The 144,179-nt window shown below is 39.3% G+C and overlaps 1 protein-coding gene across 1 annotated transcript; it reads right to left on the bottom strand.

The window, feature by feature from the left end:
• Window positions 1-32,845: 32,845 nt before the first annotated feature.
• LOC137585156 (uncharacterized) lies at window positions 32,846-124,856 on the bottom strand. Its single transcript, XM_068300815.1, is given in 9 exon segments — window positions 32,846-36,761; window positions 36,858-37,026; window positions 37,132-37,479; window positions 37,944-38,136; window positions 38,203-38,305; window positions 46,629-46,704; window positions 72,834-72,921; window positions 122,997-123,577; window positions 124,663-124,856. Coding segments are annotated over 8 exon segments (1,818 nt in total). The 5' UTR covers window positions 123,337-123,577; window positions 124,663-124,856; the 3' UTR covers window positions 32,846-36,260.
• Window positions 124,857-144,179: the final 19,323 nt, after the last annotated feature.

Here is a 144,179-nt window from a genome sequence, read left to right as displayed (position 1 = left end):
CAATGGCTTGCCTAGACTAAAAATAAGCTCATAGAAAGATTTTCAAATCGAAATAAGTAACAAACACTTTGATAATACATGACATGTTTTCAGTATCAAAATGTCAGCCTTTTATGTTAAGAATATGTATAAAAACTTATTTTGCCTTAGCAAACATATGCATATTAACCTGCTTTTTAGGCAAGCAATAATAATTCGCATGGAAAGTGAGTTTGCCAGTTGTTTGCTTAGCCATAAATTTTCTTTGTACTTATTTGCAATACGCCTGATTACATCTGCCTAGTCAAGACAGAGACTCCAACCTCCATTCATTCATATTTATGCCGCAAAACCTTTGTTTCATTTATAACAAATTGCCTCAATTATAGTCAAAAAAAAAAAAAAAAGGAGAATAGACAAGGGAGGCTTTGGTGTTGGCTTTATTCCAGTGCCTAGGCATAAAAACTTTATTAAAAACTTTTCTACAGAGCACCCGAGAAGCGGCTGGGCTAGGTCCAGGGCTAAGACAAGCCTTTTTGGCATCGTTTTATTACACCTTGTCTGGGCGCTATATATTTATAAAATACACGCACATTTAGAGCCCAACACTGCACTCCAGGGGCGTTGAAGAAATCAAATTAAGAAAATTTCCTTTGGAGAAACTTTTTGCTTAGCTGTCTTGAGTTTTCTGTGTAATACTTCAGAGCCACAATTTTTCTCCCTCCCTCTCTCTCTCTCTCTCTCTCATAGGAAGTGCGAGTGTTTGGTTGTCCGTTGTCCCATGTTGCCTGTTGTTGTTTTTTTCCTGGCTTGTGTTGTATTTTTTATTTTATTTTATAGCTATTAAGGTTTGGGTTTTGGTTGGCTGATCTGCTGCTGCCTTAGCCCCATGTGGTTTGTACAAGAAATGTTAAATGGTCCCAAAGCAATTGCAATGGACAATAACAACAAATATGTTGTTGGCTTTTAAATTGAAAAAAAGAAGCTAAAGAGAGAGAGAGAGAGAGAAGTAAAAATGAAATGTTGACCCAAAGATAAATAAGCCAATTTCTAATGGCCCACTAAAGATATGAAGTGAACGGGCTAAGTCAAGATATTATACCAAGCAAGTTCTATATATTGGCCTTGCCAATACTTTTTGTTTTTTTCAAGGTCAACGAAAAATTGGCTTTTGTCTGTTTTGTGTTTTCTATTTCTGCTTTTGAGCGTCGACGTCCCCCCCCTTTCAAGTTCAATAGTGTATAAGAACGTGTCGCAGGGCAGGCGTTAAAATTTATGACCAAATGGTTGACCTGAAAGGCTGGCCAAAGACGACATAGCAGCACGTGCTGAGGCCAGGGAAATAATTTAACCAAAAACATGTGAAGCTTGCCATATAAATTATGCACACACACACTCAAAACACACACCAACACACACGGGCAGGTTGAAGGCATTGTCTAAACAAAACCTGCAACCCACAAATGCAGCAGAAATAGAAGCAACAACAGATATAACTCACCGCTTAGCCTTTTATTTTATTGTATTTTATCTTTTGGATTACTTTTTGCCATGACCACAACAAATAAACTTGAGCATCTTTGGGAAAACTCACAATAGCAGTGGAATGGGTGTGTTTTTGGGGCAGGAATTTTTTTTTTTTTTTGCAAGACAAGAAAAGGAAAGGAAAGGAAAAGAAAAGCTTGTTTCCTTTAGCTTGAATATACCCCGAGGGCAGCAGCAACTGGCAGTGGACCAAACAACGAAGCACACAATTGCGCATGTTAACATACTTGTAAGTAGTTTTTCCACTTTGCCATGCTGTTATTTTTTTCAACTTCCCCTCCTGCCACTTCTAGCTTCACTCCCAACACCAACACTCTACTTTTCCCGGGAGTTTCCTTCCCACACCTTCTCATTCAGTTTCTGGGTTTCCCTTTTGCCATTGCTGTGCTGTTGTTCTTGCTGCTGTTGTCTAGTTCCTAAGGCAGTTGCCTTTGTTTTTGTAATTATCTGCACGTTATTTGTGGGTCAATAAAGTTTGATAGGTTGAGCAATTGTCTGACCAACGTTTGCTTCCAATTTTGCTTAGGATTTATGGCATATGCGTTGGCTAATTTTCATTGCCGCTTGACATGCCAGCTCGATTAGTTTGGGTTTCTTTCTATTTTTGGCTCATTTTCCGTTTACATTCCATCCAACACATGCTGATTTATTTCACTCAAAAATAGCTAACGATTACTACAGACAAATATCAATGTGTATACTTTTACAAAACCTTTACTTTAGTGGCTGGCTTGTTTTGCCAGAGCTCTCCCTGTAATTGTAGATGGCTGTCAATGTCTCGCATTTCACATAATTTATAAGTAATTGCCCAGGACTATCTAATGGCATGTCTTGACTGGGTTTTTGTTGCTCTATAGCAAATCATTAATGATAAATTGCCAGCATTTGAGATATAATTATTTAATAAAGTGGCCAGCGCATGTGGCAGGGATTCGGCAGGGTGTCGTGGGGAGAGGCAGGAAGGTTCTGTTGTTGAGCTATCGAAATTTTATCCTATCTAATTGCTTACTATTCTCTGGCATTATCAATGGGAAGACCATTTATCAAATGGCATGGGGGAATCTTTTATGCTTTAGGGTTGTTACTTTGGATATTGATACACTTTTAGTGTTAATCGGGTTAGCCAAAAAGGATAGTTCTTTATTTGAAAAGGTAAGCAGTAAAGAAGTCCTTTAGAAATTCTTCGCTTTTTAAATTATTCCCTTATTAGCTTATTGCTTTCTCCTAGGTTTAACTCCTACAGATCCATTTCATATACAAATCTATCTATCAACAGGATATCTATATACCCATCCATTAATAATCATCTCAACTAATTGATTTTAACTATTTTTAATGGGGTTTTAATAAAATTTAGTTTTAAAATTCAATTTTAAAATATATTTTGCCCATTTTAGAGAAATATTGCTCATTAGATCTTGAACTGTTGTCAGATAAAGTGTCAATTGATTTGCTAGATTTGGCAGATACATACATATGTATATACCATTCCGTTCTGAATTGTTTGAACGATAATTAAAATGAAATTCTCGTTTTTGGCCACAATAACAACAACAACAAAAAGTGACCTCAATCACTAACACATAAGTCAATCGATTACGCCAATGTTTTTGTCTGTGAGGAAAAAAAAACGAAAAATAGTTGTTAAATGTATTTCTCAAATAAACTACAAACAAAAGGCAATACAAGTACACACACACACACACACACTCACACACACAGATAGACAGACAACAAGGACGATGAGTGGCACTTGGCAATGCAGAATTAAGCTGACCAAAGCAAAAGCACAGAGCAAATAACAAATTGAAAGGCATAAAATGAGAACGTAAAAAAAGAAGACACCCAATACAAAAGAAAGACCAAAACAAAAAGGAGTGTACAGAGTGTGGTGTGTGTGTGTGGGTGTGTGTGTGTGTGGTGACGTCAATTGTTTAAAAGTGAAAATTCGATTTTGTGGTAAGAACAACAGCAAAAACAAATGGTGTGCCAAACCAGAAGGCAAAACTTTTTTTACTATGCTTTGTGTTTTATTTTTTTGTCTGTCGTTATTTTTGATTTTTTTGTTGTTATCCTTTTGTTTTTTTTTGTTTTGCTGCAAAAATTGTTGCTCTCTTTTAGGTTGAATTGCCCTGTTTTAGTTGCTGTCGTTGTTGTTGTTGCTGTTGCTGGTATTGTTGATGCTTTGTGTCAGTGGCTGGACAGGTATGTGTTGCCAAAAAAGAGGAAAAAAAAGTATGAAAAACACATGAAACCAGCATAGAGGAGTAAAAGAAAAAACACCAAAAGTGGTAACTCTAAGGAGAAGCAAAAAAAATAACATATATGTATGGATGTAGCCACATTTTCCTCACAGGACCCCCCGCCCCCAAAAAAAAAAAAAACAAGGAGCTCTAACAAGAAACGTAACGATAACGAAAAACAAACTTTAAAAATTGGATTCTTCATTTGCATCGGCAAATCCAATCAAGCCAACGTAAAGACCATGGCCAGACACATGCACAACATAAAGCCGATGCATCCTCTGACTTTCTCTCTCTCTCTCTCTCTGGCGATGACACAAAGACCATCCGTACGCGGCTCGATATGAACATGACCAGACCATACCGTACCATTCCATCTCCACCTGCAATTCAAGAGAGAGCCAGAGAGAGGGAGAATAGTAAGGGGTTAACAGAGAAAAAGAGAAACGAAACGAACAATAAATGAAAGGTGTGCGCCGCTTGTTTGCCCATATACTTGACCATTGCTTATGGTCTGCTATTGACTACTATCCTCTCAGCCACATCGTCGTCGTCGGCGTCGTCGTCATCATCCTGCTGCATGTTCTCTCTTACTCTTCACATTTTAGCCAACAATTCGCCCATCCGACTGAAAATTGGTAACGATTTGTATTGGTCAAAGAAGACCAAGAAGGAAAGACCGTCTCTCCTTCTCCAATTTTCCAACTCTTCCATTGTCTGTGTGTGTCGAGTTTGAAAAGTTTTGCCTTTTCCGGTTTTTTTCTTTTCGTATTTTCTATATACGTGTGTATGTTTCTTACCTTGCTAGAGACAGCCTGAAAATTTCTTATTTGTATGCCTGGCTCACCTGCCGTTATTCATCTGTCTTGTGTCTTCATCAACTTAGCCTCGTATTAAGTCGCTTGTTGCTAGCTTCTCCAAAAGGAAAACTTTCAACTTGTTCCTGTCGGCAGTTGCGGTTTTTGATGAACGCCAACCAGAAACAGAGTGAAAAAAAGAAACATGAACTGCACACACATTCATGTATAGCATGTTTTTTTCCGGGGCTGTTCGGTTTGGTTATTGATTGCAGGCATACGTTAGCCATTTTATTGAAGGCCCGACAAAAAAAAAAAAAAAAAAAGAAACGCCTCCATGTATGGGGGGAGGCCGTAGCTCTTCTTTTTTAAAGTTTTTTATGTTCTATCCACATTTTGGTTTTTTTCTTATTGGGTTTTGTGTGCCTCGTTAATTGCCTCAAAGCCAAACATTTGCGTCAGGAGCAACCGCATTCGACGTTGTGACAATGACAACAGCGACCGCCGCTTTAATTGCCCAAAACCGCGACAAGTGGCCGTGCTTCAACTGCTTTCCGTAGCTGCGGCTGGCCACCGAACACCGAAGGAGAACAAGGACGAGGACCAACAACTAACTACGACATGGTCCATTGAAGCGCATAAGAAAACCATTCATTAGCGCTTATCAAATAGTACAGCCTGATCTGTTCCGCCCCTTAATGGCAGTTTGATTTTTCCACTAAACGGGACGAGGTTGTTCGTGGTTTCATCTTTTTTTCGGCTATTCTTTCCTCGCCTCGGCAATAGCCTCTGACGTTTATTGTAAATGGCTGTCCAATGAAAATTGTTGTGGCTTATCAACGTCAACGTGGTCACGGCCGTGTGTCATTAGTTTCGAACGGGCCGCAGAATGTTAGGCTAGAAAAAATGGATATATATATAAACATGAGTGAGTATGTGTGGGTGTGAATGGATGAGGGTGTGCGTGTGTGGGGGACAACAACAACATTTATTTTTATCGGCCTCTGTTGTTGCCTGTTGCCGCGCCGCTTTAGTTTAATTGGCACTTGACAAGCGCCTGCTGCTGCGGCTGCTTCTGCTCCTGCTGCTGCTGCGGCTAACACTGATAGTCGCTTGTTGCTGACTGGGCATTGTTATCAATCAAGTGGACTTTCCAAATAAACTATGCCCATCAACACGTGTTATACAGTCAAGGACACAGATCAACATTTAGTGCCCCACAAAGACACACATTTGGCAAACTTAATTGTGAGGGTAATAAGTTTATCTGTTAAGTTATGCCTTTGTCTTGTGGAACATTTTGAATGCCAAACTCTGTACTAATCCGTCGACTAGGTAGTCGATATTCTATGTCCATATATCCATTTATTTGTAGGTCCACATATTGGACGATACATAAATCCAAAGGCTTTTCATAGATTTCAATTTCATAGGTTTCATTGGATTTCATCACACTCTTGTGATTAAGTACGAGTAAGTATGATCATTTTATCTATCACTTAAAAGATGGTTTTAGTCCGCGAATTTGTCTTTTGGCTCAAAATTAAATTTAGTTGCCATTTGCGTTGCAGCTTATTGACAATGGCAAAGGAAAAATCCTTCTAGGAGTCCTCATTTCATTGCATATTGCTCTCTGTCTATGTATGTGTATCTGGCCATTGCCAAAAAGCTGTTTTATTTGAATAATTAAAAGGCAAACTCATACACACACACAAACACACACATAGAGATGCAAATTAGGAAGGTCTGGTCTGGGCATCCTAATTTCATCAGAGGCAAGGCTTACGGTAAACAGAATTATGCATATGTATTTGTGAATCTAATGTCCAAACACACACAAGAGAGAGAGAGAGAGAGAGAGAGAGAGAGAGAGAGAGAGAGAGAGAGAGAGAGAGAGAGAGGGGAGAAAGAGTCAGGGGTTTGGGAATAGCGAAATGGCAACCGACAACCAACGAATTTATAACTGATTTCTGGTGATTTAGTTGCCCCGCCGAATGAAATGAGACGACGAGGCTCTTCAGGCCACTTACTATGCAAAATGCCCTACATGGCCAGATACGGTAACAGACACATGGTTGGCTCTGACGAAACGTTGCTCATATATATTGCAGATATAGCAATGACTGGAAGGCGGGCATCAGTTGTACGATGGCCGAGAAAGCGGCTTAAATGCATAGAAATAAACGGGTGAAAAGCAAAATGAAAAAAGATACATATGCTGACTGGCATACATACATAGATATGATACAAGGTCGTAATGCTGGCCAAAAAGTTAATTGAAATGCTATCAAAGCATATTCAATTAATTTAAATTAGCTCAACCAGGCAACACACAAAACGCAACGCTCGAGGCGCAACCAAGTTGCCAGTATCCAGTTGTTTTAGACACAGGCGATAGCAGGGCCATGTTAATTACAACCACCAAGTCTCGTCTTCCAACTAACTAAATGGCAAAACTTTTCACCCGATAAAAGCCGTCGCCGCCGTCGCTGCCTCCCCCCTGGAAGATGGGCCCTCACGACGCCCACATTAATCAATTATTGCTAAACAATCTAGAAGACAACCCAAAAACACAGTGACAGGCCTTTTACCCAGTTCGCTGGCTGTCAGCAAAATATTTACTCATTAAAACCAAAAAAAAAAAAAAGGAGGGAAGCAAAAAAAAAAAATGCACTGGCAAAATGTTAATGCAAAATAAACCGCCTCCAGTAATTTTCAGCACAAGTTCTCGAGTAATTGGCAATATAATTTTGTTATTTCACATGTCGAAGCGACGTGCTGTCAGTTTCATTTGACAATGTCACAAATTTTAATCAAAATGCAAATTAATAATAAACAATAAGAGTTTGGCATTTTCTCAGGATTATGTGGCAAATTAAATTTCAATTAGCTGACAGCGAATTCCAGATGAGAGATACTTTTCGACATTTGTTAATTGTTCAAATATTTAACATTATTTATACACGTACATACTTAAATCTATGATAAGGTCAGAGTTAAATGTCATTATGCCAAAGGAACATAGGTCAAACAATAATCGTAAATGTCTAAAAGAAAACTAAATTAAAGTTAAGTTTGGGTCCCATTTTGAAATTCACAACGAAAAAACTGTATAATTAAGCCAATTAAGTTGAAATGTTTGATTAAAGTTAGTTAAAATTCACAGCCTTTGCTTCCTGCTGGTGTTGACCTCTTATCATTAGTTTAAACACATTCCCATGTGGTTGAAATTCTCGCAGAGAGTGGAATGTTTTGGCCTCTCCGATCAGTTATTAACGTTGTGTTTAGCATATGTACATACATGTGTATGTGTGTGTGTAGATGCAACAGAGTGAACTGCATTGTTGGCGGGTCGATTGGTCAGCCACAGACTGCAGCAAGCAGCTGAATTTGGCCTTTGTATAACTAAATTATTTAGTTGTGCGGCCGCAAAAACACAGAACCTGAACTGAGTCCCGAGACCGCCCCCCCGCCACCGAAACCCTGCGAATCCGATTTCATTTCCAAGCCAGTCCAACCAGTGACCAGTGCCCAGTCCAACCGCCAAACCAAAAACCCAACCATACCAGTCCCAGTCGACCAGACTCACTGACATGGTCAGGCATCAAATGATTGCCCCCAGACACTTTATAATGCATGAGAATGAGTTGAGTGTGTGTGTGTGTGTGTCTGTACCATCTCCTGTTCTGGCGGTATGAACAAAGGCCGCCACACAATGAGCATGAACACGAAGAGTAACCAAATTATTTATATTTAAATTGTTTTTGTGCCTGCATTTGTTCCTGCTTTTCCGAGTTTCATCTGTCTATTTGCTGTGCATACACACACACACAAAGAGAAAGCACACACACACACCGAGGTTGAGGGTGCAACATACAAATCCAGACACTGCCACGGCCATGATTATGTGGCGGATGCAGCGTAACAGCGACTCATTTTCGTGCCTTTGACTCTACATACATATAAAGGATAACAGGCAGGGGGGATGCCAGAAGGATTCGTGTCCAGACCTTTGCGTGAGGTTTATTTATGCATTTCATCTGGGGCTGCGCTTTGCTGTGGGCAATGTTGGTTCGGTTTCGTTTGGTTTGGGATCGGCTTGGCGTTGGTTGCCTTGCTTTGCCTTTGCCTTTGCCCCGTCGCTTTTGAGTTGATGTATTAAAAATTTTCACACATGGCAGTTGGCTGGGTGTCAGTTGTCGTCGCTGCTGCGGCTTCAGCCCCTCCCGCATCCAGTTTTAGCAGTGAAATTTGATTTTCTTTCGCCCCCTACCCCCCAAACCGGGCAACTTAACTTTGACTGTGAATTTTTTAGCGTCTGATTTGCTTCAGCTGGAAGCTTCTGCATGTGCGTGTGCTTCCCCGTCTTTTTTTTGGATGTGAAAGACTGTTTCACATTTTATATGTATGTACATGGGTTTGGTTGGAGGCGGTTCATTTTGATTAGCGCGATTTCGGTGGAGCTTGTGGGATGTGTGCGATTTGCACTTTAAGTTTTTAATAAACAAAATTTTTGCAACATCTAGAATGAAATGGAATGAGGAGTGGCATTTGGCTTATGTGGTTTTTGGCATACGCACCTGGATGGGTTTATTGAGCAGAAGAAACTCAAACATAAACTTCTGGATAGGTGGGGAAAGGGGGCTAATGGAAGAGGGCAAACGTAGAGTGAGTGAGTTTCATAATATTTTCATTGCATATGTAAATAACTGCAGCTCTATCTTTTGCCATTAGCTTTAGCATCTTGTGTATATTTCTACGCTGCGCTTCCTCCACACATTTCATTTCTCATAACTTTTCTTTAGCCAAAGCTATGTACTGTCATGCTACTCCCCACTGCCTCCTATGCGAATCATTGTTTGATGGCTTCCGCTGTATATATGTATGTACATACATACATATATTCTTATTCTGAAATTTCATGTTGTCATATGTATGTACATTCCACATCCGGATCCACGCTGAGCACGTCATTTGCTTACTTTTTTGAATACGTTTAACAGTCGTTCCCTTCTCTCCAGCTGCTGGAGTAATAGTAATGCATTGTTGTCAGCCCTTTCTTCTTCTGTTTTTTTATTTCCTATGCAAACATGAAAATTGCATAATCCACGCATTGCGATTTATGACTTTTGTGCTGGACTGAGTGACTGAGCGGGAGAAACAAATGTCAAGGAAATGACGCAAAAGTGCAAGGAAATGCAAAAAAATACTACGCTGTTGTCTGTCACTTCTTTTGGTTGGATCTCGTCTTCTTCGTTATTATGAATATACAAAAATATGAATACATTTCTCATCTAACACCCATTCGCCATTCACCAGTCACTGTCATGCTTCAGTTTATGGCTTTCAGCTTTTGAGTGCCACTCGAATTTGGTGGTAGTTACCACGGGCAAAACTCGAGACCACAGAACATGGGCAATTCCGTGCGGCATTAAAGACAATCTATGAGGTCAATCAGCAAATAACTTGACAAATTGATAGGCAACCTGAGGTTACAAAGACCTTTCCTCGACTAATTTAACTAAGTGTGTGTGTGAAATTGAGAGAACGAAAGCCACCTCAACTGTTCAATTAGCTGCCAAAGTCGTTGTCTCTCCCGAATAATGGTGACCACAAGTCGGTGGAGTGCATAATTAATTTGCGGAAGTCGCGAATTCGCCCAAAACTATGCGTGCACCTCGAGTGCAGGCCTCTCAAGGGTTGCTCTACTCCATCTTTTGGAAGCTTTGTTTAACATTTTGCGGCCTCTTATGAAATGGGCGGGCATAAATTTTGTGACAAAATGTTTTTTTTCCGTGGCATTTTACGAGCAAGTCCATTAAAATCGTACCACATGTGACACAGCTGGCACCCCCTCCAACTCACCCACACTTCTGGAGATGCGAGGCAGAGGCAAACAGGTCTCGCCTGTCCAATGTGGGAAATAAAATGAAATACATAAATTTTGCAACGATTTGAGAGACCGCATTTTATAATTGAATCACGTACGACATTCTTGCAAGGATCGTTCTCGAGGATGGGAAAGCGCGGCTCGCACACTGAAATAGGAAATAAGTTTTTGCCGCTGATATAAATTAGAATCTTAAGGGATTGGCAGGACAGGGTAGCTAGGTAGAATGGGTGTGAGTTGAGGGGCTGGAGCAGGAAACGCGGCAAGCGTCTACTTAATCAATACTGCTGAAACTGGAGTTTCTTATATTGGAAGTAGTCCCAGTGACTGTGTGCAGTGACTTTAAGTGAGCATCAGGCCCAAGTTGTGAGTGTTTGCAATTTATGTGACTTGTTTTGGTGGCAAACAGAAAAAGTTGCAAACCAAAAGTTGCATGTGCAACCATTTCCGTTTATTAGAGAATGTGTAAGGATGCCGCTTGATTTACTTTGGACGCGCTACGTTTGCAACAAAACGAAGCAAACAGAACAATTGGCAATTGGCAAAAGATATGTATACAAAACAAGCCATTGCCAGGAGGCAACAAGGCAAGAAGGACCAAAGTCCTTTCGTATAGAAAGCTGAAACTAAAAAGAATTGAGCCCATGCAAACTTTTTTGTTTTATGGCCCCGCACAAACACAAACACACACACACACATACACATATAGAGAGACACACAACATGCCGGCATTTTGTATCAGTGTGTGCACACTCGATTGAGCATCAATGATGCGTACAAAATGCAACAGCAACAATTTTTTGGCATTTTTTTAAATGGTAATTTTTTTCACTGTCTCTCTCTCTGACTCTCACACACACACACACACACATAACAACCGACCGAACAGTGCTTTTTGACTCCTGCTGCTACATACATACATATATTGTGGAACAAGGGGAAAACAGGAAAAACTCTTCGGCCATTTCGGGCCCACGCGGCCTTGTCCACATAAAAATGCATTGATTTTATCAAGTGCAAAAATCAAAAATGTTGACAAGGCCGCCATATAGCAATAAAATACGAGTGTGAGAATGTCAGCAGATATCGTTCAGTGATATCTCAGGCAATTTATATAAGCTGTTGTATGCGATTTATGCGCCAAGCATATTTTGCATAAAAATCTATGCATATTCATATATGCATTATTGTGTAGCACACTTTTTGGGGCAAAATCTAATCTAGATTTGTATATTGAATCAAAGTGCATATAGGAACAATCACTCTTTTGGTTTCCAAAGGATACGTATTGAAATCGACAAAACATTATCATGATTCGTATAATTGTACTCAATTATGTAAAATTACACGTTTGAAAACATAACTAAAGAATATTGACCTAACAAAGAACAGATCATACTTTTTAGCATCTGTACTTAAATCTTTTTTGAGAAAATCAGAAATATCCTTGGAATGGAAAACGATCTTGAATATTCTCGCTTATTGCTAATTAGTTAATTGCGACAATTGTTGCTTGAACGATGCAGAAGTTGAGTCTCTCTCGCCTGTTTAACCAAACAAACATGATGCCATGATGTTGGTCGCTTTCTCGAGCAAGTTGAGGGGAAGAAACGACTGACTCAGTCCCCAACAAGCAGTGGGCCAGACTCTGAGGTTTGAGGCTGCTTTGCGGCATTTTGTCGAGATTTGTCGAAAATTTATACGCTACCTTAGAGAATTTATGAGTTGCAGTCGAGTGAATTATTTTATCATACGTATGCAGCAACAAACAGGCACACATAAACATACACATGCATATAAACGAAAGAGAAAGGGAGAGATGGAGTATGTAAAGGCATGCCACAACAAGCTGCAACAGCAGCAAACTTGTCTTCTAGCTTCCTACTCCTTCCTACACTTCTTACTTCTTGTCCTGGCGCACTCACACACACACACACACACGCACAGTTTAAGCTACTAATTTCACATGCAAAAGTCTTTACTAAGCTGGCATTTTAATCTTGGCCAAAACCGGTGGTAGTCCCTGGTAGAATGGGCGTGGCCATAGGGATGTGTGTAAGTCATTAAGCGCTCGCACTGCCGAATTGCCTACACACTAAATAATTGCCCTTGGTAAGTGCTGGGAGTTGACCAAACGCACCATTTCTTTCTCTCGGCTTTTTTTTTTCTTGCCGTTTGTAAGGATTTAAGCTGTTCTTGAAGGCCTAGTCCCATTGATGTACAGCATCATAGATCCCCATACATATGTACATATGCATATATGTAGGCAAGGTAACTTTCTGTGTCTTGTTAAACATCTGACTGTTGCTACCTTTGCTTTTGTACTTAGGCCTAATACCTGATTGTTGGCAATGTTGCTACAATCGACTTGCAATGGGATAATAACCACATCCTGCCACTGACCGTTGCCTGTGCCAAGTTGCTTGATTCTAGATTGGTCTTTGTTTGGTGTTAGTCGCTTTGCAGCTAATCAATTTCCATGGTTCCTTCGTAACTCTCTATCCATCCACTTGTTGTTGTTGATTTTTCATTTAATCAGTGTTGGGGCATCATCATCCCCATGACTGGCCAGCTCGGCAATCCAGCAAATGAAAGAAGTTTCTGAAACAGTGAGCGTCTCCCTTTTGAATGGCAATTAATGAAATGCTATTAAAGATATTTGCGACTCGTGTTATCAATTAGTTAGGGCAATTACTTTGATGCCTAGAGATAAAATTCCAAAGATGGATAAAAGACAAAGGCTTGTTTTTTTTTTTTTTTTGTAATTCAATAAACAGTTTATTTAAATCGTATTAGTCACTTAAAAATTTATATAAAATCTGCGAATAGCCCAAAATTTTTCATTCCACCAAATATTGATTTGTTTTTCTTGATGTCAGTCGTGATTTTCACATTCAATCAGTTGGGGGCCGACATTTTATTTATGAATGTAAGTGTGATCCAGACCACTTTCAAGGCATTTGCCAGTCATAATTAGCCTCATTACTCATTCATCTTTGCAACCATTCATTAGAAACCAATTGACAGTTTAATTAAGTTTTTCGCTCTTTCGGCTTTGGTTTGTTTTTTTCTTTGGCATGCGATTCGTTTGATTTGGTTTGCCCAAAAGTTATGAAAAGTATAAACAAAACGGTCGACTACCATTGAAATCAACGCTTGTCCAGTGGCTTTTCTAAATTGGCAGCCAATTAGGCATAAAGCATTTTTGGTCTACATTGCTTTGAAACACTTTCATATTTGGCAGCAGTTTTTATTTTTTTCAGTACCACCTTGGAGCCAGTAGAAGGTTTCCCCCTAATATTTTCGTTGGGTTCCGAAGGGAAGCCCTAATTGAGCATAGTTAAATTTACCAACTCTTTTTGTGGTCAAAACTTACCAAGGAGGATGGGCTTAAATTAAAACTTTTGCTTAAGCTTTGGAAAATGTGATGAAATGTGTGCATTTGAAATTGTTTATGCTAATTATAAAAACCACATGCTTAAAATAGTACGCTATACTTTTATTTTCCATGTACTCCAGGCGCCTGGCACTTGCTCTCAATTGTATGCTACATTTTCTTTTAAATTTGAAAATCAACGACAACTCATTTTGGTGGATTAGTTTATGATGCAATGGTAAAAAGTATGACTTAATGGATTTCATGTCTATATTGAGCACAATTTGGGCGCTCATATCATTAAATCCGCTCCCGCTGACGCCATCGAATGCTGGCAAATACTGACTGAGCTCCCATTAAGGTGAACTAACTAGCAGAAGCTTTTGGCGTTTTTGGTTGAAGCAGACAAGAAGAGAGCCTGATAGTTACATACTTTTGGGTTGTTATATTAATGAAATGAGGATGCAGTGCACACACAAGCTGGTCCGACCACACATACATACATATAGGTATGTTTGGCTGTATGTGTGTGTATGTTTGTGGGTGGCTATGTTCTCAGCTAAAGTTGGCAAAAGTTGCCGCGGGACAAGCTGCGTGTGCGTGTTCATACCTACCTGCCTACCCACCTACCTACCTATATGTGATATGGTGTTCTGTGCTGTGCTGTACTCTGATGCCAGGAACCTCGAAACGGGCTCAACGTCAATCTGTAGCTTGTTTTCTTTTTGCCTTTTGCTGTTGTTCTCCGTGTGTGTTGTTAGTGTTGTTGCTGTTGCAAGTTTAACGTGTTTTTAGCTCATTAAATGCGGCTTATTAAGCCAGATCGGACAAAACTTATGTTGTCCTATGATGTGACAAGCTTTTAACGATATCTTCAATGCCTTAATGTTGTCCTTTTTGGCCTTTGCAATAACACATACTCACACACATGTATTGTCAATAAATTTTAATCAAAATTCATTATATACATATGTATGTACTTACCTAGTTGTGTTTACACAGAGCATATAGAAATCTAAAAGTAGCAATCATATCAAATAATGTGTTTGAGATGAAACAAAAACACACAAACTTTAATATATATGTTACATTCATATTCGCTTGTGGATATAAGATACATATATGTATGTATGTTTATAGACATAGTGCAATGTATACATATGGAGAATGGCAAATCGAAATGCAACGACTAATTGAAACCGACTGTGTTGTTGATCCTGGCTGCAGATAACAGCTATATATGTATGTACAGGGATACAGATACCTATCCATTCAACCTTTCATCTTCCTTCCGCTTGTCGGTTTGATGATTTGATGCAATGTTTAGGCTAGGCCTTTTTATGGCTATATATCCCACAGCAACAACGAACGTTATCCCCCCATGACTGGCGGATATGTGTCTCTCTCTCTCTCTCTCTCTCTCTCTCTCTCTCTCTCTCTCTCTTTCTAAGTGTGTGTGTGTGTGTGCGACTGTGCGTGTGTGTTTGCATTTGTTTGTGGGAGACAAACAGCTTAAAACCTTGATGAACATTACGTTCCAGGAAGAAGGATTTCGGATTGTACCGTTGCGGCTGCTTCCATCGAACACAAACAAAGCGCTTCGAGGTCTTTCACTCATTCCGAATATTCGAATTGGCCCGGTTAGGTAGCAATTACTGTTTGTTTATGCGTTTGTTATTATTGTTGCTGCTGCTGCCAAAGTAAAATTGAAATTTCAAATTCATAATTCAATTGAAGTTGTACAGTATCCAACTCAACTCGTCCACATATACACAAATCGAATTTTCCACTGAGTATAAAGGCGTGGCCGCTTACGGCTGTACTTTGCTATGTGTGTACATATGCATGTGTGTGTGTGTGTGTGTTAATTGAAAGCAGCTCAGAAATATGCAATACATTCATTTCTATTGCCAATTACCGTTTCCTTCGCTTTGATCCTACTGCCAAAGCCAAACAAAATATGCATGTATGCAGAAAAGAAAAATAGAAAGAAAAACCGAATCAGAGAAAAAGGAAAATGCTAGGATAAGGCTGGCTAACTGAACGTTGTTGCTGGCTTTGTCCATTTGGTGACATTTTATTTTAAATGCATAAATCATCAAATGCTGCAGTGTCATAAACGAAGATATGCACCAACACAGATACAATAAACAGATAGCTCTCTGTGATTTTGTGTGTGTGTGTATGTGCATATGAAAATCAAACACAGGATATTATTATTTTGTGAGCACAGCAAAAGGCACGAGCAAAAAATGTTGTAGAAAACGAGCCAACGTGCAAATCAAAGGCAAAATCTGAATGAGTTTCTCTACCCCTCTGTGCCGCTCCCCTCACTTCTCCTCTCTTTTTCACCCACTACCCTTTTTCTAACCCATTCGTTCCTTCTCATTCTCATTCTTTCTCTCCATGCTAGTTGCAATAAATCTGCTGGGGCGGTCATAAATATTGATTCCAAAACTGTCCACATGTGTGTGTGAGTGTGTGTTTGTGTGTGTGTATAGGGGTAATGTTGGGGGCTTGCCTTCTGTCGTCCACCCCATTCTGTTCGCTTTGATTTGTCGCTTATATTAGCTGCAGAAATGAAAATCGTTTTCAAATCGCATGCTTGCCGTTTACCTTTTGATCCTGTGGTTGTTGCTGTTGCTGTTTCTGTTGCTGTATCTATATCTACTTCTGTTCCGTTCGTTGTTGCTGTTATGTTTTCTATCCAAAAGTAATTTGCAATTTCTTGTTCTTACTCTTTTTTTTTTCCATACACTTTGTTCTTGACGGGAATGACACCTTTTTCCAAGACTTGTACACTTCATTGTTTCAAAACTACAAAAATGTTTTAAAAATATATAAAGCAAGATTTAAAAGTTGCATTGTTTTAGTCTCGCATCGCTTAGTGAACATAGACACTGGCCTACTTGGGAATTCAAGTTCATCAAGATATATGTAAGAACTTATGTTAATGAAGACATTTTTTCAGAAGTTTTGACAATTAAATTCTCAATTGATTGTTTTGAAGATCGAAACAAGGTTTTACATTTTGGTTGGACTTTGAAGATTCGGGAGATGTCTGTTTTGTTCGCCGTTTAATTTTACTGCTGATAAGGGGTTGAAAGGCGAAAGAATGTCCTGTTGTCGGTGTAGATTGAGCAAAGCAAGCTTACAAGGTTACAAGATTCGATGAGGTTGTATATTGAACTCCATGTTCTCAGCATGATGCCAATCTGTGTTCCCATTTGATGCTTTCGTCGCTGACCAGTTACTCCCTCATTGGTTGCCAGAAGAAGTCATCTTTTGGACGAATATTTTTGTTAGAGTTTCGAATTTATGATCCGTCACAGGCTTTAGAATTATTGCCAATGGATTTAGCTCATGCCAACTGTCAAGTGGCATATACAGAAACACACACATATGCAATCATATTGTCGAGTATGTGAATCCATGTCTGGTCTAGGCTGAAAATGAAATTAAAGTCATAATTCAATGCGCACCCCTGTGCCAGGCAAGATGTGGCAATGATATCTTGGCCTTAAAGCTGCCACATGGCCACTTGTCCTGTTTCTGGCACTCAGCTCGTCGACTGTTTAATGGACTTTTATGGCAGTTGGCCGTCGTCAGGACTAATCTTGGTCACCCAGCCAGCGGCAGACACACAAACACACACACTCGATGGCATGTGTATGTATCTAACTCGACATGTGTATCTATGTATCTCTGGCCTAAGCTGGCACATCTGGCCGAGGTTTTTGTCTTTTATTGGCTTCCCATGAAATTGAACTTGTGGGCAAATCTATGTATGTATTTGCTTCTATTTGTCTGCTTGTGTGTGTGTGTTGTGAGTTATAAAAATGCCATCAGTCTCAACACTGGACATTGACGGTTTTTGCATTCCTCGGGGAACAGTTGCTGCCTATTATTTACGGCTACTTAGCTTTATTTATCAGTATTTGTCTTATCTAACTAGCCCAGTCTGATGCTTACAATGAACTTTAATATATATTAAAACAGACAAAGCTAATCATTGTAATTATCACACCCGCCAATCTTTGCCAATCAATTCTGTAATAAAAAAACACAAAATTGAAATTGCCAGCATCCAATTAAACCTGTATATAACTTTGAACTGCAAAATGAGAAAATAAAAAACAAACAAAAAAGAATTTCGAGCGCACGAACAAAATGGAAAACCTGAACTCAATTTCAATCTATCTCGCTATCTCTCTTTCTCTTTCTATGTCGCATTGTTTTAAATATTGGCACAAAATCAAATTATCAGCTATTTGTCAATAAATAACTCTTTACAAAGGACGAACTTTATTAAAATTCACCACAAAGCATTGTAGTTTCCGGTTTCAATTACGTCATAAATTTTCGGTTCTATATCAACCACCCGCATAGGCTAAAGGGGAGATTGGAGCTCGAGCCGGATCAGGCGATGGCCATTCGTTGATATTACACCGAACACAGGAATATATTGAAATTTAAAGCCCCGTTGGCCACTTGTCACAATTTACAACCTGTTCTTCCCACCACTTCTGCCACGCCCACCACCATCAAACAATTCTCGTTGCCGTTTCAATTTCGTCGTTGGGTGCACAAAATATGAGCCAATATAAAAGCCATAAAGCACGACTAGAAAACATGCAACAGCCACACACTCACACTCACACACACATAGTGCAATATATCTATAGTAAATCAAATCATTTCAATATATAAATATAAATATACACAACTATATCTCTTCTATGCATCTCTTTCTCACTTTCTCTCTCTCTCTCTCTCTCATGTATATGGGGCGAGTGGTGAGCCTCATCTCTCTGCGGCTCTTGTGAAGTGAATTATTATAATGGAGCCAAAATTAAATTATAAATTGGTTTGGCCAAGTTGCCGGAACAGATCAAATGATGACAGCGTGCAGTCATAAACATTAATATAACCATAAGGCACGAAACTCTGGCAGAAAGGCAGGCAGTCAAGCTGGTGAAAAGACAAGCGTGTGAAGCGCATAAACAAGCCGCAAAGGATTGCAAGGGCAAACATAGAAGCTCCGATCCTAGTTGATGGTAGAAGCCACTTTCACAATTTATGGCAATGGAATGGTGAGAGGAGAGGAGACATGGGGAGTTGGAAAAAAAGTAGCAAAGCAAACCAAAGCAAAGCAAAGTTTGTTACTTTGGCACCAACTCCGACACTGACACCCATTCGCCTGGGTGAATAGAGAATGGCGGATAGCGGCTGGCGGCTTTCGCCGATGATGCATTGATGCGGATTTAAAGTTTAAAAAGATTTCGCGAGGTTTGGCGGCTTGGCCTGGTCCTGGTGCTGGCCCAGGTCTGACAGCCATTTGGCGTTTTGGCGCATAATAAATTCGAGCTGTAGACACATGGTTTAATTTATCATCAAATGCTTGCAATCAGGTCGCGCATAGTGAAAGGCATGGAATTTATTGGTCTAAGTTATGGATGGGATAAATGCTAGGACTGCTAAGGCGAGAAAGAGAGAGAGAGGGAGAGATTGAAAGACTGTCCAGGTTAGAGCAAAGGTAATGCGGTTTATGTATTTTGAAAATTGCTTTTGACTTTGTGGCTTCAGATTGATTGAGCTGACATACCATCTAGCCATCCATCCATCCATCCATCCAGCCAACCATCCTTCCAATCTGACCTCGAACTGCTGGAGAGGGAAATGGCATTTAAAAATTCCATTATGTTCTTTGTTCTGTTTGCTGGAATATTTGCTTTTTAATTGCTTATTTATTGCCATTCGCATAGCCAATTGAGAAACGAGAATCGAGAATTTATATTGTGTAATCACCGATTGGTTTATCAATGCAATTTCCATGAAATGTAATTGCATTAAATTGATATAAATATGCAAGACATTGATTCAATTGCATATAGTATTTATATGTATATATGTATGTATGTGAGTGTGTGTATGTGTATATGCTCTGACTTGGCATTACTGCTAAATTGACAAATGGATAAAGTTAAAATGGGCTGCAAAATAATCTAGCCTAACCATTAAAACCAAAGTCATAAACACATGAGGATGCTGACAGACGAAGCATGATTTTGCCTTTTTATTTCTGCTGTTTCTTGTGTAATAATAAATAAATAAATAAAAAAGAAAGCAACGCTTCAATAAGCAGCAATGGCAGAGACACAGGCTCAGGCCCAGCCATCTTCAAATCAGGCAGAAAAACTCTGTCGTGTCTCACTATCTCTTTGCTATACACATACACATATATGCAGTGATTATGTATGTGTGAGTGTGTGCCCTTCACATTTCATTACGTTACGTCATGACGATGCTCGGTCGGTTCGGTCGAGGCACGTAACAAGTTTAAATTGCGCTCGTTGACTGTTGACTGCCGTGCGGAAGATGCCGATATCGTCATCCACATCGACATTGAGGCAACACGGCCAGCCAAGTCATGCCAGGCTGCTGATGCCAAGCTGCCCTCCAATTGAAGCAGAAAAGTGTTTATATGTAACGGAAATGATGCTGCACTTATGCGCCGCTTTTTAGCGTATCCCTCCGCACCCGTTAAGGGTGAAATGTAGATTCAAGATAAGAAGAAGGAAAACGAGAACGAGTTAGCTGTAGCCCTACCAGTAACCATTGATATGCTCTGATTTGCCTTGCTAATAGATGATTATGATAGTCTACCATATACTATATATATGTAAGTACCTATTGGTATAAGACGATGACGATAAGCTTTGCTACTAAGTCAGGTTAATTGTAAATGGGAAATCTATAAATGCTTCACAAGTAAATAAGCACAAAAGCAATTCGCGAGCATTAGCATTACTTTTTATGTATTTGCCAGTTGAATTGATGAGTGTGTGCGTGTGTGTGTGTTTGTGTGTGTGTGAATTTGTGATTTCATTATTTATCCTAACTTTTCTTGTGTACTTACCTACCTTTTCTCATGTGATATCTCTCACCTGGAATGGTTGAGGTGAAGCTTCTAACTTTTGATAGCCTACTTATCGGGGCAATGAAATAATGTGCAGAGTTATCGCTTTGTCGACTCCGTTTGATTTTTATGGCATTTCTGTTTGACGTTAGGCGTAAATTAAATTATTATCTGTGGGATTTTTCTGCCTCCCGTTTACCTTGGAAAAAGAGAATAAATAAAATTTGTCTTGATGGCTGTGTGTTATTTTTATGGCTCGCTTCGTTTTTCGTTTTGCTTCCCACTACACTGAGACTGACTTTTGCTTGGTGGTTGCCTGTTTGCTTAGCATTTGCATTTATTGTAATGGCCAAAAGTTTGCCCATATCAAAATCATGCATGCTGTCAAGCATTAAAGAGCCTCCACACCTACACAAATATGCCAGGCAGCCAGTCACAGATGAACAGGCATGCATGCTAATGCTGGGTATACGTTATATTTTCAGCTGCTGCTGCTGCTACAAATGTTGTAATGTAAGCGCGATGCTCGAGTCAAATATTTGAGCAGAGCCAAAAACGGGCACACAAATGTGTAACCAACACGATATTTGCTTGAGGCAAACACACACTGACACACACTCACACACACACACACACACAGAGACAGACAGACAGACACATCTGTATATACATATTCCAACTGCGCCAGATGCGAAACAGTGCAAATAAAAATCTTGGCAAAAAGGTGAAACGTGTATTAAATAATTCCTTTGTCGAGCACATTTTAATCGTGCAGTGGCAACAGCAAACAAAAGAAGCAAAGGACATGCGAACCCAAAAAAAAAAAAAAAAGAAGGAAACTCAACTGCTGTCCAGTAGGCAGTAGACAGGGAAAGATCCAAAGCGAGGCAGACAAACAAAGCCCGCAAAACGGTGCATGTTGACAGCGGCTCCTCTAAAAAAAAGCGATGGAGAGATGGAGACGAAGCGGGACACCAAACAACAGAAAAGAGAAATAAAAAACAAAAAAATGAAAACTGCAAACTTTGTAAAAATTCAAAATTGCGACAACGGTCGAGAACACATACTGAAATTTCAAATTTGTTGTGTCCACGTACGCGACACACGACCACGAGTTTTGGTCTATGGCATGTGCGATGTGGTGAACTGTAGACTGGACTTGGGTGGACTCGGGTGGACTCGGGTGGACTTGGGTGGAGCTGGTCCTAAGCCTAGCAAATGGATGACAGCGTTGCAACGGTTTGACAGGCGTGTTAAGACAAATTTCTGCATGTGCTCGCGCGAATGGAATTCAAAGCAACGAAAATAAAATATATTACACACACACGGACCAACCACACCCATCTACCCAGATGAAAAGGTTGAAATTGTTGAATAAAGCAAATAAAAACAAAAAAAAATTCGTTCACTCCCTTCTGGTTGCTTTTTTCTCTTTCGGTCCCATCGTTTGCGGTTTTGCCAGCATCAGCAACGACAAAGCCAAGCCATCTCTTTATTTATTTATTGTTTTTGTCTGTGTTGCTGCATTGGTGTTATTAGTGGCATTTGTTGTTGTTGTTCTTCTTGCTCCTGCCACACCGAAGCAATAAAGTACAGCACACACACACACACAAAAACACACACACATACATACCGAAACCGAGAATATTTCTGTAGTGTCAGCTGGCATCACTCAGCATTATATTTCTATATTTACGGCTGTATGTTTCTTTCTACCCTTTGCCCACCCTCCCCACTCCTCCCTTAACAACAAGCAACCTCAAATTTATCCATTTTCTCGTTTGCACTGCACGTGAAGTTATATATACATACCAAAATATTTTCATTTTTGACAACAATTGGAAAAATTGCATAGTTAAATTGCTTTTCCAAAGCTCAAGGATTAAAAGGTGTGAGAATTTGGCACATGCAATTTTTATTTGTACACCCACACATACAACATACACAAGGGTTAAAGCGCGTATAAACGTAACTAAATCAATGTAGAACAAAACTATAAAATACAAGGTTATCTAAGCAAACATAAATGTAAAAAATATTGAAAAAGAAATAAAGAATTTAGTCTTTAAACTAGTTTTGAAATACTTAAGCCTTTCTCAGGTTTTGAAGATATGAAAGTAATGCATTCAGTGAGATCATTAATAAACAATTTTAATTTTAAGAAAATTGCCTGCTAGATTAACCCTACACCCAAAAATTAGAACTAAATAAAGAAAGTCTTTCAGAACTAGCAAAATTCAAGCCTAGTCTGAAGAAATTCGTATTAAGGTGAAAAAAAGCAAAATCCAAACAAGTAAACTAGAAAGACCTCTAATAGTGTGTAGATTCTAGTCTTTCTTATTCAAAGAACTTTTTTATATGCTGTAGAAATGAAAGGTATAGAGAAAGAGTACTCAATAGTCTACCTTACGCTAAGTTTGATAGCACGCACACGGAATCCCACATCCATTTGCCAATTAACTAACAAAACTATGGTAATAATTATATGGAATTCAATCAAAAAAATAAATGTGAAAGCATTTGTTAACGATAAACAGGATAAAGGAGAGCACATGGAAATGGCAATGGAATTTCAATGAATGCAACTAAGCCACTGGCCCATTGATTGGGTCAAAAATTAACATATTTAATCAATTTGCGTACTTGGCAATAATTTATCTGCTACATAGTAAATTAGGGCAACAAAAAAAGCAGAGAGAGATACATAAATGCAGAAACAAAAAGCAACGCCATTAAGAGTGTAATAAAACTACATTTGAAACGCAAATTGTAATCGAACGATGGTAATCAGATAATACCAATTATCCCTTTATGTATTATCATACGTAAATGCAATATATTTATACAGTTATATATTTGATGATTAAGACACAAAATTGTTTAAATAAATGCTGGTACACACAATGTGATCAACTAAAATTCAAATTGTCAAAATTTTTAATCAATTTTATGCAAATATTGAAAGAGTAATTTGCACAATGAAACATACATATGTACATAAGCTATAATGATTTTCAAGTGAGCGAGTGTGTGTGTGCTGTGTTTCTGTGTTTGGATGCGGTTTTGGTTTCCAAACAATTACTTTACAATTTTAGGTTAACTGCTCCAAAAACTTCAATGCTGACAACAGAAGAAGCAGCAACAATAACCACAGTAAAATACAAATAACAACAACAAAAACAAAACAATTAATACATTTACCTGCAAAATGGTTTGTATGCGTTTGGGGAAATCTTTGCATAAGAAATTAAATGTAAGTGCCACAAAACCAAATAAAATTTACACTAAATAAGGGGACACAAAAGTTACCAACACCTGAGCACTTGCTCGATCCTGTGGCAAGTCTCTTGGGGCAAAAGCGCAGCAACAACAATGGACAACAACAACAACAGACAAGTGACCAAAAGACCAGCCGACTGACCAACCGACAGACCAACCAACCAACCAAACAACCAAACAACCAACCAACATCGAACAGCACTTTTGTTGGCTTCTCATTAAAGATTCAGTTGGGTTTCATGGGAGAATTAAATCTTGACATGTGCCGAGTGTGCACAACACAACGCAACACAACAGCAGCAAGCATTGAGAATTAAGTTGAAAGTTGCAAGTTGCAAGTTGGCTCCAACCACTGACCACAGCCTGATGTGAACAACATCATTTTATGGCTGACTGGACTGTAGCCAGCTCAATGTCTGACTTAAAAGTTGATCAAAATTACAATATGCATACGAAGAAGACAAATGTACATACATAAAACATTTCTGAACATACTCTAATTATTGTGGAGTTATTTTTTTCATCAATCAGAAGTTGATTCTCATGTATCTGTTTAAGTCCCCAACCAAATTTGATCTAAACTTGCTCACGATGCCCTTTAAACCATCTTCAATTGCCAGCGAATCCTTTTTTAACTTTCAAAAGGTATTTGCATTTCATTTGGGTTTCTCTATTTTAAGAATAATTGTTTATTGTAAAGGTTTTTATCACATTTTTTCAGTTCCAAAATAAAAATGAAAGCCAAGCTGCAATTGGTATTGATTGAGTTTATTCATTGATTGTTTCATTCTTTGGCTTAAACAATAGCTTTTGAATATAGTTGAATAAACTAGCTATGTTTAAAAGAGCATTTAAATTTTGTGGAATGCGTTAGAAAGTTTTGAGTTATTTTTGATGGCATTTGTGCAAAGCAAATGAATTTTCTTTGTATCTTTAACGATTGTTGATAAACTTTTATCTTTTCTTGTGTTCTCTTTTGTTTCTATGCATGTCAGAGAATCATAAATATTTGAGAAAACCCCAAAATGCCAAACCAAACTGTTGCACACGCTGTTGCTCTACTTTATGTCTCTCTCTCTCTCTGTCTCTGTCTATGTGTGTGTGTGTGTATAACTATAAGAATGCCGCAAAGAAAGTAGTCAGTGTTTCCATAATTAATGTGTCTTTTTAGCTTTACTCTAAATCTTTCAAATGTTGCGTTTTGGAATTTTAATAAATCATTTCTCATGAAATGCGTAACCGAAATGAAATCAAACGAAATGAAATAAATGAATGCCTAACTGACTGACGGACTGGCTGACTGACTGACTGATGGAATGAACACTGGGTCTTCTTTGTGCCAATCGCACAAACAATATTAGAACCCGCCCCAGGGACAGAGATTGGAGTGAAACGAAATGGTTGAATACGTCTTGGGGTATGTCATTTCAGCATTAAAAGCATTTAAAAATGCTCTGGGATATTTGTGTGGTAGGTTGTAAATCAAAATGCCAGAGCATTGGCCCCCTTTACGCCCCTCCCACACCCAAAAAAAAAGGTATACATACATATATATATTAAAGTACTGTGTCAATTTTAAGGAAATATACATTTTCAAATATGCAAATTGTAAATTCTTGCTTTCTTTTTTGGCTCCATTTCTGCGTGCCATGTCATAAATTTATGTGGAAACAAAAAAAAAAAAAATGGAAAACTCGTTTCATGCATTTTATTGGGCCAATGAGGCTTTTCTTTTCATTTCTGAATTTTCTGTTCTCTCATTGTATTATTTTGCTTTCTCTCTGCGTGTGTGTGTGTGCCGACTGGAGTTTTGTGATTATCAGTCTGTATGACTGGGAGCACTTATCAAAGAGCATAAATCAGCTAAATCACGGAGCAACAAATGTTTCACAAACTCATTCCATCAGAAGAGAAGGATACAAGCGAGCCGGGACACGTGCCACTAGTTTTGCTCTTTGCTTCCCTTTTTTTTATGCAAATGTTGATAAATACTTGTCGGATGTGTGTGTGTGTCGGGTGTGTGTGTGTGTTGGGGACACTCCTGTCAGACCTTCATTGAAACATTCATTTGTCAGATGAACGACAATTTATTGAAAACGCCTTGGCGCTTAGTCAGCAATTGCCTTTGATTGTGAAATGATGAAAGAATGAGTTGAGATTTGCCCAATACGATTAGCTGAGTAGCACTTTCTTCTTCTTTTTTTTTTTTTGGGGCCGCCTGCTTAATGCGGGATGCTTGATGAGGCATTGAGGCTGAAATTGGCCCCCACGCCTGCAACCTAGATATAGACTCTCTGACAATACAATTTATGTACACCAAGTGACCACAAAGTTAACCCCCAAAAGTAGGCAACGTCCCCCTCGTTGGAGGGGTTTGCTTGCGTTGCGTTGTGTCTTTTTTCGCGCATTGTTTAATTTACAATTTGCGCATTAACTTTGTCACATAATTCTAATTAACGCTTTTAATTACTTTATGAGGCACTTTGCGCCGTTACCTAAAAATATGGTTGGCTAAAATTGCCCAGGCAACGGCTTAAATGTCGTCGCTGCTGCCGCTGCTGGACACTGCCAAGTGCCTCGTTAGGAGCAACATTGGAGCTCACCCTCGCCCCCCCCTGTCCCCACCCACTATGGATGTATGTATATTCCACGAGGCAGTTGCTGGACTGGCTGGGGCCTGGGACAAAGTCATTAAATGCGACGCAAATTAGATTTATTGTACGCCACTGCACTTGCCAGGTGCCAGTCGTTGTCCCCCATCCGATCTTCCCCTTCACTGCTCCTGCCATGTTGACCTGCATGGCTGTTTGTGTCTGTGTTGGTGTGATGTTGGCTTCTTTTTTTCTTCTGGGCTCTCTTTGGTTCTTGGTTGCCCTGCTTTTACTTAACAATAAATTTACATTAGCAGCAGCATACATATTTGCAGCGTTTGGAGCGCGTTTCAGAAAGCAACGCGAATGGCTCTGGCATTCGTCCGACAGTTGGACAGCCTGCCAGCTTTCTCCCATGTGTAGGTTGTGTGTGTGTGTGTGTGAACGCACTCACTGTTGACTTAAAAAAAAATGATATGCAAACAGGGATAAATTCGTCATTCGCCGCAACATGGAGCTAACCTCAATGCCAGTTGTCGCCGCTATTAGTAAACTTTTTCCATTCCATTTCCCATTCTCCTTCCATGATATTGGCCTATTCTCTAACATTTTACTGCCCATTTTTGGAAGAAAGATAGATTAGAAATAAGAGTACACTTTTAATACAAGCTATAGCTTGTTGTTCCGATTGATACGTAAATGTTCCAACTACAGGAACGTCTTAAAAGGGCAACAACTCTTCTGAAGATTGTCTATAATACTCTTACAACAAACCTGTACCAAACGGACAAGGAAATCGTTTGGGAAATCTGTTCTCAGGGAATTCAAACTCTCAAAAGTAATTAGATATTAGCTAAGCAGTTCAAACTGAAAGTAAACCATCTCGAAAAATGAAATCTTAATCACTTCGACTAGTTTCTAATTATGCCCTTGTCGAAAGTCTTTAAAATTGAAATGCTCTGCATAGCTATCTGACCTGATGAACTGGGGGAAATTTCATTTCATAACTCATGTCATTTAATTTTCGCAAATATCACGACTCAAACAAAAGCCATTGAATGCAACTGCTGCTTAGTGGCTGGCAGGCAGAGTGCTTTTGGGCAGTTTTGTAATGAAACAAGAGACAGAAGAGCAAACAATACACACACACACACTCAAACACATACGCGGTAAGGCGGACAGTCGAACAGGCAGGCAGATAGACAGAGAGAATCACTAAGAACGTGCAAGGCGAGACAAATGGCTAAAATGGTTGTTCTCTGCCCTGCTTTCCTTTTTTTTTTTTTTTTTTTTTTGCTTTGGTGGGCAGGTGTATGGCGCAAGATTCCGGAGCAGCAGCCTGGGCCGAGACGGAGCCCATGGTAAAAGGCAATGCTGAAGTTTTCGCATAAACAAAGGCAAATATTGCGCACTTGTGCAATTTATATTGCAAAACAATTGTCATTAGAAAATGCTGCACGAACAAAAACGCCGCAGACAAAAGCGGCGCCGAAACTCACCAAGGACCAAGGACCAAGAGCTAAGGACTAGGACTGAAAGCGAGGCAACAACTGCAACTGTCACATGTGAGAAAGAGTGGAGTAGAGCAGAGTGTGGTGGTAGAGGAGTGGAGAGGGGAGGAGCACTGGCAGCAGCATTTTATGCTTCAGCTTAAGTGCTTCAAAAATTCCACGTAATGCACTCAAAGCAACGTCTGTCCCCGACCAACTATCTTGCTCTGATCCTGCCTAACTGCATTCTTCCCGGTGGTCCCGGTCCCCGTTCTCCATTCCCACTGCGAGGGGGCCAAAACAGATGGCAAATAAGAAAACGTGCAAGAAGCACTGCAAATTAAAGTCGCCTTCTCCTTCTCCGCCTCCGTCACCTCTCATCTCTGTAGCACCGAGCCACAAATCCAGCTTCAGCTCTAGCCTCCCATGCTTGTTGACAGAGCACTGTGCTTCAAGCAAAGACACCGAGGCATGGCATTCTAAGCCTCTGCCCACCCCCCCTATCACAGTGTCTCTGTCTCTCTCCATCTCTGACCCCTGTTTGCTGTCACTCGTCGCTAGTTTTTCATCTCTGTGTGCGGCATTTTCTTCATTTAGGTTTTTGTGTGTGCGATTTTCACACACTTTTTGTTCATTAGTGGATAATGAACAATTGCAGCATTATGACAGCAGCAGCAGCAGCAGCATAAGCAGCAGCAACAGAAGCACCAGCCATGGAAAGCAATAGCAGTCTGCATCTGGCCAGTTTTTCACCTCCTTCTATCTCTAGTCGCAAGCATTTTTATTAAAATTCCTTGCCAGCACCATTAATTTTCCTGCTATGTGCACTTTTCTTTGGGCAATGCTGTGTTTTTTGGGTCCATTCAGAATGGGCCTGGCTCTTAGTAGTCTTAAATAGTCTTATCGTTTGAATTTGATGCCTAAATCTTTAGTTTTTCATATCACATTGGAAAAGGCACTGACGTAATTTATAAAATTGTGATTATTTCGATAGATTTTGATGGAAATCCATTTTAAGGTAACTTCTTTTAACCTCTGATTAATTGTTTCTTTCATTAATGTAGATCTTCTTCTATGTAGATCTATAATAAATTGTCACTATGGGAAAACAGTCCTTAAATCAATACAGTAGCTGATCATAAAAATACTTAGCTACTAGGCTAATTTTGAGTACATTTTGAGTTATTATAGTTAGTGATTAAACATACAAAACAAACTTGTTAGAGGCCAGATTCTTTCACACCTTACTGAAAATTCAAATGAAAATGAGAAAACTTAAAGAGCATGGTTTTTCTCTTGTATCTGGAAAACTTGTTCCCATTCTTTGCCTCTCTCTCTGTTTCTTTGTGTCCTTGAGAAATTAATTTAAAAAATAAAACTCTTGCCGAGTTGATGCCAATCTCTCTCTCTCTCTCTCTCAATTTTTAGCGTTTAGAATAGTCTCAAATATTCGCAGATATTAGGAATGTTATGCAAATAGTTTTCGGTTGCTCGGTTGCCATATCTGTGAGCAATCAAAGTTTTGTTGGCACATTAAACCACATTTGGCAATTAATTTGGCTTAGTTTAGTTTAGTGCACTTCCGCGCACACGGCAGACATTTTGTCGCACCACCGGATGGACAACAGGAACGAACGAATTCATGAACGCTGGAAAGCAGCTTTAGTTTTTACTACAACCATTAAAAAGGAGGAGGAGGAGGTGGAGGAGAAGGAAGTGCTTCACCCCAGGAACAAAAACAGAATGTCGCTCATAACTCAAAGCCATAAACACAGAGGACAGCACAGAGAGTGCATCTCGTTGTTAGTGCAATGCTCATGCTGTGCCGATGCCCGTTGCACGATGATGCTCCATTGTGCGCGACATCGCAGCCCCTTTTGTTGGTTGGTATTGGTGAGTGTATTTAACAATTTTGGCAATGCTCTTTGGCTGGCATCACCTGAAATCCAGCCCGGACCCCATTGACCTGGCAGGGCGGCTTCTTTAGTTGGGTGGTGGCTTTGAAAGCCAAAACTGAAATCAACTAACAACATTAACATGGCAACGCAATTTTCACGATAGAGAGACCCGATAGATAGACGAACGAGGCGAAGTGGGCGAGCAGCAGCAGCAGGAGCGGGTGGTTTGGTTGGTTTAGAGTTCTTGGTTGCTCTGCTCTGCTCTGCCAGACAAAGCAGACAATAAGCGGCACTCTGGCATTTGTGATGGCTGCCAATGGCTGCCCTGGTGGTTATTGCATATGCATACACCAAAAATTCTAGCGTGCGACAGAGCTAAATAGGTAAAGATACCCGTCGCATGCGGCCAAGGGGGGAGGCAGACGGGCAGTCAGGATCCTGGGGCAGCATTTAGGTACTCAAACGCCGTTGTCATAGTCATTTGCCATACGAGATGCAGCAGCAATGGTAGAGGTAAGAGTACGGAAATGAATCTCTAGCTCCCTTCCTCCGTTTCTCTCTCTCTCTCTCTCTCTCTCTTTGTCTAACGGCGTCACATATGCCCCTAACGATAATAGTTTTCTGCGTAATTTGTTCGCAATTTCAGAGAAGCATCGTGAAAACTTGTCCAGCCACCCAACGTCTACCCGTTTGCCTTCCAAACGCCAAGCCCTTCTTCTGCAGCTTTGCCATTGCGAGAATATTGCGTATAATTTAGTAGCCCATGACTGGGCGGCCATAGATGAGGCAAACGAATCGGCTACAGAATGCCCTTTACTCGCTGACACTTCTCGCCTTAACTCGTTAAAATTCATTTTAATTTGGACCTACTGTACCCGTTGGCGTTGGTGTTGCTTTTAAGGCAGCCGCTGCTGCTGCTGCTGCTGCTGCCACTCCTATCGTTGGCCATGGTAAAGAGACACCGCACGTGTCACCAATGCCGCGTCGCATCCTGCGTAGCTTTATAAACAATTTTGAATTCTGCGGTTTCGCGAAAATTAATGGATGCCTCGCTTTTGTGCGGTTTTCAGATCTACGCTACAGCCACCAGACACCAGACACTCTGCACAACTTGGTCCAAAAATTTTTGGTGGGGATTTTAGTCATTAGCGTTTTGCGTTGTGCTTTCTGAAAATCGAGATGGTTTGCTTGCTTGACGTCGCGATGTGAAGGGTGGCGGCGAGAAATTGCAGCTTAAAACAGCCTTATCCAAGACATATGTGGGCAGGCGGAGTAGAAGAGGAGAGGTCTTAGTAGAGCAATCAATTAATGCAACAACCGCAGTCAAGATGTGGTGGTGGTAGATGCATGGTGGGATGCCACTTTTGCAAATGTTGGAATTCGAGACTCACGCACAGATGGATAAAAGTTGTTGCATCACTGCATCAACTGAGGAGACTTGAAAAAGTGCAGCAGCTATTCCTTTTTTTTTTTTTTTTTTGCTTTTTTTCTCCTCACTTTTTACTTTGCTGCTATTTTAGATTGTCAGGCAGACAGCCCGGCAGCTCTCTGGCCGCATGTGTGTTATGAATAAGGCAAGAAACTTGTGCTTTGCTTTTGCTATCAGCCAGCGCAAAAGGAGCCAGCAGCCATGGTTAATAAAACAGACAAACACTCAAACTTGTGCTATAAAAATATCTAGCGGGTGGCTGTTGAATGTGAATGTAAGCGAAGCGAACAGAGAACGGAGAGAGTTTTTTAAGTTGCCTGCCTTCATGCGTTGTTTGCTTGCTAAACAAGTGCTATTAAAAGAATATAAAAATGTGGAAAGGTGCAGATATCCTGCAGCAGTCGTTAAGGGTCGTGTCCCGTGAGCAAAGAAGAAAAGTGTGGGGAGGGGCAGGTAGTTGGAGGATAGAGGGTATTGTGACGATCTACTCTATAATAAGCTGTAAGAGAAATCCTTGTGCAGTTGACTGGATTCGTTGCCGCCTCTTCCTTTCTCTCACTCTCTGCCTCTCTTTCCATCTTTTTCTCTCTCTTCTTTTATACTTGTGAACTTAGGTGCACTTATGTAGTTGGCCTTTTGACGTTTAAACAAAATATATGCCCGAAACAAAGGCAAATAACTAATGCACTCAAATTTTATATGTTTAGTTTTTTTATTGCATAATATTTTTAACAGCACACACACACACACTCACACACACACACACTCACACACACACGTAAGCGTAAAAATAATGGCAAGAAATGAGATGCAAGCCCAGAGTCATTCACACGTTTTCTTTTACCGAGTTTTCTCTATGAAAATTTCAAAAAATTTCATCACCTGGGGCAAGTGAACACTGGCAAAGTGCAAAACGCTTATTTCGAAATATTGAAAATGCGCACAACTTCATATGCTCTACCGTCTATACTCAGCAGGATTTTGCTATTCTACGTGACTGGAAATATTCATTCCACTTACCATTGACTGGTAACTGAAATGAACATTGCAACTGAAAGCATTAGCCATCAACTGCAGTAATCAGAATATTATTCATTTAGTGGCTTTAAAAATTGTTTCTAATCAGGGGTAGCAGCACATTTATTCTACGATGGCTTTAGTTGGTTGGTTTAGAATTAGAAATATGCAATTTTTGTTTGTTTTTTGTTAAATTTTTGAATTGGTTCGGGTTTTTCTATTTTGATTTACACAATTTTTTAACTTTTAATAGCATACTTACTTGGGCACTACTATGTAGACTATGCATTTGTAGCATACTTATTTGGGCATTCTTTTTTAAACTAATGAAAAAATTTGTAGTTGTTTTCTTTTGTTTTTATTATTTTTTTTATTGGTTTTCTTTCTTGGTTTTCTTTTTTTTTATTTTGTTTTGTGTGTGTTTTTGTTTTTTGATTAACATTTTTCACATTTTTATTTGATTATTTCTCTCTGGTTTTTTGATGCATTTGCTGCGGGGGGTCACAAATTTTATATGCATATATTAACGTGTTTGCTTGCTTGTATGTGTCTGTGTCAGTGTGTGTGTGTGTGTGTGTCTGTCTGTTTGATAGAGAACATTGATCGGTTTGATTGAATTGGATAGACATTGATAGTCACTTAATTATGACATTCGGTTGCTTGTACGCTCGATTTTAAATATATATATTTATGTAAATTTGGTTTTGTAGCATTTTTCTTCAGTGTACAGTTATTTTTAATGGTTATTTTTGTGTTTGTATGTGTGATTCCTTCTATGGATGGGATAAGTTTTTGTCCTTGTTTTTCATGGAAATTTGTTGAAATCAAATAAACATTTCTGATTGTTCTCAGTCAGTTTTGGTAGATTGGAACAACCAAAAGTTTATATTTTTCGGCTAATTGGTTTTTGCACTTTGAGTGTGTGTGTGTGTGTTTGTCTGTGTGGTTAAATGCGTGTGTTTGTGTGTGGGGGGCAGAGGTTTTGCATTTCTTTTACGCACATACATAAATGGTTCTTTAATTATCAGAGTTTACATACATGCATATATATATATATGTATACATATATATATATATATATATTTAAATATATATTTTTATATGTACATGCACAACATTGAATCATTTATTTTTATGTTAGCCATCCGGCTTACATTATAACTATGTATACACATTAAATATAATTATACTAAATACATCAAATATTTTCTTTTGTTTTCTTCTGTTTGTTTTAAGTTGTGTTTTTTTTTTTGTCTTTGTTGCTTTCATTTTAAATGTTGTTTTGTTTTTTTTTTTTTTTTATTCATATTCATTTCGGTTTCATTTTGCTCATAATTTTCCAACATGTTCAGCTATAACTTCTATTTCATATATCCATAGTTGTATTCATTGTTTTTTTTATAGTTTTATATAGATTTTATGCATGGCTTTATCTGGCTTTGGTTGGCTCAAATAACATATAGTATATATATAGTTTGCATCTATCTTATGTAAAATGATGCACAAGTTGCCTTTTGTTTGTTTTGGCCTTTATGAAAAAACACTCTTTGCCAGGCTAAAAAATAAATCAGTTTTCAGTTTGTTCTTCGTGTTAATAACATTTTCGTTTAATAGCTTAAAATCACAACTTATAAAAATTAGATGCTTTTCTCCATCAATTGAAAGTATTTTTAATTTGGTTTTCTTTTGTAATAAATTTTCTACATTTTTTTTTTTTTTGGGCTTCTCGTGTTTAAATTGTTTCGTTTTCTTTGTTTTCTTTTGTTTTGCTTTCTTTGCTCGTATGTAAAAAATAGTTTACCTACAATTTGTATTTTGTTGTTGCCTTTTTGTTTTTAGTTTCCATTGTAAATACCATAAATAATAGTGTTTCGTTTACATACATATAGCACATATGTAGATATATAGTATATATATATATATGTATATATAGTATATAGTTTTACATTTACAATTACTTTCTTAACATAAACATTGACTAAACTTTTGTAATTTGCTTTTCGCTACATTCTTTCTGCCAGCTACCATCAATTTTTCATTCCTTCATGCTCCCCTCTCTCTCACACTTTTGGGGGGCACCAGAGAGGGATAGGAGTATTTGTTATTTTTGTTTTTTTTGCTCTAAATATTTCACTAGGTTTTCTTGTTGTTGGGTCTCTTATTACATTTACATCAAACAGAATACAGTTAGATGAATAATTCGCCATGTCTCATTTGTTTAGCATATCATTCTATGTTTAGTGATTTGTGTTTTGATCATTAACTAATTTCCTTTTTTTCTTTGGTTTTTTGGTATGTGCAATTATTCTACTTTCATTTTGCTCGTTTACACATTCTTTTTTGTGCTTTTATTTTTTTTTTTGTCTTTGTCATTTTTGGCTTACATCAATTCTGGTTTAATTGCATCGGTTTTGATATCTTTCTGAATTAACACTCATTTATGTGGACTGACTGGATCGAAGCTAATTAATGGTGGAACATTTTGCTTGTTTACCTACATACATATGTTTTAATGTATATATATATATATATATATTTATATATAACTAAATACATCTTCTTAAAAATATTAAACAAATTTTGCTGCACCTTGTTCGAGAAAATTCAACAGTTTTATCCCAATTTTGTTTTTTTCTTTTTTCTTACTTAATTTCGTTTTATAGATCATATACAGGAGAGTATGCATATGGCTGACGGGAGGGGAGGGGGCCAAAAATTTAAAATGTAGATGAATTTTCAGTCAATGAAACGATCCCATAGCTTTGCTCTTCTTGCTTTTTCACTTTCTCTCTCTACTTGTGTTTGGTTTTTTCTTGTTTAGACTACAAATATCAGCTTAAAATACACTTATATGGCTAAATCCAATTTGAAATATAATTGAAAATCTTGATCTTTCTCTTTTCTCTCTCTTTAACTCTCTCTCTATCTCTATCTATTTCTCTTTTGTCCTTCTTCTTTGGTAACCACAAAATGTTTTTTTGTTTTATTTTAAGTACGTACATAGCCTTTTAAAATACATTTAGACATTTTTGCTTTTCACCCCATTGAGAGGGTGAATTTCAATTGTGCGGGGGGTTGCTCTGCCAACGTCGTCTCGTGTCGCCCCCTTTTGACAAAAATAGACACAAATAACATGCATTCAGTTTATGTTAGTATATTTTCTTGTTTTTGTTTTAATAATCAAATTATGGCTGCTTTTTGGCCATTTACAATTATTTATTAACTATTTTTGGTTTTTTATTTGCATTCCATATATGTATGTGTGTATGCGTGTGTCCTATGTGGATGCATGTGAATTTGCCCCTCAAATGAAATAATTTGTCTCTAAGGGTTAAAGAGTTTCGGCACAGCCGCAACTAGTTTGCATTTTGGTTTTGTTTTTGTATAGGTATTTATGTATATTCAGTACACTCGGAGAAAAAGAGAAGCAAATGTGAAACAAAAGCAAGCATTAACTGCATTTTCTCAATCATAGTTGTTTTCAATTGTACATTTGGAGGGCAGTTTGACGAGAGTGATGAGGCGACATGTGGAAAGCATATGATGGTATAAATAGTAACATGAAGATAAAATCAACAACCAATTCGATTTATAGTGATTCGACAAACAATACACATTTAACAATTCTCAGCTCCAGAAGAAACCGAAACTGGAGTCAATTTTAATTGGGTTCAATTGGTGGCTACAGTTTTAGCCAATTTTGTGGCGAGTGTATACCCATGTATAGTGTCTATGTGTGTGTGTGTGTGTGTGTGTGTGTGTGTGTGTAGATATATGTACATCAATAAGGAGTGCAAATCTATCAATTTACACTTCTGGTAAGCTATAAACTTGGGCAACTGGGATTGGTTGCTGCTGTTGTTGTTGTAATTGTTGCTCGTTGTTTGATACCTGCTGCTGCTGCTGTTGCTGTTGCTGCATCCAGTGCGAAGGATAATACAATTGTGGAACATAATGTGTTTGTTGTTGTAATTGTTGCTGCTCATGCTGTTGTTGTTGCTGTTGCTGCTGCTGATGGTGGTGATGGTGGTGGTGGTGGTGGTGCTGCTGCTGCTGATGTGGTTGCTGTTGCAGGTGGTGCTGTGTTGGTGGTGGTGGTGGCTGGTAAAGTGTCTCCTTCACATATTCGCCGCCGCCAGACATTAATGACGGCTGCTCCTGCAACTGTTGAGCCATTTGAGTTACTGGCTGTTGCAATTGCAGTTGCTGTTGCTGCTGCTGCTGCTGTGGTTGGTGAGAGGGATACATGGCCACCCCTCATGGTAGCTACACAAGCAAACTGGGTGCCAGCCACTCATCCTCCGCCAGCTGGAATGGCCAACACAGAAAACAGAATTCATAATCGCAATCAGTCACTCGTGAGAACTTTAAATATTTAGTTCCAATCAGTCGAACTTCACTCACCTGCGGACTGACCTGAAACTGTTGCATGGGATATGCCACAACTCCTGTGGCTTGAGGCAATGCACTGCCCACACTTTGTGTTATCTGTGGAGCAGTGCCAGCTGTGGCACTGGTCAGTTGGGGCTGCTGTGGCACACTTTGCCAGGTGCCAGGCAACTGTACGCCCATTCTAAAAAAAACAAAAGCAGAAAAAAACACACAAAAATAAAGATGAAGTGGAACACACACACACAGGGACCAGAAACTGTTTGTGTGTGTTGATTGTGCTTCTTACCCCATATAGCCGGCCTGCTGGTAGCCCGCGAATTGACCGTAGGTGAAGCCCTGCATACCCTGCAGGAATTGGCCCGGCTGCAAGGTACTGGCCGGCGCTGCTGGGGGATATGTTGGAGCCTGTGGATACCAATAGCCGGCCACCTGCTGTCCATAGGCAGCCGCTGCAGCGGCAGCAGCTGCGGCAGAGCCAAACGGAAAGCCCTGGGCAAGAGCCTGGCCGGCAATGGCCGACATGTGGTTGGGATCACCACTCTCCTTGCCCCACGCGCACTTCACCGGTTGCTGGTTGATTTCCGTGTTGTTAACGGCCACAATGGCATGGGTGGCGGCCTCTTTGGTTGAGAAGCTGAAAGAATAAACGGGAGAGAGAGACACACAGAGAACATTTTAGTTAGCATGGAGCGGCTTTAATTTTCACTTGATGGGCCAAAAACAAAAGCATGAAAGTGGAACACGCGTCTAAGGACCAACTCGACACTGCTGCATCTGCTCAATGGTCCACTTGTATTCCCCAAGCTCATTTACACAATAAAATGCCAAACAATGCCAACTCGCTCTCATGCTTTTGCCATGTGCAGAACACAAATTAGAGAACTCTACCCAATGGGCAGAAATGGGCACGAGGCTGGTCTATATAACGAACCAAACTGGACACCAGCATCCATGCAATTGCTGCATTGCGTTAACATTTCATCTATAGAAATATAATCCGCCTATTCACAAAGTTTACTATTCTAATCTAGCTTAATTTTGCTTAAAACTTAAAGCGATTTGCCGTTTCGATTATTGATTCTATGGTTAAATACTTACCGTACAAATGCATAGCCTTTGTCTTTAAATACCCTGATCTCCTGTATTGTGCCATAAGGAGAGAAGGTCTTCTGCAATATATCTTCGTTTAGGAAACCAGAGAGAGCTCCATTAATTCCACCACAATAGACAGTGCAATTGGTGGGGCTACTCTGATTGTAAACCTCATCGAAGGTCAAGGGTTTAGCATTCACTGTAATGCAATTATTTAAACAATTGTAAACCATCATAATGTAAAATTTTATCCACTAATACTTACTGTCTGCCTTGGTTGCTGGCGGCTTACGTGTGGCCCAATTTGTGCGTATCGAACGGGAGCCAAGCCACTGGCCATTCATGGCAGTGATGGCGGTTTCTGCTTCCTGCATTGACCAAAAAGAAACAGAAAGAAAGCACAAAAAAAAAAAACACAAATTAAATGGAGAGCAATTAGCTAAAAGCCTAGCGCCATTTGCTTGCGTTTGTCTAGCCGCTTAAGCCGCTTAAAACGGCCGCTAAGACCAGCCCACAAAAAAAAAGGAGTATATACATACATATATATGTATATATAGGTATATATAATGTATATAAACAAACAGCTTAGAAAGTGTTAAAGAAAGTTGACAAAAAAATAAACGCCAAAGTTAGTCCTTGTGCCTTGCCACAGACATTGTTGTTGCTGCCGCTGTTGTGGTTGTTGTTGTTCGCCGTTGGTTGCCGTTTGATATCCTGGGTTGCAAAGGCTTTTAAATTTCTCGCGAGACTCGAGACGAGACGAATATTATGACGAAGAGGCAAACGGGTGAGAGGAGGTTGAAGTAGTTGTAAGACTGGGCGCATACGTAACATTTACAAGGCCATGCACAAATTATAATTTCAATTTCGCATAAAAGGTAATTCGTGCGTATCAAACGTGATTCATGCCGAAATGATTGCAACTGGCAGAAAGACTTGCATGCATTCAGGACTCACTCCAAATGAGTGTGTGCATGTGTGTGTGTGTGTGTATGGTGGGCGTTTCATAGCAATTTACTTGCGGCACACCAAAGACCGAGCCGGGCTGAAGCCAATGCCAGAGCTACTACAGAGCAATGCAATAATGGCATTTGTTGGCATTTGCGGTATTACAGACGTTGCTGCTCATTGCACGCTCCACGAATGGCAGCCGGGAGCAGGAGGGAGCTCCTCTCGACGCGTCTGTGGTTGGCAGTAACTGTAACTAGGCGGCGACTGCATCAAGTTTGTTGCTTTACTTTTTTGCTCCTCAGCCGTGGCAGTTAATTCGCCTTGGTTTTCCATCGTGAAACTAGTACGTGCAACGCTTGAAGCCAATGTCAAAAGCCTTTGATGTGCAGAGACTGAAAAAACGTTAGCCGACAAATCTGATCAACCGAATAGTTTCGGTTTCGTAATGGAGGAATGAGACTAAAAAGCACTTTTATGACTACATCTGATGGACGAAAATGTAATGGAAATCACCAATAATTTAATCACGATGATTATTCAATACCTACAAAATGTTTTCATGCCATTTCTTTTCGCTCTCTCTCTCTTGCTAACTCTTTAATTGTGGTTGAAGTTGAACAACTTGAGCAAAAGTCAACAATTGAGTGCCTGAACCCAGCGATAAACCATGCAACTGTCGTCCAACTTGGGTCATAATTTAATGTAAATGTGTATGAGTGTGTGTGTGTGGTGCGTGTGTGAGTGTGTTTGTATGTTCAACGTTGCCACTCAGTTTGCGTGCGTGTGCATTTTTATGCATTGCCAGTTGCATTTTTCATATTTGCATAAACTATAAATTTTACATTTTTTAAGCGATACGCATCGTTGATTGCCATGCGGCAGCAGCAGCAACAACAACCCTGACTGGCGGTAGCAAACAATGCGACAGCAACACCACCACCAGTACCCTCTTTGCCCCCCTTTTGAATGCCCCAAATGCCGCAAGCCTGCTCCTTGCTTGCAGGGCATAAAATGTTATTTAAATATTTTACATTTATTTATCAGCCACACAAACTTAAACATTACATTGCCACATGCAATATTTAATTTTTGTCCCATTCTACATTACTTTTTTTTTTTATAATTCACAACCGCAAACTAAAGTAATGCAATTTAAAGCACTGTTCTCTGTATGCCATTTGCAATTGCAATTCCAATTGCCATGTGTCAATGAAAATTGTCTTAACAGCGCTCCAGTTGAACTTTGTCTACAACAAAATGCAATGGACATAAACTAAGAGACAAAGAGCGAGACAGAGAGAGAGAGAGAGAGAGAGAGAGAGAGAGAAAGAGAAAAAAAGAACTGAAATGGAAGAAAAGTTGTCGTTGCTGCAATGAACATTTCTCGGGCAAGCAGTTTTACAGCTTTGACAGTTGTCGTCTTGCCCATGGTCAAAAGAAACTACTAAACTTTATCAATCATTTTGGTGGTAAATTGCTTAGAAAACATGAAGCACACACACACACACACAAAGAGACAGAGCTGAAAGGGATTGAATCCACAAATTGTTTAAAGTACCTATGTATACATAGAGGACAACTTAAATTTTTCAAGTACGCCTTGAAGTTGGTGTGAAAAATATAATAGAACAAAAGGCAAAGTTTCAGGCGCCTTTCAGTCATTTGTCAATTTATGGACCGCAACTTGTTCATGCAACGATTCATGAAAATCCATGTCAAGTGGCTGAAAAACTATTAGTAAATTTATTTTGGACAAAAAGGCTCAAAAACGACAACGTTTCGATGGCTTCTTTTAAGCCAGTTGAGTCGCATTGTGTGTGGGTGTGTCCTTGTGGGTTCTTCGGTTAATCTGTCAGTTGTTGTTGCTGCTTGAAATTAATTAATTGTGAATGGGTAAAACTCTCAACTAATAGCCGAGAAAACTTGAACAATTATCCGAAACACAAAAGAAAGTCAATCTATGCAAAAGTATTGCCTACTTATGAGCGTTACCATTCACAGGCTATGAATGGCCCATGAGGGGTAGGGGGGTGCGCAAAATTAATTTGTCTCTGATTAAAAGTCAAAGCGTCGACTGTTTGTTCTGGCCAAAAGTCAAAAAGTTTTTCGTTTTGGCTAATAGAACGACACGCAATAAACATTTCACTTGCCTTCAAATGACAATTTCGTGTTTTCTCTTGATATAAGTTAATTAATTTTCATGGATTTCATGATGGCAGCAGAAAAAAAAAAGTTTTTTGGAAATCGCGCGACATTGAAATTTAAAGAAAATTTGTTCAGTAAATTCAATTTCTCGACTCGAAACTTGTATAAGTCAACTTTTTGCCTTTGCCTTTTGTAAATATTGATTACTTGATAAGGCGCAGAATCCTTTAATGCCCCATGCCTGTCACCCCCAACGACCAACTCTACCCACTTCTCCCTCTGCCATCCAGCCAAGCCTTTTGCTGCCTGACTGTTTGAAGGAAAGGAAATAAGACTGCTAAGCGGATGGGCGGGGCAATGGGCGGGTCATGGCTAAAGTTTTGTTGTCGAGCAACGCAAGAAACAAAACCAAAAAAGGCGAGCACACAAAATGAAATACCTTCATTAAGCGAATGAAGAAAAACAAAATAAGTTGAAGAATTTTTAAGTGGTTTAAAAGGGTTTTGTCATACACTTTTCATGTGAAACTTCAAGGGTATGAGGCACGGATGGGTTGCCACTGACTTTGAATCGGCAGTTCGGCCGTCTTGGTTGCTTGCCACAAATCGGCGGGCGTGTGCTGGTTGCGGCTCACATTTTGGGTGTATGTGTGTGTGTGTGTGTTTACACGGACATAAGCCGAGAGCAAGACATTTTAAATGTTTATTAAAACAATAAGGAAATGGTTTGTGCCAAACAAAAAAGGCAAACAAGGAAACACACACACAGAGAAAGAAGAAGCAAACTCTGTAGCGCAAAAAGGTGAAAAAAAGGCAAAGTCAAACACAAAAAGGGGATAATCCCCTGACACACATACACCCACACTAAAATAAGAATGTGCTCGCTTTTCCTTGGTGACCATTATATATCTTGAAAAAAAAAAAAAAAGAAACCAAACGAAAAGGAAAACCCAAAAAAAGGTAGCAGACGCCACCAAGCAGAGTATTTAGTGCTGGCTTCCCTTTCCCAATCCTCCAGCAATTTCATTCAGACTAAAAGGTTCGATGCTTGCCCCAGCTTTTAAGCCGGTTTAGCTTTGTTCTACGGTCAGATTCATTAACGTGGCTATTTAGATAAGCATGGAAACATCAAGACATCCGAGGGCTTTAATAGCAACCGGCCAGGAAGCCAGTCCCAGAACGCATATTAAAGTCGGCCGACAGCCGCAGATAACACGAGAGAGTCATCCGATTGATGATGATTTTTCGATATTTATAGAATAACTCAAGTGGCACATCGTTTGCACACTTCAAATGTTGTCCCCACCATTGCACGCATTCCGAAAGGCATCCACTAGATGATTCCCCACTAGCCTGGATGGTGTTTGTCCGATGTTGATGCTGTGGCCAGATATGGCAGGCTCCTGTTACCACCAGCTCTGTCTTGGCCTCGTCCAGTCAACGGTAAAAAAGCAGTTTTCATTTTCTCTGGTGGGTGTGGGGCAAAAACGTTTTCGATTTTTGACCATTGCCTGGTTGAGTTAGGCTGTGAGTCAGTCAGGCAGCAGGCAGGCAAACAGTCAGACAGTTGGTAGGTTAGTTGGTTTGGTTGTTGACCAAAAAATCAGTATTTCACGCTAGAACGCATTTTTGTCAAGACATAATTCCAAGGGATTTATTTATGTAAGACATTTTTGCTGTGTTTCTCATTCTGTGTATCTCAGCTTCTTTGCCCGCCCCACAGACCACCCCTCACTATGAATTCGGTTGGTTTTTATAGTTACTGGCTCAAAGGTTTGGGGTTTTTTGGTTTGGGTTTTGGGTTTGGACTTTGGATGCCCTGTCAGCCGACGATGCCTTAGGTCATGTGGGTCATATGAATCCCTGGATGGAGAAGAGCCTATGCGTGTGTAGGCAGTTTTCTGGTTCTCTCAAATCACTGTTTCCATTTTTTTTTCTCTTTCGAAATCATTATGAAAAGCATAAAATGAATGTCCAAGCCATTTATATTTATAACCAAGTTGTATTCGCTTGAGCAAATTTTTTGAATCAAAGTTGGAAATTTCCGCTTGAATTTAAATCAATTTTGACGACCATGAGTTGAAATTTAAATGGAAATTAACTTTAATTTCGTTTTTTTCGTGAACCATTTAAATGTCCATAAATAATAAAGAAAGCATCTCCTTATATATGTAATAATCAATCAGACGGTTTGTTTGAATTTTTAATTTGATTTTCTTGCGTTTATTTAAAATTATTTTGAAATTCCTTTGAAACTGTAGTGAAAAATTCTTGACAAACATTTCAGATGCGACAAATTTATCCTTTTTTGCTTCTCAAAGAAAGCATTTAAAAAGTTATGCTCAAAATGCTTTAGCTAATCGGTGTAACTTGTGTAAAGTGTGTTTCTGTTTTGTCAAAGTAAATTAACTAATTAAAAACTTAAAGTTTTAAACAAATTAAAGCTTAATGAATTCTTTGGTTTTCATCAATCTTTCAATAATTTTTGTTTGGTGATTTAAAAAAAAAAAAAGAGACAGGCCAATGTGCACTTTAATTTCAGTGCGCACATGCACATGACGGTCGCATCAGAGAGATGAATGCAACATGAAGCAACAATAACAAACCTGAGAATCATAAAAGAAACATCAGTAGAGAGTGCGGGTTAACCATGGGCATTGTGTGTCGCGACAACATCAACAGCAACAACAGCAGCAACAAATAATAATAATAAGAATACAACAATGAGTTATGTAACACAAGAAGATGATGAAAAGAATGTGGCAAAAAGTGTGTGTGTGTGTGTGTGTGTCGGAGGGTGGAGGGCTTAAGGGGCAAGCCAATGTTGACTGCCAACCTAGAAACGTGGCATGATGATAAGAAAGAGAGAATGCCACGGGTGGGCGGGATGGCAAGGCTTTTGAGCTGCATTATATCTTGTTCGTTGCACACATTGTCAATTTTGGTGCAGCGGTAACTTTTAAATAAATTTAAGTGAATTACGCCGAGCAAAAATGCTAAAGAAAGAGAGAAAAATATGTAAGAGCTGCTGCTGCTGCTGCTACTGGTTGTAATGCGATTAAATGCACCTTGAATCTGTCTGTCTGCCTGCCGCCTGCCTGGTAGATACTCAGTTTGCTCTTTGTCTCCTTAATGCCTGGCAAATCAGTTTTGCGTCAGTAGAGAGTAGTGGAATAGTATCAGGATGCAGGATGCATGGATCTGGCATTATTTCCTCCCTGTTTCTCGGTTCTTTACTGTTAACTCTTGCGCCTTCTGTGGTGTATTTGTTTTTATGTCGAAAGCAATAATATGTTAATATGCCTGCTTGTGTGACAATAACAGGCGCCGTCAATGATGGCAGACATTAGCATTTTTGAGCAGCTACTCAAGAAGGAATCGATGCTATGGCCCCCTTCCTTCCTTCTTGCTGCTCGTCAAGTAGGTAGTCCTTTTAGTCCTCCTCCTTGCCATCGTCGACATGTTTATTGCGTTTAATGTTTGCGTAAATTTTATTTTATTTTTTTCAACTGCACGTGTTTGCCTTTTGCTTTGTGGTGTTTCTGTTGTTGTTGTTGTGATTTATGATGCTAATGACACACAGAGCCAAAATGGAGTAGAATCTTCTCAAGTTATGTACCTCCGCATCTCGTCGCGTTGCGTTGCGTTGCGCTGCGTCTCATCTTGCCTTGATGGTTATTAAATTATGGCAATTTGTATGCGTCATCAACGCTGGCAAACTCTCGTAACATAGTCTAAATATGTGTGCATTATCCATGCACATATTTGCTGTTGTTTATTTAAATTATGTTGGCGGCATACATACAGACATACATACATATGTATGTACATATGTATATACATTTGTACATGGTTATTTTTTGGCAGCGGCTGCTGCTGCTGCTTGAGCTGATTGGGCATTATGCAAAAGCCTTGCGATTGGCAAAATGTCATGCGCTGGCGGAAGCGTAAAATGAAGAAAATGTTTCTTCCTTTTCCGCTGCTAGTTGCAGCATACATACACACACGCATAGACACACACACATACACATCCCACGTATTCCCTTGCATTCTGTGCAGTAAGCCATTCGAAAAATAACTTTTCAATTTCCGCAAAACCACAGAAAATATCAACTTTGCACAAAAATTTAATAAAACTTTTCGCATAAATAAAATTTGCATTAAATCAGCTGCAAGCTGATGGCCATACACAAGCGGAAAGGGGGGAGAAGAGCAATACGGCTTAGCAAGCCGCCGGATCTTGTATGTATGTGTATGTGTGTGTGCAAAACGCATGTCGAGAAACTTAATTTGAAATATTTGAGTTTGCTATTTGGACTGGTGCGTTTTGTGTGTGAGTGTGTGTGTTTGTTTTCCTTTTGCTTTTTCATTTTACGTTTTTGCATTGAAACTAATCGAGAAAGTTCGAAAATTGGCACTGTCTCCCCCTTGAATCTGTCGCTGCCTTCAGAATTTGCCTCCCCCTCTGTGTTAGCTTCTTCTCTCTATACGAATGAAGCGTAAAAAGTTAACTAGTTAGTTAGTTAGCATGCACTCTCAGCATAATTTTAATATAATGAAGGCAAATGCCTTATTTATCTGAGGCCTATTTTGCAGAAGGCGTTGCCAAGTGTTGTTGAGATTATGTGTGGAATTAAACCCCTTTGTCTTCAATCTATAGGACGTCCGACACACTGTCTTGAGCACAATTCAAGGCATTGGCATTAAAATTTAATTAACAATTTGAAAATTTGCCACACTTAATTGACTTGCAGCACCTTTGGCTTTAACGCCTTTTGGCTTCCGTCTCCTATTTGTCTGAGTGACAGACTGATGGACTGTCAGTGTGTCAGCATGATTTAGGCATTGACTTTGGCTTTATCTTTGGCAGAGACATAGAATTATATACACGTATGTAGGATAAATACATTTGTATATGTTTTATACAATCTCTTTGCCAGCCTTGAGCCAGCGCATTTTCTCTGCTTGGCTGACTGACACGCAATTCAACTGGCAGCTGCCTTTGATCCCAAAACCTTGCCCTCAACATCTAGTCTCTTTGTCGAATTTTCTACCTATTAGGCACATGAAATTCAATCACAACACACACACACACACACTTCTCTCCCTTTCTCTGCCTTTGTACATATATATTGAATATGATGTATAAATGTGGCCCAACTTAAAAGCCAAATCGAATCATTGCTGTAAGCATTAAATCTTAAAAATGTTTGCGCTTCGTTGAGTTTTCGCAGCCGATATGCGGCAAAAATGCCACAGGTTGTCTTTTGATATGTAAAGTTTGTGTGTTTTTGTGGCTTGTCAACCGGGGCCGCATCTCATCTCCTGGTTTCATTTAATTAAGAATTCAAAGGTGAAACTCACGAGGCTTTTGTTACCAACAAGCACACACACACACCCACACGCTTTTCCACTTTGCTGTTTGCTCTTAAAATTAAGCTGAAAACTTGAATTTCTTTTGGTTTGCTTTGGTTTGGTTCTTGCGGCTTCGATGGAAGAATTTCTAATTGCTTTAGCTGCTTTTGATGTTGTCACATTTGCACTGGCTGGAATATCAAAATAGTTGAATTGCTTAAACGCTATCAATTTGGCTTACCGATTTCTTAACAAAGCTGACAAAACCATAGCCCTTTGATTTCAATGTCTGCGGATCGCGCACAACTCTGCAGTCTCTGTAAATAAATAAGCACAATATAATGATTTAGTCACTGTGAATTGTGTCTGTTCTTAGATTAGTTGCCAAGTCCCCAAGTTGGCAGAGAAAACACAAGCAATTAAAATGCTACTCGATTTAATTTATTTAAGCAATTTGAAATTATCTTTTAATGTTGATAAAACTGACCCCACCAAAGGGATAATGGCTAGCACAAGGACACAAAAAGCGTCAGCAAATTAAAAAGTGAACGTTTGGCCAAAGCAAAAGTCAAGAGGCAAAGCCCAACTCCAAAGTCATCCTCAGAGTGGCAAATCCAATAGAATTACATGTTAAGAAATATGAAGCGTATAAAGGCAAAAATAGAAGAGAAGAAAAAAAAAAAAGAAATGTTGAGAAAACGGATTTCGTAATGGAAGTGCAGATAGTGGGCCAGCCACTAGTGGGACCATTCCGACTCCTTAAGGATGTCGATGTCAGAGTGCAGTTTATGTGGTGGGCGTGGTGTATGGGATTTGCAGCTGCGCAAAACCACGTGCCGGACATTGGCATCGCCTGGCTGGCAACTGGCAATGGGCAACGGGCAACTGGCGGCTGGCATTAGGTTTAAATATGTTCCCGTCTCAGCTAAGCCATGAAGAAATATTCTACCCTCGACTAAACGTGTCTCTCTCTCCCCTCTCTCTGTGTCTGTGTGTGTGAGTGTAACCCACTAGGCGGCCACCCGTATGTCGACCACGGCATTTAAAAAAGGCCAACTTGATTGTAAATCACGATAAAAGTCAATTTTTAATATGAGTTTTAGTTTAACCCAAAAGCGCCCAATGCACGCCTTCCCCCACATTCTGGCACTCTCACGTAAAGTGGCCCACAAAATATACTAAAAGGGAATGGGGGAAAAAAAGTATTTTAATGGCCTTTAGTTCTTTTCGCTGACTATGGGCCGCTTCAAGGTTGCAATTTATGGCGCCAGAGCTGACCAAAAGCAAAAATTGCATAGCGATTTGCCTAGACAATCTCTCAATCGATACGCACATAAATATTGAAGAGTAAAAAACTATTTGTATCTCCCTCTATGTATGTATGTATGTATGTAGATTTAATTAAAGTTTAATATTTATTAGCTACCAAAGGACTTTGACTGCAATTGCTCTGCGTCAGAGACTACCTCAGATGGGGTTGTAATTTTGCCTGCTTCTGTCTGGCACGGAATCAGGAACCCAAACCGAACAGACAGGAATGGGAAGCAAACAAACGAACATGCCATGCAAAACTCCAGCTCCAACCCTCGCTGGGGGCCTGCAGAGAGATGTCTGTCTGTCTGTCAGCATGGGTTCTGGGGTTCAACAAATTAAAGGCCATGCAAATGGATGTCGGTGTATATATACATACATACATATATTTGTGTGCACCTTCCCATCCTCTACTTGTATATCATATTTCACAATCGATAAACATCACAGCTCATATTTTCATAACGTTTTTGTTTGAATATTTTAACATGCACAGACAGTCAGACTAACATAAGAGAGAGAGAGAGAGAGAGAGAGAGAGAGAGGAGCAGCAAGGACGAGCAGAACCACAACAAGTCCTGATTGTGATTCAGTGTGAAGCAAGCGAATATCCGCAAGTGCTCTTCGTATCATGTTGCAATAACATATTTGAACATTTAACGTAAAACAAATATAACCTTTTGCCTTGAGGGCCAAAAGTGGGTGCATTCCTTGTTCTTCTCGTACTTCCTCTTCTTTCGTTCTTTTTCATTCCTTCAATCCAATAGTTGGATTCACTTGCACTCACTTTGCCTCTCGATGACTCTCAAACTGTTGCTGCTACACCCCAAAATACTCACACCCACAAACACACACAAGTTGTTATCTTGCACGAAAAACTCAAAAATTTGACTACGGCTGCAGTGTCTGACTCTGTTTGTCTAAGGACTTGAGGTACGAGTGAAATATAGAAAAATTAAAAGGAATATATATATATATGATAGAACTTCAAATACCCTCTATTTGGCCATTGCTATTATTATTTCGATACTTTTACATAAGCTTAAATCAGACAGATGTACCTAACCAAAGAAGAGCTTAGCCCCATATGCAACAGAAAACTGACTTTGCACAGTGATGTGCGTGTGTTTTGTTGTAAAAGTCTGTATGTGTTTGTGTTTGGGTGGGTAGAATATGCTTTGCTCTCTGCAGCAGCATTAGATCTAGCCAATCAATATCTTTTTTACAAATATTGGCAAAAGTTTTACTTTTGGCTTTTGGTCCTGCCTGCTGGAGGAGAACAAATTTCAAAAATATGACTTCAGATGCATGAGAGTGTGTGTGTGTGTGTGTGTAGATATAGATATTTTCCTATCTTAAGTGCATAAAACTATAACCGTTAAACAAAATATTTCGCACACGCACACAAATGCGGTTATCCATAGTATATACAAACATATATCAATTTCTTTTTTTTGTTCCTCCCATATACATATGTATAAATATATATGTTTGGCTTTATTCCCAAGCCTTTCGAGTAGATGTTGGCTTCCATTGGTGTGTGTGTGTGTGTGTTCGGCAAGTTTATGGAGTGCCGAGTGGTGGTTGGGTGAGGTGGCTAAGCGTTGAGCGCATTAGTCGAGGAGTAGTCGCTATTTTGGCTCTTACAATTGGTTTATGCAAACAATGCCCAATCTTTTTCTCCCTCTCTTTTTCAGACTATATATGTATATGTCTCTCTCTTTCAATCTTTCTCTACACACACATAAATATGTGTGTGAAGCAAAATTCTTTTGTATTTGAATTAAAATTGCATAGATGATTTATAGACAAAATGCTAGTTTCGAATTTTGTGGTGGTAAATAAGTTGAAAACTTATGCATAGAATTTTGTTTTTTCTGCACAAAGAGCGAAGAGAAAAATATCTAAATCGAAACCATTGATATGCCATGATATACGAGTTAGAAGCTCAAGTGGTTATTGGAAATCCTTAAACCCCTTAGTTCAATATTGACCAAAGCAGAAGCAACTAAACTGTTATTACCAAAGCCCAAGATCGAAACCAAAGACAATCGTTGCGTACAACTCGAAGGCACAACATGCAAGTTAGTATAACCAGTAATTTGCAATTTCCTGCCCACTTACAAGTTGTCTATTTAAATCTCATTGCACTCATCGCAATTGTTGGCCTTAGATATACCACTTAATGGACATATAATTTTCGAATCGCATATATACTCGTACTCGTTGGAGGGCAAACACAAATTACTCAGTAGTACAAACAAATGGATAGCGATAACATCGCGTAGTCCCCATCATCGTCGTCATCGTCATCATCATCATCATCTGCGATTGGCATTGGGTCCAAATCGTACTAAATCAATGAATTGCGGCTGTCCTTCAATTTCCTTTGCCCAATTCAGTATATTGGCTCACTGCCGGTTGCCTGCCCAGTTCCAGAATCCCAGCAACGGCATCAGTAGATTCATTCGTTGGCAGCCATTGACTTGCGTGTTTGAAATATTGAAATATTCTTTTCGCTTTTTGCTGTCCATGTTTGCATATTGGGCTATTGACTGGGAGGTTTTCTCTACCATTTTCTTTTTTTTTTGTGATTTTTCTATGAATTTTTACAAATTTTCCCAAGCATTTTTATTCGATTTGTTTGTCTCTTCCTGGCATTTTATTGGCCTGCTCGATGAGAATGGAGGATGAAGATGACGACGATGACGATGATGATGATGATGATGATGATGATGATGATTTCCATTTCCTGCTATGGCTTCACATGGCGGTTGGGGCGGATGGAGAGGCGTGGTTTGTGTCTGTTACTTTGATCAGCGCTCACTCCATCAAATATTGCCAAAATACAGTTGTAAATTCAAATGAAATGCAAGCCGGGCGCATTGTTTAAGTTGGAAAGGGTCTGGCAGAATGAATGAATGTTTGGCATGGGTGGGTGGGTGATGCTTTCTAGCTTTCTGGTTAACCAAATATTTAGAGTGGATTTCTTTAACATTTTATAAGCTTTTTTTCCCAATGCGTTTGCGTTCTTTTATTTGATTTGATTCTGCGGCCAATGGCAGATGTTGGCTGGTCAAGAATTAAGTAATAAATAGTTGGATTTTTTTCCTTTGTTGGCTAGAGCGAATAACAAAGCACTAAATATTACCTCAGCCCTCAATCCACTCATTGCCTACTCACACATTTACACACTGATGCTGGGCGATGTTGGTTTGGGCTCTCGTCACGTTTGTCTCTTGAACCGTCGTTACATTTATTTACACTAACATGCAAAACTCGCTTTGAGACAATTTCATGCTCATCTGCATAAAATCAATTCCATTTTGGAGACAATTTGAAGATTGGAATACAAATTTCGAATTATCAACCTGGGACCAGAAAAAAGAGAACCAACAGACGAAGTGTAAGAACAAGAAGGAGAAGGAGAATGAAAAGAAGAAGTCATCGCAATGGCAAAATGGCCAAACCCCAGACCATTCTAGCTCATTCTATGCCATTCCCAGTAGCGATCGTAATCAGCATTGAACCCCGGCCCAGTTGTCCCCATTGCATTGGGGGCCATCTGTATCTATCTTATTCTCTGTGGCTGCTCGACTTGTGCCGCCGCTGTCGTTGTCGTTGTCTGCTGTTGTTAGTTCTTGGCCTGGTTGCTTGCGCCTTTTACCATTTCCGCACGGTAAACTGGTCCATCCAGGCGTTTACGCTGGTCGGCATCGGTGCTTAGTTTTTGCAGCACTTGCTAGTTGCGCATGCTGGCGCCTTTTGCCTTCGCCATGCATACATAATGCGCTAGGGGATGCCATCGACGCAGCTAGCATCTACGACAGCTTCACTAATTCCATAGCAGCCATTACGGCTCTCACGTCCCTTTCTCTCTCCCTCACTCTCTCTGTGTGTGTGTGTGTGTGTGTGTGTGCTGCAGCGGCAAATTATGTGGTGTGTGATTTGCCATAGACACGAAGTCTCTCACACATACACAGAAAGACACATTCCTTTTCTTTTACACTTACATACATACATAGCTGGTCGAATTTTCATTTTCCTTTTTGCATTCGTGTAGTGAAAGCTTGAAAGACACATGGCATGAAAGAAGAGGGCAGATATTTTAACGTTAGTGAATGGCAGCTAGCGCATCACCCTCATCCCTATAGTCCGCGCGAATGAAGAAAAAAGAAAAACATTTGCATGCAACTCGTTATGCCCGGCACTTGTGTGTTAAACTCGCGCTCAACTGCGTCTCCCACTGCTTTGCTTCTCACGTACCAGCATGTGTATGTGTGTGTGCATGGAAAAAACCATATCGATTTTGCAGTAAATAAAACATTCAAAGATTGAAGTTGCCGCTTTTAAGCCTAGCCGAATGGTGTCGCCTCTTTTTTTTTATGGAGTACCACCATTGCCACAACCACTCAGCGGTGGCTTCACGGCGATTCTTTTTATAACTTCCGTTTCCTCTTTAGTTCGCGCGCTCTCTCTCTCTTTCTCTTTTTTTTTTGTAGCTGCCGAATGAAGGCCCCTGCCAAATTGTAAATATTTTTGTCGACCACGTAGTGGTGCAGGAGAAAATATTGCATTTTTCGCTTGGCATAATAAACGAAGCCAACAAAACCACCAGAAAATACCAACAGCTGTACCACACGTAGATATGTATATCTACGTATATGCTAGCCAAATCGAACTATCCATATGCCGGAGGAGGCAAAAAGTGGAAGTGAATGGAATATGAGCTTAGCTGAAGGCCAGAAATGATATTAATCTTGTACACAATGTATAAGAGATTATATGTTGAAAGTATCCAATCAGGGGCTAAGTCCAATTCGAAATACTAATTGCAGATAGATTACCAAAAGCGAAATAGACACCTTTCGCTGAAAAGTTTAATGCATCTTGATCAGGAGATTCTAGGAAATCAGTTTAAGAAAAGAACAAATAAATTTCAAAATGAAATGAGTTTACCATATTTTTGTGCATATTCTTCAATTCGACATTATTTAGAGATAGAAATTCATGTTGCCGTTTAATGTGAATAGATATTCATTCCATTTAATGGTTAACAATTTGTTTAACAATCTGAAATAAATCGATCCATCTTTAAGATGCAAATTGCAGTCTTTAAATAAACTTGTCTCATTCAATTCAAATTAATATCTTCTTCAATGTGAATCATTCGTTTCATTTTATCTCACTACAGTTGATAATTGCAGAAGTTATGAAAATATATGTATGCATATTAAAGCTTTCAAACAAGACCATAATATGAGTTTATGTGGCTTTCAATTTAAATCAAATTGAATTAAATGCAATCAATTTCAATTTGCCTGCTCTCTGGTTTAGATTGATGCATCAAATAGATCTCCGTTAAGGCTTTAGTTTGATTTAATTTCAATTTAATATCAGTTTGGCTGCATTTTCATCAGCTAAAATGTTTAAATAGTTGGCTCTCTTTGGGCCAAAGTGTCGCCAATGGATAGACAAATGGCATAAAAAAGATAAAAAAAAAAAAAAAAATGTAGGAAATCAAATTACAAATGGCGCCGTTGTCTCCCACACACGCACACACATCTACATATGGGCAGTGTGTATGTGTGTGTGAACGGTATTCAATAAATTTTACCATATTTACTTGTACATATGTACATTTAGCATTTAGCTTTGCCTTTTGGCATTGATTTGACATGAATTATGGCTAGTGGAGCTTAAAAGCAATTCATTGCAATTTGCCCCCTCTATAGTTTAAGCCTTCAACTTTAAAGGATTTAAAAGATGAATTCCATTAACTGCTGCCAGAGGCAGGTTAAATGTTGAAGTACATTTCAATTGATCGACCCAAATGGTCTTTATTTATAACGAAATAGCCTGGCTGCCCGCCTGCCTGCAATACACACGGCCCTCCTCCCTCCACGGCATAACCACGCCCGAACACACGTCAATAAAACTGCTTGAAACTGTCCACCATTGAATTGGAGGGTCGGTCTTGGGGCTTGCTGCTCTGAAGCTGATGCCAAAGCGATGTGTGCTTGGCGATAAGGCTACTTTAACGCTGTCCCCGTTTTCTGCATGATGCCACATGGCCGGCCCCTTTCGTGTTTGCTTCAATATTGGGTGGTTCGGCCTGGTGAGGTTTGGTTTAGTTTGGTTTTGCTGGGCGGTGTTAGGTGTGCAGCTTGGTCGTTGCATGGCGGTTTCAAACATGCAAATTGCTTGCGGCTCGCTTCGGTTTCACCGCTTCTACCATTCTCCATCTCCCTTTGCTCCTCCATTCTCTCGTCAACATTTTTCGCTTTTATTGAGTGCTCCTCTTTACAGTTTATTCGACTTTTTCAGACGCGAGTGTGTGTGTGTGTGTGTGTCCTTTTCTCTTTGCAAAGTATCCAACAACAAAAATCCATTTAGATTAATTAGTTTTAAGCGAAATAAGCATACGAGAGACGATCGCTAAAATGGGTTTTTGTGGCAATTAGTTCAATGGAGCCATCCATATTGGTAATGTAATAAAATCAACCTTAACCCATATCCAGTATTTCAATAAATCTACTCACTTTTTTGGGACATTTTTTTTTTATATATGTAAAGCAGGTTTAGACTCACTTTCAGCTCGACTACACTCTGGCCGGCACAGACTTCCACAAAATGACGCTTAATGATGCCAAAAGAGGAGCGACCTGAGTGGTGTCAATGGACCACTGCCGACTCTGCTCGTTCTGCCGGTCATATCTACATAACTAACTAAGCATGCTTCTTTGGTGTTAAACTTGTCGTACACGAACTGCGACACACACACACACACACTCTAAAAGTGGAAATAGTGAGCCAAACTTTCCTCCAAAGTTTGTTTATTACGCTGACAACAAAAACACGAAAAAAGTAGCAAAAAAGAAGAAAAAAGTGAGTGGCTTTCAGTCAGAGTCTTTGGAGATGTGGGGGAGATGGTCGGTTTATATACTCGCTGGTCTGAAAATTCATCATCTTTTGAACAGTTTATGCGGCAGTTTGCTGCCTACTACTACTATTTCAACATCTTTTGCTGGAGGTCCATCTTTTGTTTGATAGAGAGAGTTGCCTAGTCTTAAGTTCCTTATTCCTTGTGACTTGTTCCTTGGTCCTTGTTCTGCTATAGCTCTCTTTCTCTCTCTCTCTCTCTCTGTGTTTTCGCTCTATTAAAAACTTGTAACAACTTGGCTCGTTATCCCTTTTTGGTGAACTACCACAAAATAAGACAGCAGACATGGCGCATAATTTCATTTGCTATTGCATGTCACAACCTAAAGTCCATGGCGGTCTCTCTTTCTTTCTATTGATAGCTCTGTGCTGGCAGCAATTAAAACCGAGTTTGAGTTCGTCGACATGAAGCCAAGACAAATGTTTCAGGCATTTACGTTAGCCTGCAAAAACTTTGATTGCCTTGGGGGGCTACCCGATTAAGTGAAGTAGGAGACGGAGGCGAGGGGGGACTTTGCGTTCTTGGCAAACTTTTGCGTGTTCTCTTTAAATGGCAAAACCAGTTTCACTGCCAACTGGTAGAAGAAAAAAAATAATAGGGAAAAAAATACGACAAAAATGGAACCGTTTTACAGCATCATTAAGGATAAGCATCAAGTCGGCTTTGAATTTACTTGAGCGAACAATTTCTCAGTGATAAGTAACAAGTACAGTGGCTACAAAAATGTACGTATTCAAGAAAACTACAAATTTTAAAGATACTTGAATTTCTAAGGCAATATTGATAATCTTGTGGCAGCTACGTTATTCATTAAGCTGCTTCAGCCATTTGCTGGCCAACTAATTACGAACAAGTTAACAAGTGTGATCTTTCAATGGTCTTCTTCCGCCTTTTCTAGACGCCACACTCTAAATTCCATGCCCTCACAGATGCATGTGAATGCCCGAACTTTTGTAAATAAAACTTAAGATTTTTCAACTGGCCACCCAACCAATTCCGTCTCTCACCTTCAACATAGAGCAGCCACAGCCACAGTCACAGCCGCATCTATAGCTACCTTTTGCGCCAGGGCCGAATGCGGAATCCCAGCGAAATCCTTAGAAATGTTTTATTAGCCCTTCGTACGCTTGAATAAGCTAGCTTAGCGGAAGCTATCGGATTTTATGCTTTTGACTTTTGCAACGTTGAGCGTCTGGGTGAGGCAGCTGAGCTGCCCCCAAGACCGGCAGTTGCATTCCCCTCTAGCCCTCTCTCGCTCTCTCTTTATGTAGTCTGTTCAGCTGTCCATCGCCGCTTAAGCCATGTGCATTGCATCAGCTTTAACCCCACCAGCCCCTGCTCTAACCCATCTACTACTCGTCCTGCTTGTTTTTTTTTGTTCTTGCTCTATTTTATACTTTTTGTTTTTTTTTTTTCTTTTTAAGAGCTTTTCGTATTGTTTGGGAGGCAGACTCAACTAGGGTAGTACACCTTTGGGCGCTGATTATCTACACGTTGCTAGCATTTTGTTTTTATTTGTAGTTGCAGCAGTCATCTTCTTTCGGTTTTTCTTCGTTTAAGGTTTTTCTCGTTGGCTCTTTTGACCAGTGTGTTTCGGGCTTAGTGTCCAACAGTTGATAGCTTCGTTTCATTCGTTGTGGTGGTTCGTTCATTAAGTTGGATACAGGATTCACGCACACACACACACACACACACACACACACACACACAATTGATAGCTCTGATTCTTGTATTGAATTTCTCCAGCTTGTCCATGGGTTGGAGCCATTATGTTATTGTATTGGCAAAATATTTATTTTATGCCCAGCAAACCTTTTGCCCACATTGCAGTATCGATGCATCTAAGAGCCATGCCATATATTCAAACTCAACGTCAGAGAGGAAGGAATAACAGAATGCGAGCATCAATTTTTGGTATTTGAAACTGAAAGGAATTTCAATACATCAGGCTTTACCTAAGACTGAATCAACAGCAACACACATGGGCGTAGTCCTAGTGATTTTACTTTAAAATCCCATTTTAGAATTTTTGTTGTTTGTAGAATTGAACAAACTAAATGTCTAATCTCACATTTACCAGCAATATTTATATACATATGTATGCACCTCCTTAGATTCGATTCTTTGGCATACACCCATGGAAAAGCAGCACGTGCCAGAGAATACACGCAACATCGACCCGGGCATATTTTGCATCTGCAACGCGACGCAAAGAGCCTGTTAATCCAGCAACAACAATCTCGAATATATCTCTTGCTTGCACTGTATGTTAGAAATATTGAAAAATTGTTGTTGTTTTTTTTTTTTCTCTCATATGTATATGAAGCTAAGGCCTCTTCTTGTCCCCTTCTAAACCATGAGGGAAACAATGCAAAATGGAATCTCGCATTCCAATGCATTGGCAAAAAGCCGCCGTATACACTGATATGACTGTGTTCACTCCATCTCCGGCAGATATTTTAGATTTTCAACAGATGTTCCCTGTTCGTAAACAGATTTTTAGAAATTGTCTCGTACATTGATTTGCATAATACTCAATGCCAGAGTTCTTATTCGCGACTTATTCGCAACAGGAAAATAAAAAACGGGGAATGGAAACATTTAGAATAGAATTGAATTTGAATTTCTTGATTTTTGCTTTTGTTTGTTCACTGCCTCTTCACTTTAACGCTATTTCATTATGTTTTAAGGGGCATGAGAGTGATTTTCACTTCCTACTTTTTTTCCTCCTTCGTTCGTTTTTCTATTCCTGTATGTTTTTTTGTTGCCTTTGTTGTTTTGTCTGCGCCCACGCATCAATTATTCAATAGCAGAAAAAACAATCAGGACTCTGGGCTACCACCACCACCTACCACAGACACTTGGAAAATCTCAATAGATGGTGCGCATTGTTTTTGCCATTGTTGATTCTATTACGGGAAAACAAAATAAAGATACGGCATAGACAAAAATATAACTTCCGGTTGCCATAATTGATGATGTGCTGCTGAAGCAGCAGCGAAAACACGAATTCTGGTATCGAACACACACATACGTGTATACATACATATATTAAATATACTTATATGTAAGTATGAAAGCAACAACAGTGGAAAATTTCAAGAGACTATATTACTTGTAGATCCTTTGATACGAAAAAAGTTTGCGGCAATTAAATTTAAAAACAAACAATTCTAATTGTTATTTAATAGACAGAATCAAGTTTGACCTACAGCAAAATGATTTAAACAACGTTTCATTTCTAAATCAATGTGTGGCTTTCTCATGTTTTACTAGACGTTGAGTTTCCTAAACGGGATTAATACCATTTTAACGAGTATCTCTTCCACAGTGCCTCAAAACACATAGACTTAGACTGTTATTATCTTTATGGGAAACAGGAAGCAGCCACTGCATATACCTCTTAGACACACATTAATATTCCACAGCTAATAACGCACAAAACGTACACTTCCGTTTACGAGATGTAAACTTGAGGGTAAACTTTTCCTGTGAATCTGGGTTTTGGGTTTCTAAGCTGATGGACTGCTGACTGTCCTGTGCGGAAGCTGTCTCTGCTGTTCAGCAACAGGGAATAGAAGTGCTGGGAGTGGGTGGGGCCATTGAAAGTGTGGGAGTTGGGCGAAACAACATAAGCTTCATCATACATATTTATAAATTAAACGTCATCGATACACTGGCAAAGGACTCCCTCCCATGTGCCACCATTATGATCCTGCTGCTGACTGACTCTCTGGATGGAATGGAATGAAGTGGAACCGGTGCGTGTCATCTTCTCTGTTTGCTTGCCAGACCAAAACATAAAAATGAAATATTTATCATCTAATGTCTATGGCAGAAGCAGCAGCAGGCAAACAATGCCAACTCGAATGCGAACGTGCGTTGGCATTTGCCGATTGCTGACAATCAGCGCCAACGAACGAAAATTGACAAATATGTTGCCGGTCTCCAGTCTTGAGACCTGAGACCCGAGACCCAAGACTCACTACACATCGATTGCGGTTGCAAGCTATCGAATTTGTCATCATTTTGTCATATTTTTATAGCATTTCTTTTCATCTTTGCTTGTCTTTTGTTTTTATTTTTCACAAGCCGTATACCAATAAATACATATTTATATATTTAAGTATATTTCTTCTAGATTGTGTCACTTTTGAGATTATATTTTTGTTCCTGGCCAGAGAGTTTAGTTATTTGAGTTCAGAGTTATTTAACTTTATATTTGTAGGTCTATTAAAGCAATTAGGGAAATATTAAAAAGTAAAAGAAACAAAACATTGAATAATATTAATATTCAGTCAATTTCCAAGAATTGGTACGAAAATAAATTACTGTTCTATAGATATTCAATATTGATTCGATTGTAAAATAATAGACGGCAAAAATTCGGAAAGCCAAATCCACTGAAAATATTTACTAACCATTAGATAGCCTGGGCACCGGTTAGATAGAAAGACAGGAGCCCTTTCCAACACTTTGTCCCCAAGGACCTTGGATATTGGTTCCAAAACGCGTAACGATTTGTACAAGTTAAAGCTAAAGTTCAATAAAAATCAAATAAAATGTGGATGGCCTTTTAATTTGTGTCCAACAAACATACAAACAAGTTCACATACACAAACACACTTTTACATACACACACACACACAAATACACATCTATTTTTATATAAATTCGGAACTGAATGGCGAGGAAAACATTTTAAAAAATTGAAAAGTTTAATGCACAACAACAAATTGTTGAAACAGCAGCAACTTTTTCTCATTTTTTGTGTGTTTCTTTTTTTATTGCAATCAATAATATAGTAGATGACTGAGGGCGGGGAACGAGGCGAACGGGAATTGATGAAAACAAAGCAAAAACAAAACAAAAAATACAAACTAAGGGCGAAGAGGAAAAAAAACTTGTACCAATTTGGAGTTTTGTCATAAAAAATTGAAAATGTCAAAAACAACATGGACGTTTCGCCAGTTTGGTACACACACACAAACACACACGAACACATACAAGTCATAGAAATACACATTGAGTGTACTTGTATGTATGTGTGTGTGTGTGTGTCTACCATTGCCGGCATGTAGTTGACATCATTGATTGATTTAGCTGTCAATTGCATAATCACTCAAGCGTTATTGTTCAACTGCTCAGCCGGAGCCGGAGCCGTAGCCGTAGCCAAAGCTTGGGCGTTTCTCTCTTCACCAATAACCCCTCCCTTGGCCAATGGCCTAGACTTGGCTGCTGTTTGCCTGACTTGACCGACTAAATCAACGAGCGGGGTGGACAGGAGAACATCGAATGTCCACGTGTAGGGCAAATAAACCAGCTGCCCAGTGTCAGGCAATTGTCAGCAGTCCGTCCCCGCTCCCACAGCGGGTTGATGTTGCCTACCCGTGTTGATGTTGCTGCTGCTGCTGATGTTGCTGTTGTAATAGTTGTAGTTGTAAACCGCAACAGCGTCAGCTGTCGGTGAGATTGTTACACAGCCCAATTGTCCTGTGAGTGTCCTGTGCGTTCCATGTTTGTGGATGCGCCTCGCATATTGGTAGCAGCAATTGATGTGGCAACAAATTAACATGCCGCAAATGGAAGTAATGGCCAAGTGTTAATTGTTGTGTGAGTGCAAGCAGTTACACCCACACTTGGACACACTCGCACTCACTCACACATACACTTAAGTACGTAAATGCCATTGTTGTTTATGGTCACTTAATAATGATGTAATTTAAAATTGATTTATTTTGAAGATGTGGCAGACGAAGCCTGCAATGAACAATACTTTGCGAAAACCAATTGACCCACAGTCCCAAAAATCAACACACAAATACGCAAGCAAAAATAAAAAAGAAACATAATAAATTATCCAACAGTGAATGTTTTGTTGTTGTTTGTTGTTACTTGAATTGCCCAGGGCCAATGTCATTTCTTTTGTTGTAATATATACAAACAAATACACACACACACACACACATAGCTGAAGGGCAACATAAGTCTGGGCAAATACAAAAAGAGAAAAAAAACACGATAACAACAACCCAAACCAATGCTCAACTGGGCCCAGAGACTCGAATTCTAGGCTTGTAAAAAATGGATATGTCAACGTCCCAGCATGTCAACAAGATAACAGTGTACAACACGCTGACGACTGACCATGCCCACAGTCGACTCCTTTGTCGTCGTCTTGTCAAATATGTAGAAAGCGAAATGGCAAAAAAAAAAAAAAGAGAAAACCCCAACAAAAGTTCAAATCCACAAAAGCCAAGTCAACGCTAAGCAACAATTGCGGACCGTGGGGTCATTTGCTGTTGACGTATTGCTTACCAAGAGAGTCCATTGGCAAAGTCAACCAAAGGTTGTTCACAATGAAGAAGAAGCAATTCCACTTGAAAATGTTTGATTGAAATTAGAAATCTATCTGACCCGCGCATCCTGCAACCTTTGAAAAAAATGGACCTATTGAAACGTTTGTCGTCCTTTTTTTTATGGCCAGTTGTGTCATTCCGGATATCCGCTTAAGTTGCAAGTGCATGGCGACAGCTATAAATCTTGAGAAAACATTGGAAAAAGACCAGTTACATTTCTACTTCCAAGTCCAGAACCAAGTCTAAGGGTCCAAAGTGTCACAACAACAGCAACAGGAACCAAACTACTTTGGCCAAAACTGCAGTGTCATAAAAGTTGTAGAATTGTTTGGTAGGTACAAAGCATGAAGGAAAAGTGGCCAAAACACTTTATCGCCCGCTTTGACTCTACTTTGATGCGTTCTCGTTGACTCGGATATGGAGCGGAAGTGCCTGTGCATTTGAGCATTTAAATGGTGGCAATTTGGTGTTGCATTTGCAACTAGAGACGGATTTCGTGCAATCTGTTTTTTTTTTTTCCTTTTATTATTTTTTTCCTGCCTCACTCTGAATTTTTGTAGTTTTTATTTTTTTTGTTTGTTTTTTTTTTTTTGAACTGCCAAGCGCATGCAAAACAAATTTGAGAAAACGCGTGCGACAACCAGCTGAAAGGGTTTGAGGGAAAAGTCAGTGGGTCTGTGTGTGGTGTGGTGAGGAGAGAGACGGGGTTAGGGAATTGCAGCCAATGAAAGCTTGTTGCATAAACGAACCGAATGTGGGAGGGGGATTTTTCCCCGTTTTGGTGGGAAGGGTTCATTGCAATTGCACGTCAGCAGCATGTTTGCACTTGACAATTCATTTCATTGTTTGTAGATTGCATTTGTCGCCCAGCTCCAGCCCCGAAATTGTTAACGGTGGGCGGAACTGATTGTGGGACGTGGCCAGGTGGCAGGTGGGGCAACGAGCGAGGGAGAGAGTACTGCAACAGCAACAAACGAACAGCTTTCAAATTGCATTCGCAGCACGCGATGCGCGCATTTCGTCTTCCCTTCTTTAGTTCCCTTCACTTCACTTTACTTTACTAGTGCCTGCGCCACCCTTCGTCTTCCTTAACAGGCTAGTGGTGCCTGGTGGGGCAAACATTGGAGTTTATTTCTCAGTTGCCTTTTGCTTATTTTGCACTGTCGCCAGCCACGTTGTGGCTACCTTTTTCATGTTTTTCCTCCTTGGTCTTCTGCCTTACGAAAATGCAATTTTCTTGGCATTTTTTGGCAAAACTTGTCGTTTGCCTGTGTGTGGTTGTGTGTGTGTGTGTGCCTGGTTGCTTGTTTAAATTGCAGTATGCACGTGGTCAACAGGTTATCCTGTCCGGGACTCTTTGGCTGAATGCCTGCAACGTTTATTTCCGCTTTTGTACCTTTTTGGCATTTTGTTTTTCTTGGGTCCTTGTTGGTTGGTTGCCTTATTCGCCTTTTTGTTGTGCACACTTTTCCTCTTATTTTTGTGTGCTTTTTTGGGTTTTCTTTTGTTGCTGCATTTTGTGGTTTTCTCATTTATTTTGTTTCGTATACTGGCAAAACGGCCGCAAGAACATATTGCCATTGCCATTGCCATGGCCTGGTGTGTTACTTCCATCCTGGCTTCTGGTTCTTGTTCTTGTTGTTGTTGTTGCAGCAGGAAATGACTTCAATTTGCTGTTAACAAGTTTAAAATTTCAAAATTGCAACGGAAATACACAACATGATTCCCACCTGAGCATTGGCGCCCATAATTACTCAAGTTGTTGCTGTTGTTGTTCTTGCTGTTTGAGATCTGTTCCTTTTGATGCAAAGGAAATATTATACATTTGACTTGTTCAAAGCCAAACAGGAGAGGAACTTTAATCCGATGATATCATCTTTTACAACTTTCAGTACTTTTATTTGCAGCTGCTGCTATTTCGCTTAGATCTTACGGACAAAAGCGAGAATAGTTGGAGATGCAATCAGTTTGTCTCAAAGCTTACTACAGCTCGACCATACACTATTCATCCGCTTTGCCGTGTAACAGTCACACTCACACAGACAACTCTCCAACTCCACTCTCTCTCTTTCCTGTTTGTCCCCGCAGCATCTGCCACATGTGGTGGAATGCCAATGAACTTCTTCAAATCTTTTCCTCCGTTCTGGCTGCAAAATAAATTTCACACCATTTAACAAAATCTTTACAGTTTTCCACGACAAGTTCTTCAACGTTGCAATGCCAGCTTAGTTATTCATATGCTGTATACTTTATATGTATGTAGGTGTCATTGTCCTTGTCTTTTGATGTGGGGCACCAGTAGACTCTCTCCGTTCTCGTGTCTTGTATGATAAATCAAGAAGTAATCAAACATCATCCAACTCAGACAGTCGGCTCTAGCTCTTGTCAAGCAATATCCTGCAATTTGACACCCTTTCATATCAGACAAGGGTATATTATAATTAACAAAGTAAAGATAGCAGTCAGTGGAAAATACTTTTATAAACCAAAAGTTAATAAGTTTAGCCATATAAATGTATAAGATTTAAGTCGTACTTAATTTGCCATTTTAAATCAAATATGAAAAAAGTAAGAAGTAGTAAAAGTAAGAAAAATGCTATAATGGAATAGTGAAACCATTCTGTTTCTATGGCAATTGGTATTCAGGTCAAAGTTAGTAATGACAAATGAAATTTGTTTCTATTTTAATGACACAAGAATTATAATTTAACAGACATCTACGAGTAAGACATACAAATTATATGAAAATCAAATTAAGTTTAATTGTTTAAGCAGCAATGCCTTTGTGTTATACAATTGTTGGATTGTCCTATTTTTAGGGTAATGAAAGATGGAATGGGATGGGCAAGAGTCAGAATGGGCTTGGGGACTTTGATGTGTCAGGCCGTTTTATTAATTGTCAACGTTTTTATTTAATTTGTTGCGGCTTAACGGTCGCTCGTTGCTGCCTTTTTTCTTCTATTTGGTTTAATTAATTTAAGCGTACAACACACACGCACATCTGCACACACACACACACACACACACACTCATTTATACGAGCACATACCATGATGACAGACAAGCGTTGACAAAAATGCTCCACTCACACATGCATTTTGATTACCTATTTTAATCATAAAAAGCGCGTGGCCATGCGGCATAAACAAATTGACATTATTATGACTGGAATAAAAGAAGGTAGAGAAAGTAAATTCATATATTCAATAGTTATTGAATCAATTTTAATTGAAGCAACTTTACACATTTTTTGGAGTTGTTTACTTTATTTGAATAAAGACACAAAATCCAAAGGGGGCCATTTGGTCTACGCTCATGTATTGTATGTATCTTCCTGCAGATGCGTAAGTTGATTATTTACTTCAAGTGGAAGTGAATTGGGGAAGGAGAACTGTAAAGGGAGTGAAATGAGCATATCCTATTGCATACCTATACATACATACATATGTATGTATATGTATATATAATTATAGTCGTGCCCAGACCTCGTTCGTTTGGCTCATGCCCACTTAAATACAGACATTAGGCATGCATAGCTATTTAGTCAGCCATCCAAGCCCAGGTCCCCAGGTTCGTAGACCGCTTCACCACCTCTCCTCTTCTCTCCACACCACTTTGCTTGGTCCTTAGTTTCATTCATTTTGCAGCTGCTGATTTCATTAGGACAAGAGCGCGTGCGCCTACGGATTTTGCGCCTCAATTATAATTGTAATGTCCTTCGTGCGTTTTGCAATAACAACAAAGAAATTAAATTAACTTCAAGCACAAATTAAGCCTATGTGAATTTAGGTGTGTGCGGGTGTGTAGTTGTGTGTGTGTGTGTGTGTGCGTGCCAGTCGGATAATCTAACGCAATTAATCGGCTCGTCACTGTTTGAACCAAAGTACATACATAGAATGCCAGTTGCCAGTTGCTCTTGTTCTTGCTGTTGCCTTTGTCGTTGTAAATGTCAGCCAACTAATATGCAAATTAATCGAAAATTACAACGGGCTATGCTTTTGGCGGTTCTCAAATGTGGGCGTGGCAAGCAGCTATTGTTGAATTACTCGCTGCATGTGCAGCATTTATCGATTTTGCCATGTGCTAAAAGCATATTTACCTTATTATGAACTACAATACTCAACAAAAAACAAAAATATGAAAAAAATAACGGTAAAAGTGGCAGGGTTGAGTTGAAAAAAATGAAAAACACATTATGCAAATCGCATCGGGAGAAGGACATTAATTTGATATCAATCTAGGGGAAAAATAATTTGAATATTAAATATGTATAAACTGACCCATGCATCTATATCTCGATGGATCTCCTTCTTATATATCTGTATGTATATTGTTCACATTGAACTTATCTAACCGAACTGAATCTAACCGAGTTTCTCCCTTAAAAAAGGCCAGACAAATTCAATCAATCAAAGAAGGAAAAGAAATGTCAATGCCGTTACGTGCCCGTAATGAAGTCCTGTCCAAATTTGCCTTTTTCTAAATTAGCACAAATGTCCTTTTTACGACAATGATGGCAATGGCTCTCAGCTTAACTCCTGGTCCGGCCGATGCTGTCGTTGTCCGTTGTCTCTACTTCTGTCTCCATCTCGTTGTCTCTAATTTCTCATTAATTTGCAAGCGAAATCAGTGAACAGAGCTGCCCGCCCCAACACGGGAATGACAACGCTACAAAATGTAACGACAAAACGAGATGAGGCAACGGGGCGTATGAGCGCTCTGTACAAACAGCGGTTGCAAAAAGTGAGAGACAGGAAGAAAGAGAGAGAGAGAAAAAGAGGAATCCCGACTGGACTGATGCCGAATGAATGCTCGTCAGGTGTTTGCGGTGGTTTTTCGAGTATTTTGCCAGAGACCAATGCCAACCAACGTCAACGTTGTCAACGCCACTGCAAAGTCAATAAGAGAGATGGCGAACCCAACGTGGCTTCAGGTCCGACTTCATCCTCTGCTCACCTTCACCATCATCATCACCATGCAGCATCTGGTGAGGCAGGGGAAAATGTTAGCGGTGCTTTCGACTTAATTGAAAGGCGTTTATTTGGCTTTAAAAACGTAAATCAAATTCATTTAATTCTCAGCCCCGCGGGCGCGTACCTTTGTCCTGCAATTACATGGTACTCGACACTTGGCAACTCTGTCCACTTTGAGTTGCTCCGTCCCGCCCAGCCCTGCCATGCCATGCTCTGCTCTTCTCTGTTCTAGCCTGCCCTCTGCTTGCCATGGTGGCGTTCTTCCTGGTGGTGGTGGTAGGTAGCCACATCCGGCAGCTCATTTTATAGCTTGTATTTTAAATAAATTTTCACTCGTATTTCAGGTCCCCTCGACTCAGACAGACAAACGCGCTTGCTGGGCAAGCAAATTTCCATCCTCACGGAACTTTGGGCAAACAAAAGGCTCTCGACATTGCCAGCCATTCGCTTGTGTTGGATTACCTTTGATTAGATTTTTCTTGTTGCCTACGCCGCGGCCGTCTAGGGCGCCGCAGAGTGTCACTCAAGTGTGCCACACCTGACCAGCTGCAGCTCTTGTCTATGTCGTTGACTTTATTGGTCCATGATTATATTACTTTCTTATTTTTTTCTATCCTAGCCTCATTGTGCGCTCTTCTATTTTTTTTTGGGTTTCAACTTTGAATCTCATGTAAACTTGTATATATTTATATATATATATATATATATATTGGCCGTTGAGTGCTTTAAAATTACATTTCCGTGTCGAAATTGCACCTGCGGCTCTAGATGGGGCTCAGGCGGCATCGACCCAGTCGATTGCCCAACCCCAAGAGAAAGCCTGTCATAAAATGGGCCACTCAATCTGTGTGACTCATTGTGTCAAATTATTTGGGGGATTTATGCGTTGGCAGTAATTTTTTTCGCTTCTTTTTGTTGCTTCTTGTTCATTTTTTGTTTCGAAGCGTTTGCTGGCTCTCTCTTTAATGGCAGTCAATTTATTGCCAATAAATTTGTAGCCAAAAAGTTTAGACCAAGGCCAAAAAGGAGGTAGAGAGTAGCAAATTTTTATTTGCCCAAGTGATAAACTTTCAACATATGTGCACGGGGCGCACCACACCCCTGGTGTTTTTTCGATGGGAGGGTAACTCTTGAAAGTTGATTTTCGGGCCGCTTTTTTTTTTTTTTTGGCAACGGCTCAACAATTGAGAGGCCGCCGAGTTGGAGCTAAAACTGCAGTTAAATTCAATTTGTACCACGCTGCCTGCAAATGACAGGCAGCCAAAGTGCCATTTAAAAACGGCAGCCAAAAATTGTCACCCCTGATGCTGAAACTCGTTCTCATCTTCATCTTTATTCCCATCCTCGTTCTCAACGGCGACATCGTCGTCGTCCTCTCATTGCAGCATAATTCCTGGCGTTGCTTTGTTGGCGCGATAAAAAAGTAAGAGAAAAAAAGTTGCTCCTGCCGCATTTGTCCCTTGTTGTCCCTTTTATTTCCGTTGATTTAATTTTAAAAGGCGCCGCCTTGCTCTTCATTTCGCACTGGAGCACTTTTATTTATGTGTATATATTTTAGAAGCGGCGGGGCGCCGTTTTGCAAATTGTTTGGCTTGCCAACTGAGCGCCGTTTAGCTGGCCTGGCCCCAATCTCAATCCCATAGCAGGACATTGTCAGCAAGTCAGTCAGTCAAGCAGTCAACCAGTCAGACAGTTGAGCATTTGGGCACCAACTCTTACCAAGTGGCTTGGCACTCGTGTTTCGCCTTTTGTCAATTTTAATGAATTAATGTGTATTTTATGTGAAAAGTTGCCGCAGCAGCAGCAACAAAAAGTTGGCCACAGCATAAAAGTAAATTACATAAATTTTAAAAGCTGGTCCTGCTGCCTGTCGTCGGCAGTCTGTATTGTCTATTATCTAAACATTAAACCTGTGCAATTTGTTATTGATACCAAACATTTTCTACAAATTGAAAATGAAAATTTTTTTTGGAAATTTGTTTTCGCCATTTAATGATTTTTGGGTTAGCAAAACTTTTTGGCCCATTAAAATTATATTAAAAAGTTTACATGGCACAAACACAATAAGCAAATTTATCCATTCTCGCGTTATTTCCCTTGCCACAACCCCTTCACATTGTTTTGGCAATTCGATTTAATAAAGTGGCCATTTGAAGCCCAAAAGTTTCGATTGGAGTAGGCGTGGTGGATTCTCGATTCTTTCGAGGATTTCGATATGCAATTTTTTGTTTTTTTCTTTGCCATGGATAACTTTTCTGACACTTGGCCACAAATATAAATTGTTGCAAGCGGCATGAAAAAGTGTCAGGCTTTTGCGGTTTGCTTGGCAAAAGTTGTCAACTCATTATTCACACGGCTCACAAGACGTAGGAATACAAGATGCCAGCAGGATAGAGAGATGAGAAGAAGAGAGGCGAGGCGAGGCAAGACGAGGCGAAGATAGCTAAAAGGGAAGCTTGACTGATTTTGCGCGTTTGGGGTGAAAAGTTTTTCGCATTAACTTCCGCTGCACGCCGAGTTGCATTTGAATGCGATTTTGATTTGTCATTCGCAGCCTGGCGACAAAAGCCGCCACCAATGTCGACGGCAATGTCTACGCCAACGCTGACGCCTACTTAGACTTGAAGCGACGATTGCTTCCCAACTTTTTGTGCCACCATTTCCGTCGTTGCAGGCAACAAGAATGGATATAGAGAGGCAGAGGCAACGGGCGAGCCCACTTGTCGCCGATCATTGGTTTCCGTTCCAAGTCCAACTCCAACTCCAAGTCGAACTCGAGAACTTGGCGACGTGCACAAGCGCATTTTGAAGTTTATGAAACATCTCGCCGGAGAGAGAGAGAGAGAGAGAGAGACGTAAAAGCAAAAGCAACTTTCTGAATAGATTAAGTTGAAAGTTTTGCTCATTTTCAGCATCGCCTCAATCGCTGGGCGACATAAAATGATAGCAGGGAGTAGAAAAAATAAAAAATACGAACGAACGAAAAAAAAAACATCATCTTAATGATGTCAATGGCAAAGAGCTAGACTGCAGACGGTAAACCGAAATCAGAAACTTTCTCAAGTGTCATTAAAACTTACCAGGAAAAAAACAACACAAAATAATGCCACACGTTATACTCAAAACTGTCCGACTGTCATATATAAGTCTATACATACTAGAGTTAAGCATTAGCATTACTATTTTTTTAGCATTAAAAAAACAAAAAACAATGCTAATGAACAATTTTTTATTGTTCCCATTTTTCAGAAATTTCTCTAATTAGTGCAGTTCAGTGGGAGAGCACTTCTCTCACTCTTTACCATCGCTGGGCCTATAAAAAAAGCTGCAACTGAGAGGGGACGCATCAGTTAAGCTGCGTTGCTAAGTGAGGTCAGACTGTGCAAGGTCGTCAGGTGAGTAAATTATAATATTTACTATTGTAAAAACAGCATGTCAAGTGATTGCATTATTATTTTTGATACTAATTTAATTACTATTGACAATTTGAAATCTTTAATTAAATATTTTCTCTTTGAAAAACATAAGCTGCTAACTTGCAGATGCAATCCTAATGCATTGGTCACACAATTTGATTAGCATAATAATTAAAAATATTAAAATCAAGAAAACTTTAAAGTTGCTTTTTAAAAAATAGAACAAATTTTGAAAAAATAAGAAAAAAATTAGGAAAATTAAAAAAATTACGAAAATAAAATTGTGTTTTTATTAGCATTATTCATTTTTAGTGCTTATGACAACAGATGGTGTATATGTAACTGTATCTTATTGTTAATTTGAAGACGATTATAAGCATTGCCTTCTTGGTTTTACAATATTCTATTTTCAAAAGTCTTGAGTGAAGACTGCGTTACTATATGTATTATCGAAATTTTGAATTAGTTTTACTTTTCTTGAAGAATAATAACATAACAGGAATATTGGCTTATTTCAAGATTCTTGTGTCCAATGCTGAAGCAAAAAGTCTACAATTTGGGATTGGTTTTACCAAAGTTCAACACAAAAGTGAGAAGCCTTTTGTGGCTAACAATGAGCAACGCAAACAAGACCACACCAACGACGACTGCCAATTACTAAAAATACGACCCTTTTTGATCCATGGACATGAGAATGTAATTCAATTATGAGCTACCAAGGATGTTAATATATGTGCGAGTATATTTAATGATTTTGCGGCAAAATGAAGAAAAAGAAAAACAACAAGAACAAGCATCTTACTAATCATGTGGTCAAATATGAAAGCTGATAACGACTTGGTCTAATCAATGGCAGAATTTGCGTTTGTGCTTTATTTGCCTCTTGTTTATTTATGGTTGAGCCACGACATACCGATATGGGGCATCTTTTGCCCCTAAGGGAGACGTTTGAGGCGGGAGGGTCCATCTTTGCCATGCCTTATGGTAAATATATTGCTTGTAATTAATCAGCACAATTGCTATCTTGTAGTGGTTTGCGGCGACTGCAACGACATCGACAAGGAGGCGCAATTTGTGAGGGAACCGCAGGCGGATAATTGAATTTCAGTTTGCTCCACGAATGGCGTAACTCTACGACCTCTGGCAAGAAAACACTGCAGTCGATGGGCTTCTGGGAAATTCTGAATTTATACGTAGCAGGAGAAGAAGGAGGAGCAGCTCCTTGACTTGGTTTTATGTTCTCGGCCCTTTGAGCGGTCAAATAATTAATTAGCTAAATTAAAATAAGCGCGCCAGCGATATTCATAGGCGATGTGTTTTATGGCCCTTATACGAGAAAGTGTGTATGCCCATTCATTTGGCCAAACAAAAACGTCTCATTATATGGCCTAATCCGATATGGAACTGCCATAACAAAAGTATTTCTATCTATATGTGGGAGAGTGTTTGCGCGTGTGTGTGTGTCTGGGGGAAGGAAACCTTGAATGTCTTTTGTGTTGTGTTTCTGTGAAAGTGCTGATTGATTTGGATATCTTTGACGGGATTATGGTTACCAAAACAAAAGTAGAATTGAGTTTTATATATGTACACACGTATATATATATATATCATTTATTTGTGTATGGTGGTAGGTGGTAGTTTACATACATATAAATACTCAGAAAGTATTAACCGCTTTCCCATACGGTTCCTCCTAATGAGCTCCTTTGACTGCCACAAAGAAAACCCGCAGAAACTTCAAGCATTTGTATGAACATGTATGTATAAATCATATAAATTGCCAACATGGAGAGCAGATACACACACACACACACATACACAGAGATGCCCACCCAGTTGGAAAGTTTGTTGTGTTGTTGCCGCATTGAAAGTTTCAGTTAATTAAAAAAAAAAAAAAAAAAGGAAACCAGAACACAGAGAGACAGAGCACTGAGAAAAGCAGAAAGCAAAAGGCAAAAGCTCTGAGCAAAAATTGTTGTATAAATTTTGCTCTTTATGCACGACTAAATGAAAAATCTACCCATGAGTGTTGTTAACCTGATGATGAAAAGTAGGTAAACTGCGGCAGCAAACGTCGACAGCGGCAGAGCATTTGCGATTATTTCCCACGCGGGCACTCAAAACATAAAGAGCAAGAGCAATAAATTAAAAGGCAACGTTCTAGACGATGTCGAAGACGATGACTACGTTGACGTTGATGAAGATGACAACGACGACAAGGACGACGACGATGTCCTGGCATAAAGATAGGATATCCGAAATGGGGTTTTAGCTTTATCATTGCAGTCGCCGTTTTTCGTTTGCGGTTATTTGGCTACTTGAGGTGCAAATGAAAAATGTAATTATTTTCTAGAAGGGAAATTTTCATTTTCACCATTTGCCTGCCATTATGAGCAGCAAGAAGCAGCCGCGAATTACATAACTTAAAAGGCCAAAAACCATTAAATGTTTAAATAAATAGTTGCCTAGCTAAATGAGTTCAACAAAAAAAATAGTAGTAAGAAAACGAAAATTTGGGGCAAATAGCTTGGGGCTGGGGCTATATGAATAAAGCAAAGGATAGTAAGTAAGTGGGGTAAAGTAGCTGCAATTGGGGGCCAGGCAAGAGCTCGTCTCGGCTTGACTCGTTTCGGCTCGAATACTGCTCATTAATTAAGAAAGTGGCAAATGAAAGAGCCGCGGAACACGCTCACTGCTCCCCCTGCTCGGCATTTCTTGGTCTATATAAATCTGTTTTATTTGCTTTTCCTTGTTTCTACTCTAATACATATATTTTTCTTTTTTCTTCATCTTTGTGGCATTCACTTTGCGTTTGTTTACTTTGGTTTCGTACCGTCCTCGTTGACGGGGGCTACGGACTTCATTGCATTTTCCAGGCTTAAAAAAATATATACAGAAAATAATACAAAAAAAAACAAAACAAAAAAAAGAATGTCGAAAATTAAATTATTAATTTATTGCTCGTTGCTGTGGGGCCAGACTGTGTCCTGATTTCAACAGAACATTTTTTCCCCTGTTTTTTTATTTTATTAGCAAACAAAGTCAAAAAAAGGTAAACTTGGCCATTTCGAATTTGCAATACTCTTTCAAGTGTAGCAGTGAAAATAAAACTAAAAGGTAAATAGCTGATATATTCAAATTATATGCGGCATATAGAGTACACATTTTGCGGCTGCTGTCAGGGAAAAAAGTGCTTTTTGACCCTAATTATTAATTAAGCTGAACGTAGACTGGCCTGGCCATAGGCTTCTTCACTCGCCATTTGTTTGTTTATTTAACAATTTTCCCATTTCGGTCGTGTATAGCACAAGTGCAGAAAAATGTTGTTTGATTGAAGTTAATGTGCCGATAGCTTATACAGAAGCATTACCAAAGGAAATCCGTAATTAAAAAGCACTTAAGTCTATAAAGAATTAATTTTTCGTATATTTTTTTGGCACTTACGATATTTCTCCGAATGGTGTGAATGCATCCTTCAGCTGTTGCGTTTCAATTTCGGCACTCAAATCACCCACAAAAATGTGAAACTGTTCTGTAAATATAGAAAAACAGAAAAGGAAAGAGTTAGATAATGTCCATTTAAGCATTTCTCTTTCGGCAAACGGCAAAACGGAACTGAAGAGTTTCAGATGGTGTTGTGGCACACTCAGTGCACTTGATGAATCCGACAGACACTTGAGCCGGAAAGCTGGCAACAGTTGCCACTTGCTGAAATCGTGCGATTGCAATGTGCCATTTCAACCAAGCTGCTTTTGGGTTTGGGCCTATGTCGTCTGCTTGGTATCTGTTGCTGATTTGGGGCTTGACATTATCAAATGCCGCTTGTCAGACTGCCACCTCTGTAAAGTCGACCGCAGGCTGCTGCTATTTCTGTTGCTCCGGCTATTTTCAATGCATAGAGACACCCACTCATACACACACCCACATACACCCACGTATAGTGTCTGAGCGAAGACCAAGAGGTGGGGGAAATGCTCTTGATCCAGTTGCATCTGGGCGCAGGTGGACACAAGTGTCGCCCAAGTCCAAACACAAATGTGGCAACGTGTCATGTTTGTATGCACGCGCAGTGACAAACTGTCTAGGTTCTCATGCCAGAATGTATTCCCTGGTCTGGGGTTCTAGTTCTGGTTATTGCAACCAGCCACTCTGCTTTTTGGCTCTCGTCCTCATCCGTGCCGAAATGACATAGTTTCGCATTACAAGGAAATTGCACTTGAATGTGCCAGCTAGCTGCTACTACTAGGAGTAGAAGTTGTAGTTGCCGGTGTGGTGGGCGTGGTAGTCTATACCCTTCTACCCCACAGCGTTTTATATCTATGTAGTGGAAACGTAGTTGACAAATATGCCAAAAAAAAAAAAAAAAAACCAAAATGAAATGAAATAAAATAGAGGACACTAGACGCCCTCCATAGCATTAGCAATGTGTCCCAACTCCTGTCGCTAGTCCCCCAACCTACGTTGTGTCTGTGGGGCCATGGTTATTTGGGGTCCATCTGTCCGTCTGAACGATAGGAAGTTGTGCTAAGCGTCATTTCCGTTGTTTTGAGTGATTGCAATTGAGATACGGTTTTTGTGGTTTTTTTCGGTTCTCTGTCTGTTCACTAACAATGAGTACGTGTTCTGTAAACTGTCCTCACTTCTATACAAACCTCTTTTTTCCTGACTTTTGGGGTGAATTTAGAATCGTTTTAAATTTGCTCAATCTGCAATTTATATAATTACATATTTTTGATTTTTCTTCTTAGATATTTCTTCTTAGATAATTTCCTGTAAATTTCAAATCGCAAGATTTACCAACAATTTAAACTTTGTTTGATATTTGGCAATAACCTATACCATTTATGCACAATTGTGCATAAAATTTGTAATGGCCATGGGAAAAAGTTGTGTTTTTTTCACCCAATTGGTCAGTGGCAAAACAATTTAAGAAAAATAGAAAGCAGAGAGAAATACAGTTTATGTGTCTGCTATTTGTTTGTAGCGGTCGTAATTTTTGAAATGCGACGATTGGCCAATTAAGTTCCAGTTCATAAAATTTGCATCAAGAGGCGGCTATTGACCCCTGAACCAAGTACCCATGTAGGTGGGTTATAATTAAGATTTAAAATTTTGCCTATACGACTGGAAACAATTAAAGAGAGATAGAGTGGAGAGGTCTGACCTCACAATAAAGCCGTGGCAACATGGAAACGAGCATAAAGCAGCCCGAGGCGTTATACATAAATTCGCAGCCCAACACCAGCGAATGAAAATGAGCAAACATCAGCAACAGCAGCGGCAGCGGCAGCAGGAGGAGAAGAAGGTGGATGAAAAAGCGTTTGCGGAAACGGGGAAATGTAATTCAACATAAAAATATCGTAAATCTTAAATTAGAAATTTCGCACATTAAAAACTTGGAAATTGCATTTGGCTTTGCCTTCATCTTGCCTTTCTTCCCCTTATCCATTCATGAAATCCATGCCAGCAAAGGGCAAAGGATCTGACGAAAATTCCCCAAAAGCTAGGCTCCGTTTCTGTGTGTGTTTGTGCTTGTATTTGTATGCTGCACAGCATGCGGTAACCAAGGACTAAGGGTAGCTGCTGGAAAGAAGGGACTGCCTGGACCAGGACCCGTATAAAGTCCATTGGCGCACATTTTTAATGAGTTGGACATAAAAAAGTTTTAGCTTTTTGAAAAGCTGGCGCTGAAATGAAGCCAATGAAACACTCACACACACACACATATACATCTATACATTTAGATAGACGCAGAGTTGAGACAGGGCTGTTGGCCATTGTCTCTAGTGGCACTCGCATTTCGCATCGTTGTTTGTTGGGTGTTGTCCTCCTTGTCGTCTGCTGTTTTATTGCATAATCGTGAGTCAATCAGCGACCTGAGGGAGTCGTACTACATTCACGTCTATACCCATTCTTCGCATCTTCCGCCTTGGCCCCACCCCTTCCCTGCAGTAGTTGTCTTCATTCTCTTTCGACCTTCATCAATGCATGTCAGCTAATAAATACGTGCTGCATCCTGAGGGACGACCAGTGTAGCAAGCAGCTGAACGGGAGGTAACTGCAACAATTCCCCATACAATTAAATTTCACTTCAGTAGTTTTGCTTTAATTTGCCGAATTTCATTGAAAAAACGCGCGCATATCAAATATTGCGCATACGCCACATGGTCCGCCCACCAAAAAACCCCATTCTACATTGTACCATCTGCGAATTGTGATAATAATTTGCACTAATTTGACTAAAATTATAGCTTGTTGTTAATGCGCTTCAATTTGCTGATATTTTCTATTGGATTTCCTGTGGTTTTCGGTTTGCAAAATGTTTGCAGATTTGCCGATTATAATCAAAACGAAAAATTGTATTAAACCAGAATGCAGAGTGCAGAGGTTACAAAATGAATGCAGACAATGCCATCATACCATTATCATCAGCATCATTCTTCATAATAATAATAATAATAATAATACAAGCATGTAAATAAAAGGACTACAAAAAAGTGATGAGAGCACCATCATTATGCAAACTGAAACAAGTGGAATTAAGCCACGAATGGAACGATAAGTGAATGTATTTAAATTACAAAAACTATGTATAAACATTAAAATAATGCGACCATACATACGTAAGCCTGCTGGCAGCTTTTCGGTTCACGTCATTCTTGGAAATCAAACAAAACTTGTTCGGCTTGAAGTTGCCGTTTGAAGTTGGAAGTGTGGGTAAATAATCCTTGCAACAGTTTGTTTTGTATGCCGGGAGGGGGAAAAAAGTAAACCTATGGCAGTAGGTTCATGCATATGCATTAAATACTATTTCTAGAAACTTAAAACTCCTTGAAATGCTCTTACCTACGTCTGCACCCTTCGGGGCAGTGTGCATAAATTTCATGGCAACTGTTTACCTTCATTTAGGCCCAGTCAGTGAAAACTGAACTCGAGTAAAGCATCGACTTCTGCTGCCGAAACCCCCATCCCTTCTTTTGGTCTCTCGCGCCTTGGGGGCCATGCTGGGAATGCTGTTTTGGCATGCGTCCAATAGGCAAGAGGTGAACTCGGGAGTGACTACAAATGTGGTTGAAATATACGCGAAAAGCGGCAAACCGCAAAAGTAGATGAACAAACACAAATGTGCCAGGTCAAATCGTTGGAAAAACCATCACCATGGCAAGGTTGAAAGGGGTTGCAGGGTGTGGAGAAAAAGAGAACTGAAGGGCAGCAGATGGATGGCAAGTAGAGTGGAGCAGAAACAAACACTAATACTTATGGAATGGTAAATGTGATGGACACAGACATATGTACATATATGTCGATTTCAGTCTCCCCCTTTCTCGCTCTGTTCGTCTGTATGCATTTGAGTGTATGTGTGTGCGTGTGTGTGTGTGGCAACAAATGCAAATACAAATATAAACACAGACGCTAACTAACCACAGGTATGTGTATGTGTGTATGTTCTTCTTATGTACATATGTATTTATATGGCAGGCTGCGATGCAAACATATGGGGATGAATATATATTGGGATTTCCATGTTGGCGCATTTTGATGTATTTTCAACGGAAATTATGCTACAATGCCACTTGTACTACAACAGCAGCAACAACAAGGACGAAGCTCCGAAACAACAATAAAACGGATAGATGAAAAGGATAATGGACATACATATGTATATGCATAAGTGCAATGAGACCCGAGATATGCCTCAATATTGCTGTACATTTTTCATATGGACCACTCGACGCTAAAATGCATTGCCCCTTGAATTAAATCAACAGCAATTCATGCTGAAAACCTTCTCTAATGACAACAACCACAGCAACAACAATAACAATGATTCAACACTAATCCCATTCAGTTTGAAGATCTAGTTAGATGCAGCATTATTGCCAGGGGCAACAGGCACTACCAGTTCCTCTGTCTGTCTGCCTGAAATATTAAATCTTGACCAAAAATAATTGTTTGCCAAGTAAAAATAAACCTAGCATTGACATTAATCCCATCGACAAAGGAGACCATATCTACATTTGTTTTAATTGGAAGGACTTTACCATGAACCCAAGCACCCAAGCACTACTCTTCTCCATCCACTGAAATATTGTTGAAAACTTGAATATGTTTAATTGCGATTGGAAATGAATACAGATTCAATCTGCATTCAGCTATCACTGATTTCTATGTGTGTGAGATGAAGAAACTGCTCATTCAGCAATTTGTAATTAAACATAGTTACTAAGTAAAAAAAAAAAAACGGAATGAGCATTTGTGTAAATAATATTACTCGAAGCATGTTAGTTAACGAATATTACCAGATTTGCATGATTTATACCTTTAGTTGATAACCTTTTAATATGGCTTCATGTGCAGAAGCAACTATATTTGAATTATTTTATTGAGCTTAAAGATATGCAAATAAATATTTACAAATATTGCTCCTAGAAACACTTTTACAAACTAAATCTTGGTTTTAGCTAAGATTGAATCTTAACATACATCAATCTTAATTGGTAATTTTATTCTTGAGAATCGAAATGATGTAGAAACTATAATTATGCTTCAAATAATATTGACTTACAAAGCCAAATAAGTTAGTAACCATTTGTACAAGTAAACACAAAGGATATGATAATTCAAAGGGCTTATGTCGTTAATCGATTCCGATTACACCTTCCACTACGGCCTCATTACCGATGTAACATCTGGATATGTGGGTGTATGTATGTATATCTTATTAGTTGTCAATTAAGTTTGGTTCTTCAACGCCAACAGTGACAGCTGTCAAGTAATCGAAATTGGTCAATGGCCAGCATTGTCGACTGTAATGTTTGCTTTGGCAAAATGATTTATGGTTGCCAGCATATTGAATGAGCTTTCAAGGTGCCTTTGTTTTCACAGAAGGTTTTCTCATTTGCTGTTTCCATTAAGCAAAAAATGGAAAGCGTTTCTTTGTCAAATGGATAAAGAACAGAATTGTGGAAAAGTGTCACAGAATTGAAGGTAGAGCAAAAAGTGGAATTCCATAAACACGCGACCTCAAAGCATTGCATATGCAAGGGGAGAAATATTATGCATACATACTTGGAATCCGTATTGCGATCCCCAACACAAACAAATCCACACATACACACACACACACACACAATAGAAAAGAGAAAACCTAATAAGCTTTTGTGCAACTGCAAGCCGTTGTGTTCCAACCAACTCGCAGAAAGCTAATTCAAATACATGGCACAAAAGGTGAGTGAGAGAAAAGAAGATGGCGCCCCATACATCCGTGTTTGTGCAGAAAAAAAAAAAAAATAAACGAGATTTTGCTTGCCGCAGTTGCACAAGGCCCCTAACATTTAGCTGGCGGCAACAATGGCGGCAATGTTTATCAGTAGAAGCAGCAGGAGTAGGAAATGGTGGCGGAGTGGGATGTGGGGGGTATATTAACACGCGCCCCAATAAGTATGCAATGCTCTGTGACATTTTTAACGCTTCTAACAAAGCACTGTGGGACGCCGAGCCGTTTTTTGAGCACTTTATTCAAAAATATATGATTTATAATAATTTTCAGTCTCATTACATTGCGTGAGGTAATAAATATATTTTGCAATTATTTTTAGAGATAATGGGCGTGGCATCTCGCTTCCACGGCGAAAAAAACCGTATTTTGCCCAAAAAAGTATGCAAAGTATTTTATCAAACACAATACTTTTCATACAACCGTTATGATTTTAATAATTTCTTTAAATTTAGGGCCAAGATTCATAGAAAAATCTAGAAAATGTTCCTAAAGTTGATCAATATCATTATCAGCATAAGTAATACAGACACTTGAAGCAAGCAACTGCTTCTGTCGGCCGCGGAATTGGTTAAATGCATTTGGAAGCTTTTTTGTAAGCTTAAAGAGAAAATCAAGGGTTCGGAATGTCCATTTTTATGCGGAAAGTGTTTTTAAAATCTGCGATTCTATTGTTTTTCTTGGCGTGAAGGTTTGGCTTATATGTATAGCAACCAGCAACCTTGTAATATACCTTTCCGCTTTTAGTAGTAAACCTTATTTTCTGATTCGTACTACTCTTTGTGTGTGCATAAATGAGACATTAAAGTCGCGGAAACGATTTTTGTGCTGTTATTGGAGGTATTCCCTATTATTCGAAAGGTCGTATGCATCTGCCATCTAAAAGATTGAACTTAAAAATATCCAAATTGGTCCTATATGTTTTGGTGCAATAAAAAAAAAACGCCTTGTATTCAATTATAATTTCGCATCTAACACACCTGGAGCACTGTACACTACATGCGCCTGCAACCTATGAACATTAACTCGATATGCTTTATTCCTTAATCGTTTTTTCCTGCTATATTAAAATCGCGTCCATAGCAGAAATTTGAGGTTATTCGCTAAAAAGTTAAATTGCAAAAAAAGTGGTTATTTGTGGACATTGAGACTTTTATATTTTACAAAGAATTGATTATTCTATCCAATAGTAAAAGTTTTAAACTGCACACTGGTAAACATTTTTTTTAAACTTTACCTAAAGTTAAGATTTTGTTATAAGTTTTGTTTTTGCGAGTTGCTCAGAATGACACAAATTTTAAGGCACACACCTAAACTTGTTACAAATTAAATATATTTACACATAGTACAAACCCGACTTTTTCAATTGCATCAACAGTTTTATCAATAACTTTCTTCTTTCAAAAGTTATATACACTTATAGTGAAGCAACAATTTGCAATAAACGGAAGGGAATTCATTCTGTTCCCAACACTGGTTTTCAACAATGTTATTCTCGAAAGTGTTGAAAAAATTTGAAAAAGCAAGTATGCAGAAATATGCATTGATGTTCTACCTATAAAGTGGCATCAAAACATTTCGATTTCATTAACTTTTAAAAATTGACTTAAGTGCTCAAAAAACGGCTCGGCGTCCCTATGTGCAAAGGCTGCAACAACAACAACAACAGCAACAATGACGAGTAGCAGCTGCTTTTGCTCGCCTGACTGACTGTCTGTCTCCCTTTCTGTCCATCTGTCTGTCTATCTACCTAACTACCTTCATCCTGACTAGGCTCCACATACACACAGCTGACACCGTCTGTTGCACAGGAAATCGCTATTACAGTGAGTCAAAAGCACACATGAGCCCCACTACTCCAGCAACAGCTACAGCTACAACGTTATATGCCGGGTGACAAAATTAGATTTAAATACGATGCGCCCGCAATGCTTTAGGCGAAATGTCACCGCATGTCCTGCTGCTGTTGCTGATGAAAATGAGCTGTCGACGTGATGATTCCCCCAAGCATCAGTGTATATGTGGCATATGTGTAAAAATAAGTGTTATAACCATCTACATCGATTGCTTTAAACTTAAAAAGCTGTTTAAGTTTTGGCCTAACTAAATGTAATCAAATAAACTGCAAGTGAATGGTTTTACTATAGCTTACGAAAAGGACTAAAAAAGAAAAAAAACAGAATGGAAAGGAAAAAAATCAATTTAACTCTATATTTACACTTATGTGAAAAGTTTTTCAATGAAATCCAAGACGATGCTGCTACCCCCACACTCTAAATCGACAAAGCACAATGGAACACAGATGAAAAGCTGATTATCAAAAGTATTTTCAATGCTCAAAAAATGTATTTTCTTTACTAAAGCTCTAGATAATTAAAAATCGATTTATTTTATTAAACAATTGATTCCATTTCAAGAATAAATACATATATTCACATTGAGCGGTTTATTTTAGTGTCATTTGTGACTGCTTTGTTTCACATTGACGCCCATTGTCAATCATCATCCACCAGACCACCAGCCTCAGTCAGTTATAGCCCCCGCCTCACTTTGCTGTCATTATAAAACGTATAACGAAAACGATTCACAGTAATGCCAACACTTTGCCACCAAAGCAGTGTGTACCTTCCTCTCTTTCATCCGATCTGTGCCGATGCCTTGCGCTTCCCTTACATTGTTGTTAAATGAAGAAAGTATTTTTCAAATGCGAATTTCCGTTATGCGCGTCGCGTTGTACATGAAGACATTTTTGACTATTGTCTGGAGGAACTGAAGGAGCCGAACAACAACAGCAACAAAGTCGCTCTGCGAAACTATTGCCAATGACAACGGCGACAGTGTCGGCGGCAGTGAGAACGACGCTGATGATGGCAAGCGTTTCCGACTTTTCTTGTTGCTATTGCCATTGTCGCTGCTGCTTCTGCTGCCGTTGCTGCTCAACACACAAAACATTGAATGACATTATCCTTTATTGCTTATCCCACGCTTGCCGCACTGGGTTCTCTGTATCCTGGGTCCTGCCGACAGCTGCTGTGCGCTGTGCACATTGACACAAGAATGGATGGACTGGAGCTTGAAGCTGAAGCCAGCTAGTCTGAGCAAAAGTCAAAAGGGCATAAGAGGCGTATGCGTGATATTAACTATGACTACTGGGACGCAAGGGGAAAGGCCATGGCAATTGGGGAACGGAGTAAGAGGCGGAGGTGGGGGCGAAAGGCAATCGGTGCTGGCCGCATTGTGTCCGCTAGGACAAACTTTTTCATTTCCCCGCGGAAAAATTTTCAAAAATTTCATTTCACAACGGCTGAGGAAAAACTTTGCACCAAAGACATAGAAACTAGTTAGAAGTGCGGATGTTGGATGGCGGGGCAGGATGCCGGGACCCAACAAAGCTGAAAAAAGTCATGTCGTTCTTTTGCTAGTTGGCCTTGCTCTCCTTCTCTCTCCTTCTTTTTCTGTCTTTCACCCTTACAAACACAAGCGCACACACACACATACATACACGCACAGATTGAATGAAATAAAGTATTCAAATAAAATATGCTAAAATCTTTGAAGTACTTCAAATAGGATAAAAAAAATGAAGCAGAAACGTGCAAAAAAAACCAAAACGACGAAACGAACAAAAAGAAAATGTCGAAAACTTTTGCACCATCTCGCTAGAGCTGGAGAAAAATTGCAAAGCTAGCAAAAGCAAAAGCTTCAAATAAAGAACTTGGAAAGAAATGTAGAAATGGCTGGCGAAATGGAGAAATGGCAAAGCAAGGCAAAAGTAAATATCGTTTATGTTGTCATAACGCGCCATACCCTCAAGCCTCAAGCCAAGATGCCCACACCCAACGTACTTCAATTTTTGACACCCGCCTCACCCACAATTGCCTTGGAATTTTTGTGCCTTATCATTTGAATTTCTCGACGTGTTTGCAAAGCTTCAGTTGGAGCCGATAAAGATGCGATAAAGTGAGAACAAGTTGAGTTGTATGCGATAGGAAGAGGGAGAGTGAGAGAAACAGACCGAGTCAGTGGCAAAAGTTTTGGCCGAATTTTGACTTTTTCGTCGGTTGACTTGACGGACGTTGGTTCGGCTAGCAAAATTGCCAATTTGTGTAAATTATTGGTTCAACTTGTTGTCGTCCAGGCATCTCAAATTGGCGGGCATGACGACCAAGCTGAGCTAGGAGGAGAGGAAGGAAGAGAGAGAATGGTAAACCAGAGCAAAGTTTGTCGGTTGGTCGTTTTGTGACCGCTTTACAACTTTATTACATAGTCTGCTTTTGTGCGCTTGTCAAATTAATATAATTCTTTTTCCCTTTCTTATAATTTCTCTTCTTTTTTTTTGTTATTTTACAAATCGTTGCTCAACTATTTTTGTTTCTAGGGCAATATGCATGTATGTATGTGTCGCTTTTAGCATAGTTAATTACGCAAAACTATTGCATAAAACTTTGGATTGCCGCAAAAGTTAAACAAAAAAAAAAAAAAACAAAAACACTACCAAGGCTTTGAAAATTTGATTAAAAATTCATATGTATTTGCATGAAAATTTGTTCTATGTAAGCGGCAGAGACCTAAATGGGTCGCACTCATGTAAAATGCACAGCTGTTCAGTGTAATTTGACTGCAAATAAAATATACATATATAAAAGCGTCACATGTGTGTAAATTTGTCTTGGGCTCTATTGTTAGCTTTTCCATTGCCAAAGAAACACATAGCTCAACTCAAACAACGCTCGACAAAGTTGAAATAATTAACAATCTTTTTATACAGCCATTAGAAATATGTCAAGGGAAAAAATAAAAGTCTTTATTTTACAATTTTCAATTCTAAATTAAAAAACTGTAATTTTGAAAGAACCAATAATTAATAAACTTTTTAATTCTAACAATCGTAAAGATAGAAACAACTTGTCAATGGTCAATGTATAAAAATTGGCTCTCTCACTCTCTTACTCTACGACGCCATTTACACATATTGGCCAGATTGAACTGATTCTACTTCTGATTGACATGAATTGACTTCGACTCAACCCATTGGCCTCCGCAACCAGTGCCTTTTTTTAGACTTTGTGCGAATTCTATGCTATGTCTGGGTCTGTACTTCTTATTTACCTTTTGTTTGTATTGACGTTTTTTCTTTGGTTTTGTTGACATTGTAGAAGTGTCGAATGGAATGGTGTAGTTTTTATTGGTGTATGTACTGGGGCTTTTTGAACCAATCTCTAGCGGCAATTTCATCAAATTGTCATATCAAATTTTTGCTGTCTAACAACCGCGATGATTTGGTGCTACAAAGGCAGAAAGCATTCGTCGAATACAAAACATTTATGGTTCAATCGTGGCAATAACGTTCAATTTGTGTGACTACACAAAAACCAAATGGAAGAATATGCAACTATAGACAGATACAAAAGTAAAAGACCAAAGCCAAATGGTTTGTTCAATAAAAACCAAACAAGGACAACTAGCTAACCACAGAATGACTTTTAGCACAAGCATTTCTAGGCAATTAGAGCGTTAAGATTGCGATAGCAATACCAATGCCAATACCAATACCAAACCAATACCGATGCCAAAGCCCTATTGCTACTGTAGAGTTTTTGTAGGTTGGCAACGTGGCGCATACGCAATATTCGCATGCTGTAGACTGCACAGCATAAGCCCATGCAATATTTTGCATGTTTGGTTGCCTTCTTCTATGCTCTGCTTAGTCAAGGAAACCAGTTTAAAGTGATCCAAGGCAATGGCAAAGGCAAAGGCAAGCCACAATTATTGATGTCTCAATTTCCTTTGCCAAATCACCTATTACAAATCGACTGGCAGCTTGGTTTCACATTTGTTGTCGTTGTTGTTGTTGCTTTTTACTCATCGATAGGTTGGTTTGTTGGTTTTTACAACAGCTCTTGCAATTTCTACAAATTTGGCTGGCGAATAGCAAAGCGAGTGGAAAGAGCTACAACAACTGCTGCTTCTGGTGCAAAGTAAAAATCACCCTTCTGGCCGGTAATGGCTGGCAATTTGTTTGCCTGTTCTTTGCCATCGGAACATTTGAGGCAATATTGCCATTGCAGAAACTGCAGAAACGTGTTCCATTTAGACTCGAGAATGTGTTCTAGGTTGGTGTGATGTGATGTTGATGTTGATGATAAGAGTGTGAGATCGACTGCCTTTTATGCCTCATTCTGTATAGTTTTTCTTGACTGTGATCGCCAGCACCTCGTTCGCCCCTTCTCATCTAAGTGAGCAGCTTCAAGCAATTTGCCACAAATTTCAATCAAACGTGCTCTCTAAAAAGTTACCATAAGTTTCTACACACACACAGGTAATCCTGGGCCCCTTGTACCGCACTACCCGCCTCCACCGCATCACCACATAAACTTTTACATTAAGACATTAGCGCAAAAGTTTTTTTTTTTCTGTTCCGCTCTTCTTTTCTCTCTCTCCCTCTCCATTTTCATCTTCCCTGTTGCTGGGTTTCTTTTGCAGTTGCAACTGCAACAATTTCGCATCAACTAATTTCTTATTTGTTTGGCTCTTGCGGAGCAACTAACAATGCATGGTGAAACGAAAAATGTGGTGAGGGATGAGGGAAAAGAGGAGTAGTAGATGGTAGTTTGGACGACTATTCCATTCCATTTTCATTTACTTTTCCTTGCGGCTAGCATATTGCATGAAAAACTTTTGGTATTTTCATTCGCTTTGATTTGGTTTTGTTAAATGGCTTATCCTTGTTAAAGGGTCCAACCAACTTCTTCTGGAGTTGATTGGATGATCTTTGATGATTGCCAACAAACAGAAAGAAAGAGCAAAAAGAAAATCTTATGATATTAATAATATGATTGAAATTTTAAGTCTCTACCACAAAATTGTCAAAAGAAATTCTCTTTTCTCAATAAAACTATTTGAATTTTTGCTTCTCTTTTGTGGTTGTAACTAGTTTTCAATTGCACAAAAGGTTGTTAACGCACAGAATGCGTTAATGGCAAGATGCCAGCACTAGCCATTTTCAGGACTAGCTGGTCTGGTGACCCTCTGCCGTTGCCATTGGTTTGATGTTATAGTGTAGTGCTCTGGTTTTCTTTTTTTGTGGTCCCCAGCAACGTGGTTCGCTGTGCTACGCAATTTCCGTTTCCGGGCGAAACAACTGCAGAAGTTGCTATTTAAAAACTAGTTCGGCTCTTTGCCCCTTCTGCCATACCAACAACCATTTGTCGTACAAACAAACCGTTAACACTTTCCCGCCCCTCAGGCATCGCTCCTAACCCTTTGCTGCATGCAACTTTGTGGCGCTTATTTTACGTCTGTGGCTGCTGCTGCTGCACCGCCGTTGATGATGCGACATCAGGTAGTAAATTTCCATTAAATGTGCATTTTTGTACAAGTTTTCGAATTAAACTTTTTGTCTTCCGTCGTAGCTCAGCGCTCCGAGCTACAAAACTGAGGCTGGGTAAGGCTGGCAAGTGTTTGTACTGGGCTGTCTTTAGCTTACTCGCTTTGTGTTTGCATTTTGCCTTTGAAAGTTTTGTGGCAAAACTGAACAACAAGTTCATTTCCAGCATAGCATCATTATTTTTGCCAAATGCAAGACTACATAGTTCGCTTGCTCTCTCCCGGTCTGTTCTCAGTGCTCCAAACCGTACTCCCACGTGACTCATAAATTGCGATGCTTCACATTTCTATTCTCTTTTATTTTGGCATTTTTTGGGTTCCTTTTTAGTTTTTGTTGGTTTTATTTTTAGGGTTTTTTTTTTTATCTAATCTCTGGTCTAAATTTGTTAAGCTTTCGTTTTCAGTTACAGGCCAGCAGCGTAATTTTGCCAAATGTTATAATTTTACTATCCATCCCATCCCCCCAATTCCCCACTTGCTATATCCCATATGCTGGGTGCAAAGTCATAAAACTCACACGATGGGGTCAGCTAAGTGGGACACTTGACCAGGCAGAGAGTACGAGAGAGGGAGCAAAAGAGGAGGGTGTCATTCCCAGTGCTATTATTTTTAGAATATGACCAAAACATGCAAAAAGATTTCTCGCTTGCAGTTTTTTTTTTTTTTGCCGAGGGCTTGGAAAATACAATGCAGCGCGCCATAGTTTGACATTGAAAAATGTGAAAATTATGCAGCAAACATTAAAGGAAGTATGTAAATTGGCTGCTGGGCTGCTGCTGCTTGCTATTACCATTGCTTCTCATGCTCTAGGACAGTCAAGAAGTTAAGGGGTGTGGGCGCGGGGCAGGGACAGAAATTGGGATGATTTTGCCTGTATGTAATGGCGAGCAATTGCTCCGAAAAAAACCTCACACTTAAACCACGCTCGCTATAACCCTGGGCTATTAAATTTTATTCGTCGTGGAACTTGTCGACTTCGACTCACGCCTAATGATTTTAATTAAGCAACTGCAAACTCCCTCTGCCTGTTCCCCTTGGCCACAATGTTGCACAGACTTTTCGTGCCTCGCATGTCATGCATGAAATTCATTAGGTTTTTACCGAGTCTGCTTAGTGTCTTTGCATCCTCTTCTTTGACTGCTTTTGATATACTTATACTTACAATTTTCTTAAGCAAAAACTTTTGCTGGCAACTAAAACCAAACTTGACATAGTTTCGACAAAAATTGCAGCTAAAAACTTACTTAATTTCTGCCAACTGCACTTACTCTGCGCCAACTGTCGCCAAAGGGTCACATGCCGTTCTTATTTGCATAGTTAGTCAAGTTTTCTTTTGGGCCAGAGCGTTGAACTTCCCCCTGCCATTCACCCATCTTCCCATCACGACTATCGCAGCCATCCAACCCGCTATAGTGTTCCGTTCTTATACACAAGTCTATCTACTCTAGCTCGCATGTGAAGAGTCCACTCACTTTGACACTATTCTAACGGGCAAATAAATACTATAGCCCGAAGACTTACAAGATATAAGCACATACAAAGTAACTAACATAGATATACATACGTACTTACATACATATATACGTTATATATATCGTATTCAGTTGAATAAGTGGGCACTGAGTAGAGAAGGGCCAAAAAGGAAATGATGATGGTGGTGGTGGTGGTGGTGGGTGAGACTTTTATTTATCTTTGACACTTACTAATTTTTGTCGAGTTGTTGATGAAAATATTTTCCCATGCAAGTGTCAACTTCTTAAGTTGTTTAGCAACCAAACAGAGAAAGTTAACTTGACAAAGTGGAGAATAGACAGGCGTTTAAGCACGACTGATTCCTCATGCTATGTGCAATTTACATCTGCAAATTACCAACATGAATGAAAGCAATACTAAAATATGTAGGCATTTTCACTTCAAAGCCAAGTTTAACGGAGGCAAAATACTGTAAAGGAATTGCCTTAAATATTTCAAGTAGACTCTGCTTAGGTTTTTATGAAATTCTTCAAACACTTGAAAATTGTTTTACTCAATATCTAATTACATAATTTTAAAAGGCCACACACACACAAACTTTTGAAATACAGGAAGAAATAATTTAGTTATTTTGAACTTGTTTAAATTAACATCTCATCGTTGAATATTCACTTATTATTTTCCTCAGTGTATGTATTCACTGATAAAATGCTGCTGAAATCTGTGCAACGGTCTAATGATTGTCCATGTCAACAATTTGCAAAACTAAATGAACACATTTTGAAATCATAAATTATGCAAGCGCGCCCGACTGTGGCAGTAGAAATATCCAGAAGTAAGACCAAGGGAGTTCCGTCAGCAAAAGTGGAAACAGTGGCAAACATTTCCTTCACATATGTGTCATAGGCGGAGTGGGGCAGAGGTCTGTATGTGTGTGTGTATGTGTGGCAGGTGCTAGGCAAAAGCAGGAGTACTAACACTTGTTAGCCAAACTGCCAACGCCAACGCAACTATAAGACTATGCTGGTCATAAAATACAACATAACAACTACAGTTTGGCAGAGGGAACGGGAGCAGGAAGAGAAGAACTGTGGTGAAGACCGAGAGCGGGACCGGGAAACGCAAAACAGGGACCGGGAGCTTGCAGAGTTGGGGCCAACATGGCATACTGACAACATGTGTTTTGAGGTGAAGCTTATAAATAAATTATTGATAAGCATCTGGCATAGAGGAAACGTCAAAAGTTGTATGCTTAAATAAGCTGCAAGCAGCAACAAACAAATGAAGCAAGAGTGAGCCAACACGAAAGACAAGTGAGAAGGGCATATGTATATGTAAGTGTTTGTGTGTATGTGAGTGTGAGTGGTAGCATTTTGTTTGTTGTTTTTGGCTTTTGAATTTTTAAATGCATTGAAACACCAACAACAACCACAACAACACAAACAACATAAAATTTAAATTGCACACAAGCCAAGTAATAAGGGCAGCAAAGAATGGCTCCGCCTACAAGCTGGAGCCGAGCCGGGCCATTCTGAGCGAACGAAACGAACCCATCAAGGAGAGCAAAAGTTTTTACAAGTTTGTTGCGCATTTTTAATTAATTTTCTTGCCTGCCCTAGCTGGCTGCGCACATAAGTATGCTATAGAATTTTGTGCAAAGGCTTTTAGCCATATTTAAACTTGACGCTAGCGGTGCATTGACATGTCAATAAGAAATGAAAATGTGTTGGCCCAAAAGCCGAACCATCCTTCTCCACACACTGTCTGCCACTCAAGCAGGTGAGCCCCCTTCTCGGGTCTTCAACCCCCCTCGACAAAAGTCCCATGCATCGTTGCAATTAAAATTTTAAGACAAATTAAAAATGGCAAACTGCAAGTTCATCGTGTGTCAGTGTGAGTGTCCTGGTTCCTATGATGCACGAAGGAAATGCGCAGCAAGTGAAAAGATTTGCACTTGGCTGCTGATTGCAATCCCGACTTGCCAGCCTGCGCCTCATGTTCCCAATTTGACATTTATGTGAGCGCAGGCAAGCGAACAGTAATCGAAGCGATTGCTTGCAAGTGCGTGAGTGTGCATTTGTATGTGTGGGTTAGTGTGTCATGAAAGCACAATATCCTCTTTGCTGCATATCTTGCATCTTGCATCTGTAACTTTTAATTAATTTATTTTCTTCAGCTTTTGTTTTGCCTCCCTCTCGATAAATAAATGTTTTCGCTCTGACCATAAATGATTTATTTGTTACTTATGGAAGTGATGTCGGACAGCATCCCATCCGTTAACTCATCCATCCATTCATCCGTCCTGGAGTTGGTTGGCAAAAGTCCCCCACTGCGTGGCAAATTAAAAAACCCTGAGCAGTCAAACAACTTTATTTAATGTCAAAGTAAACACTGCTGTCAGAATGAAACTGGAATTTCTGTTTGCCATTCAGTTGCAACTGTCCCATTCTGCCACCTATGAGAAGATTCATGGCTTTCTGTTTACTTCCCAGCCAGTCCACCCGGCCATCTCTTCCTTTTGCCCAAAGCACATGCTGCGTTTTTAATTTGTACGTTGTGGTCAACGAAGCGAATCGCCAACGTATTTAAACGATTTTCGGTTAATTATACGCAGTTACATAATAACATTTGCCCAGTGCAAAGTGCGTCATGTCCATATCTTTGGCCAGATGAGACTTTCACATAGAACAAGTATATTGAAAGGCATGTACTTCGATCTGTCGTCCTTTATATTAATCACAAATAGTTGTACGCACTGGCAAACTCTTTTAAAAGACAATCATTTAAAAAAATATACGTTTCAACGAGGAATAAAACGTTTTTTTTACTGGCGTTCGGCGTTTTTATTTTCTGGCAAATGCTGTGAACGGAATGTGGCCACAAAAACCATAAAACTAACAATAATTCAAATTAAATACAATAAGGGACCTTTTTTACATGAAGCAAATGTGGGCATTAAGATTGTATATATGTAATCACAAGTTCCACAAATACTCTTTTTTCATAGATAACAAAAATTATGAATTATTTATGGCAAGTTTAATAAATAGAGCTCGATTTGGCTTTGCTTTTTTATAAATAAATAGAAAAGGGTATGCAATGATCGATTAAACATTTCTATTTATTTTTATCTATGTATGTGTGTGTGTATGTCTTTTTTTGCTATTTAAATTTTTTCCTTGTTAATTTAATGGAAAAAGAAAATATTTAAAGTACAACAAAGGCAAACAAAGCAAAAACTGAAAAACAAAATAAATTGTTGACCAACAATTTTCATTTTTCGCAGACAACAACAAAGAGGTGGGCATGGCATTATTGTTTATATGGTAAATATGGCTTTATAAGCATCGTCTGCGTGCATCCGATGATATAACCTGGTATATGCGTATATACATATAAACGTGCACATGAACGTTCACACATACTCGAATATTGCACTTGTCTGTGTTCGTGTTTCTCCTGTGTGTATGTGTTTACTTAAATTCAATTAATAATTAAGGTATAAATGCATTTGCATGCTGGTTAATTAAATTTGTGCGGCTTTATTAAAGGAAATTACGTATTTTTTATTCATTTTTATTTTTAATTTCTTTTTTTTTTCATTTTCCTCACATCATTCTCACCACAATAACAAAAACAAAAAGAAATAACAGCAACAACAACTTTGCAAAGTATAAATTCAGCCACATTAAAGCCGTAGAGCAGTTAAAGACTTAAAGAACTGGCTAACTGGCTGACTGGTTCGATGGTAACCAAACGAATCGTTGTATATACATATATCTACATGTATCTGTAGAAATGAATATTTCATTCGTTTGCATTGCATTGCACTGCAGTCATTATGCCATATTCATTACATACGCTTTTGTATGTAAGTGTGTGTGTGTGTAGGTAGAACAGATACATATGTATTTTTGAAGTGCCTGACAGTTACCCTGCAGTTACCCCTCCTGCCGCCTTGTTACCCCGCCTACCAATATGCGTCAACTAAAAATTGCTTGGTGTCCATAAATCTCTGTTGCTCTGTCGCTCTCTGTACTCTTTCATATTGCACTTGGGTGGAAAGTACATCAGGGGAGCTGACAGTGTCGGACATTTAAAAATTTAAAATTTGTACAAATTTATGGTAAAGAACTCTAGTTTTTTTATACGGAAACTATATATTGTAGGTTGAAGATTAATTCCTTGTAATAGATAATTTTAGAGTAAAATGCATTTTGCAAGTTGTCCTAAGAGGATTCTTCAAGGATCGTATAGGTAATAAGAAGTTCTTTCAATTCAATTATAAATAATGAGTTAATGTCCTTTAAAACTTTGAAATACTGGAAAAAACGTACACGTTGCGATGATAATGTCCGGATATCTGCCCCTGGTTGAAAGAACTTATTTATACAACTATCATAAGGAGAGGCCAGTGTAAAAGAGAGCAGACAGACAACTGTGATAGGAGGAGGGTTGCTGTCATGGTGTTAGTGGATTTTCTGATTTGTGGTCTGACAGTTTAACCAAAATGCATGTACATATATATATGTATGTATGTACGAGTATGTATGTAAATTTATTTGTGCTCATTTTTGGTTGCCTCCCGGCAGCAACACTTCAGTTGTTGTTGCCGCTACAATGCTTACACATGTCAAAATATGAAATTTATTCAGCGACAAAAACAAAATGTGCCCAAAGTCGACGGCAGAACATAGCCAAATGTCAGCCATTACGATGTGAATGTTCCCCATTTGGAATGCATGAACACAACAGATTTAGATCACCATATTTGCGTTCTTTTTTGCTGTTTTTTCCTATATATGGTGGATAGTGACAGAATAGACAACAAAAAATCCAGAAAGATTCACTATATTTTCATTTCATTATATTGTACGAATAATTTCAATTAGTTGCAAAGATTTTGCTTATTTTGCCACTGGCAATGTGGCAATCATTGTAAGTTAAGGTGATTGCTGTAGTCGATGCTGATGTTGTTGTTGTGTCATTGTTTCTTGAAAATGTTCTCGATCTTTTCAGTTTTTATGACAATTTTTTAATGAAATCTATCGTGGCTCGGGAGAATCTTCAGGCAATCGATTCATAAACAGTGTTGCGCCAATTTAAGACAATCACTATGGTTCTTTTTGTTGTTTGTTGTTGCTCTTTTACAGCCTTCACGTTTTTTTTATAGTCGTCATATCTTTTTATGAATATTTTCTTCGTCATTTCTGTTCTTTTACTTTATTAAAACCTGCAGAGCACAGTGAAAGAATAAATCCAAAGGCAAAAACAAGTCAAAACCCTAAGGATCTACCTTATTTGCAATTTATTTACTTGCCCGCTCCCTATCTGCCCCCCTGTCCCCCCTGCCCACTGCCATCGGCCCCTTGGCCACCCTATTTTACAGTGCTGCGTGCAGGCATGCTGCTCCTTCAACTCTGACTATGTAAATGCAGTTATTATTTAAAATTTCATAATACTTTTACAACTTCATGCAACTGTTCGCCAACCCGCCTTAACGCGGATTTCATGCTTTCTTGTTTTTTTTTTTATTCTTGGGCAGCAAAAGCAGCAGCTGCGGTTGAACTCAGATGGTGGGGTTGGGGACTCACCCCCCTTCACCATCCCCTCACACTCCATCTTCTGGCCTGTTTACTTTAGCAATTTTCAACGCTCCAACTGCATGCCATTTGTTTTAGTTTACCCTCTGCATCTCGGAAGCCGCCGACTTTTCCTCTGCCCAGTTACCATTTTTACCGTCCATTCTTAGCTCTATTTTTATGTAAAACATATTTTTCTTAAATAATTTACTTTTCGTTTTCTCTTTTTTTGTACTTTTTCCTATTTTTTTTATTCTTGCTACTTTTCTGCTGCTTGAACAAACTAAAATGAAGCTTTTATTGAGTTCAGGTGCGCTACGTTCAGGACCTTTTTTTTGTTTGTTATGTTTCTCTCAGAAAGTCCGTAGGCAACTTTTGATTTCGGTTCTTTCTCGCATGCTTTCTTTTCAATTTGTGGCCACATTAATGTTAGAAAAAAAGGAGGAGACAAAGCGAGAAAGGGCGACAGAGGGGGCGACAAGGGAAAAATGAAAGCAACAAAATATAGAAGAGCAACTGCAAATGCACGGCGAATGCAAACCAAGTCTAAAGAGAATGAGAGACTGGGACTGGGTTTAGCTAAAGCTTTCGCGTGCACGGAAACGTTTAGTTGCCGCATATTGCTCAATGTATATGTTCTTATATACATATATTTGAGAGTTTGTATGTACATAGCTAGCTACTGGCGAAAAAGCGTTTGTGTTTATATTTAGAAAATTGGCACAATTTCGGTCCGTTTTTATCACAATGTTCTATTTAAGTAGTCGCTTTAAATCTTTGAAATATAAATCTAAAAGAAACATTTAATGCTTAAAGATTAAGAGAATGAAATCTTTAATCCTCAGCACACAAAAGACTACTAAAGACTCAGACTAAAATGACCATAAAAAATGACTGATATGAAAAAAATTGCTCCATTTCTTATTCGTTTTAAGCATTGGAACCTCTTATAGTATATATAGTATATATTGTATATTCATTTTACACCTCCTGTAATCGTTTCTAAAAACTTGTACATTTTCTATTATTTTTCTCATCTTATTTAATATCAGGTTTCTGGCTTAAGTTATATGCAAGGAATCACAGACAGTCTTACCATTATAAGAGAATGCGATAATGTTTCTACGTCTTACCTGAAAAAAGATATAAATTAGTTCATTAATAATTTTAAAAGTTCATAGTAAGCTAGTGGTAAACAAAGTGTTATGTGTGTATATTTAACCCACTCAATGAAAGGAAAATATAAGAATTTTCCTAGTAGATAGCAATAATAATAAACTACAACAATAATAACAAGAAATTTTCTATGGAAGCAAAAAACTTAATTTATTATTTTGTGCTAATACAAACACATCAATTTGTCGCAAGTAAACACTTCAAGCGCTTTTCGTTATCTGCGGCCAAACACTGACAGCAGCCAAAGCTGAAAGGGAAGGGGCACAGCGGGGTAGACGGCCCCGAAAACTCATTAGAAATCTAACAGTAAATAAGAAAGAAGAAAATAACTAGATATATGCCTACAATTTGTATATACGAATATATACACACACATTTCCCAAACAGTTGGCCAAATGTTTGCTTAGGACAGACAACAGTCTGTCCTATAATAACTTTTTGACCCCTACCCTAGAAAAAAAGGGGGAAATAAGACACCCACCTGAGAAACGGGCAACAGGCGGCAGCAGCAGCAAACGGTGACCACTTTCAATAATTTATCAATAAATTCATAGACTATATTCAAAGACTCTTAAATGACAGTCTCAAAGTCGTTTTCATAGATGATAGAGCTTCATTTTCAATAATATGCGAACCCTAACTTTAACCAATATGAAAAATCAATGGTAGAGAGAGAGAAAGAGTGGGTGAGACATCGGGTACGACGACCTCAGTAGTAGCCACTTTGCTACTTTTCTACTTGGCTGCTGTTTAACCGCAATTGAAATTACGCGCTCGCTTCTGCCATTCCAAAGCTAGCAGCGGCAATGATGACGAGGCCGCTCGAAATTTATGCAAATTGCGTCACGTGCCCCAATGATTTTCTTAGCATTTGCAAGGACAAGACGGCATGGCAAGGCACCAACACACTCCCCCAGTCTCAGCACAAGGCTGACACGGATGGCTGTGGGACTGACGACAGGCGCTGGCTTTGCTACCTTCTTTTTTATTCTTCCTCTTCCTCTGTTAGGTTTCAGGGCACTCCTTTCGTGTCGCTTCTGCCAAGTGTATCATTATTTAATTTAATGTAAAATAATTAGCATGAGCTGCCGGCCTGGTCTCCCTGGTTGCCAGCTAGTCTCTCTCCCTCTCATGCTCTCTCTCTCTCTCTCTCTCTCCCTCTCGTTCTCACACTCGTCCACCTCTTCTTGACATTGATGTATACTATATTGCCATACTCACACTTATACAGTGTAACTAAACTAAAGTGACTTTTACGCATCTTTCCGGCCGTCCATTTTACTTTCCGAGTCCCATTTGTGGTCACTCAATGATATATTGCTCGCACACTCGCCTCCCATTTCAATTGAACATACTCAACTTGCTCATATCGTTTGTGGGATGAGGAAAAACTTTTTATTTTCAGCTGTTATTTAGCATAATTTCCGCAGTTGATTGATTCACTTGGATCGACTGAAGCTGCTGCCTCTTAGACAAATTGTACTTTAATGTAATTTTATTGCAAAACTTTTCGATTTGCATATTAAAAGCCAAAAGCGAACACAATAAAAATTTCATAACCATCTGCAAGGCGATTTTGACACGTGCCCCAAAATGTGAAATTGTATAAGAAGAAATGGTTTCTTTTACTGAAATATCGATAACAGTTTAATAATATATTGTTTATTTTAAGGACAAAATGTAAGCGAAAAGAAGAGTTAAGAAAATGGAGAGGGTTTTATTTCAATTGATTGAATTGCATCTATTTTGAGAGTTCTTTTATACAATTGGTAATTAGGTGCTTATGCTGAATAAAAAATACAAATATATACATAATATATGTATATATATATAATATATCTATTGAATTTAAAGTAAGCTCAACCAAGGTAAAATATTGAAGCAAACACAACTGCCCCTTTTCTAGGCTACCCGACAAGAAAAAAAAAAAGGAAAAAAGGTCAAACTCACACACTCACACAATATTGATGCAAAAAAGTCAACCTTTGGGTCATCAATGCGATTGCTCAACAAAGCGTTTGCCGGGCTTAACTTTGGGCATTAGCTCAAATTGGCAAAAGGGCGAATAAGGCAGAGTCTGTCAGACGCAAGGGAACGGGGCACTCATTTTTTATTCATAAACATGCATATTTTCTCAGTCAGCAGCTGGTGATGCCGGTCCTCAACTACTGGTCCCTTCATTTTGTCACATTCTCCCCTTTTTTATGGTGATATGTGAGGTTGGGGGTTGGGCCTCTTTTATGTCCACAATTTGTGTTGATTGATAAGCAATAAGTTGGGTGGGTCTGTTAGGAAAGCAAACAATAACCTGAGAAAATACCTAGAAATAACTTCAAGTAAGCATGTTATAAGAATATTATAATCCTATATTACAGGTTATTTTGGGTAATTTTTAAATTTATCCTATTAAAGAGAATGAGACATAGATAATTGTAGGAAAGCAGAAAGAGTCTGGAACTAGTCATCTTCATAGCAATATTGCAATGACGACAACATTAATTTACACGCCTCGTTGGATGCTAGCTTTGTCTTTACAACGTATCTATAGTTTGCCGCTGCCTGTGGAAATGCCTGGTGGCCACCGTCTGCTCTTTCTCAATGGTTTCTCTCATTGCGCTCCAGTAGCTCTATATAATTAAGAGCGAACCTACAAACCGACATGTAGTATCTCGATGTGTGTGTGTGTGTATGTGGATGTTGTTGGAACAACAGCAACAATTATGCACACACTTTGCCAATAGACATTTTCATAAATTGTTAACAATTATTGCCGTGCGCCGACAAAGCGAAAGTCCGTTTTGTGCCTGCCTAGTGAAACTTACCAAGCCGTAGCATTCCTTCCACCCCCAGTCTACAACCCCACCTACCACAGTCTACTATAATATCAATATTTGCTAGGGCAACGTGGCGTATACGTTATGTATGTACGCACACCCACACACACCCAAACACACTCGTTGGCGCAGTTGTTGCACTTAGATCTGATTAAATTAAATTTACAATTCATACGTCTGCTCTGTATTATTAGTGAGCGTGCGTGTGCATGTGTGTGTATGTGGAGAGGTGAAACAGACGCACCAAGAAGATGGGGAGGGGACAGACTCCCCTTTTGGTTACAGGCAGTAACAGACGTCGACGTCGACGCCGACGCCGAAGTCGCTGCTGTCTAATTATTAGCTTCGCTCGTTCATTCTGTCTGGGTGCTCTGACGCGCCCTAGGCCTCGCCCACTTGATTGTTGGCATATTCGGATTCGCATTTAATTAGAAGTGGCTGCGAGTGTTTGGAAGTTTCCCCCTCCTTTATCCCTTCACACACCGCATCACGGACACTTTTTTGCATACTTTCCAATTCCATTAGACTCTAACAGCAGTGGAGAATACAAAATGGCTTTTAATTGCATATCTTATTGATGATGAGATACAATTATTCCAATGAATTTAAGAGAGAATTTAGAGCTAACTAATCGATATCGGGCAAAGGCAAAAGGAATATATGTACATCTTAAGAATTTTCTGCTTACGAAGTCAATTTGCCACTTTTATATTTTTAATCTTTCGTTTTTGTATATAAATTGGCTGCAAAAAATTTAAGACATACATTTTTTAACCTTCATTTCTGATTGCATGTCCTGATTCACCTATTCTCCAAAATGTATACCCCCCAATTTATATTCCATTTGAAAATGTCGTTTTAATTCTTAACAAAAGAAATAATTGCGGAAATAATATAATTTAACCATATTGAATTGACAAGCATTTGGAAGATTTCCTTTTGCATTTTGCATGAGAAAACCAAAATCATTGGCGTCGATTGTGGCGCTGGCAGTGAATAATTGCATTTGCGTTAAAACGCAAGCAAACAATTCACTTAAACTGCAAATAAGTGAGGAAAGGCAACCAACTGTGCAACGCTGTTTCTCTTTTTCCCTCTCAACTCTCTTTCTTTCTCTCTCCTCTCTCTGGGTCTCGCTATCCCTATCTAGCTGATGGTGTGTCTTTATCAAGCTGTGTGGCTGTGTGTGTGTGTTTCTTCGGCTCTGTGTGGTTAGAGTCAAAACCAAAATGACCAAACTGACAAACGTAGACAACGGAAGTCAATCAGACAACTAGACAGACTTTGATAGCCAAGTGCAGCGGAAGTTTAACTGCAATGAGCCGGCGACGTCGTCCTTTGCAGAGGGAAAATACAGTCAAATGAACAGACGACGATGATGACGAGGATGAATTGGTATAACGGGGCGAGCAGGCAAAACAGGCGAACAGGCGTTTGACAGCCTGGTGATTAGATGAAGGAGCTCGGGTGGTAGCCACGAGAAACGTTGTTTAACTTAATTCAATAATCGTTGGCAATTGCAATTTGTGACCAATGTACGCCACAGTAGACCCGAATGGCCACAGCCCCGACAATTGTCCAAATACAGAAATTATAATAATGACTGACTGCAAGAGTAGTTTCGGTCACTTGGACTTTGGCTGGGTCAGTACATACATATACGTATGTATATACACTGACCGACATGCAAAAGGAACTGTCTGTGATGACCGTTGCGGGATGCAAATACAATATTAAGTGGCTCAAAGTCAGGCTCAAAATCGATTCGGTGACGCATTTGTGTGCGTTTTGTGCTAGTTTTTGTGGTTCATTTTGGCAATTACCAAGAACTAGAACATGGTTGAGGGCCTGTCACTGGCATTTGATTGAAGACATCATTGATGAGTACGTGACATTTTGACCAATGTTGAACCACATACACACACTTAACGCCAGACGGACAATGTTTGATGCTTATATTAAATAACTATTTAAGTAATTTCAAATTAATGTAAGGTGGTCTAAGACAAGTTAGTTATAGTGGATAGATTGCATTGGTTTCCAAATAATGTGTGCATTAGAAATGCAAGAACTCAATATTGAATTTGAATTCATTAACTGCGCTCCAATTTGTGTCTTTGTGTGTATATGTTGTGGAGTCTGTTTCTATTACCAATTGTTTGCCAGGCTTTCCGGCATTGTTGTTATTACGTTTTGACATTATCCTACTCCTTTAAAAGTGTCTTTTGGGGTGGGTCTTGATTCTTGGTAACACAAAAATAAGACCATTAGTATTTGCTTTTTGATTTATAAATAGACTTACATGAGTTAAACTAATCTCTAATGCAAATTTAGGATTTAATAAGTGTTATCAAATTCGATTCAATGGGTAGACTATTTTAAGAATTTCAATTTAAAGAAAAAGGTATGGGCAAGTTCTTATAACTCTAATGCTACACCTAGAGATGGAAGATTACTTTAATAATTGGCATTCTGGACTAAAGATTTATATTGGGTCTGCTCTTATGTCACGAAAAGCATCAGGTAAAGAGAATCTTTTCTTTCGAATACTAATAGAATTGTTATGTCACGCCACACATCAGTAACACATCAGTAATAGGTATTGGGATTTTATTATTCCAGTTGGTTTTTATTATTTTATTTATTTGATTTTGTTATGCTTACTTTTTACTTTATGAGAGCGTATATAATTAAAATAATGGTAGCAAAGCCTAGTTTTATTATTAATTATGCAAGCACACACACACATACACACAGACATATACACACACATTCACGCCCATTCATTAATAAAACATAAGCTGTTTGGGCAGATAGGAGAACCTTAATAGAGGAAAGGAGATAGGAGCTGGCAACGCGCATGGCATATTCAATATTGTAGTTCGATGTGGGTTTTGTATTTTTTGTTTTTTTGCTGTTTCCATTGTTGTTGTTACTTTTATTGTTGTGTTTGGCTTTTAATGCCAATTAATTACATAATATTTAATACACATGTTACTTTTAGCATGGACTATGTATATTTTTATTGTAATTGTTGCTGCCACATAATGTGTAGCTAATTTATGCATAAGCCTCTTGCCTCTATTTTAGGCAAAGGTGATTGTTGTTGACTCAATGTAACCAGAACATTTCCAATAACCATATAAATAAACTCTTAAAAAACACAGAAAAGACAGTCTTCCTCTTCGTTTTATAATGATGATAGAACGCCCTTGTCGTAAACTATGTTAGCCAACCACAAATAAGTATCATAAAAATATGTTTTCCAATTGAAATTGTAAGCAGAACTAAACGCCAAGCGCCAGAATATCGCTGACCCATCAAACATGGATCCTGGCGACATATTCTAAAGCAGAGACTTTGGTTACTTTAACAATAAATTTATGAGCCATTTTTAATGCTTTAAAAATGAAAATCTCAACGCGTGAGAGAGACAAGGAGAAGAAAAAAGCAAAAATAAAAAAAATCTGGGTCCATCGGCCGAGGAGCAATAAAACTGCGTCATTTTGGGCGGCATAAAAAATCGTTTTGTTCCCTGACAGCAAACATCAGCATGAGCGTTAGAATGAGATAGAGAAAGAGAGCGAGCTATCGAGAGAGTGATAGAGAAGGAAAGACTGAGCGCGCAAAAAAAATCATGTCATGTCATTGTCGGCATCGTAAAAATGTTATCAGCCATAATAACGAGCCACGATTTTGGGCCGCAGCGTATTACGATGCTTGTGAGTGGCTAAGAGGGTGTGGGTTGGTTGGGGGTACGGATAGGGACGGACTGTCGCCGGCGCTAATGGTGCGCAGCTAATGACAGAACGAGGAGGAGGCAAAGAGAAAGAGGCAGAGAAAAAACTGGAGGGATGATGTAGTACCGCATTGTTAGCTTTAATTTTCACTGCTGCTCGATATTCTGTTTTGCGATATGAATGATTTTTCCCTTTTTTTTTTAAATTTGCTGCACTTCTCCATTCCAAGTTCACAGTTCACAGCTTTTGGCCAAGTTACGCTTAATGGTAATAAAAAGTAAATCAAATCAGTGTCCTTAATCCCTGAATTGATGTGGGGCTTCCCAGAAGAAGAAGACTCCCTTCCATACATACATATAAAGTCGCAGGCGCCTTGCCTTGACTCGATTCGTTCTTAAGACGACCAAGCCGAGTCTCTACCCCTCAAGTGTGTAGTATGTATTACGCTTTTTTCTTCCTATTTTGTTTTGTATTTATGCGACGACATTTCTGACTTTCTTATGTGTCTCTGTTCGTGTGTGTGCGGTACAATTGAATTTCTGTGGCTCTGTGATGCTGCTATTCGGGAAGCCTATTGAATGTTTTCTTTAATACTAAAATCTTAATACTTATGCATTTTAGTTCAGTAATTCTTGGGATTGTTTCAGGGGGTAGGCGTGTGTGTTTGGCGAGGGGGATTGGTCGTTTGTTACCTGCCAACGTTGCGTATGCGCAATTGCCGTCTATAGTTGCCAAAAGTGAACTGCCAAAGTGTTTTGCACTCATTAATCAAATGCTAAGGAAGAGCAGTCCTTGCCCCAAAAAGTATGCAACGGTATGTGCAAGTGTTTGTTCATGCTGAATATGCATTTAAAATATAACGAAAATCCGCACGGAGAAGCTAAGTGAAAAAGCGAACAAGAGAGAGTGAAAGAGATAGAGAGAGATAGAGTATGAAGCACTGGAGCTGAGCTTGGGGAGGCTTCTCGGCATTGTATTTTATGGTATTTGCATTTTCCCTTCTTCGTTTTCTGTTGCATTCTTTTTCACTTTTTCTCTTCTTTTTTTGTATTCTCCCCTCTTTTTCTTTTTTTGGCAAGGCAAATACTAGCGAGTACATAAAAAAATCAAGTTGAGAGGGGCCAGTACACAAACACTACACACAAAAGAGACAGAGATATAAATAATATAGCTGAGAGTGTGTGTGTGTGCAAAAAATGGGCGTGCCGCCCCTTCGTACTACACCCTAAAAGAACCAGCAAAAAAAATGCATTTTATATGCAGATGCATGGCGTAAATTGTAGTTACGTACTAAATAAGTAAAATAGCACTGAGTATTTTTCACTTAACATGCAGTAAGGAAAAAAAGCGTGATGCGGCGCAAGCAGAAGAGGAGTGGGGCTGGCTAGTTCAGTCAGGGCAAACCTCTTAATTGGATGCATGCAGGCAAAATAACATGCGAGGCGTGCTCAAATTGTTGGCAGAGGGCATCAACAAAAAGTGGTGAGAAGAAGCAAATGTGGTTGGGTATAGCAAAATGGAGGATAAGTTAACTAGCCGGCGGCTAATTAAAACCTGAAATGTTGGCCACACTTGAACCTACCTGCCAACATACTTGGCTCGCCCAGGTATGCATAGGTACGTGTTTAAAAGGCCTTGCATTGGGAATTGGACTAAGAAGAGAAAGCCGAATACAAAAAGCGAGTTTTTATAGAGATTGCACATCCTACTCTATGGATGAATGTGGTGTGTATGTGTGTGTGTGTGTGTGTGTGTGTGTGTGTGTGTGTGCAATTGTCGAAATGGAAATGCTTCTCTCGTTTTACCGTGTAGCTTGATCTGCATGAGCTTATGTTTAGCAATAAAAGCCGAAACACCAGCAACGAGAAGAAAACAATGTCAAAATTAACAAAACACAAACAGAGCAGAAACTCATTTAAGGCGTTAAACATTCGCAACAATTTTGACAACAACAAGGACATGCCTATCCAACAAAGACACACACCCACATATATTTAGTACACACGCAACATAAATTACAATTTCCTCACTCTGTTTCTTCTGCGTTCACAAAAGAATTGCGGCAACTTTTCGAAATTGACAAAAACGAGGTTAATGAAAAGATTAGCTAAAGTATAAGAAAATCCAGGAGCATTCAAAAAGCGAGGGCTATGAGGTCTTAGAGGGCAGCGGGGATGGATAGCCCCATTGACATGAAAATATGAAAATTTATGCCAGGTGGAACCTTTTTTGTGTTTGACATTTCCATTGGAATTTATCCTTTAAGTGAAAATCTTGGTGTGCATTAAATAAAACTTTTTCTTGCCCTATATTATTTTGTTGTTGTTTTTTGTATTCTTAATTTTATACCGCTGGCTTGGCCAATCCAGCATACCTCCTGCCAAGACCCCCCCAAAGTCCTTCCCTTTGCTCATTTTGTCAAGTTAATGGAGAATAATAAAGCGCAAAAGTAAATAAGCAAACAGAACGGAGACGCAAAAACTACAACAATAAAAAAAAGGCGGCGCAAAAGCTGAATCGGCAAAACGGCCGGAAAATAAGAACGGACGACGAAAGCCCCAGCAACCGGGCAAACGAGAGTCCCATCCAACCGCCCGCGACCCATCCCAGGACGAGTAAGGAGCAAGACCAACAAGAAGAAGGCATCTTTTTGTTTTATGCGAAATGCACTAAAAATATATTTAAATTTATTTCATTTTGCCTCAAATGAACTGCACAGCGCGCTGCCATCCAAAAGCTGTTTACTGCCGGGATGGTGGGGGGATGGGTAGGGGGGCGTAGGAAGTGGGAATGGGCTTTGGCTTTGGGCATGGGGCATCGGAAGAAATGCAGCAAAGGCTTAAGGGTAGACCGGGCCCTTGGTTGCCATGACGCCAGTAAGGCGACAAGGACGAGTTCCACATTCTCCTTTACTCTCTCTCCTTCTGTGTCTTTCTTCATTTCGCTTGTCCACTATTTTGCTGCTGTTTATTGTAATAAACTTGATTGCGCAGCTCTTATGATATTTTTTTAGCTTTCTCTCTTTCTCTCTCTCTCTCTCTATCTATCTATCTCTCACACTGTTTTTATATAAAGAAAAAAAATTTTATGAAATTTTTGGCAATTGAACTCAAGTTTTAATGGAACGCCATAAATTAGTTGGGTCCGTCGACAACGTAGTCGTCGTTGTCGTCCTTCTCGGCCACTTGAGTCCCGCTGCGAAATTGGATACATGCGCTTAATAAAACACTCGAGAGGATGCCCCAAACAGGCCACTGCCATTCGCGGGTTTCTGCCGACTGTTTTCTATGAGCCCACAGAATGTTCATCCATTCATTTGCGCTGAGCGGCGCTTGGCAACGACATCAATTCATTTCGTGCACAATTAGATTGTTGTTGTTATTGTTGTTGACATTCAGGAAGAAGTACAATCTCACACACACCACATGCAAGGCTAAACTTTTAAATATATATGTATGCATATACATATATATAGAATTTTCCAATGTTTTCAAACTTTTGTCAATGTCATTGGCCAACGGATAGTCGTAACCATCATGCCGCATTCCCCTGCTCGGTCAGACATTTGGTCTGGAATCCGTTTGCATTTTGCCAAGGAAGCGCATTCAATGGACCTCGAATAGTTTTGAATGTATTCAGCACTCAAAACTTTTTCTAATTCAAGCACCGTGCAGGGATTGAGAATGCGCGACGAGGAGGAGAGAGACCCTCTAACTAAGTTGTAGACAAATCAAAGTACCCACTAAAACTCTCTATATATTCGGTTTGGCAATGCATTTAATTCTAAAGAGCAGAAACAAAAAAAAAGAGGGGAAAAAATTATTCCTAATTAGTTTAACTGGAGTTTTTTTTGGCATTAGCATTGTGCTTCGTGTTTGTGCTGTTTTATAAGCATTAAGCTGGCTAAAAGTTTGTGCGGTTTTCATTTAGAGCCAACCATTAAGAATCAGTAACAATAACAAGAATAATAAAGTATTCTTAACAAGACGAATTCTCTTCTTTTTCACACTACTTTAAAGAGCATTCGAAAGTCGCAGATCGTTTTTTAGCTAAAGTTCTACATTTTGTTTTTAAAGCACCGTTTGGTAACTCCATGCGCCTCGATGGGGTTAAATCATAAAGTTTGTCTTACAGTTTGTCCGAAATGAAATATGTTTTTTGAAGGGTTTGTTGCTTAGGGTTGCGAGGGATTGCCCCAATCAAAAGCCTCAACGCGTTGATGTGTAATTGAGAGCAAAAGCTGAATGTTTTAGATTTACGTAAGAGTTTTTGCATGCGCAATTCCTTTAATTAATCCATGAAATGAAGTTGATTGATGGCAATACATTTCTATTTCTCTGGTGAGCACGTCTTCTTTTATCTGACCTTAGATGTCGTAGTTCTATCAACTTGGTTTAATTTGTAAATGGATTTAACTCGTTTCTTTGACACACAAATACTAGTCTCCTACATTATCGCCTTTACCATGGTTGTTTCTCTATGCTAAACTCACCATGTATAGCATATCTTTTCAGTGCAACAATATCTTTCTAATCTCCAACTTAAAGCATGAAGCAGCTACGTCAGACACAGAGAGGGGAACATTAGGTGGGTAGAGAGTTGATGAGTCTGGTGCGAGGTAAGAGCGGGGCTTAAACTCACTGCAGTTGCCATGTACCATGAGCCAGACGTGACTGAAAAGTTACTGCTATCACTTTTAGTAGCAATAGTTTTTCACTTCTCGCAATTAATTTATGTGACAAACTGTTTGAAAAGTTTCAAAACCGCCGCTCGAGTAGATAAAATATTTATCTAAATCTAAATGAAAGATAAACATACAAATGTCCTTATACATACATACATAAACCTTACACAAGGGCCGTTGACTTCCAAGTGGTAGAGTTAACGTTGATAATTGCAATGTATTTGCTTCCCTCAATTAACTATTAACCCACGCAAATGTCAATAATCAAAGAGAATTTACAACTCAACTAAATACTGCATAGATATTTCCATTGCATAATGATAATTTCAACCCTTAACATTTAAATTATTCTTTTCTAACATTACCCCAAAAAGTAGGCAATGTAGTTTTTTAAATTAATTTTATTCGTATCTCATAGATGAAAAGCAAATTTTATGCAATACTTTAATTAACAAATAAAATAATTCTTATCCATGATCATTGAAAAGGGAGAAAGAACTAATTTATATGTATATTTTTCTTATTGGCCTCCAAGTGAAAATAAAGGTAAATTTATTTTCTTTGGAAATTCTATGACCTTGTCGGGGCGAATTAATCGCCCTTTAACGAATTTTTCATAAAAAATATATAAATGTTTGTAAGAGAAGGCAAAAGTTTTATCTAAATTTTATAACGACTTGAGTTCAGTGTAAACTTTAGACAATCAACGGCAACACAAGCGACAACAGGACTATATAGAGAAAGATATAGGACTGACTGATAATGGGGGACAAAGACATGCGGCCGTGCAGACATACACACACACACACACAAACTTAAAAAGAAAACGAATAAGTAAAAGAATAAGGCACCACAAGGCAAAGAAAGCGGGCAGGATGGACAGGGCAGGCAGGAACGTTTCGGTTGAGGCAAAATTACGAAATCCTTTTGGTATTATCCTGTTTCTAGATTAAAATGAACTATTGCATGGCAAAAACAACAACAACAACAGCAATGAACAATGGCTGTGGCAATAATAATACAAGCAAACGATAAGCAACACGAACGTGAACAAGCAACAAAGCGACAATGTGATAGAATGAGAGCCATAGAGAGCTAGTGTTAAAGAATGAACGGATGAAAGAATGAATGAGTGAAAAGAAGCGCCGAAAAGAAACACTGCAAAGAAATCTGTAAAAGACGCCAGGAACAACAATAATGGCAAGGATAATAATAAGAATTAAGCAAGAAAACACATCACAGACCGACAGACGGAGAGACGGGGAGACGAAAAGACAGACAAACAGAGAAAGAAGGGAGCTGCAGATTGGGTTTTGGTTTTTTGGGGAATGGGACTTGAGAGCTAGGACTGGGGCACGGAATGGTTTTGTGAACAGAGTACAACACAAGGCTTCCGTTTCCGCAGCCATTTTCGTGGGGATTTATTAGTTTTTGCTCGTTAGAACTGTGCACAGCCGAGCCAGTTGAGAAGTGTTTGAGCGGGGTAGCAGCAGACGTAGCAGCAGCAGCAGTGAACGACTTCATGAACCAACAAAAATTAACACCCAGTGCAAAAAGCAGAAAACGAACGACTGAAACACACATAAGCTGCTTGTTTATAGTTACAGCTTATGCTGCCACGCAGCAGCAGTAGCAGCCGTCTACCCCTGTCACCCTCATTCTTCAATCCAACCCGATTCACTCCTCTGACCATACTGTGAGCAATTTTCTTTGGCTAAAACTGCAGTCGAGGCGACGGCAGCTTCTGTTGCTGATGTGCATCAAAGTGAGAATGATTGATTCAATTTTAAAGTTGTTGTTGCTGCTCACTATATGAGTGTGTGTGTGTGGGTGGTTGACTGACTATGTGTATGTAGGTTTTAAACACAGTTGGCTGCTCAGTCGCCTCCTTGCTCTCTTGCTTTCTCTTTAACAAATAATGTAGCCAGCGTCCACGTCTATTCGTTTGTAGTCGATGCAGCTTTTTGGGGTCATGATGAAGCTGGCTGACTTTTCTCTTCTTGTTACCTCAGCTACTAATACCAGAAATAATTACAAAAGTGAATTTATGTTGCTGCGGCGATAACAAATGCTTTTTAGCACCCATAACCCACTCTTTCTCGGACACTATACCCCTCATCCACAAACTTTTGCACTAAAGTTGAAGATTTATATTCCGAAGTCAGGCAGTGAGGTGAGGGAAAAAGAAAGAAAAAAAAACACAAAATGCGCGTAACTTTTACCAATGACGCAAAGAAATGCTCAGCAAAAGATGTCGGAGGGGTGCGGTATCAGGACTTGCGACTCTGAATGAGCTATGGCCTGCAAAGTGCATGTATCCAGAGGGACGAATGACGTCTCGACTGGAGCTCTGCATCCATCTCTAGCATGTGGCTCACAAAATATTTCGACAAAACTGAACTTTCTTCATCAAGTTTTGCAACATCACAGATTAAAATTTGGCTTTCTGACACTGAAAGAGAGACAGACTTTGACTTCGACTCGGAATTAGTTCGTATACACATGTATGTGTGTGAGTGTATAAGAGAGTTTCGTATGTGTGTGTGTGTATGTGGAAGGGGACTGAAGGGCGTGGTTGTTTTATGGATTAAGCTGAGTGACTTTCAAATTAGTAGATGCGCATAGAAGTTCATTAGCAAGAGGCAAAAGTTGCTTGATTGACGCAATGCTCCAACCAATATGCTTCCAGCTCTTGCTTTTGTCCTTGCCTCACTGTTTGCCAGAGTCCTTTTTCAGCTTCCATTTAGATTTGCTAACAAAATTTGAATAAAAAGACAAACTAAAAGCTTCGACTTCATATGCAGGAAAATGTGAATACGATCCATTTTCTTATTATTTTTTTTCTCCTATTACTTGCCAATTCATTCATTTCTTTTAAACCAATTAACCTATTACCTCTGGTATTTTAAAAGTTTTAAGAACCAATTACTTAATATCTCTAGGGTTCTTAAAGCAAAAAAAAGAAAAAACAATAAAAAAAGAAACCTGATCTAACTAAATTATTTCAAGTGAAAACCAAAAAGGCTTACAAAAAAAGAAAAGGGAAAACAATCGATGCAAGGTACTTGGATAATTGGCGCTTATTGATACTTGAGCGCCACATAATCGCCTTAATTACTTTGCAAACTAACTTTAATTGGCCAAACGGCAGACTAAAAACCAGAACAAGAGCGAAAACGAGTTCGAGAACGAGATAACGGCGTCAATTACGACGCTTTGCGGTGGATTCCATCCAACTAAACTGGTTGGGTTGCATGTCTGGCTGACATTTGGCCATGCCAGCAAGGGTCAGCAGTGTTAAGCGAGAAGTGGCACCATTTTTCTTATCCCTCTGAGACCAAACACTTGAACTTCTCGGTCGTTTCAATAAATAATATAATAATAATCCAATCATATTGTTACATCCGCGAACAAAGCTGCAGTCCAGCAGAAGCTGGATTAAGTGAACCTCCTCCCAACTTTGCAGCTATCCATCCTTCCGCTGTGGCACTTTCATCAACCATCCATCCATCCCAGAGGAGGCAAGACAAGGGCAGCTAATATACGTCCCGTTCTCGTAAAGGCGCAGCGGAAATTGCAATACAAGCCAAACGAAGGCTGCCAAAGGCGGACACAAACGCGGCTAAGCAGCTTAAAGACGCATCATCGATGCCAGTCAGCTGAAGATTTATTGTTTTGCCCTCGGTTTTTTTGTTTCTCAGAATTCTTTCTACATTTTTGTTTTTTTTTTTTTTTTTTTGACTTGATTCTTTTACACTTGTGTTTGGATGGACAGCTTGCTTTTAATTTGCTAACACTCAGACTCAAGTGTACTCTCAACTCCTCTACACTTGTCATGTCCATCAAAATATTTCATTCTTGCTATCATTGGATTTACTTGCTTCGTAATTTAATTTTTAGGCTATCCCCAATTAATGGCGCCAATTATCAGCTTGTGCAATATTAATTTAGGTTATTTGCAGTCAAGTGGCCCATTGCGGTCTATATCTGAATCCTTTAAGGTAATTGTGATCGCATTTAAACAGAGGCAGTCGTACATAATTTATTTATTTGTGCAAAGATTCAGACTAAGAGTCAACGCTTGCCAATATGTTGCTAGACAAGACCAAAAGCAAACTCCTCGACGGCTCCATCCATTATCATCAGCTCCACCTCCGTCTATCTGGCATCAGCGAAGCATTACGGCCTCGCTAGCTGGCTTTAATGTGATTTGGAAGGCATCGCTGATTTGTCAACTCTCGGGTTTGTTCCCTCCAACATCCTTCCATCCACCAACATGCAGCATTCAGCTTTTAGGTCTTTAATAATGGCCTCGCACTCAACGATTTCCTTCCTACAATATTCCCTCGTCTATTTTGTGGCAAGGTGAAAATTGCAAATTACAGCAAAGCAAATAAAACGGCGACAAAGACCTATCCGAATCCGGGAAATTACCAATGGAAGCGGCTGCCAGTGCCACTGCCAATGGTGCTGCTGTTGCTGCTTAAGCCAAATTGAATTCAGCGCTTTGATGGCAGACTTTTCTGCCATTAGGGCTTGTGGAAGGGAATAACATTTTTTAGCTGTGGCATTTCAAAGAAATTGTCATGACAAATTGAAATAATTTCATTGGCTTTTGTGGCTTGCCGGAAAATATATACACACATATACATACATTTAAGCGAACGAAAGAATGAACGAAGAACGAATAAAACCCCCAAAAATTTGATGCAATAAATTAGAAAAATTTGAGTACAAACATTGGTTGACTTTGGCATTTGTTTGCCGTTTAATGGAGCGTGTAGTTTTTTAAGAGAAAGAGAAAGCGAAGCCGAACCCAAAAACCAAAGCAAAGGCATTGCAAATTGACTGATTTCCGATGACCAAGCAAGGGAAAAGTTGCTTATTTTAAAATTTACGTATTTGGTAAATTCGTTTGGAAATGCTGATTAATAATGGATTTAGGACAGTTGACAGAAATCATTGATATATAAATAAGCACTCTACACGTACATAAATTCTGGATTTGTGTGTGTGTGTGGAAAACAAAAACAAATTGTCAACGCAAATGTCTCAACTTGAACGCTAAATGTTTGCCCGGCAATGTCACTTTCTTCTTCCCAGCTGCCATCGTGTACAATGTGCAAAATTTCAAGAATGTCGACAAAGACATTGTGGAAATGGCCAAAGAAAACTAAGCAAAATAATACAAGCTCACACAAATACAAATACAAATGACGAGAGACGAGAATAGAGAGTGGTAAGTGAGAAGTGCCAGGACGAAGTCACATTCACAGAAAGCCAAAACAGGCAATGGACATGGCAAAACATTTAATGTAAACGTTTTGTCGACAAATGTCAAATGACCACTTCTCAAGGACAAGAGAGCGAGAGCGAGAGAGAGACAGGGACAGAGAGAGCACATTGTGGTAGGAAGCAACGCATCCACGAGGAGAAGAGGGATACCTTTAAGTTAATTCGATTTAATGCTCGAAGCGAGTCGACACGAATCGCCTCGATTTGCCTTCAGATTAAGCAACACAATCAATGACAATTTGCCTTGCCAATGAATAAAAGAACAAAGGGCTCGTTCTCTTTTTTTTGCCTCCTGCCTTCTTCTCTTATACTGTGTGTGGGTGTGTGTGTTCTGACCTGGCTAACAAGTTCATTTCATTACGGAAATGGAAATGGCATAATTAAATGTTAATGATGGCGTCGGCCAGGACCGGTGTCGCCCCGGGTGCATCCACGTGCCCAAATAAATCATATTGAAGCGCCCTTTCCGCCCATCTTCAAACAAGGTTAGCCAACATGAGTGCGGCTTTTGCAACTCATGGCCTCGTGTTGAACCAAATTAGAGGCAACAAAATAGAAAATAAAGTAGTCAGTAAATGAACATTCCTTGCGTCAAGAAAAAAAAAAACAAAATCACAATGTTCCACAAAATGAACAAAAATATGAAGGAATCAACTTCAAAAGGTTATAGTCAGCTCATTTCAGAGAAAAATCGTGCAACTGGATGAGAGAGACAGAGAGTATCTGCCAGCCCAGACACCACAGAAATTTGCAGCTTTCTGATCACCCAAGTTGTGGTACACACACACACACACACACACACATGTCTGCATTGAAATAATTTTTATGATTATTTCTTCCTTCCGTTGGCTCACATTCGTAGTTCCAGCTTTTATGGTTTCTCTGCCACAGCTCCTGAAAGTATGTGATGCGCCGTTTCGTGCGCTTTCTATGTATTTTCTGTTATGGCATTTAAGTGCGCCACCGTCAGGATCTGCTTCTAGCTGCTACTGTTGCTGCTGCTGCCGACTATGTCCAGATAAGCACAGTGGAAATAAACATTACGAGTACGAGTTGTGGATAGCTACTGAGATTATGCAATGATCACCCTGGCTTTAGTAATCAGAGAGCAATTGTGCTTGAAAATGTCTGCCCTTGGCCGGGGGAGGGCTACTTACAAAAGGAAACTCAACAGATGGCATGTGAAAGGAAAAGTTTCACCCACTAATTCTTAACAACTGGTGCAGTCAGCCAGTTGCGCGTCATCATCATCACTCAGTAGAGTCCAATGCGAATTCCAATTAACTATATATTTGATAAATGTTTTTAATGTCTGATTATCTAAGGAGTTTCTTTTCCATATGTACCTACTTTAGTATTGTGTTTTTACAAAAAGTGTTTTTTTTTTCTCCTAGTTAAAGGCTCTTGTTTTAGCTTTGTTTCATATGTATCTTCTATTTTTATTGAAATTTAAAAAATTCTTGACTTTAAGGACTTTAAGTTTTATTCATACTTTGTTTAGAGGACCTATAAAACACACCTCACAACTACTATTTAATATAATTAATCTTAATTAATAATAAGATGATAAGATTCTTTATCTTAAGAATTTCGTTTAGTGATTAATTAGAATTTTAACTTCAATTCTTCGATATTTCACATCAATAATTTTTCGATTGTTATTTTGCCTCAGGGTGCACACTGCGAACAGTGTCTGAAGTTGTTGCTGCTTTTGCCAACGTTGTCCTTTCTACAGACTACAGTATGGAATTTCTTGGATTAAATGTTATGTTGGCATTATATTTCTTTCTCTTTACGCCCACCAATGTCTAGCATGGCCTCGTCCTGGACCATTTGGATGTTTTTTTCCCCCATGTGTTTGTGTGTGTGTGCGTCTGAGTGTGTATAAGTAACGCATGCTGTGTCTTAATGTCTTCTTTTTCATGGTCTGTCTCTGGCATTGTTGTTATTTTGGTGTTCAGATGGGTTCGCTACTGCTGCTGCTGCACTAATAGCTGCGACACTGGGACACGAAAAGTGGAATTTGACTTTTCGGAGCGACAAAATAGAGCAGAGAGTTAAGTAAATAATGCCAACACATGTAATACATCAAGAAGGCGTGGGTGGGCGTTTTGCCATTCATTTTTTTTTTCTTTTTGTCATTTTATTTTGTGTCTTGGGTTTATTTATGTGAAGGGGGCCTAGAAGCCCTTAAAACGGCTGTGTAGTCAATCCGAATTGCCCTTTGCCTGTCTGCCCGACTGCCAGTCAGTTCAGTTCTATTCTGTTCAACTCTGTCCTGTTGTGTCCTGTGGCCCACAGATATTTAATTTAATTTACTTTAATTCTATTTTGCTGCACCCTTGCTGCAACGGGCTCAGAGAAAAGCGCAAGAAAAGCAGGCAACACAGCCAAGTGCATAGAAAAGAAAATATAATAATATTAAAGCGTTTTTTTGCGACATGGAACTAAGCACTTGTAAATCCCTACAGAGGATGTGCCGTCAAGTTAGTCTCAAATACAAACACACACACAGAGACACACGTATGTACATGCTGGGGACGCATGTGTCGTTCTCGCCTGAGTCCTCGTTGCACTTATCCGCATGCAAACACAAGGAGGCAAGTAAAGTTTCTCCCCAGCCTGGATCTGGATCCGAATCTGGGCGTGTGGATATGGGTTATGGGTGGTACTATACGTACGTATGTATGTATGTATGTTTGTATGTCTATGTAGCCAAACTCATAGGAACTTATGCATAAGTGACATTAAGAAAAAGCTCTTCAAATGCAAGAGAAACACTTTGGCAGGACGCCGTTGCTGCCACCGCAGCCAACAAGGAAAATGGGAAAAACCCAAGTAAAAGTTTTCTCAGCTGAAAGCTGAGAGAAAGAGACAGAGAAAGAAAGAAAAAAAAATAGAAATGGTCCATACATATGAATGTATGTATGTACATATGTACATAATATATATATGGATAAAAATGGCAAAATTCGAGGCATCCAACGAATGCAGCCAAATGAACGCAAACTTTGGCGGCATTAGGGATATAGCAGCGTCTCCGTTTTCATGCAGCGAAGGATATGCAATCATCATGCGGATTTCCATAAGAAGGCAAGCGAGCAGCGACTCTAAGGCAAATAGAAAATCAAGTGAGGACAACCCCCTACACCGCACAAACACACTTACTCAGAAATATATATGTATATATGTTTTATATATATGTACAAGTAGCTAAGCTGATGCGCGCAACTGGCTTAGTTCAATATCCTTTTTGGTACAACTTTAAACTATTTTCAATGGCATATCCGGGATACATCTCCGCTTAGTTTTCTGACTTTGCCTTCGCCTTCGATTCCCCGGATAGTCGAATGTTTGTGCACTCACTCATTCTACTTTAGTTTTCCTTGCCGGACTCTCGGGTGCCCCGGCCCACATGCTGTTTGGCCTTTTGGGCGCATATAGAAATTTATAAGTTGCCTTGGATACTAGCTCTCTATGCGTGCTTATTGACATATCGTCTCATTCCTTTCACACACTCTTCATTCATCTTTTCATCTCGCTCTATCATTCGCTGCAAAAGTGCTATGCAATTTGGAAAAGTTTGTTTTATGTCCCAAAAAAAAAAAAAAAAAAAATAGGGGAGATGAGTGAAATGTAGAGTCCACGAGTCTAGCAAGAGGAAAAGAGATTTACCGCAGATCAGCACTCGTTTCGTTGTTGGTGGAAAAGTTGAAAAATTGTTTTCTATGCTTTTGGCTTAAACTCTTTGACATCTAACAAAACAAGAACAATAGAATAGAGTTGAAAAAATGGTACGAAATTGTTGTTTCACTTGCAAACAATATACGAAAAGCTTAATTTAAAACCTATGACAAATAGCTTTAATAAGTAATGTCATTGCTCTTTTCATCCATCAATTCTTCTTGCTGTGTCTAACTGCTTTAAGTGGACGACCAATCATTTGCTCACTATCAAACTGCGTCAGCTTGCACTGTCTGACTTGGCTTAAAAAGCGCAGTTTTTAACATTTGCCATTTGCCGGCACTCTGTTTGGTCAGCGCAAATATGCGACCGAATGCACATACCAAGCATACCAAAAGAACTACTCTTTTTAGTCGGAATGTCGACGATTAAACTACTCTGTATGAAGCATCAGAGAAACCAACTACAAACTCAGTTGAAGCTGCAATGAACTTTCTTATCAATATTGTTTTAAAATCGTTCCAAAGAGATACGACCGAATTATCACAATAGTCAGGCCTATGAATGTGACCAAGACTATGCACAGTCGATTATAATAGTCAAATAGTTACAGGGTATAAAAAATGATTTCGTCGTTCACTATTCACCAAAAAGGAGAAAAAACATTTGTGTTGCCTACAAACGGGCGCTACAGAGTGTCAGCTGCTGTTCCCAAAACGGGTTTTTTTGAATGCAGGCATGCAAAAATAACAAATACACGCATTCCCCAGTGAAGAGAAAGCGCTGCCATGGCTCTTTTCGTTTATTCGTCGGCCATTTTGGGGTACTGCAATTGGCAGCAGTTAGCGACCGCATACACCAATGCCAATACGCACACACCCACACTTACACACTCATGCAATCGCACATGTCGCCGTTTATTGATTCAATCATTGGAAATGTGTTAAGTCTTTTAAAGCAGGAAAAAAAAATTTTGCTAGCGTTTTGCTTCAAGTTTTTTGCAGTTAGTACCCCGATGCCCCACCTGCCCCTCCTACGACGACTGCATACCCTAGGCAACTCGACCCTTGGCTTCATTCTTTTTGTTATTTTTTTTTTTTTGTTTGTTTGTGAGTTGCCTTTTTTGCTAGGGGTTTTCTTTTTTTTGTATTTGTTTGCATTTTTTGTTCAACTCAACTGTCGACTGTTTGCTTTGCGTTGCTTTAACGCTATTTTTGTTTTGTTTTGCTCTGTTTTGTTAAGCACTTTTCTACAGTATTCTGGTAGATGACCGACCGACCGTTCGCTGTGTTTCTACCCGTCCCAAAACGGAGACCCAAACCCTCACTCTCAGCCGCATCCGGAGCCAGCTCCTCTTCAATCCTGGGTTCGTTTTTCTTTTTTGGTTTTTTTTTTTTCTTTTTGGGCCGTAAATTTATGCTAACAGTTCTCCATTGAAAATGCATAAATTTATGTGTTTACACTATGTGCAGGCATTTACTTTGCGGATGGTAAGAGCGAGAAGAGTGGGATGGGGACCGTGGGTGGTGGGCAGTTGACGGTGGGAGGTGGAGAGCAATGGGGCCACATGTGTTTACTTAGCACTTTTTATGGCCACGACTATGGACAGTCCATAGTCCATGTTTTATTTACCAACAGTTTGTTTTATTTAGCTTGAATTGGTTTTATTTTTGGCTTAACATTTGGTAAGGACAAAACTCTCCTGTCTATGATGGGTAACCATTTGAAATTTTATAAATTAATATTTGCATACATTTTGTGTGTGTGTGTGTGTGTGTGCGTTTGTGTTTAGGAGTAGGTCTTTTGGCATAAAAATACCAGCCAAACAATAATACTCGGTTAGGAACTAAGACAAACAGAAGTTCGCACGCACAGCTCATAAAATTTAGCTCAAGACTAAACACTTTTCATTCGTTTTTTTATCACATGCAATGCAATCGGCGGTAAAGTGAGGAAATGACCTTCTGACCCTTTGCCTTCTGTTCAAAAATTCCATCAACGCCCCAAATGACTTTATGCAAAAGTCGGAAAAGGCGTAAAAAACAGAAAAAGCCCAAAAAAAAAAAAAAAAAACATTCAATACACACACAAAACGAACAAACCGAAAGCCAAGCCGAATATAAAAGAGTAAACGCAAAAACAATGCATCAGCATAGGGTTAAAGACATGGCTCTAATCCTTCGTTAGCTGCTCCTGCTGTAGCCAAGGAACGGCAGTTGGAACGTGCCAAGTCTGGGGCGGGCACATAAATGCGAAATAAAAACCATTTGAATGGCAGGCGACACTCAAAATCGATACGAACTCTGAAAGAAATGCCAGTCTAGATCGAAGTCTATTCGAGTATATGGAGGCTGTCCTGCAAATGCAAAAAACAAAAAATACAAAAATGTAAATGTGCCTCTTGCTCGACTTTCATTGTTGGCTACAGTAAAATGAATGGGCATTTGAGATGAGGTAGTTTCCAGTTCCAGTTTACAGAGCCACCATCCAAAATGGTCGCCCTGCATTTGGTATTAATGAAAAATGCATGAAATTTAAATTGCACCAAAGTAAAACTAGGCCCCCTCTCCATAGATCTTTGTAGGTGCTAATGTACGAGCTGGGCGCATGGGTAATGGGGAGTGGCCATCTTTTATGGTATCATGCAACAAGCGATACAGGCAGACACTTTTATTACGTTCACCAAATATTCGATACACAAAAGGCGACAATTTCGCCGACAACAACGACGCCACTGTCAATTGTCTACAATTCGGAAATGGTCTCCAACGTCAATGGGAAAAAACAGTTTCAGATCAAAGCAGCAAAAACTGAAAACCAAAAAAAAAAAACTGGCAACGAGAATACACTCATTTTCTATGCGACTGCTACTGCCAAATGTCAAGCAAATTGAGCAATGAAATGTAAACTTTTCATTTGCCATAGACCAAAAAAAAAAAAAAAACAAAGTGGAAATGCACAAAAAAAAAACACAAACTGAAAAATATTTGTCAGGACAGTGAATTGGGAATTTCAGCAATTTGATAAGGACAAAAGTGAAATATATTTGTGAACGAAATTTCGGGTACAGAAACCTTAAAAATGATTTGGTTCCAAGTATTAGTTATAAATAAAATCGGTGTTAAAAACTGATTGAAAGTATAATTAAACTAAGAGAGCTTCTACATAACGAAAAACTTTTGATTTGCAAAGAAACATGAAGTGTACTAATTTGAATTTATATTTATCATGCAATCCATCACTGTTAATAACAAATGATAAATAATAAATGTTTTTTAATGAACACTTTGGCGTAGGATTAGTTTTTTAATGAATACTTAAGACACTGTTTATTGACATTTCAAAAAGTATTAAATAAGCTTAGTATGGATTAATAACAAGATGAATCTCACTACGATACACTTTCCTGTCTTTTTGATGGAAGACAAATAAACTTGGTGCTTAAAAGTGTGTCTAATTGCACTTTGTATATTTTAGTTTTCCATATTCACTTTTCATGCAATCAATATACGTTTTAAACTAATTGCATCTCGTTAACTACCTAAAAAAAAAACAAGCGAATGAATTTTCTTTAATGTTGTTATTAAACATTTTATCGTTTCTTTAATATGACTATTTAATGGGAGTGAGCTTAACTCAATGCAAATTGATGTGCGGGGATGGAGAATATTTTAAGAAAGTTTTCCGACCACACAACATGATTCGAATGTATATGTACATATAGAAAGACGACCATAGCTAAAGCTACTCAATTGTAATGGCTAGCGGCATAAAATAAAATCTTCAACAACTTGGACCCAGACATGACCACGCCCACAAGGCCAACCAACACCTTTTTATGCGTTTTCATTTGGAAAACGTTGAAAATATCTTGCCCACGGGGCGTATTAAAATCAATTCATTTAATTTTGATCAAAGCGAAATAAATCTTTGCGCTTTTTGCTTAATTTCCTTCTCTTCTCGTTTTCAACATCTACCAATGTTGTACAAAAGTGCGGGGTGATGAACAGCAAGGCAAAGGGAGAATCAAAATGAGGAAAATCCACAACAACGGCATTGAGTAATTTGGCCTCAGTCCCAGAGGATTGAGGGACAGGGACAGAGACTGTTGGAGTAGGGATTGGTTTTTGGGTGTGCAACTGTAAAACGCAAAGTAAGACAAAAAGCACAAATAACACAGAAAATACCGTAAGCGAAATGAGAAATCATTAGTAAGTAAAAAGCATGTAGATGTGTGAGTAAATTCACACAAACATACAGAAGAGAGAGAGAGAGAGATGAATTGGAGAAGGGGAAAAGATAAAGACACACATAAAATGAGAGCAGCGTGTAAAGTTTTTCTTACCCCGACTCGTTCTCCTTATCGATGCCAGCGACGGCAACTGAATTAATTTTTCAATTCCCCAAACGAATTCATTGACTTTTTGTGTTCGCCCGCATTCATTCCACCATTTTGTTGGATACCTACTCCCACACTTTTACAAGCGCACAAACTCTTATACACAATCCTCATACATACATATTTATATGTACATATATATGTATATACATCGACATAGACACATGCACAGGCAGCACGGTCTTACTGGGGTATTAAAATCCTTTAAACAGATTTCATTTCGAACGCTTTTGCGGTCGATAAATGCATTTCACTTTAGTGGTTTTTACACACACACACACACATGCACACCACCCACATGATTGTAAGTATCGCATTCGGTACTGCATACTTTTTGGCTGATTTTGCTGCTGCTTCTGCTTCATCTTCGTTTTCCTTTCAATGATTTGCTGGCAAATTACTTTGAGGTGTTGCCTGCTGTCTCTCGCTTCATTTTGCCACTCTCTGCTTTTACTACTCTTTCTCTCTCTATCTTGGTCCTTTACAGAGTCAGTACAAAAATTGCCAAATTCATTTCCAAAACAAACATTGGTATAGGTGTTTCTGTGTGTGTGTGTTGTCAGTGTCAGTGCGAGTGTGAATGCCTGTGTATATGTGTTGCAAGTGTTGCCAACCAATTTAAAAGTTTTGCTGTCGCCGTCGGGCTGGGCGAAAGTGAAGTGCTCGTTCGCTACTTGCAGTTTATTCTGTTGTTGGTTTGCTTCGGTTCCATTCTGGATGCTAAAGAAAAAACAGACAAGCAGACCAAGTGCTATAGCCCGCGAAGGCAAAGTCGCGAAAAGTTTGGTACAGTGACATTTACTTCTATGTGAATATTTGAAGATCCATTAAGACTCAACTAGGTTTTAATATCGTAATCGTTTACCTAATAAAGAATATCTTTCTATTGGTTGTTGATACTTTGATCTTTAACTCTAAATTGTTCTCTATGGTATTTCAAATTGTCCTCTTTGAGCTAATCTCGAAAACAACAATTACAAACATTAGTTTACTTTCTTCGAGTTGAACACAAGTTTTAGGATTTGCTCCTATTTGTTGGTGAATCTCTGTCGCAAGTTTGACATGATTTGTTTTAGTATTCCTTTAAAGATTCTGCATATTGATAGTTAAACATTTTCCTGCAAATCCGTTACTAACAAAAAAATGTTTTAGGCAACTCTCACTGTACGGTAGTTGTCAGGTATGTTGTTGTTGCTGTTACTTTTGTTGTGAATGTTGGTTGAGTCTTATCTCTGCGAGTCTTGCTGCCCCACCATCAGCTACTGTGTTGGCACTTGTTGGCTGAGTCTGCTGATACTGCTGCTGTTGCTGCGACACTTCACAGTTTGTTTTTGCTGCACAGTGTAGGTGTAACTGTGCTCTTCTCTCTTCACCACCGCCACCTCCATTACCATCTCCTCCCCTCTTCCTATCTAAACTAGTCGGTTGTGTAGATGTGCGGCAAGTGCTGCTTCAAAGTTCATGCACCGTGTGCTGCTGACTGTAGAACTGTGTGCCATTATATGTGGCTATGTATGTATGTATATGTACACATGTATGCATGTATTTATTACATCTATTCGTAAACACATGTGGTTACTCTACATATATTTATATATGTATATAGACATAGATATTTATATGCATGTCTATTTGCTAGCTGCTGTGTCCTTTGTGTCCTTCTTGGCGTTGGCATATTTGAATTGGAAATTTGCTATGTACTTAATTTTCAATTTGCAATCATTTGGCCAGCTAATCAATGTTTGTCTTCTCGGTTGTCGACTTTTTCTAGCTCTGCTAATTAGCAGCTAAGTGTGGCTCATTGCAAAGTCAATTGTCGTCGAGTCTGGGTCATATCAGTAAAGCCATTTCCATTTCTCTGATCCAACCGCAAGAACAACAACAAAACTAGCCTTAATCATGCGGCTGCCTTTCTGTGCCTTGCCTCGACCTAAGCCGTCTCGCATTAAGCCAACTTACACAATGCTCAGGCAGGCGGACAGACAGACTGACTGACAAAAAGACAGACTTGACAGGCTGGTTGGTTCGTTGGTTGGCTGCCTGGCAGACTCTTTCGTTTACTTTTACCCTCCTTTAGTTTTTGTGTTGTCGGTTTTCTTATTTATGCCTTGTGTTGTCTAGTAATTTTCCCACACTTCACACGCTCATCAACGCTTCAGTTATACCGCTGAGCTCTATGTATCTCCCGCCTGTTCCTCTCTTCCCCTCTCTTCATCCCATTGGCCATTTTCTGGGTAAAAGCAAACTTCTCAGACTGAAGTGTGGAAATTTTCACTTTTTGCCATAATTAAATTCATTTTCAAGTTGCTCTTGAGCAAGAGGCAATTCACATGTATATATATACACACACACACACTCAAAGACACACAAATAGGCAAACACAGAGGCTTTTCACTATTTTCACTACACATTTTCCATTTTTCATTACAGTCTAAGGATACTCGCCGCAGTTGGCTGCAGGCGTCTCATTTCCCTGCTCACTCCCCCTGGCGTTGGCAACGTTTCATTTTCATACAGCTTCCTGTACCGTTGTTTCCGGTTTCATGCCTGCCTGTGTCTATTTGTGTATAGTTTTTGCCATTAGCAACCGTAGTCAGGACGAGTGGCAGGAAGAATAGGCCTACCAATTTCTGACTCATACCCTGCCTCTCTGACGAAACGCCCCCCAACACACATCTCGCCTCGCATCGCCTTCTTCTTGCTAGGGCCAGATTTTTGTTTCAAAGTTCTTGGCTTAAGTTGTTTTTAAGTTGTAAATCTCTTCGGCTATGCAATTTCCTTTCCGAATTCTCTGAAAATATATTTTTTCCCCACATTTTGTGAACTCTCTGTCTCTTTTTCTGTCGTCCTTTCGTTCTTTGTCTCGTTGAATGTATCAAATTTTTCATTTGTGGTTAAAAATATGAAAATTGTAACTGATATTTATGTTTGTAATGCCCACCACTTGACATTTCGGCAAGAAAACTCTTTAGGCTGTGCACCCTTTCACGTCCCTGACCTCTTCTATGTTTGTAGGTTTAAGCCTGTCCACAATAATTCATTTGAAAATTGCAATTGCAAGTGCAAGTCCTGTCATTCTGTGGGATTACGTGTGCGTAAATGCAAGCTCTAAATTGTATAACTAAAAACAAAATGTCTGTATAAAAATATGACTTATTGGAATTTCACGATTTCATTGCTCACCTCAACCTGAACTGTCTGTCTCTCTGTCGAAGGCAAGTTCTAATTGAATCTACTACACGGGTTTAGATTACTTCGTATTTACTGTCGTATTCCATTGCATACAAATTTCTATCAATTGTTCCAAGCAAATCAATACGTGCATTGAAATGGATGTAGAATGGGGATTGGAATCTTTGTAATCTTGTTATAATTGTCATTCTGTTGTTCAGAATTCTCAATAAACCTGTTCGTCTCCTGAACTTTGAACTAAGGTTCAAATGGGGTTGAATATTAAATAATAATGTAGTTCGGATTACATAATTGAAGACTATGTAAGTACTTCAATTGACAATTTTGAATCCTTAATAAAAACCCAAATAAGCATATCAATGACAACAAGGAGTTTTTGGCAAAGCAAAAAAACTATGTCATTTACGAGTTTTCTTCAAGTTTTCTGAAATCGTTTTCAATCTTTAAAGATAGGTATTTTTATGAATTTAAAAATTTAAGTATATATTAATTTTCTTCGAACTCGAAAGATTCCAACTAAATTGATTTTTATAAACTTTTAACTTAACTACAGATTACAGATATTTTAAAAGATTAGTTATCATTTCAAATACTTAAGGTTTATTTTAAAAATTTTCAGAACATTTTGGTATAAATAATATTTCAATTTCCATACACTGAACTTGAATCTTTTCAACTTGAGTGTCATTTGAAAATATAAATTATTGCATGTGAAATTTTTCAAGTTCAGTTAAGACAATAAATATTCTAGCTGAATTTAGAATTTTCTTTTCCTCTATTTTTTCTTTCGACACTGAAAGTAAATGTCAACGACATTTGAATATTTATGGAATCTTGCCACCAGCTGAATGCCAAAAACAATTGCGAATTATGTTTACCACTTACCTGGCTTTGAGTTGCTGGCAACAAGCTGCTGTTGTTGTTGCTGCTGATGATGTTGCTGCTGCTGTTGTTGTTGCTGCTGCTGCTGGACTGCGGACTGTTGCTGTTGGGGCATTTGTTGTTGTTGGCCATTGTGCTGAAGATGAGCAGCTGCCACCGATTGCTGATGTTGCTGTTGCTGCTGCTGTTGTTGTTGCTGCTGTTGAGCAGCAGCAGCCGCCGCTGCAGCTGGATGAATAGCCAATAGTTTGGTTTCCGGAGGCTTATGCGGACCCATGGTGATCTGGGGAGCACCCATGGCTATAGTCGGTGCTGGCATCATCAGGGTGGACATGGCCAGCATAATTTGCGAATGAATTTTGGTGTTTTTTGGCGCTGCTGCAACAAACTGTTCTAGTTGGAGTTCGATATGGAGTTTTAGTTTGATTTGATCCTTTTTATGTCTGCTATTTGCTGTCTGCTGTGGCTGCAGTTGCTGAACTCGAAGCCAAAAGGTTGTACGTTAGCCTTTGTCGCCGCCGTTTCACATATGCGCTGGCCCTGATGTTCGTTGGCTCTTTGGCTGCCGGCTATGTTCCTTTTTCCTGTATATATATGTATATATATATATATATTTGTATATGTATGATTGTGATGCTGTGTATGAAAATGTGTGTATGTGTTGTGTGTGTGTCCTGGAAACTTATGAAATATGCTCACTGCCTGTGTGCAAGTTTTCTTTCCAGTTATGTATTTTCACTTTTCGTGCTCTTTCTTGTCGTTGGCTGGCCTTTGCCCTGTGCTGATGCTTATGTATTTCTACTTTGCTGTTGGCTGCGTTTCGTTTTGGCCTTCGTTTCGCATGTGCTGTTCTTATTACGAATATATATTTGTATATATATGAAAGTATATATTTTTATAATTTTTCCTTGCTTTTCTGTTATGTTTCGCTTATGTGTTCCTTCAACCGGAAATACACGAACACGAGCGCACTTTGCTTGTAATTTTTGTTGTATTTATTTCTTTTTTTTATTATTATTATTTTTGCTTTCTTTTTTCGCTGTCGTCTTGCTGTGTCTCTCGTTACCTTACATTGCTTTGTGGATATCGTTTCATGTACTTTGCCTGACTGCCTGCCGGTAATCACAAATTATATTCTCTGTTTTGTATTGCTGTTGTTCTGTTTGTCTGTCGGTCGGTCTGTCTGTCTGCAACAGCAGCAATACACGTAGCAGTAGCAGCAACGGAAATTATAAATATTGCCGTCAAATACGCGCCAGACAGCTAAAAGAGGCAGGTCTGTTCCGTCTGGGCGTATAAGTAATGTCATGCAAATGAACAAAAAGAAATTTGAAAACTCTTTGGGAAAAGTTTCTATCAGCTGCTAAAACAACAGCAAACAGTCGACAATTATTTTTCCGGCTGCTGCTGTTGCTGCTTGTGATGACTTTTAAAAGTCACTGGCTGACTGACTGCAGCAATGGGAATACTTGCTAAAACTTTATTGAAAGTCGAATTGGCATTTAATTCGCATATAAAGACAGTTAGGAATATTTAAATCAAAAACGTTGAGTGCTTCAAAAACAAAAAAAACAACAAAAATTCAATAGCTTTTAATGATCTTTTGGGCTTGAGTAGATCAATCATAGGACCATGTTAATAATTCAAAATAATATATGACAATCATTACTTTTGCTTTCAACTGGTGAAACAGAAACGCACAAAATGTTATCAGTCGATGGGCGAGAGAGACGAATGACGAGATCAACGCACACACACTGTCAACTTGAGGATACGTCTATACGTCGGTAGCCTAAACCAAATAACAGAAGGAACACAAAGCGTACAGAGTACTCGTTTGTACTAGACCGCTGGGCGACGCTTTTCTTACTGAACGTCAGCAGCACACGCATTGGCCAAATTTGAAAAGGCGCTGCTTCTTTAGCGACAGCGACGACAACCACGACGACGGCGGTGATGTTGGCCATGCCAAAACTAGCACTAGCCACAGCGCTGCTGCCGCTGCTGCTGCTGCTGGTAGTCGAAGCGATTTTGTCGACCACGACGACAACGACGATGGGATGCGTTTCCCTACATTTCTCTCCGTCACGACGATAGCACACGTACGAAAACGAAGACGAGGCACAGGCAGAAGGAGACGCTACGAGACGGGGCCGACGTGACTGCAGCCGTTTCTGTTGCCATTGCCAATTGCCAATTGCCCGAGTCCCCGCGTATTGCGAGCAGACCCTAGAGCCGGAGCGAACTCGATGGCGCTTTCGTTCATAAAATATTCACGAATTACTCTCTCTCATTCTCACCAGTATCCTTTGTCTTGTTGTGTCCCCTATATATGCTCTCTCTCTCTTCTTCGTTGCTAACGCTGTGCTCCGGGCGCCATTCACAACGTTTATCGTTGCTGTCGCTGTCGCTTTGAACGCACATTCATGCTCGTCCTTCGTCGTCGACGTCGGTTCATCTCGGCTCTATATGAGTTCTCTGTTCGAAATACAGCGCAGAATCCTTGTCTGATTGAGCGCAAAATTATTCGAAAATGTACAAGAAATTCAAAATATTTTAAATATAATTTTTAAATTAAAAAAAATATATATGAAATATCTTAAATATTTATCTTGAAATGGAGTTTAACTTAATTAATTATCACAGATTCATTTAAACTTCCAAATGGTCTGCAGTCCTCCTGGCAAACCGTGAATTTAGTTGGTGCCTTTCGCTACGGTGAATACCGAAAAAATTCCTTCTCAATGCTTACTAGAAAAATTCCCAGTATTTTTATGGTTCATACTGAAACTGAGGCTGAGGCTGAGGCTGAGACTGTTATACAGCATGAGTAAGGCAGCTAACATATGAAGTGATTATCATACTGTTAACTAAACTTTAGATGTACAAGTTCTATATATATATATTATAATTTAAACAGATTATGTCACCATGAAGTTAATTACCTTACAGTAAACTAACTTGTGTGTAAGTGCCACAAATGTCAAGTCTGTGGAATGTCAAGTAATATGAGAGGTGAATGAAAGCAGAATGGGCGTAAATGGGTTTAAAATAGAGGCTAATAATAGACATGGATAACCGTTGCATGGACATTTTGCATTGAACAACATGCAAGTGGAAAAGTGGATAATGCCTGCGCGCCCTTCTTTCCATTCGCATTTCCTCTTGGCTCTCAAACCATATGAGTATTGCTAAAGAACTAAAGGGATATAATCAAAACGTGGGGCAAAAGAAAATAATGGAAAAAAAATAAAACAAAGAGCAAAATGCAATACCAAATGCCATTGCTGTTGTTGTTATTAGCGTGCTGCTGTTGTTTCTGCTTCTACTGCTGGTGACGACAGCAACGGTAACGAGCTCTGAGGTAAGCTGCAAATGGAGTGCAAAAACAAAGACAACGAAAGAAATAAGGGTAAATGGGGAAAAATACATAATTACATGCAATTTAGCATGCGACATTATCATTGTTCTATTTAGCTTAAGAATCAGCGCCATCACAACAGCAATGAGAACGAGTGCGAGTGAGCATGTGTGAAGAGGGCAACGAATTTAAAGGATAACGCGGACAACGGACTGCAAGTGTCCTTTGTCTTTTGCGTTGGGTTGCTTGGTTGTGGCATGGTGCATGCTGCATACATATGTTTAAAGTAACAACAAAAGTGACGCAAACAAACAAAACAAAACAAAAAACAAAAAAAAAAGGCAGCCCTAGTACTTGCTTTTGGCCTGTCAAGGCAAAACCAAGACGAGCCAAAGGCTGCTTTTTCCTTTCTTTTTAACTCGGTCTGCCTTGGTGAGACGAGCTGCTTACATGTACATATGTATGTGTGTATACCTATGTGTTTATGGTATGACAATTGCCCTTTGAATTTTTTAAATCACTTTAAACGAAAACAAAAACAGAATTCCTTTGTCATTTCGCCCCCTACATAACAGAGTTCATCATCGCGTTTGCCTTCGCCTTTTGTTCTTCGAGTTGCGCTTGTTAGGTAAATCAGCGTCAGTTAGAATGTGCACACACACATACACAAAGACTAGTATTCACAGAGATACTCACACTCATATAAACAACAAAAACAATAAGTATAAGAGGCAAAAGACTGGGCAAAGTTATAACGTGCTTAAGCGTCTTTAACTGAAATGAGGCTAAAAAATATTTCCTCATAATGAAGTGTGCATGAACCGTTCTCTCTCTGTGTGTGTGTGTGAGTATGTAAGTGTGACCTCTGACCATGCATATGTTTGTGAGTGTGGGTTCCCTGAACAATAGCGCATTGTTTATTGTCGTTGTTGGTGTTCTTGTTGCTGTTGTTGTTCTTGTGGCTGCGCTTATTTTCCAATCTTATACGTACAAGTAGAAAATTAAGGCATTGTTTCAGCCAATTAAAGTATTTAGTAAAGTGCCCCTCGTTCATGAGTGCGTATGCGTGATATTTTGTTGAACATTAAGACAATTGGCCTAGACAAATCATGTTAACGTCGTTTTCCAAACATTTCTTAATAAATATAAGCAGTTTTTTATCGATAGAAATTAGACAGACTGTTGTTAATAAATGTATTTGAAGTCACTCAATAGCCAAAATACTTTAACTAAACGGTCAAAAGAATAAAATATACGACGCAATTTTTTATGTTATCAATCTAAATACCTTGATTTTCTATAAAAAGTTATTAACAGGAAAATTATCCATTTCAGTAAGACTAACCCAAACTAATTCTTGATTAGTCTACCAAGCGTTATAAGTACATTGGCGGACGTGTTTTTCTTTCATATCAAACCAATAAGAAAAGAAAATGTAGAAAATTTGCAAATGATTAGATGACAGAAATTTTAGACACTAAGTAAATTGATGAAGCATGTAGACAGGCTAAGGACTAGTGAACATCGCATTTACAAGGGAAATAAGTGAAATATTAATGCTTGTTTTTGGCTACAGACTGGCAAGACTTTCTTTTTTTTCAGTCGACCGGGCAGGCAGACAGTCGAAGGTGCTGCCTAATGGAGGTCACACTTGGCCCTTTAAATTATTTAATAGGTGTGTCAGATAATGAAAATAAGCACTCGGTTGGGGGAGTTTTTGGCTGCTTTAGATGATGTTGAGTACGCCAGAGCAGCCGGAGATACAACGGTAAGTCTACGTATACATATTCAGGCATAGCCGCATCCCTGGTGTCCTCTCAGAGGAATGTGTGTGTTTGTGTGTGTGTGAGGGGTTTGTTGTAAATTTTCTGTAGCTAAATTTCAAGCTGCGGCCGCCTGTGACAGTGTTTTTGTTTTCTTTGCCCTCTGGATGGGCTGCAGTGCGCCATTCTCATTTGATGCCACTGCTGGCTTGCTCGCTCTCTCGCTGGTTGATGGTTTGTAGGCCGCCGCCATTTGCCTTTTAACTTGGCTAACGATAATTTGTTTGGCAACTGCCGGCAACTGAAACGATGCCGACCCGTAATGAATTTTTATGCTCCTTTAATGTACTTTACGCAGATCTAAAATTATGTGACCAAAGTGACCCCCCACACCTCTGTTATACACTGTGAGCTTTAGCTCCAGGTCTCTGCTATGCTAACGATTAACACTTTATTGCATTAGAGGAGTATATATGTACATATAAAGTCATTTTTTCTCAATCTGATGACACATTTATCACTTGATTCATTCAAATATGAGAAAAAGTATAGCAATCGGTTCACACCCAAAATGAAATATATTTCACTTGTCTCTGTGTGGAATGAAGAGCAAAATTATGAGGGCCAGTAATGGGGAACGAAAGCGTGAACATTTAGAGCGAATAATGTGAAATAAAGAACTAAAATTGTGTGAGTTTAAGTTGAGTTAGTGCAGCCATTTGAAATCAAATGAAATCTATAAGTTATGATAGGAACTACTAACTCCGCCTTTGGCTTTACTACAGAGATATTTGAATATAATTTTAGTATTCAGAAGAGTTGGCAATCCTATCATATTTGAGCTGTGGCTGGCTCTGTTCAGCTTTTCTCTGATTTGTTTGCTGGTTTTGCTCTGTGGCCAAGGCCAATTGCCTGCCACGCGCCTTGTGAATTCCGTTATAAATGGCTCTAGTTCCATCGATCTGTCGCGACCCATTCCCAACTAGCTAGCGTATTCGAATGTGCATAGCTTTGGCAAATTTACTGTTTAAGTAATATTTCGTTACTCCAATGGATGGGATGGTGGAGGGTTAGCAATTGGGTGGGTAGCAGCAACATTAGCAACTGCAGCAACTGGCAGCAGGCAGCAGACAGCAACAGCAACAGCAGCAGCAGCCCGGCTGGTTTACACTTACTGCACATAACTGTGTAATTTATATTGCCCATTTCGCTTTGACTCACTCGCACACTCCCAAAGTGCTTTTGTGCGACAAAGTAAATTGTAAAATGTCACCCATAAAGCGTAAATTGTAACAAAAAGCACTCCAGGCCACGCAGTGATTTAAATTTTGTAGTCTGTAGGCTTTGGCTGTAAAGTTATACGACACACATATACATACATACATATACATATACAGAATGCATATACATACATATATATCGTTCCTCTGTACTCTGTACTGTTTCGTTGCCCATTCGCCCCATTGTCAGTGCAAAACGCAGCTGGCAGAGCGGTCTGGGCCTACAAGACACTTGGCAGCAATGGCGACAAGTTTTTGTATGTGTCCCCTTTACTGAAGGGGACGAATGCGGAGAGGGTTTGGGGTAGATGGTGGTTTGAAGCTTGGCTAGCCTGTAACTGCCAACCCGAAACTGTATCTGCGTGTCCACAATTTACACAATTCATAATTCATGCGAAAATATTGTTCATACAATATATAGACGATGGCAATGTCGGCGCATATAAATTTCTGCATTTTGTAACCAGCGGCAGCGACCGCATCTGCAGCTCCTATGTAATTGTAATTGTATCTACATATACATATATATGTATGTATCTCTATCTGCAACTCTGAATCTCTGCTGATTGTGTGTGTGTGTATCTATGTTTGCCCGTTTGTATTTAATTGAGTTTTGGTATGCAAAACACTAGGCCAAAGTGACAAATTGATTATCAATGCTCATGCTTTATGCAGGACAAAAAGGCTTTAAATTTCATTTAACTTGTATCCTCAAAAAATGCTACAATATATACCTACCTACAAAAAAACAACTAACTCAAACTGCAGCCAAACTGGAAGCTTCTTGGCTAGCTAGCTGGTTGCCTGGCTGGATGGCTGGTAAATTAAAACGGAAACAATTTATTTCACGCACTATTGAACTTTAGAATGAACGATTTTTCTTTGCCGCAATTTGAGCAAATATTAATTTTATTTTTGTATTTTTTTCTTCTTGCAGCTGACGTACTCGTCGCCGCCGTCGTATTCATGAACCTATCCGCAAAAGTCTGGCATTTTTCTTTATTTTACAACTCTCTGGTTGTGAATGTGTGTGTGCAGGCAGAGTTTTTGTTCGTTCTTCATTTTGCTTTTTTTTTCAGTTTTTTCATACTTTTTTTTTTGCCTCCACACTTTCTACAGTCGAGGACAATCAATTTTTCTTCATCACAAAATTGCATTCTTCAAACAGAAAGGAGACGATGAAGAGACAGAAAACGAGGGAGCGAGATGGGAGATGGAGCTGGTTGAGGTGGCGGAGAAACACAAAAATTCGCACTTTATTCATTTCCGCTAGCGCCCCGGGCGAATAAAATGCTCTCTGTCATTTGACTGGCCACGATCCGGACTACAGTTCGACCACAGCTTGGTGGTTCTGGCTGTGCTCTATTCTGTTCTGTTCTGCGTCTGCTTCTGTATTCATTAATCAACTTTCAAATCTTGCCACTACAAACGAGATGCACACACGTGGATGAAGGGGACCTTGGTGATGTGCTGTGCTGTTAAAGGGGGAAATAAACAACGGATCAGGTCTACAGCGTGAAGAGGGTGGGGGATGGGGTTATTTTGCACTAATTTGCGGCCGCGCCACTGTCGTTGACTGACAGTTGCAACAAGCAGCGACAACCTGTACATGTAGAAACCATGTTCCTCTTTCATTTGCCAATCGCTCTTTCCCTCTCAGCATGCTTCTTCTGTCTTGCAAACGTTCACTCATTCTGTTTGTATCATTTACGCGTAGTGAATTAAATCGCCTTTCGCCACAGTCCAGTTGACCAGCTGACCACATGGCGTATGCGTATTGCTCCATCACTCACCGAGCGGCAGTTACAGTTAGCGCGTGTCAGTTTTCATTTGCGTCAATTGTTTGCCACTGGTTAAAGTTTGAAAAGCAACATAAGACTCTTTCTCTCCCCCTCTCTCTCTCTTTCTCTCTCTCTCTCTCTCTCTCTCTCTCTCTCTCTCTATCTCTCTTTCTTTCTCTCTCTCTTTCTCGGCCTGTATCTCCCTTGATACTTGCCTTAGGTGAAGTCTTTGCAAAAGCTGCCTTGAGTATGTTTCTTCTCACTCTCCCCGCCCATATCTCCACATCTGGCAGTCATTAACAACCGGAGATGAGTTTGGTTTAATGCGGTTGCCGTTTACAAATGGAATTTTTTAGTGGTCCGGCCAGCAGTCAAAATGCCAGCAGCAACCAACTTCCAGCATTGCTTGAAGGATTTCGGTAACGGAAGTCACTCCATTGCCATTGACTGCGTTCCAGCGAGTCGGTCCATCAGTTGAACGTGTATGTGTGTGCATTTCACAAATTCTTTAATACCTCGTTCATTTCCAAATATCGTACAGTCATTATTCCTGCATGGCTGCTAATTCAAATAGAAAACAAGGAGGAATATTACTTTCGGAGATATCTATTCCTGCAGAACATGATAATCTTTCTATTTATATTTTTGGCATATAATTATCCTTTGAATATAGGAGTAAATGTAATGAATTCCGGAGTTCAGAGCATGTATGTACATGCAAAACAAAAAACTCTATCTACTCTTAATATACAGTGCTCCGGCCTATCAAATTTTAAGTCCATTGCAACATTTAAAGTGGACTACAGAATATTCAAGGAATGTGAAAAGCGACTTATGTTTATTTGCGGAGCCTTACCTATTTTCCACTCTGGAAGGGTTTAAAATTAAGTAAAAACCCAATTAAGAGAGAACAAGTTGAAGAAGAAGTAAATTTAATGTACAAAGACTAATCGAACTTATTGTGTCTCGCTTTCTGTATCCAAATTATTATTATTTTAAAATATTGTTCGAGCACAGGGCCAAATAACAGAGTTTTAAGAGGGATACTTATCCAGCTTTCTTAGCTTCTCATACTTAACTAAATAAAAACTTATTATTTTTTTTTTTTTTAAATTTATTACCTAAGTAGTTTCACTTTCTCATCTCTTCATAATTCTCTACTTTGGTCTAAGCGTTAGCATATGAAAAACTGGAGAACTAATTAAAAACCTTCAGAATTTTTCACTTTTCAAGTGGGTATGTATTTTGCATGCCATTTGGTTGTAGTAAAATTTTCACTTTAGGAGTCGACGACATTGCTTGGTAAAGTTTTCATTAGCCACATTTGGGTTGAAATTAAAAAAAGAAAAATTTCAAGTTTGAGGCGAATCTTTTACACTTGCATGGCAAGCATCGTCGCCTACTTATGGCAAAATTTTTCGGCAAACTATTTATGCAGTTGAAAGTTTATGGCAGGCCCATCCCTACTCATCCATTCACTCGGTCCGTGTCCGAGTACAAGTCCGAGTGCTCAACTATTTATGTTAGAACTGCAAAGCGTAGCCGAAACCAATGAAATTTTCTAAAATACTTACGACAACGCGCAAAGTGCACTTTCACCCCATCAACCTCCTAGCAATCCACCCAACGTCCACCCTTTATAAGTGGGTGGCCTATGATGCTTGGTTTTTTGCCTGGTGTGGGGCGGCGTCTCTGTGTGGGCGGTATCCACTACCTGGTCATACACTTTGACTTTACTTAGTTGGCTTTTACCTTAAGTTTCCAGTGATTTTGCCAGCCATACTAAGGGTTAGGACTAGGAGGCTGGGAGAAGGCAACATACATATTTTCTTAGCTCAACCTGAGCCACTTGGCCTGTTCTTATGATTTTAGTTGGGCCTGTTCGTAGGCTAAGGTTTGTTCGGGTGGTGAGTATGGAATGAATAGGTCGTGTATGTGCATATTTTAGAAGCGTTAAGCCCGGTGTATAAGTGCGTGTAAGAGCGTCTGGGGAGAAGGAAGTTTTTAGACTCTTTTTAAACTCCCTAGAACTAAAGTCAATGGTCAATTTGTTTGAGATTTGCAGATTTGGTATAGCCTTGGGGCTCAGCCTAATTAAAATTGCATTAAAGCTGAACCTAAATTTACTTTAAAAGAAGGACTCACTTCTGGGTTTTGGCCTTCGCCTCTGCTCTGCTCAGTTAGCTAACCAAGCGAAACGCGAACCCCGGCTCCATACAAATTGCAGTCAACATGGTGCGTAAGTCAACCGGAACTGGCAAAGACAAAATGAAATACACATGGGCATAGGCATGAGATCAAGATGAAGGCTCAAGGAGGTGGCGGCGGTGGCAGCGGCAGCAGCACATTAGGCCAGGCAGTGACAAATAAACAGTGACAGAAGGCAAACAAACGAGGACGAGCTGAGCAAAATGACAGAGAATGACTGCCAGCGAGAACGGGAGCGAGGCCAATTCGTTGTCATCAGTTCAACTTCATTTTGGACTTGGTGTAATATTGTAAGCAGCAACGAAATCATTGCAGACATATGAAATATTAAATATGTATGTACGTATATATGTTTGAATCTAATATGTATGTAAGTAGGTTTGCTCACAAATACAAAGACACGAGAGACATAGAGACAGACATACACGCACACGATATAAACAATCATTTGGCCCCAAATGTCTGGGAATAAACATATACATACGTACGTGTGTTTGTATGTGTGTGTGTGTGTGGGTATGTTGTCTGTCTAGTAGAGAAGCCAGCAAAAGGAAATGACAGGCTGATGATCCCATTTCCGAGTGGTAAGTTATGCCAAGGCAGCAACCAGAAGCAGCAACACCAACAAAAGTAAAATGTGCGGAACAACCTTCAATGGGACAGAATCGACTTGTGTGCATTCGCTGCCTGTTCACTATACTGCAAGCAAGAGAATCTTTATACAAGAGAAACGCTGCCTCCTATCAGGGGCATATGATTCTATGAGTCTGAATGGAGAAGAAGAATGGGAATGGGAATGGGGAATGTGGGTTAAATTGATGGCAACCACCAGCACAAGGAGCAGCAGCAGCAGCTAGAGTCCTTTTCATTATAATTTAAGCACAGCAACATGACAACGTGGTTAACTTTTGCTTTTTTCCCCTCATTTTGTTACTTTGTTGCTGTGATCAGTGACTGCAGGGACTTTGCCGTTGCTGTTACATTCTGGTGAAATGAAATTGCCTCAAAATGTTTCCCCACTTTTATTTTTTTCTCTCTTCTCTTCTCGGTGGCCTTTGACATGTCTTTATATCTATATGTATCCGTGTGTCTTTGTGTGTGCTTGTGTGCTGGGTGTTTGTGTGCAAAGGTTGAAGCATTTAATGAGCTGAAATTCGGAACGTGTGTCCTTGATATACCGTAAAGAAAAAACCAAAAAACAAAAAGCACACAAAAAACCAAGGAAGCAGCAAGCCCTTTAAATGAAATTGAGGGCACTCTAATGAGGCACTCTCAGGCAGTGTCGTTGAATTGAAAATCATTTCAATATGAACTTATTGTTTGCCCTTAAAATGAGTCACAAATTATTTCAAATAGTCTGATTCACTCCGATGCTGTAACCTCTTGTGCGGTTAATATTTAATAAAAAACAAAAAGAGAAAATATGCAATTTAAGCACTTAATCACCCATTTTCCCCGCCTTCCATTGTAAACATGTTAATTAAATTGTACGGAAATAAATTTGCATACAATCAAATTTAAGAACTGACATTCCACCCGAACCACAGAACCACAGAAGAAAATCCGCCTCACACAGAGAGCAAGAGGCCAAGCCTACTCCTTCTCATGGGCTTCATAAGCGAGTGACATGTGCTCGCAATTTGTATGCGTAAAACAAATACTTACGTTTATCCCATACAAATGTACATACATATGTACATTCATATAAATAAGGAGAATGTAAGCATTTTGGGGTGAACCAAAAACAGCCGTTTCATAAAGTGCGAACATTGGTTTGATTAATATTTTGTAGTCAAGAAAAAGTTTTAAACTTTACAATTTACTACTTAGAAGTTGGACTTGGGAATGTAATAAATATAATATTTTATTAATTGACTTTCTCATCAAACTTCTAACACAAACGCTTTCGATTTAATTCTTGATGTCAGCCATGTTAACTAAAAAAATTTTAAAATATACAAAAAGTCAAGTTTTGGTATATAAAAACTATTTCTTTTAAAAGTTTAAGGCCATCCTAATTTAACATACATATGTAGGCCTCTTTATAAATTTATTTTTATGCTTTACAATATTTATGCTTTTTGTCAGCATTTCGCATACCAAACAGCAAAAATCGTCTTGATGGGCAGCGCATTTAATTAATGAAGAATCCGCCGAACAATCAGGGTCCGGCAGCGGCTGAGCCAATGTCCAGCAAACGAGTAAACTGGGAGACGGAGTTGGGGGGAAGAACAAGCTATTATAGGGGAGGATGAAGGGAAACGCATTAAGCCTTTGACATGCGCCAATCGTAAATCTTGACCAACTTATCTGAGCAATGTTTGACCAAAGCCCCAGGGCAAAATGGGCTGTCCGGCAGGGACGGCATCACATGTAACCAAAAAAAGGAAAAATATTTTGGGAGAATTGCTTTGTACTTTGACATGAGGCAGCCAGCCAGCCGGCCGGTCAGTCAGTCTGTCAGTCAGTTAGTTGGTGGGCTGGCTGAAACAGCGGCGGCATTGACAAGGGCGCCTATGCAAATATTTAGTAAATGAATCAGCGCTTTGCGACTGTTATCATTTATGCCCTGTGCGCGCGGCCCCATCTCGAAGCCCAATCTCTGCTCGTCTCGCCTTGTGTCCCATTTTGGTTGCTTGGCATTTTTCGGTTTCGCCCCAGAAAACAGAGAACGGACTCTGACAGGCGACAGCGATTTTGTCAATTTGTAGCAATGACTGTAAACAGACTGAAGGCTTCTGGACGGGCCGACCCAATGCCCCTTCGTTACTCCTTCCCAAGCGTTGCACATGCGGCCCCAACTTAAATTTATGGCCCAGCTCTTGGTGACGCACTTGTCCGGCCATGGTTGGTGCTGGAGCTGCCCCGAAGCGGCTATGCATACAAAACGCTGCGGCAATTATCTCAAATGCAAATGCTCTGTCCTAGTCTATGAGGAGAATGGAGAGCGGGAACTGGGACGAGACAAAGCGAGGACCGAGGGCATTAGCTAAGCACGTAATGAATTGTCTTTTTGGCCATTCGATAAATTTGCAACTCTATGAAGCTGGCTACGAGCTGGCGGGCAACACAAGCTCGCATAGATCCAGCTGCAGCAGAAGTGGCATCTGATTCGGATTTTGTATACGGGGGATTCGGCATTGGCATAATGATGATTCGGCTTGGGCTTCGGTGTTTTTTTTATTTTTTGGGCTTGGGGATTTTGGTATGCAATCTCGCATGCCTTTTACTCCCACTGTAGTCGGGCGCCCCGAAGCGTTCGGGCGCCGTAGAGTATGCAACGTTTTATGGCGCGCGAGAGAAGAGAAGCCAAGAGCCAGGGCGTAATTAAAAATCATAAGAAATGGAATACAAACAGAAATAAACATGCCATAGCCGAGAGCATAAAAGCAGATCCCTCCATGCCAGCAGTTTTCTTTCTCTCTCTCTCACTCTTATTTTTTGGTGTTTTTTATTTTATTTATATGTATCTGTAGCTGTTTCTCTGTATTTCTATCTGTGAATGTGTAAGTGCAATAAAAATATGCCAAAAGGAAAAGCAAGGCAAAAAAGGAAATAAAAATAAAAGCTCGGGAATAAAATAAATTGCACTCAAAAATCCTTTTTCCGTGCCTGCAACTCATTACAAATTTTATTACATAGCGGCACACAGAGGCTCAAAATAAAAAAAAAAGAGAGAAAAACAGAGAAAAAACAAAACAGCATCAGCCAGATACACACACAGAGATCCAGTTACAGTGCCGACTCTCATACCCCCAGATAACTGCATATCAGCATGGATAGACTGACATTTAATGCAAACACTTGATGTTGCTCATTAAGAGGAATTCATCGTGCGCATTGGAGCTGCTTCTGGCCAGCCAAAAAAAATATATATATACAACTAACACACACACACACTTACAAACAAACAGATATTTATATATGTATACATATAGAACATCTCAGTCTCAAAAGTGAATAGAACTTGTTGCCGTATAAACAGCAGCAGCGGGAGTAGCATGAGTTTCTCTACCAACCAAAACGGAGAATTGGACAGAGGACCATAATGAGCATACGGGCAACATACAGCCAAAGACAAGACAAGGCAACGCAATGACTGCCAGGCAACAGTATTAAGCTTACCATGTACATACATACATATGTACATATGTGAGGTGGTAGTTCTCCACACAATCCCCAATACCCTCTAGCATTTAAGTGCTGCTGTTTCTGCTGCTGCTGCTGCCGCTGGTTGCCTTTGGCACTGCGACTGGCTGCTGTCTTGTCACCTGCAGCCGGTGACGACTGCAGCAATGGCAACTAGCAAACGATGGCAACATGACTACAACTTGTCTACATTGCGTCTTCTTGTCTGTAGTTGTAGTCAGACATAAGTATGGAGAGGAGGCAACAGCAGCAGCTGCCGTCTTAATGCCAGGACCGGATTATCTATCAAGTTTTTTGAATACCGTAGGCTACACTTGCAACATTTTGTTAAACTTTTATTCACATTTGTCATTTAATTGTCTTTGCTAATCATTCTCGATACGATTTATAATATAATCTGTTTCTCTTTTCTTGTGCACTAGAAACCTACAAACCATTGCGCTCCTGTTTCTGAATGATGCCATTGTGAATTCTCTTGGTTGCTCTTGTGCGCTGCGTCTCATTTATTTCATATACTTACTTCTCCCACTTACTTAACGCATTACGTGGAAATTCATATGTGTACCAGAAGTATCAACTTTTTCTTTTTTCCAGTCGGATGTGATTATAAAGCGCATTTTGAACGCCAACTGCATTAGTGTGTGTGTGTGTGTGCTAGAGACTTTTTCTATGCAAAGAGATAGTATAGATGCAAAAAGCATAACTGCTGGCACTTTTAAATCCTTTAAGTCCTTTTGACCAAAGAAATCAAAAACTCTTCAATTTTCAAGAATTAAATCTGACTCATTCTCTTTGCTGTGGAACTGATGATAAATTTTTGTATGTATGAACGTTTTTTTTTTTTGACAAAGGTTAAGGGAGGGGGCCTGTCAAATGTCAAACTTATCATTTTCATTGTTCTGAGCAATACAAAAGTTTTTATTCATATTTTATACATTTCTTTTATGCTCCAATCAAGGCCTATAAATATGCTCTCTCATATACGCCACAATCAAGCTGGTTAGTATACATATACATATAAATGCTTGAGTTTGTGTGTGTATATATTGTGTTGAAGAAGAGAAAAACCCAAGTATGTCAAATTAACAATGTCATCAAAGCGATTTAACATGTTGGCGCTCCATACTCTGGCCATGTCTTTTCTCTGCCGGCGATTACAAAGCAAATCTTTTCAAAGCTTTTAACAAACATGCTCAGCCATACAAACACACATCACACAGGCAGACACACACAGGCACAAAGGCAAGCCAATAACTTTGAATTAAAATGCGTTTATTCCAGCTCTTTACACGCTTCACTGTGGGGTCATCATCAGACGACGACGAACAAGAAGAAGAGCAAGAAGAAGAAGTAGTAAAAGCCTGGCAATTGAAATTGGGCGACAAAATTCTGAGCGTGGGTGGCGAAAAAATCTTAACCCAAATAACTTGGAAAACTATTCAAAACATTTACTTAATATTCGCAAGCTGAGCCGAGAAAAGAAAGTGGAAATGGAAGGCGTGGAAAAATGGCACACACACAGAAACTCGTACTCTCTCTGACTCTCTCTCTTCAAATGAAAGCATTTTGTAATCCTTTGTTATCTTGATCTCTTTTCGGTCACATACATTCTAACACACTCGCAAGCACACACACACATACACACACAGCATCGCCCTTCCACTTGCTGATGTTTAATATTAAATCATATTAAAATATTCAAAAGGCTCCTTCACGCAGTTCGGAGTCTGAGCTACGCTAAGCATTTATAAACATTAGCACGCAAACATGGACGCGAGACCAAAAACACGTTGGCAAACATGGATAAGCTACCAGCCCAGGCCAACCCCGCCCCCTTTCACACACATACAACGAACAGCCAGCAGGCAGCAGCCACCAGCCAGCAGCTAAGAGCCAAGTGCTAGGAGATTGTGCGCCTAAATGTATGCAATGCCAGAATCCAAAAAGCGTCACACAGCGAGTCAGCAAGTTGGCAAATACACACACACACACAGAGTCTCTCTATATCTACGTGTGTGTGTTTATGTGTTAGCGAGATACCGCCCGACCCCTTTTTACAAAATTGTTTGCAAGCATTTTTGAATAATTTTCACAAGTGTGTTTCTGTGTGTGTGTGTGCCTGAAACTCTTTCCAAGCATAAACTGCATGAGTTGTGCTAAGAGAGTGTTTAGAGCTAGCTTAAAAATTCATCAACGGCATGACAAGTGTGGCCGCAAGGTCCTTCTCCCTTCCAACGCTTAGGCCGCCTTTTTACCCTCTTTCCAAATTTCCTTTCTGGCGCCCGCATCGTTTTTCAAGCATTTTTACGATTATTGGTGCCTAATGGCTCAGCGGCGGCAACTTTTTAGCCTAAAGTCACTCAAAGACAAATAGTTTTGTTTGTCAAAGCATTTTTTTTGCATTCGTGTGATAACTAGATGAGACACTGAAATTCCTTTTAGTTCGTTTGACTTGTTTTAAAACAAAATGTGCCTCAATAGCATTAAAAGTTAACGAATGAATGATTTACAATGAGAGACAACAAATTTATGACTATCCTTAACAATCTAATCAGTTTTATTTCCATTTTTGGTTGGAAATTTAATATGTATAATAATACAATAGAATTATTTGAGTAACATTATTTCCATATTTAATTACTCTATTTATTGAAATTAATGTATTAAAAAAAAGAAACATAAAAACCCAAAAATCTAATATCATGGCCAACTACAAAAAATAAATTCTTTTAAAAATATTCTCCGCAGATAATTATTAAATAGCAATGCTTTTCGTTAACTAAAAGAACTTTCTAATATTTTCGAATATTTTTTTGGGTTTCCTGCTTGATTTGTGTTTATGAATATTAAACATTTAAAACTAATTTAAGGACACTTTAAGAACTTTGATTTATGCATATTTAATTTAAGGACGCATTATTTTGTTTATCTAGTAGAAATTTTCTGGTAATTCATAATAAAATGCATTCCGAGTCAAATTAGGTATTAATCTTAAATCTAAAGCTTTTCATGCACTCTGCCTAAAGAGGATTAGTTGCAAGGCCAAAACTATTTGAGCTTAAAATTAACAAGAGGTGCAATTTGCAGCCATAGTTTCTCAAAACTTATAGTAAGAGCAGCGTATGAATACATTGGCCTTGGTTAAAATATGGTTTCTGAAGTGCTTTTTATTTCCCCGATTGTTTGGACTTAGTAGAGAGTAGTTGAATGAACAGCCGCAATTAGCTGCACATTTCTTTTGCTGTTTCGTTGCAACTTTATCTCAGAGCAAACAACACAAGACAATGAATGGTAGTAGTAGTTGTTGTTCTTGTTGATGGCTATGGCCAAACATGGTGCACGAAAATGCAAAGAACATTTAACACTTGCTGAATGAGAACGAGCACATAAATCTATGGCAGCTTGGAGAGAGCATCAGGTGCGGCAACAAAAGCTAAAGTAGTAGCAGTAGCAGCAGCAGAAGCTGCAGCAGCATCAGCAGCAAAAGAAAGCAGCGCAAGTTGCATTTAATTAAACTTAAACATTTTCATTGTCAAGCGAAAAATAATTAGTTGTGTGAGGCGGAGAGTCAAGACGATAGGCAGGACTTTTGGGTGAGATTGCTGTATGTATTTAGGTACCTACATATATTGCTCTTGTCTGCTGCTGTGTCTGTGTGTGTGTGTGTCTGTGCAACGGAAGTAATATGCCCGACACATACCGACAAACGGCAAGCGGGAAGTTTCAAAATTAAAATGAATGCACAGGCAACACAGCAGAGAGAGAGAGAGAGAGAGAGACAGAAGACGATGGCACGGCAATGGGAGCCGCTAAAAAGTAGTAACACATCCAAGACTTTTGCAGCAACAGACATTTACAAGCGCCAGCGAGCAAAACACACATCCAAGACAACGGATGGCAGTTATAAACGACAAAGTCACATGCATGAGATTGTCAAGAAACTAACAAAAAAAAAAAAAAAAAAAAAAAAAAACAACAAAAAAGAGTAAAACTAAGAAAACACTGGGAAAAAGGATCCCCAACTAGTTCTCTGGCAGCAGCTTAAGAAAATCTGAAAGAGCACGTTGGGAGACCTAGACCCAAACCAAGCGATGCTGTCGAAATAATGTGCACAATTAACTAACTGCGCCTGCAAGCGACACCAACAGCCAGCCAGCCAGCCAACCAACCAGCCAACCAGGACGAGGACTTCACACAAGTTTACCAAGGATCGGGGCCAAAGGCTGCTGCAACATTATATATTTAGTTAAGGTATTAGCAGCTCTCGCTCATACACACACAAGCAAGTTCCGACACTGTTCACCACAATTAAGCTTAGGACTAGCATATAGTTTTAGTAAGTCAAAGTTTTCATTTGACTTTAATATTGTTACTATTTACGAATTAAGCAATTAATTTTTAATTAATTGATTAATTTAATTATCCACTATTTCTATGTTGTCTAGTGTAACCAGAAAGCCGCACAACTTTTTGCAAACTCTGCCTGCACGGATTAATTAAATTAGAGCCACGTCAAGCAGCAGTCTCCTCTCCGCTCCTCCGCCACCGCATTGAGACACATTACAATTTTCTCGCGGATTTTCTTAATAACATTTTCCCCTGGTTTTTGGCTACGGCAATCGATGGACTTAATATTTTACACATCATTCACAGGGACTTCGATGCGCTGCCAAGCAGGCAGGCCGCGGTGCCAGCTAATAAATTAATGCTAATTATGTTTTCAATTAGGCAACAAAGGCTAATTTAATATTTTACCATGTCGGCCATGTCTGTCTGTCGGCCGGTGGCACTGTCGTCGTCCATAGTCTGCGTGTGTAGTAAGTTTACGCCTCTGATTGATGTGCGTCGCAATTTTTCGCGTGATTTGAAACTGCAAAAAAAACATGACACCGTGTTGCAGGGCACTCTAACGCATGGGCCGAGGTGTTTGGGGGTTGAGTTGCGCGGTTGAGCTCATTGGCTGCTGGGAGTTTAATGGCAAATGACTGTGTACAGTTTGCCTCTCTCTCTCTCTCTCTTTCCCTCATTCTCTCTCTCTCTCTCTGATTTTTTCGCTTTTTGTTCTTTCTACTGATATGTTGGATCGGCCAGGCCTCTTCACTCGTTGGGCTTTTGGGCGTAAATTTAATGGAAATTCTCGGCATAGTCAGAGCATCAAATCAATATGTCATGAGAAGGGCTACCATGATGCCGCTTGATGTTGCGGCAACAGCAACAACAACAGAAACATGCTGATGTGTTAACGGTGTAGAGAGTAAGATGAAAGGGGCAGAAGTGTAAGTGGCAGAGGGCAATACGTACAGAAAGAATCAAAAAGCATGCATATTAGAAACAGGACCGGATATAGATCTACTTAGGGTCTTAATTTCTTTTGCAATTTAATTTTTAAATCCATTTAATTTTTGTGCGTGATCATTTTAAAGCTTTCAGTTACATTCCAAAGACACAATGTCATGTCCTTTTATAGAATATTCAACCTAATCAAGATAAATTACTAATTAATCCATTTGCTCTTGTCATTATTTTGTTTTTTACAAATATCCGCTTTCTTAATTTCTGTACTTTCTTAATTTTCTATACTAGCCAAAGGGACAGGAAATGGAAACTAATGATCAATTAGTTTCAAAGTAGATCAACAAATTATTCTTAAATGATAATAAACATCATCGAAATATCCTATATACAACTGAATTTATTTTTCAATGCATAAAACAATCTCATCGCAATTCATTTTAGATTCCATTAAAAATGGCCAACAGTACTTTAAATCTCCGATTGACATTTTTCTTTTCAAATGAAAAGGAGAAGACAGGATATGAAATCTTTTTTTCCCCATTTTTTCGAACATTGACACTCTAACTGAGAAACCGCCCTTGGTTTAGCTGACGCGTTATTGCGTATACGCAATGTTGTGCACACTTGATCAATGAGTGAAAGGTTGAATGGTTCAATTTATGAGCTACTATATAAATATATACATATATAGTTCGTAAACCAATTCCAATAGAGGATTAACACAACAATTGATTCACAATTGAAATGTCAATTCTCTGACTAATCTGTCACTTTGTTATTTTTTTTGAATAGGTGTAGGGTATTCAGCATATAGAATAGACTATAATCTTTGTATGCCAAATAGCTTTGTGTTGGGAGAGAGAGATGGAAAGCTGTTGGGAGGGTGTAGGAAAAAATGATATGGAAAAAATTGCCTTGCATGTGCCTAAATCGTTGATTTACGATTTACGCCACACTGAGGAACCACCGCCGAATCAGTATGCCAGTAACAACAACAACAACAATACTGAGCGAGGAAGGAATCGAGTGTGTGTGTGTATGCCTGTGTATGTGTATGTGTATGTGTGGTGGCAATGGCACTGGCACGCATAACAAACGCGCAGGCAGCCGTGCAAACCACTTTGGCGGGCAATGCGTTGCCGTTGGCCGTATCCTTCTGACACTGCGGGTCCTCTTTCTCTTACTTCTGCTCCTGCATACACTGTGAATGTTTTTGCTGCAACGCATAATAAAGAATTTTAAAATTTATTACATGTCTCCAGCCAATATTTCACTTTGACATGCAATGTCGCGAAATGAAGCTGTCCAGTTGTGGCTGTTGCCCAACTTGTCCATGTCTATGTCGGCTC

Source organism: Drosophila tropicalis, unplaced genomic scaffold, assembly GCF_018151085.1.
Source record: "Drosophila tropicalis isolate 14030-0801.00 unplaced genomic scaffold, ASM1815108v1 contig_878, whole genome shotgun sequence".
Taxonomy (NCBI): Eukaryota; Metazoa; Arthropoda; class Insecta; order Diptera; family Drosophilidae; genus Drosophila; species Drosophila tropicalis.
Note: the sequence above shows the minus strand (reverse complement) of the source record. Positions and strands in the feature narration are given on the sequence as shown.